The 128,236-nt window shown below is 38.1% G+C and overlaps 1 protein-coding gene across 2 annotated transcripts; it reads left to right on the top strand.

The window, feature by feature from the left end:
- The first annotated feature begins 31,185 nt into the window (after positions 1-31,185).
- On the top strand, positions 31,186-114,204 carry BICD2 (BICD cargo adaptor 2). Of its 2 annotated transcripts, XM_032211060.1 has the most exons (8): positions 31,186-31,750; positions 87,532-87,744; positions 98,801-98,953; positions 101,170-101,622; positions 103,566-104,588; positions 105,814-105,965; positions 107,545-107,755; positions 111,157-114,196. In XM_032211060.1, the coding sequence occupies exons 1-8, from the start codon at positions 31,511-31,513 to the stop codon at positions 111,160-111,162; spliced, it is 2,451 nt and encodes an 816-aa protein (XP_032066951.1). In that variant the 5' UTR covers positions 31,186-31,510; the 3' UTR covers positions 111,163-114,196. The 2 variants fall into 2 exon arrangements, with proteins under 2 accessions (XP_032066951.1, XP_032066950.1); XM_032211059.1 differs by having other exon boundaries at positions 107,545-114,204.
- Positions 114,205-128,236: the final 14,032 nt, after the last annotated feature.

Genomic DNA, 128,236 nt, shown 5'->3' with positions numbered 1-128,236 from the left:
GGTGACTCCATCCAGCCACCTCATTCTCTGTCGTCCCTTTCTTCTTTTGCCCTCAATCTTTCCCAGCATCAGGCTCTTCTCCAGTGAGTCCTTCCTCCTCATTAGGTGGCCAAAGTATTTGAGTTTCATCTTCAGGATCTGGCCTTCTAAAGAGCAGTCAGGGTTGATCTCCTCTAGGACTGACCAGTTTGATCGCCTTGCAGTGCAACGGACTCGCCCATGTATTGCAGCCATCTAAATAGACTATATTCAAAGAAGATGCAGCTCTGGCTAAATCTGGAGGTGTCTTCTTATATTTAACTTTTGAGGCACTGAACTTTAGTAGTTCTTCAGTTCTCCATGAAGATAGGTTTTTTTTTTAAGAAAAAGAAAAGAAAGCAAGAATAAAAAGTCTAGCTTGCAATTACTTGGGGGTGGGGACAATATCAGCTAATATTATTCTGCTAAACAGATGTTCAATCCCTTTATGCTATGTTAAAACTGCAATCTGCTTTCAACATTCCCTAGGCTTCCCAGTAGACAAACTGTTAGCCATTTAATTCAAAAGGATGGTTCTGGACTCCTCCTTCTCAGCTAATGGGGTAGAATCATGATCACAGATCAGCAACAGGTAAGGTTCAAACTAGAGGCAGAAACAAAAATAACTACGGTAATCACTTTTAGGTTTAGTGCTACATGTGACACTTATCAAAAGTGTTTTCGGTTTTTAGCCTATTTTGTTAAATGGAACTAAATGGCAGCTCAAGCCATGCCATAGTTTAAAGAAAATTATGCTTAAAACATTATTGGGGGGGGATCTAAAGCAGAGATACTATTTCTTAATTTACTTTTTTAATGTTTGGAAAACCTCAGTGTATAGAAAGTCACACAATTTTGTTAAAGCCGTGTATAATTTTGCTGAATTTTACACTGAAAATACAGCCTTGAAATATGAGGACCACAAAAAATGTCAGAAAAATCCACAAGGAAACTGGGTCTGCTGGAGTACATTAATTTCCTTATTTTGTCACAGAAGTTTATATGATTTCTGGTTTTCTTTAATGTTCCCAAAGCATCGTGCAATAGGCTTACAAAAAAAGACAATGATCCTTCAATGAGATTTTGATTGACAAGTTAAGTTAATTTGGCTGTCCAAGGAGCAGAAATGAATATCAAGAGGTTCTTCTGTTGCACCATCAGATTGTGCACATCAGATACTGGAATTTCTTCACTGCTTCCCAGGTACTATTCCAACAAATATTTTCATCAGCCCAATGTCCATCTCAACCTTCCTCACCTTGCTCTCATTCAAGATTGTTCAACAATATTTCACTATCTCTAGGTAACACAAATGTCACAACACAAGGGCACAACAAAGACTAATGCAGGGTTGCAAAAGGATTGGGAAGCGTGCAGGTGCCTCATCCTAGTGAAGCTACACTAAGAAGCTCATGCTGTAGTTCTGCTTTTTAGAAGAACTAACCAGAATTTCAGCAGGGGGCAGCATCAGACTGACCTTGTGTGAGTTTAGAAGCTATGCTGGGTTGGGCCAGAAGAAGATTTGGATGGAAAGAACAGGGCTGCAGGATAGACTTTGAAACAGAAAAAATATATGCACAAGGAGGCAGTGGTGAGCTACTTTTATGTCCTTTGCATGACAGCTCCATGAAGTTACCAGAACTGAACCTTATCTCAAATGAGACTTTACATCCTAACTTTAAAAAACAACAACATTGTAATAGCTTCATGTGCTTTCTGCAATGATCAAGACGTTATAATTGACTCCGAGAAGGACAAAAAGATGCAAAAGAAAATCAGAACCAAAAACATGTCTTGCTGTTGCCTACTCTTGCCTACTTCTTCTTTTTGCTCCATGACTCACTGATTCAATTGATTATAGCTAGAAATCTTCCCTGACTTGTTCCATTGCAAAGATGTTTCTTGCTTGCATAGTAAACTCAAAGGGAGGGAGGATCCCCCTTGCTCAAGGTCTCAGAGGGAGAGAAAGACCAGGCAGGTGGAAAGAAGGTCTTTTAAAACCTTCCAGGGAGTCATCAATTCTCGAATTGAGTATTTGATTGATTGATTGATTGATTATGCTACTCCTCTCACTGATAAGGAAACTTTGGGAAGTTTACCAAAAGGTAAATGTAGAAATAATTGCAATTACAACACTATATAAAAACTGGAACTGAGGAGATAGAAGGCATGGGGATAAGATCTTCTTAGCCCATCAACTACTTCCCATGGTGGGTAATTCACTTCAAGCAGTGGTGAGATTCAAAAATTTTTTACTACCAGTTCTGTGACCGTGGCTTGGTGGGTGTGGCTTGGTGGGCATGGTAGGGGAAGGATACTCTAAAATCCCCATTTCCTCCCCACTCCAGGGGAAGGTTACTGCAAAATCCCCATTTTCTCCCCATCAGCTGGGACTCAGGAGGCAGAGAATAGATGGTCAGTCAAGGGTGGTATTTACCGGTTCTCCGAACTACTCAAAATTTCCACTATTGGTTCTCCAGAACTGGTCAAAACCTGAATATCACTTCAAGGGTCCAAGCCAACTGGTAAAAAACAGGTTTTGGTAAGGTAAGAAGGGTGAGAGCAGTTCTCACTTCTGGTTATGCCTGGTTATACCAACTTGATTCCTGCATTGTTCTCTTTTAAAACCATTTTTAAATATAAGGGAATGTAGAAAATCAGGAGTTGTTCAGCATCTTAATGTCTCAGAGGTTTCCATGGATGATAGTTTACTTTATCAGATTTCTAGCAGAGGACCTCTTTCTACACAATCATTTTTTTCTTATGAAGGGGGAAGGGGGGGGAGCCAAGGCTGGGGAGGTCAGGCACCATGAGATGGAATGACTTTAAAGGTGACAACAGAGGGACAACAAAGAAATAGCAACCAACAACAGAATCCTTGCTTCCTGTAATCATGTCAGCAAAAGGTCAGGGACACCTGCGGCAAAATGCAAGGTTGGCAAAATAATTTCATCCTGAGGTTTGATGCAAATACGTATATAAGTTGGGGCATTTGCATGAAAATTTTGCACCTGGGAGAATCATATGAAAAATAGAGCATTGTATCTTTCATAAAAATTATGCCTATTTTGTAGAAACTCATACAATCCAAGATCATAAATGATGGCAACTTCAATCCCTATGATTTTCAAAGACATTTGTTTGATGTAGGCTTTTTTTTTAGGTTGCAATTCTCAAAGGACTCTGATTCTTTGCATGTTTACCTGATCCTGATCATAGAAAGACTCTGGTTATATAAAGTGGCACAGACGTTTATGAAATATCTCAGAGTTTCATTATAAAGACATTATTAATATTAGTCAAGGAATATTCTTTTCTTCTCATGCAAAAAGTATCGGTAGGAAATGATCAGGCAGAACCCAAGCTAGGGGTCAAATACATCATCAGCCTGAAGTCCTTTCATGCCTACAAGAGATCTAAGTCCAGCCCACCTTTAATTCTGTAGACTTTTATCAATCACCAATTTGCTTTGACCGTTAGTAGTTCAGATTCTTGTATAGAGCATTAGCATGTAATACACCTATAGTTATTTGAACCACCTTGCTTCCTGATTTATTGTACCCAACAGTACCGCAGCAAGAAACCTCATACAGATTTATAACCTCATATTCAACTTATAATCAAAATAGAGCCTGCCCATCATGATTGTAGCTTGTGATGGGGATAAAACATTCATATGACCAACCTGAATTTTTTTTACAGTGGTCATTAAGCAAACCTTTGGTTTGCTATTTATGCAGTTTTCCTGAAAACTGAAAGTAATTGCCAGTTTTCAACAAAACTCTCAAAAAAATGGTCACAATGCAAATGCAGCCATGTTGCCAAACGTCCAAAGTTTGGCCACATGACCACAGGGGGATGAACCATTGGAACTTCAAAGGTGGGTCATAAGTAGTCCTAAAGTAGGTCTGTGGTAACCTCGATGGTCATAAATCAAGGAGTACATGTATATAGTGCTTAACAATCAGCAGTAATGCTAATGATATAGAATGAAGCACTACTGCTTTTTGCTCTAATGGAAATAAAAATGCTGAATCAAAACAAGAAGCAGGCATCATCTTGCACTCTTTATACATAAGAGTAGTCAAGTCAACGTACAAAAAACATTTCTGCAAACCAGGGGTGGGTTTCTCGCCCCGTTCCAACCAGTTCGGTTGGAACGGGGCCGGCGGCGTCCTCGTGCATGCGCGCAGTGCACGCATGCGTACTAGCGTCTGCGCGATGCTCCAGCTGCTCCTGGAGGATCGCGCAGGCACTGTATGCATCCTGCGCATGCGTGGAAGCGCAGAACTCGTCAAAACCAGGTAAGAACCACAGGCGGGCGGGCGGGCCCTTCGCCGTTCCCGGAAGTTACTTACTTCCGGTTTCGCCGACCAACCGGTTCGCAGGGACCGCTGCGAACCGGTTGAAACCCACCCCTGCTGCAAACTCTATAAAGGCTTAAGAGAGCAAGGATATAAAATAAGAACACAATAGAGTGATTAAAGAAAAGAACATAAGTACTTTTGTTTCCACCTGGAGACCGCTTCTGAGCTTTGTGCTTAAGCGGAAAAGAAGGAAACTTTGATTTGGGGTTTTACCTAGAAGTGGGCTGCTACGGGTTCGCCCCGTTTCAGAGAGGCAGTTTTTGCTCTCCCAGAGCCTTGAGGAAAGCCTCTGGAGCCTGGGAAAGGAGAAAACTGTGGTGTGCAGGAGGCTTACTAGGCCATGCCCACCATTGCCATGCCCACCCAGCAACCGGGCAGGGAACTTATTGTGTTCTACCAGACACGGCCGGCAGGTGACGTCTAGGAAAGAGCCCCTGATTGGTCCAGACGTGCCTGCCAGCTGGCGGGATAAATACAGCTCTCCCATTGGTTCCCCGTCTGACAGCAACAAGTATAAATAGCTGTCAGACGGGGTTTGTGTCAGTTCTGTAAGTTTATCTTTGTTCGCGTTAATAAACGTTTAAGTGAATTGCTGCCTCCTCATTCATTGACGCCATAGAACTCAAAAGAACTCATTGCTGAAATTTTTGAATCAGCCACCCCTGGTTTTACTCATTAGATTGAAACAGTTTTATAGAAATGGCTTGTTCATATTAATATGAAAAAACAAAATGTTGTGATTTGATGTTATGCCTTATTTTACTGCAACAGAGAGAGTTGGAAGTCAATGTTTTTTTTATTTTTTCCTTATCTTTCCTCACTTCTCTCCCCCTTTTCCTCTCCACTGTTTTCCTATTTACTTTTGTATTTTGCATCTTATTTTATCTTATAACTCAATAAAAATGTTAACCCTGAAAGATCACAGTAGAGTATTTAAATGAGCTGATGCCAACAACCTGGATTATCTATTAGCAAAAATGATTTAAGAGGCGACCTCTGGGAATTTGAGCGAGGGTCAAGGATGATAAGAGCTGATTTAAAACTTATTTACTATAGAAACATCTTTTGGGGGCGGGGTGTAAAAAGAAAAACCCTCTTGTCCAAAAAAAGGTTCCTTTGTCTAGTATTTAGTGACTTCACTGACACATCCCAGCTAGTCAGGGGTAGAAAGAAGAACACATATGTTTAATCAGTTTAATCCTCCCCATACATCACTCACATGAAACCATTCAATTTGTGCTAATCATCTTAGCCTAAGCAATGCTTGAACCTCTGCAGTTTGTTTAGATAGCTTAGAAACCTTAATATAAGAACAATGACCCATGTTCTATGCATGAGAGCACTTGCAGGTCAAGCTAATCTCCTGGGAATTAATTCAGTGTTACACCACCACCCCTACAAGCCACAATATCTTCAATTTCCATTCTCCTACAGGCTTGGTTCCTGTCACCTCTGCACCCTCAGGAAAACACCAGTCTCTTATTCTGTCGATTTTGGAATCAAGTTTATTTAATGAGAAGAATATGTTTTGGCGCTGGAGCATGAAAGAGATTCCACCTTTAAATTCAGTAAAAATGGGACAGACTTTAAATTCCTGCTGGGCTTCTGCATCAGGGGGAGGATTCTGTTTAACAAGTTGCTAGGTAAGGAGGAGAAAACTGCATTTTGCTTCTTCCAGTGTGTTGTGATTTGGGTCAGAGAGTGAAAAAAATAAAAGTTCCCTATTCATTCAGCTGCAAACATTCCTTGTGCTTTTGAGACTGTTTTCCCCCCAAGGAAGAAAATTGCACTCTGCAGTATAATGTACAGAATTAAACGGAAGGGATGAATGCAGTGGGCTGATTGGAAGCAGAGAGAACTGGAAGAAAAGGGAAGCTTTAGAAAAAAGCACAGTAATGTGTATAATTTTTTTTTTTGAGTAAACAACAGGGAATGTTTGCCTGTGGCATTCAGAGGCATTGTCTCCGAGATCAGGGCACTGTTTCTCCTGATGGCTGAGCATAACACCACTAAAGATGGCTACAAAAGAGCATCTAGCATCTAGAGTGACTTACAGGTGAAAGGAACCATTTTGTTCCAGCTCATTCTGGTGGAAATGTTAGGGCCTGGCTGCCACAGAAAATTTGGCTCTTTTCTGTGTCATCCCAGGAGCCATATTTCCTTGGCATCTCCAGGGCTGTCACAGTGATGGCTGGGCGAGCTGTGGGAATGGGGGTGGGTGGGTAGAGATAATGAGGATTTTGTAACCATAATAAAATTCTTCCCCCTGGGAACCAAGGATGTCTCGCCAGCACCTGGGGAGGCACGGACAGAGACCAACTGGAATTGGGACAGTGACTGGATTGGACCATGTGATGGACATGTGGATTGGGCGGGAAAGAACTTTGACTTTAATTTGGGTGGGGAAAACGCAGGGCTTTCAGAATTGGGTTTTCCCCAGATGTGTCAATATGGCATCCCTTATAAATTTATACTTTGAGGAAAATGCCAGCCTCAGAGTTTGGATTCTCTTGGGGGTGTTACTTGAAACCCTGACACTCTGTTGCATTGTTTTACTGTTATCCTTCACAATACCATCTGAAGCCTACTTATGATTGCCTTTAAGGTTTATTGGTCTTAAAACACTTAAGACACACTAAGAATAACATGACTCAATCAAACTCCCGCCAGCTAAACAGGAGGAGCGTGAATGATGGTCAACTGTCTGTCGCATTCCTGGGTTCTGCAGTCGCTGAAGTCTCATGCCTACTCGATGCAAAAAAAAAAGGAAGTTACTCATGCAGCACCCATTCATTCTTAATGTTGTCCCAATTTCCTTTGAAGTTCCTCCTGACAAAGCCAATTTTCACTGACCTGTTAACAAAGAGGGCAAAGCACACACTTAAGCACATGTATTTTTATTCGAATAAATAGACCACATAGTAGACTACCTTGTTAATTTGGTTGCCTTAAAATTTCTCCACCATGTTTAATGAATAATTTATCCATTTGATTATTTTAGCTTCCTCCACTGTTTTTGTAAGAAATTTAGTCTTCCTTTTTAGAGCCATATTTCTTGTTCTGTCATACCATTTTATTTATTATTATTTTTATTTATTTATAAATAAATAATAGCATTCACTATATAGAACAGAGAACAATATGGTTGGAAGGGACCTTGGAGGTCTTCTAGTCCAACCCTCTGCTCAATCATTCAGTTCTTAGTCAATAATACTACAGCATCTGTATATAACAATTCCCATATGTTTATATCCCTAACCAATACACTTCTAATGCCACCAGGAACATTCCTTACACGTTTATCCATAATACTTTAAACAACCAAGGACACAAAATATAACCCAATTTTATTCTCTTCTCAGTGTTAAGCCCTTTGTGGAACATTTCATTTATTCTTGTGAATGATTTACAGTACTCCTATCATATAGAGCCTACTAGTTGTTGGTTTTTAAAATCCCAGAATCCTTGATCAAGAAGCAAAGCTCTAGTGATAGAGAATTGGCTGCTGAAAATCCTGATGTGGAAGATGGCAGAATTCCATATTATAATCATGTTTTTATACTTCAGTAATATTGCCAAGATTATTTCACATGGCTAGCATGTTCTTACCTGCTTTTGCTAAATTCTTTCATTATCATTAATGAATCAGTGAAATCAAAGCTCATCAGATTAGTATGTACACATATTGTTTTTGGCATATTATTTGGATTAACATGAAGCAAAAATAATGTTTATAGTAGAATTAAGAAACTGAAGAGATTACTCATTTTCCATTGAACTTTTTAAAGAATCATGAATTTTAAAAAAGACATTACTTTGAAGAAAATCCTTTCTTCAAAACTCTGGCAGAATTTTAGACTTAATTGTATGGCAGTTAGCAACAGAATAACAGAGTAACAAAGTTGGAAGTCTTCTAGTCCAGGGGTCCCCAACCCCCGGTCTATGGCATGCCACCAACCAGGCCATGCAAACAAAAGAAGCATCACCCGTGGCATGAGGCAATATGCAAAACCATGCTCCTTCCAATCTGCGGAAAAATTTATCTCCATGGACTTGGTCCCTGGTGCCTAAAAGTCTGGTGCCATTCTAATCCAACCCCTGGCTCAAGCAGGAGATCCTATATCATTTCGGACAAATGGTTGTCCAATCTCTTTTTTTTAAAAAAAAAAACCACCCATAGCTTCTGGAGACACGCCATGCCACTGATCAATTTTCTCACTCTCAGGAAATTTCTCATCAGTTCCAGGTTGGATCTCTCCTTGATAAGTTTCCATCTATTCCTTCATGCGCTGTCTTCAAGGTACTTTAGACAAGAGGTTGACCCCTCTATTCTTTGTGGCAGCCCCTTAGATATTAGAAGACTGCTGTCATATCACTCACTAGTCCTTCTCTTTGTTAGACTAGATATATCCAGTTCCTGCATCCATTCATTATATGGTTTAGCCTCCAGAACCCTTATCATTTTTGTTGCTTTCTGATGCACTTTTTCTAGAGTCTCAACATCTTTTTTTGAATCAAAAAGCCAACATAGTCCTAAACTGCATCAGGGTGATCAGAAGTGATGCAGTTTATGACTATGTTGCCTTTTTTTTTTGCAGGTTCAACACACTTCTGGTTCATATTTAAATGGTTGTCCAATAGGACTCCTATAGTATGCCACCACAGACATCTTTCTTAAAAAATATGCATGCAAAAATATTACTGGACTGGTTATATCCAGTAAGGGCTACACATTACTGCTAAAACTTATAGAAGTGGGGTTTTTTTTGTTTGTTTCTGTGTTCCCACTAGAGTTTCCTGCAACACAATAAATATACCAATAGCCCCCTGCTCCCATGAGCTAATGGCGCATAGGGTAAGTCACCAGTGCTCTCAATATATTGAATTGTTAGGTGGCAGATGAAGCCTTCTAAAGCAACATATTTATTGATAGTTTAAAAATTGTACTTGTACTTTTCTTGGTAGGTGTGTCTTCTCTTGTTTTTATCTGAACTTTCCCACAAACTGCCTTTGGGGCACTTTGAAACTGCTCTGTTCTGTATCACTACCTGCTTGTACCACTTTGGCTTGTTTGGAGAAGTAAATTGGCTTTGGCTCTATGCCTGCTTCTTTGAAAACAGAGCTAAAAGGGAGTCTTTCGTGTACTCCTTGGATAAAAAGAGCTTGTGGGCAGTTTGTGTTCTCATTGGCAGAAAAGCCTGCCTTACCCCCATAGTATGCATTCCTCTCTCTCACTTCAACTACCTGCAAATATAAAGTAGACAGAGGTATTTGGCTAAGTACTCAGCTCTGAAGTGAGTAGGCTCTGCTCTCAACTTTAAATATAGGTAGTCCTCGAGTTATGACCACAATTGAGCCCAAGATTTCTGTTGTTAAGCAAGAATGTGTTAATTGAGTTTTGTCCTGTTTTGCAACTTTTCTTGCCTAGGATATGAAGTGAATAATTGCAGTTGATAACGTCGGAACCTAGTTGTTAGTAAATTTGGCTTCCCCATTGGCTTTGCTTGTCAGACGGTTGCAAAAGGTGATTACATGACCTTGGGACGCAGCAACAGCCGTAAATATGAACCAGTTGCCAAGCATCTGAATTTTGATCATCTGATCATGGGGATATTGCAAAGGTTGTAACTGTGAAAAACAGTCATAAGTCACTTTTTCAATGCTGTTGTAACTTTGAATGGTCACTAAATGAACTGTTGAGTATTTCCATTTTACTAAACACTACCCAATGCATACGCTCCTATCACAGTGATGTGAATGCAGGAGAGAAAGGAAGAGCAGCATTTTTTACATTGGGGAAAGACTCTAGTTTAATAACTTAACGATCACTTTTATAGCTGGAAGAAATCCTGATTAGCTCATAATCTCTGCATTCTCTCAGTATTCTGGGGTGTGAAGAAATGAAGAGATTGAGCAGTAGAAACAGTGTCATGTGGAAATGCCATCTGCGTTACGAAGCGACACACTCTCTTTTTCTTATATTGGGAGCCATGTTTTCCATAGTGACTCTGGAGATTAATTTTCACTATTATTATGAATCAGGTGGGTCAATGATTTAACTTCATATAAGGTTTCTCCTTGGTTTCAAATATACTCAGTGTATCTCTGTATTTAGGGACACGGCGGCTCAGTGGCTAAATGCTGAGCTTGTTGATCAGAAAGGTCAGCACTTCGGCGATTTGAATCCCTAGTGCCGCATAATGGAGTGAGCTCCTGTTACTTATCCCAGCTTATGCCAACCTAGCAGTTCGAAAGGATGTAAAAATGCAAGTAGAAAAATAGGAACAGTAAGAAGGTTATAGTTTTCTATGTGCCTTCAGCGTTTAATCATGCTGGCCACATGACCATGGAGACATCTTTGGACATCGCTGGCTCTTCGGCTTTGAAACGGAGATGAGCACTACCCCCTAGTGAACTACAAACACATATGTGTGAGGGGAACCTTTACCTTTATCTCTGTATTTACAGCCATCATGCATAAAGGTAAATTTTGTGTTTAGGCAATGCAAGAAAAGGCCTTAGTTCTATGCAGCCCAACCATATTGCTTACTGGCTTCAAGCATAGTGCTGCTAATATTGAATACCCCAAGAGGAGTTGAAATTCAGATTGATTTTTAAAGCATTTGATCATAATATATGATGAACTTCTATTAATGTTAATGTTAACATTCAGGAAAATGTTCTCATCACTTAGAAATTGGAAGGTGAGGCTACCTAAATTTGAAAAGTGTCTTATGAAAATTAGCTGAGATAAAGCTATTAAACAGATTAACTAAATTATTTTGGCATCAGAGGTTGTAGATCCCACAAGCACAATATTGTAGATCCCACAAAATATTGCAGAAGCCATTTATATTTGGGGGTGGGGTTGTGACAATCCAGTGCCTAAAATAGCTGTCTTTTGTTTAGATTGCCCAGGGATGAATCTTGAGCCAGTTCTAGTAGCATAATTGTACTGCAATAATAAATCAATAGAAGCAGTGTTCAGTCCATCTGTGACTCTGTGTGATCACGTTGCATATATGTAAACTTGGATTTCAATACAATACTGTCCTGCACCAGTATAAATTCAGGCACACAAAGATGTTTTTGTTTTGTGTCTCAAAGCAAAGAAGGTACACGCTGGTATCACAATCCTATTTCCATCAATTCAGTATTTATACTTAGTATCACTTCAAGCTTTTTTCCTGCAACAATAATTGGTTAAAATTTCCATACAGTTTTCAATCAATAGCACAAATGCATCTGAGCCCCTTCAGTCAAAAAAGCTTTTAATATTCCTTTCCTGGAATGTCATATATTTGAAGAACATTCTGATGATATCACATACAGACGGAATAAGCTGCAGAATAATTTCATTTATTTATTTATGGCTTTGTTGAAACACATCTCTTAACTCTGTTCTCGGTGCTTTTGATAAGTTCTACTTACCTTCTGTGAGGGGAAAAAATCAGTTGTATTGGGTATGAGGCCTATCTATAAACATTTGCTGTCTGCTTTTGTATATATATATGCATGCGTTTATATCTCCACAATAGATTTGCAACTCATCATTTTCTTTTTGGAAATGTTGGGTTCCTATCATAGTTTTTCCATTGAAACTCTTCCTTTGTCGGAAATCTTGCCTTGCCTCGTACCCATAAAAAAATCCGCTTTATTTTGTATTTGAAAGGAGGACAGAAGTGAGACAACCCGGTTGGCATCTTTCAAACACTGGGGTTCAAATTCAGCCATGCGTATAAGAGAGTAGATCAAATCCATTAAGAGTATGTAGAGACAGATGCTTAAGGTCTGAAAGGGTGAATAAGGTTTATTGAGGAAACAGCATGCTTGAGGGTGGGGGGGCGACAAGAGGAATGGAGAAGGGGGAGGCGATTGGGGCTGCTAAATCCAGATGGTAACAAGACAACAGCAAAGACAGAGAATTCTTGTTGTCTCCACTGAAGATCTGGATTTTTGCAATCCAAATCTCCAGTTTTTTAAAATCCAGATCTGGTGGTCCAAATGGTAAAAATTGTAAAAAGAAAAAAAAAAGTGGTAATCCATTTTTGCAATCCAGATCTGGTAGTAGGAAAAAGAGGAACAATTTATCTCTCTATTCTATTCTATTCTATTCTATTCTCCCTCCAGCAATACAATTGTTTAAAAAGTAAGCAAAAAAATCAGGAGAAGTCTAGTAGCACCTTTTCCAACTAAGACATTTTACCAAAAAGGCATCCATTGTTGTGAACTGCACTCACTTCATGTGTTGTCTTAGGATGAGAGCCATATTAATCCATTAGCAAAACAACACAGGAAAATAGGTGCTGAGTGGCTAAGTTTCCCCCACCCCCTTGGCCAAAAGCGCAGCCCCATCTGTTCCAGGGATGCCATGAGCTCACAAAGAAGATAGCAAAGCTTGCTACATCAGGTGACTAAAGGGAGTCAGTTCTTTTTTTTTTTTCCATATTTTTTTTTATTTCATTTCATTTTCATTTTCATTTTATACAATCACTTATATACTGTGCGTAACAAAAAAAACAAAAAAAAGGGGAAAAAAATCCACCATAAAAAAACCAATATAACACTTCAATCCCCCATACACCCTTTCTTCTCCCCCTCCAACTTTCATTTCTCCCCTCCAACATTCCCCTCTTCTACTTCCCTTCCCCCTCAGACATCTCCCCCTCCCTCCATCTCACCCTCCTTACATTCCCCTCTCATTCCCTCTTTACTTCTCCCTCCTCTTTCCCTCTACTCCTCACTTTGGTGTATCCCTACAATTAATCTGTTCAGTTTATTTTTTAGAAAATGAAAGAAAAAGAAAAGAAAAGCGAGCAACAGTATACAAGTGCATTCTTATTGTTCTAAGAATTGAAACTGTATTTCCACCCTCCCCCTCCCCCCTATAATCCCCCCTCCCTAACCCCCTTACGGCTTCCCAGGTCCCATACCCGGCATAGTTCTTTAACAAGCACTGGAGTGTAATAAGACCAACTAACTTTAAAATTAAAAGAAAAAAAATAGAAAGAAAAAGACACACACACACAAAAAAACAAGAAAGATCAATAAACCCGCTACATTAACACAGCTTCCCATCCTCTGTAAATCTTAAACAATGTGCCTCATTCCAAATTTCGGTTATTTTCTTACTTGCAGGGTTTCAAACTCTATTAGAGCCAGGTAAGTTAATCAATTGGGGTTCTCCAACTAAAGGTCTCATTGCTTTATCTATCTATTCGGACCTTTAATTTATCTCTTTTTTATCCAAATATCCAAACCTTTCTATAAAACCATTAAACTCAAGTACTTCTTTCATTTTTCATTTCCAACACCTCCCATTCTGTCCTTACCCACATCCACGTGTAAATTTTTTACCTTCCACCCTGCCTTTACCCATGTCCACATATATATTTTATCCGCGTCCATTGCTCCTCACATATTTACTCCACCTTCCTGGAGACTCTCTGACTAATCTTTCTTAACCTTATATTGAAATAGCAATTCATACAAACATCAGCTTGCATTCTAGCCCCAAGTAGTCTAGTTAAGCTTTCGCTACCCTTCCATCTCCCACGCAGCTCCCAACTCCGTTCGTCCCAAACCACAACTCAAGAAGATCGCGATCTCCGCTCTCCTCGCCTAGGAAAATAATTCATGCGCAATTTGAGTTAGAGTTCAAACAAATCTTATATACAATATATGTCCACAATCAGCAGCGCTTCTTTCAGCCTCCATATCTCATCATCGATGTACAACTTTTCCATTTTATACCAGGCAGAAATCATGAAGTTTTAAAAGCATCGCTAAGTCTTTATTCTTTACTCTTCTGCCCTTCCGGAAGAGGAAAGCAACACCCTCCGCCTTGTGGCCACGTGTCCCGCTGCTTGTCTTGTCCTTCTCCTTGTCTCTCTCCAGGTCGGGATGAATCAGGAGGTCCCGCCTTCAAAGTCTTGTAATAAAATTCTCGGGCTTCACAGACAGAGTTAAAGCGATGTTTTTGATTCTCAAATGTTACTGTAATGCCAGCCGGGACTTCCCATTTATATGGAATCTGAGAATTTCTGAGTTCTTCAGTTAAGAAAATATAGTCTCTCCTTGCTCTTAATATTTGAGATGGTATTTCTTTAAAAACAATCAAGTCCTGTCCATCAATTCTCAGCCTCTTGTTGTAAAGCCTCTGTATTATCACATTTCTGGATTCCCTTGTGGTGAAATATATAATTATATCCCTCGGAAGCTGTCGCTGTTTTGCTACCCACGAATTCTGGCGGTAAATTTTTTGGATCTGCCAATCAAAGTTAAGTCCCGGACTTCCCACCGAGCGGCTAAGAGCCTCAAAGAAGATCTGTTTCAAATTCTCCTGTTCCTTTTCACGCAGTCCTCTAACTCTTATTGCAAACGAAGTCTTATTATAATTTATCATGACAAGTTGTTTTTGAGCATTTTCAATTTCCTGTTGTAACGTTTGGATTTTGGATGTCAAATTAGAGTTGGTTTCTTCCAAAAGTTCCAATTTATCCTCCGTTTCAGCAATATAATCTGTCATAACTGTCATTACTCCGATCATATCCTCCTTTGCTTGAGCAATTTTAGCATCAAATTGATCATATAAATCCGATATCAGTTGATTAATTTCCTGTCTGAAATTATTAAGCGTTTTGAGAAGAAATTCTTGTGTTAACAAATCTCCAGTGGAGGGCGTAGGAGGCAAGGGCAGCGACTTCATGGCAATTTTTTGAGATGTGTTATTAAGGAAGCGCTTCTGCTTAGATTTGGGAGCCATTCCAAAAAAATAAAAACAAGCAATCAAGCAAGCCAACAATCAAAGTCTCTGCTCCCCTCAGTTAATCTTTTAACAGTTAATACGGAGAAGCCTTCAGGAGAGTAGGGCTGACTAAGTACGTCACATCAAACACAAAAGCTATAAGATCGCCATCTTGTGACGCAGCTAGAAAAGGGAGCCTTTTACAAAATTGAAGCTGGTATTTTGGATAATAATAGAAGAAATTCCTCAGGAATGGTCCCCGCCCGGATTGATTTTTAAATAGCTTAGCTTTGTCCTGGGGGGGGGGGGCAACCTGCCTAGGGCTGCAAAAAAGCAGCTGCGAAGAACTGGCTGGAGTAAAAGCTCAGCTAATGTTGAACCTCTTCTCCATTCACAGCGAAAAAAAAAGGCTGTGAATTACAAAGAGATCCTAACGACTGACCTTCTCCCTGCCCCTTTCTGCCAGAAAGGGGAGATATCTATAGATCTTATAAGATATACAGACCAGAACTCTGAGAGGGGCTCCGTTGAGCTCCCGTCGGCGACAGGCTCCGGGAGTCAGTTCTTATGACTAAAAATAAGAATCACCCTTCTGCTTCATCAGATCTAAAGCCAGATGGCTCGCCATCTTATTTCCATAGTGGGCCACCAGATATCTCTAAGAAAACCGCAGGAGGACATGACTGTTTTAGTTCTTCCTACTCACGTACTCTACCCACTAGAATTGAGACAGCGACTGTCCATATGACATTTTTTTTACTGAGATTGGAGAGGATATCCACAGAAAACCTTGAAACAGCCATTTTGAAGTTCATCACTAGAAAGAGTGTGATACTGAGGGCAAAAGAAGTCATCAAGAAAGATGAAAGTGTGTATTCATTATATATGCACACTGAGATAAGGTGAAAAATTAGATTTAACTCCACTGTTAACATTCTCTCCCCTTTCATTTCTCTTCTCTAATTTTATGTACTTCCAATCAAAGCGTTTTCAATAGCATGTTTTTTTTTACTAAAATGGAGCTCCTGAAAGCTACAAAATGAACTAAGCTGTTGTGCTTTGAGCTAGTAATGCCATAAAAATTACTACGGCAAAGGTATCAATCAGCTGTCAGGAGTACAATTTTCAAATGAAAATGCATCCTTCTTTTGTTAACTTCTCCTGTCAGATGTCTTAAAGCTATGAGATTTTAGCTGCAAATAATACTTCCAGATCAGGGCTTCTAAGAAATAACTTCATCTATTATTTATTTTTAAAAACCAACATGTTACTTTGCCCCCTTACTGAGCCTTTCCTTCTTCTCTTGTGCTCTCTAGTTTTAATCAATTTTTTTATTGGGAATCTCTGGATAAAAAAAACAGATTTTGTCAGGGATTTCCAAGGAAAGAGGGTGAAACAGAGGTGGGTTCCGGCAGCCACTACTACTGGTTCGCTAAGGGATGCGCTGGGGGTGTCTGTGCGCTTTGCACATACTTGCTTGATGCGTGCTGTGCGTGCAAGTGCATTACAACTAAAATTGCTCTGCACATGCACAGCAGCAAAAAACAAGATGGCAGCAACTATGGTGCCACTGTGAAAACCAGTTCAGGGGCGTGGCAGGCCTGGGTTGCTGCCGGTTCCAGCGACCCAGGCCCCCAAGCTACTACTGGTTCAGCCGAACCAGGCTGAACCGGTAGGAACCCATCTCTGGGGTCAAACTATAATGGTGGCCACAACCAGGTGATCAAAGGACCTCCCATTTCTTTGTAAATGGCTTGCAATTGTCTTATTTCTAAGGCTGAGAGAAAGCAATTGGCCCAAAGTCACAGAGCTTAATTTGGGTCTAAAGCAGGACTAGAAATCAGCCTTCCCAGCTCTTTGTTCGCTAGAGTGGGGAAATTATATTTTATAAGAGGCTGTATAGATAATCCCATATAATCCTGTGTATGCTATAGCTGCTAATCCTAGGTAAGAAGGATTGCTGGTTTAATTAATAAAATATTTTATATTCTGTCACATGTTCATAAATTCCTAATGTTTTTTCTTAATATGATCAAGAAAGCTAGCTGTGAGATAATATTTACCTTTAAATATGCAAAATACAAATTGCAAGAAGGATCCATTTCACAACTCTTCAAAGCAGCTACCAGGTTCAAACAGGGAGTTAATTTACGGTGCAAAGCTTCTGCCTCAGAACAAATGCTTGTTACAAGAGCTTGGCTAAACTATTGATATATATTTAATCTATGCCAGTTTTCTGAGTTATTTCAAAAAGCAACCAGATGATGAGGTACATATTTACTAGAACAGCTGCGACAGTTTCACCTTCACACACACAAACAAAATCCCACCAGGGATGTTACAGGATCTGAGAAATCCTGGATACCCAGAAGAACCATCAGAATTTCACATACTTCAAATACTAGCTAACCAGAAAGTTGTTTATGATGTGGAATATTCACATCATTTGAATTTGGATTCTTCTTAAATAGCTGGAACTTGCCAAAAAAGTATTGTCATCTAATTTATCATCTCAGCATGCTTAGAGACAATGAGAATAAATACACGGCAAGCAAATATATGCTTAGAGATTCAGCATGGGGGTTGAAAGGGGATATAGTTACCAGTTCTTGAGCGGTACCTTATTTAGCTGGCTTATGCAGAAAGGCTGTTTGCAACACAAGGTGAACAGCTGAAGATTAATTGTCCTCCCTATCTCCTCTAGGCAACCATTCCACCCTAGCCCTGGCAGGGCCCTGTAGTTCGTGTTGAGCATGCACACCAAATCCACTTTGCAATATGCACTAACAGATGGCATGCCAGACATACTGGAATATGGGCTCCCCAATCATTCCCTCCAGGCATTGAGCCAAGATCCTGCTGTGACAGAAGAGAGAGGCAGGCCCTTTTCTACTCCCTGTTTCGTTCTACTTTCCTGAAATTCAATAAAACCAGCCTGCCCAGATCTGGGGCTAAAATAATAGATTTGAGCATGACGCTCTCTCAGTTTCTAGTTACAAACACAACCTCATTATTAGAATGTAGAGAGAGAATGGACCAGACTTCATTCTGAGCTAGATCGTGTTTTCACTTTGATGCTTTGTGAATGCCGCAAAGACAGAAAAGAGTTAATAGGTGAGATTGTGCATTGTGAGTGCATAGTGTATTTTCCAAATGCAGCTCCAGGTCTGAACAAGTAAAGGATAGGAGCCATGGAACTTCTTGATGTGGACAAGTGGGCACTTCTGTGCATTTCTAGAAAGCTATGATTATTGTCTTGCTATGCCAGACAGTTACACCTGCAAAAGCGAGTCTAGCTTCTCTCTTTGCTATGTCTAAATAGCAGTGGCTCATGGTGCAGAAAACATAATGGAAACTGGACTGCATCACTATATCTATTAAATAAAAGTAAAGAACAGTAACAAGAAACTCATCATTCAGTCTAAATTAACTAAGTGCCTAGCCATCTAATGACTAAACCATTTAATGACAGTATCCATGTAATTAACAGGTCTGGAACACAGGAGTAACTTATCGTTCATTCTCTGTCTGGCTACCTTAATGCTATTATCAGATCCAGCTCTGCTGTAGGTTGCAACGAACTACAAAATTTAATGAAAAAGATTAGAATGATTAATGGGTGAAGAAATGGTGGACAATAGCAAGCTGATCCCAAGAGGTAAAAATGGATGACTATGCAGGCAGGAAATCAGAGCAAAGGAAGGACAATGAAAAAAAAAGAAAGAGTCTTCAACTGTAACTTTATTTATGCATTTTCTATTTTTTAGCTGCTAACATTATTATTTTAAGCAGTTAATGAATTAAAGACAATTAAATAAAGACAATCCATTCGGAGGGAAGTAATCAGTGGGGTACCCCAACCTTCTGTTTTAGGCCCAGTACTCTTCAATATCTTCATAAATGATTTTGATGAGGGAATTGAAAGAGAACTCATCAACTTTGCAGATGACCCTAAGCTGGCAAGAAGAGCCAACATCCCAGAAGACAAGCTCACAATCCAAAAAGATCTTAACAGACTTGAACACTGAGCCCCGTCTAACAAAATGAAAGTTAACATAGATAAAAAATAAGGTTATACTGTTAAGTAAGAAAAACCAACTGCACACGTGAAACTTGGCTTAATGCCAGTAACTGTGAAAGGGATAGTGGAGTCCTAGTGGTCAATCACTTAAATATGGGGACATGATAGCACTGTTCCAATATTTGAGGGGCTCCTTCAAATGCATTAGGGATCAAACTATTTTCCAAAGCACCAAGAGGCAAGACAAGTAGCAATGGTTGGAAACCAACCAAGGTGAGATGCAACCTCAAACTATGGAGTTCAACAAGGGGTTGAACTAGAAGACCTCTGAGGTCCCTTCCAATTCTATTTCTCTATGTTCTATATTCTAAGATGAATAACAACAATTCTTAAAACAATAAAAAAATTGAATTAACAATAAATATACAAATATGAGCAGGCATTAAACATGCTTTGATCAATAGTTGAAATTTGTTAGCACTTGGCTAATCCTGTCTGACCTTAGAAGCTAAGCAATGTTGAGCCTCTTAGAAAATGGGGATGAGATCCTACAAGTGATTTTTTTGGGCTGAACACATCCTAGAAGACTGCAATAGTCCTTTAAATCTAACTTATCAATCAACCAAATACAATCATTCAACTCACATTTATTTGTTTTCAATTGCTCCTAACACTTGCTCTGTGAATCAAAAATAGTCTTATACCAGTGCTGGTATACCTGTGCATGCCACACACCCACAGTGCAATGTGCCATCCACCTTCGCATGTACATGGAACTCCCCCCCCCCCCTGTGCACAGAGGGGAGTTTTCACCCTCCCCAGACTCCAAAGACTTTCCTGGAGCCTCAGGGAGCCTCTGAGAGGGTGAAAATGGTCTTTCCCTGGGCTCTGGAGGCCCTCTGGAGGCCAGAAACATGCTCAATTTTTGGCACCAGGAGGCTTCAGAGAGGGCTCCTGAGCCAGGAGAAGGCCATTTTTGCCCTCCCAGAGGCTCAAGGAAAGCTTCTGGAGCCTGGGGAGGGCAAAAAATGGGACTTCCAAAGGTTCCAGAAGTTCTGAAACAGACTGTTTTCAGCCTCTGGAGGGCCTCCAGAGCACACGGGAAGAATGTTTTTGCCCTCCTAAGTCTTGAGGAAAGCCTCCAGAGCCTGGGGAGGACAAAAAAATAGGACTTCAGGAAGTTCCATTTTTCACCCTGCCCAGCCTCTAGAGGCTTTCCTGTTGAAAACATCCTCCCCCGAGCTCCGAGGCTCTCCGGAAGCCAGAAACACACCTGAACTTCTGATTTTCCAGAAGTCCTGTTTTTCACCCTCCCCAGACTCTGGAGGCTTTCTTTGAGCCTCTGGGAGGGCAAAAATGGCCTCCCTCAGGCTCTGGAGGCCCTCCCTGAAACCTCCTGGTACCAAAAATGGAGCGTGGGCGGGGCACGCTGCCCCCTGTGCTCCTTCCTATCCACCTGCACATGCATGCACGTCTCCCGTGTGCACAGCAAACTCGAAAATCAGTTTTCCTGCAGGAGACTCATATGCATGCTTGGTGGAGCTGCACTGGGCGATGGCTTGCGTGGCCACACAGAGGGCTCCACGTGCCACACATGCCATAAGTTTGCCATCACGGTCCTATTCTATTCATTTGTTTTTAACTTTTTTAATTCCAAACCCTTCATTAAAGGTGATCTCCGGATGATGAACTTAAAAGTGTGCAATGCAATTGCAAACATGAATATTTGAATTAAAAGCAAGCATTAAAAGCATTAAAATGCCCGTATAAAAGCTTGTAAGAACTGCTGAAATCACGTGTGCTGCCTCCGAGTATTCAGAAGGCATGTTATAAATGCTCAGCATTATGATGGCTCATGTTATCATTAACATGCTGCTAACAGAAGGTTAAAAGGCAAAAGAGGGAGGATTGAACAGACTCACCATTTCCTGCCTTGCTGAGATAGAAATCCCAAGAGAAATGTTGGATAATTATGGCTTGATGCAGGTGTGGTAATTTTGGACTCCTGCCAGGCTGGACATAAGTAATTACAAGCTTTTATTATGCTAATCACAGTCCTTTTCCTCTCACAAGAATTCTATCCTTGGCAATTTGACAATTTTTTAACCCCACCAGATGTTCCTCTAGAATAGCAGTTGCTGCCTGCTGATGACTAGCCTTCATATTTTTGGCAAGTGTGCTATAAAAATAGATTAGGAAAGTAAAGAGGCACATGTGAAAATGCAATATCATAACAATACATGCCAACCTTCAGCTTGCTTAGCTATGGAAGTGATGGTTCTTGGTCACTTTGGATTCTTCTACTGCTTTTTAAAAGTGCATACATATATTTACATGCTAATATACATCTATGATGGGAATTTAGTTTTCTGGCTGCTGCCTGCAGAATTTTAAAGCCTGAATTTACTGCATTTAAAAAGAATTTTGCTTCTTGAAATATATTTTTAAAATGTAGATTATATTATGCATTGCAAGTTCCTAAATTTAAGAACAACTAAACAAAGATCTCAGCATTTGGCTCACCTTGCACAGAGCAATGTGTGAAGTAGCTGAATGTTTTGTATCCTGACGTACATCTGCATGCACAGAAAATCAACTGAAAATCTTGCTTAATGAGACGGTTTGCATAATGTGGAATATAGTGAATAAGAATAAAGTTGCACTCATGAAATTGTTTTATAGATTGGAATAAATGCTATTTGATGGAAGGGCAAATATCTGCACGATTGGAGGCCCAGGATTAAGGCTGAGTTATATTTTGGCTCATTGAAGCTAATTTTAAAGATTTGATTAAAAAATTTTTTTTCTGTTTTATCTCATTATTATGTATCTACACAAAAAGCTGTATACTTCCTGGAGGTTTTTGATCTTCTATTTTAATAACAAATAGAATAAGAATTGAGTGATTCTTCCCAACCCATTGCTAAAACCACTAACTTCTTTCAAAAGGTTTTCTTTAGAATAACATTGCCAGGATATTTATATCTGCTTCTTTGGCAATAAAACATAAATCAACTGTAGAACTGGAGAGCTTCTTCATTATCTGGTTTTCAACTTCCGATAACATTTTAGATTACTTGTGTGCTTTTATGTTGCGTATGCAACATTTTCTCTGTGATGTTTTCAGGTTAAACAGCTTCTTGCACTTTCTCATTTAGGCTTAATTGGATAAATTAGTCTCAGCTAAAATAAGAGAGATGGGAGGGGCAACAAAAACCCCAACTTTAATACTGCCCATTGCATCTATCATAGAACTGTTAATATTTAGATCTTTGCTGGAAGTTTAAACTTCAAAAGATGGTAACTCTTTCAGAACTTTTGTTTGGATGAAGTCCAAGTAGAGACTTGTGATACAACATGCTGCTTCATGAATGGATAGGTAAGAATTCAGAATAGGATATGTACTGCTGTGCCAATGCAACACGGAAACATTTGTGTATAGTAAGTCTTCCAATAATAGCTACCACAAATATTTTAATACCATCAAGCTCTATTTTGTGTCTTATTGGAACTACTATACTTTGAGTGCCAATATACATATATAAGTAACAAAACAGGTCTCAGATTCTGTCACCAAGGAACTAAACTCAAAACAGGTTAAGACTTCAAGCTGACACAAAACACACTGACCAAGTTACTAACCAGAACAAGGGAAAGGGAAATCACACAATGCCTGTACTGAAAAATCACAAAACCTACCAATTGCCTTTCTGGGCACTTTAAAATCCAGATATACCTTAGAACAGGGATGTCAAACTCAATTTAATTGGGGGCTGCATCAGGGTTGTGTTTGACCTCAAGGGCCCAGGGTGGGCATGGCCAGTTTGACATCACTCGTGTTGGGGCAGCTGTGATAGCACGAGCGCTCTGCCACAGAAAAGGGGCTCCCAGCAGCATCCTGTAACCCTCTGCCAGTTAAAACAGAGCTCAGGAGGATTGCAGTTTTTGGCTGTGATGGCCTCCTGCAACCCTCTGCCAGTGAAAATGGACCTTACGTCCCTCTGTTTTTGCTTGCAGAGGCACTGCGGGCCAGTCTTTCGCTGTTTCCAGGGAGCCCCAAGGGCCAGATCTAAGCACCACATGGGCCAGATCTGCCCCCCTGGGCCTTGGGTTTGACAACCCTGCCTTAGAACATGTTTATCTGAGGGATCTCTTCTCCCAGTATGAACTGCCTCATTACTTAGACCACTAGATTTATTTATTTTTGAAGATGCTTTTGCTATCAGAATTTTAGCCATTTGGTATGGAGGAAATGACTTCCTCATCTGTCTCCCAAGCTATACAATGTTCTTCCCAAATATTTAGGACACATTTCTTTTAACTCCTAAAGAAAAAAAAATCAAAGCAGAATTTGTAGATAATGAGAAGCCTGATTATATTTTCATGTTGTCCCATCAAGGCAAGACATATCATAATATGCAAACACAGAACTAAGTGGTACCTCACCCTTTCTTTTCTCTTACACATGATCAAAACAGTATGGCTATTTTTCTAGTTAATGGTAAAGAGTCCATGTGGAAAGCTTGCACTGAAAACAGCAATGTGGCTTTTAATTACCTTGAATCTTAACCTCTCTTTAAAATTAAGGATTGACTTCAGATCATGCAACATAAGTGCTTTTCATATTTAATATAATTTGAAAATTCTATATGAGAATCTGGATTATTCTTTCTAGAATCATATTTTTTTCTGTTTTAATAGGATCTTTGATGGTATCTTTATTATTATTATTTTTTTTACAAAAGGCTATAATGCAAAAATGTTGAAATTTTAAACTCTGCCTTAGATGTTCCACAATACACGAGCTTTCTACAATTTTATATATATATAGTTAATCTATTGTGATCTGAGGGACTAAATTAAGAATCATATCCACTAAGCAAACCATGCAGATGTAACCACCTCTGGGTACAAAAACATTGCATTGATATATAAACATCTACCATAATAAAAGTAACTTTAGGGTATAATATTGCAGCTGTCTTTTCTATACCCCACTTACTAATGGAAAAAAAATCATTCAGATGATTTATCATACCTGAAAGTATCAATTCTTGATAATTTTGCATTCTTGGACTTTTAGTATAGTCAGTGCTATATGGGAAGCAATGTTCTTGGTGAGTTTGGCTTACCAAATTACAACTAGGTAATTTATATTGGGAAAGGAAGACAAGACATGGAACAGGCCTTATAATAGGCTGAAATGACCTCTTTCTGATCGTGCAAGAGAACAAAGCAGGAATGAATCAATGAGGTGGTTTTGAAATGACAGCCCTGGCAGGAAACACGTAATCTGGCTTTATTTCAAGCATGAGTCCAGGGAAAGAAATCTTAGGGAGAAAGAGCCTTTGGAAGTTATTCTTCCTGTTCTACTTTTTTAACTACTGTGTAGCCAGGGAACCATAGTAGAAACTCTTCTCTGCACCGCACAGGGTTACCCCAATGTGACTGTGCCTAAGGCAGAACTAGCCTTTATGGTGCATAGCATGGCCAGTGATTTTTGTCACTTGACTGTAAAAAAATACATCCCAAGACAGCCTCTTCCTGAGAATCAAACTTTGGATAAATTAAGTAACTTGCTACCTATTCTACAAGCTGAACTTCTAGAGGCTGTCTTTCCACACTGCGTAAGGGGATGGTTGGACACTAAGCCAAAATAACGGTACAATGATCATACAGTTTCTCTGGACAATATGAAATATCTTGTACCTTATGGGGAAGCTTTGGTGTCTGGAGAGTGGGGATGATGAAAGTGGACAATGATAAAAGCAGCAAAGCTTCACCTCTTTGTGCATATATTGTGACATCATATTCACAGAAAAGCGAGAAGGACTTGCACTATGACAGCATTGTCATGGCTACCTATACGGGGAAGCCTTATAAATTCATGCACCTGCTAAGTTTCATGTACAGTAGCTGATAAGGGGAAACTGCGAAATCATTGAACTGCTCTATAGGGAAGCTGGATGCTGAAGATGCAAAGATAAGGAACAAGGTAAAGGAAACTTCTTAACATTAAGGGTATTTGTTAAAACAGATGCTCTTTAAAACTTAATACTGTGAGGTTTACTCGATACATATAGCTTCTGGAGAAGGGATCAGACTTGTACTAACAATCGGATAAATAGCAGCTATCTTAGTTATAAAATAACGCAAATGTTTGCTGCATTTCTATGGAACAGCGGATCAAAATGAGTTAGTTTCATTGTAGTCTAGCATAGCATGTATTTAGTTTATAGTTCAGGTCAGTCGAATAAACTGCTTTTCAATTAGAGATAGAGATACATGTTGTGAGAATGCAGATTTTTAATCAACTGCAGGGGTTAATCACAGAGTATTTGCTTCTGAGTTATAAATCACCTTTGCCAGGAATGAGCAAGCTTACTGCATTTTTCCATAGTTCTAAAGACATTGTGCCTGCTGAATACTAAGCCTTTCCCCTCTAATTTCCCTGATGGTTTGAGATGCAGTATGCCTTTTGTATGGGGGGAAAAAAAGATCCAGTCAGTAGAGATGCCTGTAGGGTTTGCTTCATGCCTTCTCCCCTTGAGTTACTCAGCTTGCCCTATTTACTGCATTGTGAGTTTGAGGGAACAAACAACAACTTCAAAATGGAATAAAAATGAAATGAGTCACAAAAGGGAAAGATCGGGAACTTGCTTAGAAAATTAGAGCATGACCAAGATTTCTTCCAATCCTGTGGCTGTGGCATTGTAGCTCCCTTACAAAGGCTTTCAGTTAGGGTGCTTATATATGTGGCAGGTTTAGCCCATCTCAGATGTTGTGCAACACCAAAACAGAACAATCTTGTGATTTAACAAGACATGTCAATCTACCTACCTTCTAGTCAGTATACCCCCTCCCCCAAATGCCTGATATTGCTTCTACTTGGCAAACATGATTGGAGGCCTATAAAAAACAGCACCGATCACAACAATTTGATTTTTATGCTACTTTCCCCCCTAATGGGTGCCAGTGTAAAGAACAATGAAAATCATCAACAAATAACCAGTGCTAAAAGACAATAAAATGATTAACATTAAAACAATGTTCATATTTTTAAAAAGTTCTGGAACAATTGTTGTTGTTCTGGAACAATCATCCCCCAAAATACCCTAGGTAAACTTTTATATACCAATATGTTGCTTTTCAGTACAGCCAAAAGAATTTTGCTGCTGGAGTTAAAGCAGCAACCCTGCCATCTCCTTCCATCATGCAAGGAATGCAGAAAACACAAACAGTTATGTTATTTTAGGGCCTGACAAAAAAAAAGTTTATCTTTATTTCTCTCCCTGGAATTTAAACTAGAACAATGAAATCTGAGGTATCTTGTCTTCATGCTGCATTAAGGTGCTAAACCAACAAAGATCAGCCTTTAACTGGAAGCCGTATTCCAGTAAAATGCTGGGCGAGTCTCAGTAGTCAATCATATAATATATTTAAAAGTGATAAAATATACTAATAGGTTCCTTCATTGAGGAAGAAGATACTAGCAAGCTACTTCTAAAGATGTTTCTATGAAAATGGTAGGACTTTGTCCCTGAAATAACCAAAACTAGACTGGTGTAGACTGTTGACGAGAGAGATTATAACAAAAGGAACAGGTTGTTGGCAAGACCTTGTCCAGTTCAGATTAATTAATCTTTCTTCAAAGAATAGCATCACAAAGAAGCTGTGTTTGCACAATACACTTGCCCTTGAACTCTAGAATTTCCTGAATTTTCTGGTCACACTTTGGGGATTCAGCACACCATGTGAATTCAAGCTTAGGAGGTGGAAAACAAGATGCTAACTTGCAAATACAGCCTTTTGGTTGAAATGGAAATCCTTTGCTTGCTAATACATTTCTGGACTCTCAGAAAAGGTAGAAATAGTTGGTTAAATACTGAATTAAATAAACAAATATTCCAGGTGAAGCAGTTTCTATTTGATAATGAAATTGACTCATCATAATGTAGACAAATATTGATTTAATATAGTATTCTTGTAAAATAGGGATGGGAAAGTGTATAGCTATTTGTAGACCTCTTATGTAAAGGGGAGGAGAATTTATCTGTTTTTTCCCCCAAACATCCAATCTGGGTAGATTCCATATGTTTAAAATTAAACTTTATTTGATAATTGGGTCATTTTTTCTTTTTTGGATGTAAGGGGTCCCCCCCTCCCCAGTTTTGTATTTCAATCATATTTAAATATGTATTTAAAAAAGAACTAATGAAATCTGGACTCAAAAGCAGATGCTAAAATTTACCTTAGGAAATTTCTGAATGGCTTTTGTTGGGCTCTCAACTTTTATCTATGAGATTTACCTTCCACCTGCTTATTTTCAATTCCCATTAATGGAGGTCCTATAGAAAGTTTATATAAGTTATTAAAACATCCCCAAATCTTGAATTAAATCTATGCAGATGGGCCTGAATGCATAAATGAGAAATTAACTAAATACCTGTTAAGATGTTAAAGGACATGTGAACAAACTCCACGGGTATAATCAGAAAAGATAAGAAAACATTGTTAATTAAATACACAGGGGTGGATTAAATCAAACTTCTTAATATTTTGATTTCAGGTGCGTTTAATAACAAACAATGAGAGTGTTATACATTCACATGATAAATGTAATCATAGGCTAAAAAAATCCAGGAATTAGTAAACCAGAACAGCTCCTGGCTCTGAAGCTACAACTTGTAGACCACATTATTAAAAGGAATGTTTTAAATATTTAAATCAGTTTGGATCAAAATGATTGAAAGGAAGAAGATTAAAGTGTTTTGCAAAGGCCCCGGGCAGGGCACAACAAATGTCACCTGAGGTAATCTTCATGTGTGCTTGTTTTGATTTAATAGGCACCCATCTTCTCAGTTTCCTGCCACTTCTGAGTATAAAAGAAGGATTATCAGATAAAAAGACGGATTCCAGGTCCACATTCTGCCTCTTCATGGCAATATCCATCTTGTCCTCAGACTTCATTGGGACCAAAGTCTAAACCTTCAGTAGATTTGACCCCAAATTTGATTTTCCCATGTATTTTACAAGGAAATGAAGGCAGGGTTGAAAAGTCAGCAACCTGCTAAGCATACCAATGTCCTATGAATCCGTTGCTACTGTCCATTTTACTCACAGAGTCATGAAGACCTAACTCTAATTCTAAATGGATTTGCCCCCAATGGGATTTTACTTTGTATTTCATTAGGAAATGTAATTTAAGCAGGTTTGAAAACTCACCACGCTCCTACCAATGTGCTTGAATCAATTAGAATAGACTAGAGTAGAATAGAATAAAATAGAAATAGAATAAAATAGAAATATAATAAAATAGAAATAGAATAAAATAGAAATAGAATAAAATAGAAATAGAATAAAATAGAAATAGAAATAGAATAGGAGAGTTGGAAGGGACCTTGGAAGTCTTCTAGTCCAACCCACTGCTTAGGCAGGAAACCCTTCAGACAAATTGTTATTCAATCTCGTCTTAAAAATAATTGGCAATGTCCATTTTACTCTACAAATTCATGGAAACCTAACCCTAAGTGAATTTCCCCACAATGAGATTATCCCATATATTTTACCAGGAAAGGTAGCTAAGACAGTCTTGAAAAACAAAGCCCTACTAAACATGCCTATTGGCTATGAATTTGATGGCAATATCCATTTTGCTCTCTGAATTCATGGAGACCTAATCCTAAATCCACCCACTCCTGTGGGATTTTCCTATGTATTTACCAGGAAACATATAAAGGCAGGCTCGAAAGGTTATCACCTGCCTAAGCATTTTCTGAGCTATGAATCCATTTTGTTTTCCAAATTAATGAAGACCCAATCCTATACTTAAGTAGGTTTTCCTTCCAATGGGATTTTTCCATGTATTTTATCAGGAAAAGCAGACTTGAAAGGTCACTGCCCTCTGCACATACTATTGCCTTATGAATCTGTTCACAATGTCTTTTTAGCTCTATGAATTCCTGGAGACCTAACCGTAAGTCTAAGTGGATTTTTTCTCTAATGGGATTTTCCCATGCATTTTACCAGGAAACAGAGATAAGGCAGGCTCGAAAGGTCATCACCCTCCTAAGCATTTTCTGAGCTACGAATCCATTGGCGATGTCCATTTTGCTCTTCGAATTTGTGGCAGCCTAACCCTAAGTGGGTTCCCCCCCAATGGGATTTACCTATGTATTTTATCAGTAAATGTAGATAAGGAAGCTTCAAGAGGCCATTGTCCTCCTAAGCATTTCTCTCATCTACAAATATACTGGCAATATTCATTTTGCTCCATGAATACATGGAGACCTAATCTTAGCTCCAAGTGGAATTTCCTCCCAATGGGATTTTCCCATATATTTTATCAGGAAATGTACATAAGGCAATATTCAGGTTTCTGCCCTCCTAAGAATACCTTTGAGGAAGCTTTCCTGGGAAGTCCACGGGTATGTCCAAGTCCACAAGGAAGTTCACATCAATGCAATATGATGCTTAGCCTTTTTTTTCCTCCCCATATGAAATGGAGTTGATATCCTACTTTAAGCAATCAACAGGTTTGCTGAATTTATAGTGTTATCTTTGGCAAAGTATTTTATTCCTTTAAAACTGCCATATTTACAAACTTCTGCTGAAGCAAGCTCTTTGCTTAACTTTGTACCAGGTGAGGAAGACATTCCTTTTATTTGTATTGACATCTCCCACTGTTTACTTTTGTTGGGTGTCTCTAGATTTTACTATTTTCATGAAATAAGACAAAAACTTCTTAATTTTTCCCCATGCCATGCATAATTTGATGTAACCAGTGAAATAGCTTTCCTTCAGAAGTTGTGGGTCCTTCATCACTGGAGGTTTTTAAGAAGAGACTGGACAGTCACTTGTCTAAAATGGTATAGGATCTCCTGCTTGATCAGGGGGGATGGACTAGAAGACCTCCGAGGTCCCTTCCAGCTCTATTCTGATTGATTGATAATTTCCTTTTTCTAACTAAAACATGCCAGATGTTGATTTTTCACAAGGGCGGCACCATCAATTTTTTTTCCAGCTTGGCTAACATATGGCTGATATGGTTTAGTATGTTGTGTGATTACTTTATGATCCGATATGTCATGTGAACCTAGAAAATTGGATTCAGTAAATAATGATTCGGTTAAGCAAAGCCGTTGGTAATTTCACAAGCATTTTGAGATTGGCAGATGCAGTCACCCTGGTGCTTTTACTTAATAGTGGAGAGCTCAGTGCTGCTAGCATGTTGTATTGCATCTGAATGTTTAAAAGCAATCTAAAACTGGTTTTACTAACAACTTCTTTTCAATTAGATATAAACGAAGACTTCCTTGATTTTTAGAGTTCCTCTCCTTCCCTCTCCTGCCATATCAACAGCGGCTAAAAACAAATGTGCAGCCCAGAGGTGATATTCAGCAGGTTCTGACCAGTTCTAAAGAACCGGTAGCGAAAATTTTGAGTAGTTTGGAAAACCGGTAAATACCACCTCTGACTGGCCCCGCACCCATCTATTCTCTGCCTCCTGAGCCCCAGCTGATCAGGAGGAAATGGGGATTTTGCAGTATCCTTCCCCTACCGTGCCCACCAAGCATGCCCACAGAACTGGTAGTAAAAAAAATTGAATCCCACCACTGGTGCAGCCATTTAAGCATCTGCAGAATTTTAGCTTAAATCTTATCACAGGCTGTGCCAGCTACCAGTGCAAGAATGAACAATTCAAAAGGTATCCTGCACTACATCCGATTTCTCGTCCCCACGTCTCTACACGCGGACTCAACTAGGAAGGGACGCTAGGGGTCAGTATTCAAACAGACGGCGCTTTGACACAACCGCACTTGCACCGAGGATAACAACAGCGCCGGGCTGCCAGATTGATTCTTCCTGTGCAAGAAAATTCCTTAAAGAGGCCGGAGCTTGCCATCCATCTGGGCTTGCCTCCCTGTGCATTATGGGAATCGTAGTCTACACAGGCCCCATCTGGGCTAGGCTGCAAAGGAGCCGAGACTACAAGTCCTACAATGCCACGGGTGCATCGGTTGGCCGTTCCTTTTGAATGATTTCACTGCGGTTTACATTCCCAGGGAGTTTCGCAGCCGCAGTCAGAGACTCGGGTGGGGGGTAGAGGCAGGAATCATGGTGTAAGCGCCGGGCGATCGTCCCCGGTTCATGGCACGCCGGGCAAGCGGCGCTGGAGAGGAGAGGACCATGGTGGTGGCCGAGGGGCTGGCGGGGTGCCGAAGGTGCTGAAGGGGCGGAGGGTGCTGCGGGGTCCGTCCTCCTCCTGCTTTGCTTTCCCTGCCGCATTTCCTTCCTTTTTGCCGGTCTGGAAACCCCCCCACCCCACCCTCTGGGCCGCCTCCGCCTGCTGCGAAGATGTCTCTCGCCGTGGAAGAGGAAGAATACACCAAACTGGTGATGGAGTCGGAGCCCGAGTGGCTGCGCGCCGAGATCAAGCGGCTCTCTCAGGAGCTGGGCGAAACCACCCGGGAGAAGATCCAGGCTGCCGAGTACGGGCTGGTCGTTTTGGAAGAGAAGCAGCAGCTTAAGCAGCAGTACGAGGAGCTGGAGCTGGAGTACGAAACCATCCGCACCGAGATGGAGCAGCTGAAGGAGGTGAGGGGGGCACGGTTTGCGCCGGCGGCAGCTGGGCTGTCTGTCTGTCTGGCGGCAGAAGCGGCTCCTTCTGCAGCAGGGGCGGCAGGCATAGGAAGGCCGATTGGGGAGCGGGATGGGTGGGTGGACACAGGCAGCAAGCGCTTGGAGAATTTGCCCAGCCAAGCTTTTGGCCGATCGCACGCTTTTGGGGGCGGCCAGGCTTTGGCTTCGCGCAGAGATTTCTTGAGGATTTTTTTGACCCTTTGGCAGAGGAAGAGCCGTGGGGATAGGGACTGCGGTCAGATGAGCTAAGTGTCTGGCTAGCGGGGTGGGTATATAGTGAGGTTTGCAAATCCAACCCCTCCCCTGCTTAAGATGCCCCTTGGATCAGGGGTCTCCAATCTTGGCAACTTTAAGCCTGGAGGGTTGCCGCAGCAAAGTGGGCTGGGGAATTCTGGGAGTTGAAGTCCTCCAGGCTTTAAGTTGCCAAGGTTGGAGAACCCTGTTAGATAGTCCTCACCAGAAAGCAGCTTCTGGCTTCATTGTCCTTTGGTATATCAGGCAGATCCCAGGCATATTCCCTCCTCCCCACCACACCCACCCTCCATGCAGTGTCACAGGAGCCACCAGGTGCTGGATTCTTGATCCCCCTCCAGCTCCTTTGCTCTGGCATCATGCCATGTAGTCCCCTTAAAGGGGCAGCTGAGCGTCCCTTAATGTCCCTCTTCTGTGACATCTGCCGGATCTCCTTCCAGAACTGGGAAATGGGCTGTTAAAGGATCCTTGAAGGATCCTTAAAGCTTGAGTGATCCATCTGCCCACCAGCAAAGGTCCTTCTCTTTCTTCCCTCCGCTGCAGAGTGCTCAGGCCTGTTGGCATTTCCGTTGCTATTTAAGGAGCACAAGCCCCACAGGATTTTTTCTCAATCTGGCTTCTCTAGAATTGCCAGAGATTTATGGGCCTTCTGTTTGTTTTGATGTTTGACATGTTCTTCACTGGACAATTTGGGGAACTTAGATTTTTCTGGCCCACATTTCCTGCTTTTTAAGTGCACGCGCATGCATACACATACACAAATCTCAATTTTGAAACAGATTAGTTTTAAGGGTTCATAAGAGAAATGTTCTCTTGTTCGGAATTGATAATTGTTTGAACAACGAAAAAACAAAACTCATTGATCTGAAAATTATTCACCTTTTAGAAACTTTACTGTCTTGGTAGTTCAAACCTTGTCTTTAATATGTACAATTGGAATATTCAGCATTGTGCAAGGGTATTTTCAAAGAATTCAATTTTTGTTAAAACCTTAACAAAGGTTTAAATTCACATGTGCAAAAGATTCTTTGGTTTCACCATTTGTTGAATGGTGAAAATCCTTTTTCAGTTTTCTTGAATTCTTCTATATTTTCATAACCCTACAGAAATGATAGACCAGAAATTTACATTTGTCATTCTTTGTTTAGGTAATTTTCTGTATATTGTATATACACAGTATTGTATATTGATTTAATTCTGGGTTTTTTTGGAGTTTTTTGGGATTTTCTATTCTACAGCATCTGTTTTGACTTTGGAGCCCTGACTTGTAGTTTTCCTCTCATGCCTTTTGGGGACAGTATAGTTAAATGGGGGAAAAGAATAAAAAATTCTTTGTGTGGTTCTGCCTTATCCAGCCCAGGTAGGTAGGAGAAGGAAAAGAGCTGTAGCAGAAGGCAGTGAGAGCGTAACATAGCAGGATGCATAAATGCTGGCTCCTTCCTTTTATATATCAGTTGTAGTGAATTATGGATTAGAAATGAGAGCTTTGTTGTGGTGTGAAAAATGGTAATTACCACAAATGCTTAGAGGGAACATTGGAGGGAGGTGAATCCTACCTCTATTGTTGCAGAACAACTAATAATTTGCCAGCAACAGGGGCATTAGCATAGGCCCAAATTAAAAGAGAACAGTAAAAGTTAATTTAATGTAATTAAATTGCAAAAGGCTCTGTACTGGCACAGTTTAATAATGACTTCTTTTTTTAGAATAAAGTATTTAATATTACTTAATTTTAAGCATTTTTTTCAGCAGGGCACCATTAACTAAAGCAAAGTGGTTCCTCCCCTCCCCCCAGTTCTTATTAAATGTATGTGTGCATTGGAATGTCCAGAAATACTGTTGTAAGATAATGGAAAAAATTCCTGGAAGGCATATGGTACCAGTACAGTATCACTAATGGCTTTCTCTTACTTCCCCTCATGTTTACGCCATGTTTTAATGTTAAACATCTGCACTGTCAGCAAAAGTGCAAACATGTGGCCTTTCTGAGAAGGAGGTAGGATTATCACCATCAGTGGAGAGGGTGAGGATTTAATTTCCCTCCCAGAACTTGTGGCTCCTTCCTGTAACATCTATCAGAATTGAAATATGTTATGGGTGGGGTGGGGTGTGTGGAACAGTGTAAGCAGAAATGCAGTAGGATTTGAGCTGGGTGTGAGTGAGCCCAGGTGGAAAACCAGAGAGAGCTTCCTCAGAGAACAGATGCTAATAGATTCCTAAATGCTTGGTAAGGGGCCTCAAGATATAATTGCTGGTCATTTCTTTTTGAGGTGGTAATATCATGAGGGACCAGGGAATTAACAAATATTGTTGCGGCTATTTGCTACAGAGACCCATCTCCATTTAGGATGGGCCCAGAAGTCCCCTTGCTTTTCTGAGCTGCTCTAAGCAAGGAAGCCAAATTGTAAACTGCTAAAGTGCAAGTAGTGCAAATCTCACTACCCCTATGAGTGAGCATAGGTCAAAGGGCCCATTTGTGCCTGGTATATTGCAGGTTATCAATGGAGCATCAGATCAAATCATTTATCACAGCCAGAAGACAAAGAGAATAGCAAGGTAACAACACCCACAAAATGAAACTATGTACTCAAGTAAATAATGTTTCCCAAGAAATGAAACAAATAGCAAAGAACAAAAATATAATAATACAAGAGAAAGAGTGCCCTAATAACATAAAATACAAGTAAATAGATAAGGTGCATAATAGCCTTTAACTATCAGTAAAGTGAATAGATTAAAGAGAGGCACAAAGAGAGGATTATTTGGGTTCTTATCAGACAAGAGGAGCAACAAATAGAAGTTGTGCTCTTTGCCTGGGCATTTCCTCAGGGTGGGGAAGGTGAAGGTCATTCAAGAATAAATTCCTATAAAGGGAGTAACAAAGGAGCACATGGCAAGGAAAGAGGGGTTCCACCACAAAACCGCGTTTGACTAAATCGCGCTCGACGAAACCGCGTAGCTGACGTCATCAACAGTGCAACAACAGCGCGGAGACAGAAGCACGCTGTAAACGCTAAACCTAAAATTAACCCCTAAACCTAAACCTAACCCCCCTAAACCTAATCCTAAACCTAACCCTAAACCTAACCCTAACCCTTACCTTAAGTTGAATCGGCTTGCTTTCAAAGCGCTATTTAAAGCGTCCTTCTTTCTCCGCGCTCGCTGTTGTCGCCCTGTTGATGACATCAGCGACGCGGTTTAATCGGGCGCAGCTTAGTCGAACGCGGTTTTGTCGTGCCACGGGAAAGAGGACATCTTCACTGCCAGGCTTTCTCATTGATCCTACCTACTTAGACTTCTAGATATTTGTTCATTGTAATTGTTGAACTTAGAAAGGAAGGTCTTATTAGTTGGATTTAGATAGTTAATAAATCTTTAGACGCTCACTGCCTTAAAGAAGGTTTGGTCTACTTTGAATAACTCTTTTTTAGTCCCTGAGGTTCTGGACAACTGCTTTCCAATGGTAAATATTTTTTTTCTTAAACTGGGCACAAATAGTCCTCAACTTACACCAGTTCATTTACTGACTGTTCAGTTGCAATAGCACTGAAAAAGTGACTTGACTGTTTTTCACAGTTATGCTCTTTGCAGCATCCCTTTGATCACGTGATCAAAATTCAGATGCTTGGCAACTGGTTCATATTTATGACCGTTTCTATGTCCCAAGGTCATTGGGATTCCCTTTTGGGACCTTCTGACAAGCAAAGTCAATGGGGAATTGACAGATTCACTTAACAACCAAGTTACTAACTTATCAACTGCAGTGGTTCACTTAACAGCTGAGGTAAGAAGGGTTGAAAAATGGGGCATAACTCACTTAACAAATGTCTCACATAACGCCAGAAATTTTGGGCTCAATTATGGTGGTAGGTCAAGGACTACCTGTACTGGAGAGGATGACAGCCATCCAGCACATTTGGGATAAGTCAGTTACCTAGCTTCATTTCACTGGGATGTCATGCCTGAATGTAGCATAGAATCAGCCTTGTTTGCCCCAATTGAGATCTCAGGTGTTTTAGATTTTCTGGAATTTATCATCAAGCGTTGATACTGCTGATCATAGCATGTTGCTAGACAGCTTCTTAAATTGAGTATTGAAAGATCAATGAAATTGTTTCATTCATACCTGCAAGACTGATATCATTAGTCCACTTCCCAGAATGTAATGATGAACTGAAGACCAAGAAATTGATATGGACTCCATAAAAGTTGGATAAATGTTTCTGAAGGCTGGGATTTAGGAAACTGGCATATATTGAATAAGGAGCATTTCCTCTGAAATAACAGCTGTGTACAGTAGTTTGGGATTCTAATTAGTTCCCAGAAGAATAGGTTATTCCAGCAGCAAGAAACTTTGGCTAGTGTGGCAAGTAGGATTTCAGCTGAATGGATCCACTTCCTAATAATCTCTTGGTCACATTCTTTATGTGGGGTTATACCTTGAAGACTTCAGAAGCAGCAACCACTGTAGCATAAGACTCAGCTTTTTGATCTTTAAGTAGGTTGACTAAAAAGAACCATGTAACACGGTTTGCTTGTGAGCTGCCAGAACCAGTTTAAGGTATTTAGTTTATAGAACCCTAAGCAGCTTAGGATACATTCTTTGCTTAAAATGTTGTTTCTCTCAATACCATCTAGCCTTCTCTTTAAGATCAGCTGGGAAGATTCAACTCATAGTGCAGTACGGCTTGGCAAAGCATCTTAATGGCAACTTCCCAGTTAGAAAACTTTCTTGGCTGATCCCCTTGCTTGCTTCTTGGAGACAACAGTTATAAAGGGTATATGGGTGTTCACCAGCAATTTGCATGATAGTAGGGTCAACCTGTATTTTAGATTGCCAATTACTTTGCTTTTCTATTCCTTTTTAAATAAACATTTTAAATTTTGTGTGTCATGTGTACACATTTTGCTGGTGATTTAAGATAAGTTTGCTGGCGATTTTATAAGTGTTGTCCTCTTATAAATCTCTAGGTGTGACATATAAAGCCTAAATAAAATCTATAGTTTGTATAAGTAACAAAATTCTGTTTGTGTGGAATTTTAAGTTGATATTCATTGAAAGGAGTGGATAAAGGCTAGGCTATGGAAAATTACGGTTCTTGGATTTTTATGAAATTGTGGAGTCTTGGCCTAATCTTTAACAGATGTATGCTGAGCAATCAGCAGAAAAAAATTGGATTTATGATGTGGTAGCTTTTAAAAAAAACAGACTTTGTTTTGTAAACTTTCTGGGAACATTTTCAGTCCTCCTCTGCATGTTTAGTTAGAAGTAGTTCATCTGATTTCATTTATATAGTATATGCTTATACAGTAATGTAAAAGACATCTTGAAACCATGTGATCTGTGGCTTGTAACTTTGTGCTGTATTTTCAGTTTGTACTAGAAGAATATGAACACTATAAACAGATATTCTACAACTAGAGTTATTTAGGTCATGGTGTAAAAATGTTTTATTTTCAGTTTTATTGTTTGAGTTGTCTTGGAATTGGTGTTTAGATTCTTCATAACATGGCATATACTGTTATATAATACAAAGAGCAAATAATAATTCGCTAGGTCTCATGAGGTTATATGGTAAGAGTTGAGCTCTGTGTACAGGAGTGAATTTAATTGAAAATGGGTACCTATTTGGAATTGGATATTTTTGTGGGATCTGTCCACATTGAAATTGAAATTTGAACAGGATGGTCGAATAACAAATTTGCATCTTCTGCAGACACAGCTAATCTTGAAGAAGTGAAGATTTCAACTTATTTTAACATTGAAATGTGGGAATTAAAATAAATTCTTCAAAACCTGGACATAACTGACAACATTTTCTTGATAGCTCATTACATTTCAATGAAAAGCAGACAACAACAGTTCCAATTTGCTTTTATCCGTATCCTATTCTACAATATGGTTTCCCCAGTTTGATGTTCCTTGGATGTACCAACTTCTGCATGAACTAATCTAAGTAAGTTTCCCCAGTTGTTTATCTGATGTTTTTGGCTAGAAATGTCACATTAGGAATTAAATATCACATGTTAAATGCTGCATATAAATGTTGAACATGAATGCACCCAAAAAGATATACATAAACACAAATGAACATGTCACATTATTAATACTATACGGGTTAAAAACTATAGCAAAACTTATGTCAAGGTTTTGTGTTCTCCGCAGGATTATATTTATGTTTCCTTATTATAAATAGTAACAGACAAAAAATAACCATAAATTGGCATGACGCATCCAGTCAGGGTCCCTTAATTAAGTGAGATGAACCCTAACAGGGACTCAAACATTAGCCTATCCAAAATGTGTTAGCCTGGACCAGAGGTGGGTTGCTCCTGGTTCTGCCCGGATTGGGCGAACCAGGAGTAGCGGTGACGAGAGGCTCCACCCACTTGTGCAAGAGCGAACCACTGGTACATGCGCAAGAGTCACATGCGCAAGAGCGAACCACTGGTAAAAAATTTGGAAGCCCATCACTGGCCTGGACTAAGAGAGACTGATTGGCCCAGTGTTAGCTTCCATGGTGAAGGTTTCTAGTTTTCTAGTTTCAATACCTAATCTAATTCCTTTCTATGACAGTAGCTATGATACATTTTAGATGTGATAATAAGTGTGCTTAGTATTGTACATCCACAAGAAAAGTGATTCTTGTTTCAAATGAACCAGAGTTGTGGACCAAAGAGGCTATTGGAAGCTTATACTTCCCACTTGGGTAATTATGGATTTTACTGGAAGAATAAAAAAAACAGATGCACAAGAGTATTTTAAAAATATATATAAAGTAAATTCTAGAAGTTAGCAAAATTAACCGAGAGGAAAAATTGCTGTTGGAAACAATATACCAATACCCTTTGAACTATAGAATATAGCCTCATGGCCATAATTAATAAAATTCAAGTAGAATGGAATGAGTTTGGGGGAAAAAATAACATGTCAAGATTAGCCGCTAGCCCAACGAAAGCAACTCTGGATCTAAGCCTTCCTTACAATAACCTATAACCCTGTGAAAAACTGCAGATGCAACATATCTCCATAAGTAAATCCATAAACATAAAAAGCAGAGAAGAAACTGATAATATTGAAAAAAAGGGGAACTGTGGCCGTTAACTTAGACAGTAGATATTAAATTGAACTGAGAACCATAGTCCAAGCAGCCTCACAGAATTGCAATTTGATTTGCAACATGGTCACCAGAAGATTGGGTGGATGTATTTTAAAAAGAGGCCAAAGTTGAGAGAAGAAAATGAATTTAGTCATGCTGATCAGAAAATGAATGATAAATCAGGCCATCAAGGCCTGATTACATTTGAACCATTCCCCAAATTGAAGAGATTACTCTCTTCCCAAAAGTCGTCACCATGTTCCCAAATCAGAGGTTTTCCAGTGCAGGAAGTAAAGCAGAGGCAATGTGACTTGTTACTGACCTTACTGCTCCAGCTCACTTTTAATGACTGATGTTATGCTATTTTCTTAAATAACTTTTTCCTTGTTTCAGTTGGTGAAAGATTGCTTCCAACAGAACGAATGAGAAAGAACTGTAGGAACCCAGCTATTAACATGGTGCTAATATCTCAGCAGTTCTTTTTAGAGCAGGTTTCCACAGCTGGTGGCCCATGGCTGGGAGAGTTGGAATAGAAGTCCAGATTGACTAGAGAGCATGATGTGTTGGGAGGCTGGATTGACACAGGAGAGCAGTGTCTTGATTGTGTAAGCATGCTCTTTGTTCTGTCGCTCAGGTCTAGGTAAGCAGATTAAAAGTAAAATAGTTCTTATCATTTTTTTCTACTGATACATTTGCATTACTAGGCTTTGAAATTAGCAACACTTATGACTTTCTCTTAGGTTTCCTTATGCTTTCTATTTGCTTTAATTTTGGGATTATTTGCTCAGTTAGTGGAAATTGAATTTGTAAAACAAAATTCGTTTCTATGGCTTATCAGACAACACTGAGAAAATATGTATTTTATTTCCTCTAATAATAATATAGCTGCAGCTTACATAGTTATCAGATTTGCCTTCTTTTAACATTGTTGGTCCTTGTTAACATTATTAGCTGAAGCAGACAGACAATATTCCATGTCTGTTTTATCTTCATGTCAGTATAACAGTTAGCTACTGAAATAATGATAACTGAATGATATCCAGCTTTGCCAATGTCTCCTCTTCAGGGAATGAGCATTTGATATATCTTGCTGAATGTGCAACAAGAACAACAACACAACAACCAGAATATTCTAGTATAAACATCTCAGCTCCTAGTATTTTGTTCAGAACCATGTGTGGATCTCTTATCACTGCAGTTATGGTTCCCTAATACCCTTGTGCCCTATTTCCTTTTCTATCCTTTGGACAGCCTAATTTTCTTTCCGGACTCTGGTTTGTAAGAACATATTTGGTGCCTCCTACAATGACAGACAATCTCAGGATTCAGGTAATTATTTTTATAGAGAAACTCTAAAGATAATTCTTCTGAAGGCATCTGAGAGTTTGTTGGCATTTTATAGATCTCTGTAATTTCAGGAAGCCTTAGTCTTTACATTAGAAAAAAATTATATTTAATTTCCCTCTCATATGTGCAAAGTTCCCTGCATCTTATGTAGTATAGTATACTGTTTTCTTCCTTATAAGGGTTCAAAGGTCCCTTAGAGATCATCTAGTTCAATTACTTGCCCAAATAGTAATCTACTGTAGCATCCGGTTGAGGAATCTATACAGCTGGGGGAGGAGTGAAGAGAAAAAGCAAGCTTAGAGACCTTGTGGGGCAGGAAGCAATGAGGATCTGATATCTCCCTCCCCTAACTCCTTAAGGCCTTATCTAGCTGTTCCCAAGAGAATGCAGTCAGTCTGAAGAGATTCTTGTAAATAGGCTAGCAATAATAAAGAAGTAACTCTGTTCACCCAAGTCTGCCATTCTAATTCCTTCTGCCTGACACCTTTAGCAAATAAGAATTCCCTGGTTCCCAAGAAAATCTATGTTATTGTTGAATAGCTCTTACTATTCAGAAGTGTATTTTAATGTCTGACCAAAACCTACTTCCTTGTAATTTAAACTGATTGAAACAACTCCAGCAATTTAAACCCATCTTCTTAATTATAGAGTCTTTAAGATACAAGGAAACAACTATTAAGTTTCCCTGTGATATTTTTTCCCTCCAGGCTGAACACATCATGAATCTTCAGTGCTTGTCCCAAATTTTTCCTTTTAGATCTTTTATTATCTTGATTGCTTTCCTTTGGGCCTGTTCTAGTCTATCCATGTCTGTCCTTCCACATTTTAGGAAGGGCCATGAAGCATGACTCAATATTTGAGGTGCTATCTGATTTAGATAGCTTCAAAGCTGTCCTCCATAGTTTCTGAAATCTTTTGCCTATCCTAATCAGTCATTAGTGAAAATGAAAAATTTGGATGACATAGAAAGTATTTTAGAGTGGGCTTGAAAATGATAAATTTGTTTCTATGGAGAAATGTGTGATCACTTAAAGCTTGATAATCTTAGAAGATTATCAACTTCTGTGCCATATCTTGTGGTTTGGATAAGTTATGAAATGTTATGTCCACTGAAGATCTGTAACAAAATCTTTCAGAACGTGCCTGTCACAGAACAGCACCAATCTCGGTTTCTGATACTGAAGTGAGAGATGTGTTTCCTGAAAGGATAAAGCAATTCTTTTGCATCATTTACTGTACTTTTCTGCTCAGCATTGGGGATAGGGCTTTTTTCCCCCTGAAATTTTGTGAAGCAAATTTTCTGCAACCCTGATGACATTATATTCTTTATATATTTGGTCAATATCTCCTTTTGCTCCTGACCCCTGACTCTGCTTTTGGTACAGCTGATAGTATGATACAGCTCAGAAGATGTGGATGATTCTAGCAGAAAGGCTGTTGTATAAATATCACTGGAAAAGGAGTATTCTTACTATTATGGTAGTGATCATCTTATCTCTAGAGCAGGGGTCCCCAACCCCTGGTCCGTGGACTAGCATAGGTCCTCGGCATGCCAGAAAGTGGGCTGTGCAAACAAGTGAAGCCCCATCCACAGGATGCAGGCAGCATATGAAACCATATGTGTGTGTCTCTCCCTCCCTCCCCGTTCTGCAAAAAATACTCACTCCATGGTCCCTTGTGCTGAAAAGGTTGGGAGCCACTGCTCTAGAGTGTTGTATCTGGTACTCTTTCTCCTCTTCTCTCCTCCTGGCTTCCATCTTTAACATTCTGTCACCCTAGAAGCCAATGAACGTACAGAAGACCTTGATTGGGAAACCAGGGCTGTTGTTTTTTTCCTTTTTATTCTATCCAAGTACCTAAAAAATCTTCCAGATATTTGAAACACTTTAAACAGAAGAATTTTGGCTGTCAGGAATAGGCAAACCGGCTGTACAAGTTCACCATTGGCAAGAATAACGATATAGTATAATCCTTTATCTTTGTGTTCTTATTTGGTCAGGACAAAGAAAGTGTAGATATCAAGAAGAAAAGGAGGATGTTTCTGTGGGAGGGAATTGTAGTCAGCAGTGGCAAAGGAATATGCAACCAATCTAAATGACTCTAGCCATTATTTTCTTATTTCATCTTCCCCTCTCTTAATTTTGTACTGCTTTTTATTTTTGATCTGAGGAGGAAATATGGATGTTCAGGAAAGCAGTCTTTGGAAAGATATGCATAACCCCGCTTTTAATAGTGCTGGCATAAATAGTGCCGTTTTTAAGATAGCAGTACTATTGTAAATCAGGGATAGTTGAGATTTTGCAAAGTCAACTTTAATTTGAAGACAGTAGTGGTTTGCAGAAGCTAATAACTTTCTGTCATAGGGGGAAAAAACCAGGCCTTAAAATCTCTACTTCAAAAGAGGTTATGTGTTTGGCATGGTTCTTTGATGTGTATTGTGATGTCAGTACAGCTCCCCCGCAAGCTTGAAATGAATCTGCTACCTTGAATTCCTTTTGGATTAGCTCGGAGGCAAATGGGTGCAATTTTTAAGATTAAATTCTTTAGATCATACAGAGTTGGTGATACTCTGGATTGACTTTTTTTTTTTAATGTGCAAAATAAACTGTTTCAGAAACTGTTAATGTTTAATATTTCAAGTATTGTAAACTCTATCTATTTAAATCATGTTTATAATTGATGTTTTCTACACATATGAATTATATTGACTTTTAGGAAAAATGTCCTTGCTTGCTATTAATCATTTAAATTAACTATTTAATTGATTCAAAACTTTAAGTTCATGTAGCAGGAATCTTTCTTAGACTGGACTTTCTTTGAATATGCTTTTTGAAAATAAATAAATAAATAAATAGAAACAAACAAACAAACATTTAAATGGCAGCTCTGGGAGCCGGAATTCCAAAAAGATGAAAATTCTACTTTAATTGAAATTCTAGTTTGGGTTACCTCCACTGTCAAATATGAGGGAGATGGGGTCTGGAGAAAATAGTAATACCAGTCTTGGGTTACTGTCCAAAAGCTTCATTTGCCTACAATTCCCTTTGAGTTTTAGGTGTTAGGACAATGTTTTGTTCCATGTGTTTTTGATCACTTGGATAGAGAACTTGGTTTCCCACAGAACATTTTGGATTGGCTAGTGGAAGCATTGGTTAAACCTTTTCCAAGGCCAGCGGTGGAAGCATTCTGCTCTTGGGGTGTTACAGCTAGGAGAAAAAAAAATGCGATCCAATGCAATAGGCTGTTGCATTGATGCTGTGAACTTTGATCTTATATGATGCGACAGCTATTGGTGTTTTTTTTTTTAAAAAAAAGCATTTCATTTCCTGGGATTTTAGTTTAAATTGTGTATTTTAACTCCGTTGATTGCTATCTATTGTTAAATGTAAGCCACATTAAAAGTACTTGAAATACAATACACTTTATCAAACAAATCAATGATTAATATGAAACCACAGTGTCCTCATTATTGGCAAATAAACATTGAAATAGTTTTTGCTATATATTATAAAATTATTATTAGTTTGTTTGTGCGTGGATAACTGTATCTTAGAATGCACCCATTTAACTGAGACTGAGACTTAAAACTGCAGTTTTTTTTTAATTTTAAAACACCTTAGCCAACCCTCTATACTGGTAGTCTTTGACTTACGGCCACAATTGTGCCCAAAATTTCTGTTGCTAAGTGAGCCATTGTTAAGTGAGTTTTGCCCCATTTTACAATCTTGCTTGTCACAGTCGCTAAGTGAATCACTGCAGATATTAAGATAACGGTTAGTATTTGTTAAGTTAACATTTGTTAAGTGAATCTGGCTTCCCCATTGACTTTGCTTGTGAGAAGGTCATAAAAAGTGATCACCTGACCCCAGGACACTGCAACCATCATAAATGTAAATCAGTTGCTAAGCGTCTACATTTTGATCACATGACCGTGGGGATACTGCAACAACCATGTGAAAAATGGTCATAAGTCATTTTTTCAGTGCCGCTGTAATGGTCACTAAACAAACTGTGGTAAGTCAAGGACTATCTGTATTTAATTTCTTCCTGGTGATATTTATATAACTTGTCCTCATCATTTTTATTTTTAAATGGCCCACAGATAGCTACAGATGGACAGCAGAAAAAATACAATATGCCTAAAGCTTTAGGAAGGGGTTCTGAATCATGATAATTTTGCCACAATATAGTCTGATACATTGTCTTTAAAGAATCATATTTGCTAATACAGTGTGATTTGAAAATGGTCTTCTAACAATTGGGGTGAGGAAAAATAAAGTGGGTGGCCTCAAGTGAGTAGTTCTTTTCCATTCTACCATATGTGAGGCAATGACTAATCAGTGACAGTGAGGGGGCAGAAGGCTACTTCCAAGGAATGAGTCATTCTCCAAGTATTCATCTCTGTTTTCTCTCTCTACTTTTGGTGGAATCTAGAGATGCTTTTTTTCCAGTGTTGGCAGCTGAACTATAGACAAATGTAATTGGTTCTGAAATATAATTTATGGAAACCTTGACAATCAAAGTAGTGATACATACAATTCTTAACATTTAGTATCTAAACAGATTTTTCAAACATTGTGTGACATTTCTGCATTTGTGGATTGTCTCCCCCTACCACTTTTTAACTTTTTCTGTTCACAAATAAGGTTTTGGTACAACCTATAGTATGGCAAACTTTGTTATCAGCACCAAGACTCTGTCAGGGGTTCCATAATTGGGTTTCAAATGAATCACAGCAGATGATTTTTTTAATATGCTAGCAATAGGCTGTAATAAAATTAATCTTGTGAGATACAACTTCACTTTTTCTTACTTTTTGTTTTTGACATGGTTCTGATTTACTTATTATTGTGGATTTTGCTTTCTTTTTGTTGCTGTTGTGCATTGTGCTGCCTGGAGTCCTTTGGGTTTGGATTAGGTTAAAAGCCCTGTACATAAGCAAAGCAACAAATGGGTGTTGAAAAATAATAAATGAATCACTTTCTAGAATTACTGTATATTATCTGTCTCTCTGCCTGCCTATCTACAGAATGTCATTAGTATTATTGATTCCAGTATTAGACATTAGCTGAAATCATACTTTGCATTACACTAAAATAAATTAGTTTGGTTTGGCTCAGTGTAAACCCATCCAGCTGTAATTTATTCAGTAAACCATAGCTTGGCATGATGTGTAAATAAGATTATAGACTTGGGATGTAGAAAAGTAAGAGGCTTACTAAAGGGAGTGAGATGTAGTAACAGTGCAAGACTCTTAAATGCTTGAGCATCTGTTGGAAAATTAAATCAACTAAACTGCAGGGTGTCCAAAATTCCTCAGTGCTCTTATTAATCATTTTCTAGAAGGTTGAAGAAGAGTCAAGGAGATCAAGCACCAAAACGGAAACGCTGGCTGAAGAAATGGAAGCAGTGGAACAGAGGTGGGGTGCTCCCAGTTCAGCCTGGATTGGGTGAACTGGTAGTAGCGGCGGTAGAAGGCTCCGCCCACTCACCTGGACGCTTCTGCGCAGAAGCAGTGCATGTGCACACACACGAGCAAACCGGTAGTAAAAAAATTGGAAACCCACCACTGAGTGAAAACCATGAGAAGAAGGGTCAATCTTATCTTAGGGATCAAGATACTTCTGAAAGATGAATAAGAGCACAATATTACAGAATGGGTTTCAAGGGAACTAGTTTCAATAAACTAAGAAATATTAGGGAAGAGAAGTGGGCAGATATTTTCAGATTAAAGAGACCAAAGAAGAGTTAACAACTAAGAAATACAATTATGGACCCTTTGAACGAGGAGAAAAATAGGGAGCATTTAGGAAACCATTATTGGATGCTAGAGAAATTGGACTTAATGTAGAAAAAATCATGTCTAGGAAGTGGAAAGGTCAGTTGATGTTAGTTTCAAGAAAGTTTGAAAGAGTTTGAATTAAATTAAAGCACAAAAGTAACTTTGACTTGCAAAGTAATCTAAAAATAGCCAAAAAGACCCCCCAACTGTGTCAGTAGTATAATGAAGAAAAAGAAGACCAGGAGGAGTGGAGGGGGAATCACTAAGGGAAGATGGTAGGATAATAACAGACAGTATGGGGAGGACAGAGCTCCTCAACTCCAACTTTATTTTGGTAATCTCCCAAAGGGGAAATAGGTTCATAGGGACAGACGCAGAACAATTTCCCAAAGTGGTGTTATTGTGTTTTTTAAATAATGCTTTTAACATTTAACAATATTTTTCCCGTGATCTTGGAAGCAATGGAGACTAAAGAGAGGTGTGTTATATTTTTTTCAAGGGCATATGTTTAAATATATAAATACCCATTTAAAAAAAATAGGGGAAGACTACATGTTTAACTATAGACCAGTCAGCTTGAAGTCAACAGATTATTAAGCAGTTACTTTATAAGCAATTAAAAAAATAATGAATTGCACCCGCATGGTTACCAAACATAAGTCATGTTAACCAATCTAATCAGTTTATTTGAGCAGGAGAATGTGGTGGATTTGATTTCATTCAAAGAAGTGTCCCATAAGGTTCTAGTACAGAAGATAAGATAAAGCAGGTTGGACTAATTTACCATAATATTGGCCGAACCATCATACCAAAGCATGTATCGGTGCTCTTGTCAGGCTGAGGAAGTATTACTGTACTATAGGACTTTATTTTAGAGAGCAGCTGATTTGATCAGAAGTTGCTGTTGTGTAATGCTTTAACATGGTAGCTCCTACCTTCTTGAATTTACAGTGTTCTGCTATTTTTGAAAACGTTGAAAATCAAGTTTTCAAGTATTTTTAATGTAAGATCTTATCATTGGGAGATAAGATCTAATCTAATGATACTTGTACTGATATAATTCCATAATGTCAGATACTGCTGTATGTTTTTTTTTTGGGGGGGGGGGTTTACTATGTATTTCAATGCCAAACACCACCCAGAATTCATTAGAAATGTGATGGTGTAACAATGAAGTAAATAAATAAAATTCTTTTTGGCAATAGCTTTAAGGATAATGAATCTTTTCAATCAGTAATCCAATCTGATGAATTTCTAGTTTTAGACTATATTATAGAGCAAGTTATTTTGTCCCTGGCCACTACAGTTGCTTTTGTTTCTCGGATCTCGTTCCATAATACAGTTAACATTTTCACAATAGTTGAATACACAGAATATCAGAATTCACAAGCGCCTTGGGTTTCTCAGTATTCTCTCCAGACAGTGCTTAATAAAATCCTCCCTACTATTCTCTACCTTTTAATACACCCCTTTGGTTTTATTGAAGGACTGTTTTTTATTTCCAGATTAAAGGGGTTGAGATTTTGTGCATGGGAACTTCAAGACCTCTTGGAAAACAGAATGGAAGAGGACCAAATTTAATGTTAGGGAGGAGCCAGAAAGATCAAGGTTGAAAACGTGCCAGACTGCCAGACTTGGCTTAGGGCTGGGGACAGAAATCTAGAAAAAAAACATTGCTGCTTAAGCCATGTGACTCCAGGCAGGAGGATTATTAAGAGGCCGGAAATTATTCAAAAAGACATGTTCCACATGCTGTCCAAATCTCCTTTATATTATACATTTTAACCCCTTTAAACCTTGGTTTTTAATTTGGAAACAACTGCAATTTTTTAAGAATTGAAAGCAAGGTTATTTTACCTATTGCACAAATCTCAGTTTTTTAAAATAAGCGATGCAGTGGAACTGTGCAGTGATTTTATGCAGGACAAAATCTTGTAGATATAATCTGGATAGGAAATGAATTTACATTAGGTTTGAGTATGGACCAGGAGATCCTATTTTAGGACCACAAAATATTGCTAAATTATTTGAAAAGCAAAGTAAAATATTGATTTGCTGAGAACAACCGAGGCACAGAGACTTTTTCATCTTGTCTTTTGCATACAGAGTTGTGTTCCAACATACGGGGGTGGGGGGGAGGATCAGTGCTGTTTGCCAAAATTTAAGATAAATGGACTGCCTTCCAAGTCATTAGGTTTCAGACTTGGTCTCCCATTAAGTTTCTAATTTTGTGCGTAATTGGAGCACAATGCTTTTTTATTCCTTTTAGAAAAACCTAAGAAACAAAGGCAGTTTGAATTCAGCAGGAGGTGAAACCACACTGTATGTATTGTAACTCCCATCCACACCAAAGATTTAGCCCAAAGTCCTATTCAAGAGAATTGGACTCTTGAGAAAATATAACAATATAAGTTCACTCCAGGATATACTGTAGGTTTGGGGAAAGTAGAAAAGTACATTTTCTTGTTTTTCTCATGCTAAATGTGCACGAGGATCTTGTTTCTAGCAGATGCATACCTTTTAAAATTATTATTGGATCATTTGCTATCACTATTTTAAGGGCTTCTAGTGGGAAAAAAAATCAAGGGAATGATTCAATGGATAGGTTATAGGCACAGAAAGACTAGGGCATTGTCTTTGAACCTAAGAAGTTGGTAAAAGGCAATATGTCAAAGAAAAATTCAGGGGTTTTTGTTCTCAGTACTTCATTTACTTATTTAGGAAAAAGAGTTCTGAAGAGAGGGTTTTTGTTTTTATTTGCAACTCTAAATTGCAAAAAGAGGAGGGAGAGGGAAGGAAGGAGGGTGGGAGGGAGAGAGGGGGAAAGAGAGGGAAAGAGAGAGAGAGGGGGGAAGAGAGACAAAGAATGGGGGGAGGGAGAGAGGGAAAGAGAGTGGGAGTGAGGGAGAGGGTGGGGGAGATCTAGTAGTTAATGTACCAGGTTAGAAAGTGGGAGACCATGAGTTCTAGTCCACCTTAACCATGAAAGCAATCTTGGCCCAGTCACTCTCTCTCAGCCCAACCCACACAACAACTTGTGAGGAAAATAGGAATAGGAAGGTGTGTTGGATATGTTCACTGCCTTGAGCAATTTGTAAAATGAAAAAGGCAGGCAGGAAACAAACAAACAAACAAACAAACATAAATAATACATGTTGATAAATACTACCTTATGTTCATCTATATAGAAGAGAAATTCCTACAAGGAGCTGTAATTTGATATTATAGGTTGGTGAAGAACTACTTAAGAGTTTTCCAGATTTTTTACGCCAATGCATTACTTTCATCATAGAATCCCAGTGTTGAAAGGGACCTTAGAGGCCCTCTTGCTTAATATACCACTCAGTACAGAGATCCACTACATCAGTTCCCTGAACAGATACAGGTAGTCCTTGACTTACAACCATCCATTTAGTGACCGTTTGAAGTTACAATGGCGTTTAAAAAAGTGACCTATTTCTGGTTTTCACATTTATGAGTGTTGCAGCATCCCTACAGTCACATGATCAAAATTTAGGTACTTGGCAACTGGCATGTATTTATAGGTCATGTGATCACCATTTGCAGCCATCCCAGCCAGCTTCTGACAAGCAAGTCAAAGGGGGAAAGCTAGGTTCATTTAATGACCACACAATTCATTTAACAACTGCAGTGATTTGCTTAATGACTGTGTTAAAAAGGTTGTAAATATAGCAAAACTCACTTAACAACTGCCTTGCTGAGCACTGGAAACTTTGGACTCAATTGTTCTTTTTAAAAAAATAGTTTTTATTAAACATTTTAATCTTTAAAACAGAAAGAAAAACAACAAGAAAAAGCAAAAAACAAAACATACATAACAATATAAAGTAATTATACAGACTTCTGTATCGGCTTTCATGTTTAGCCTTTTTAGTTCTCCCTTCTGCATTGCCTTCCTATTGATTTTACTTTGTCCAATAATATAATAACAGTAGTACTAACACTTATAATATATTAATCGTTCATATCACCATTATATTTACATTCTCTATTTTCTGTTTTGGCTTCTGTTTTCTAGCCACTTATAAATTCTATTCTATATTTTATAGAAATCCGATTCTTCTCTTTCTTTTAGTCCTATGGTCATTTTGTCCATCTCTGCACATTCGAGTACTTTTCTAATTATAGTTTCGTCTGTGAGTGTATTAATTTTTTTCCAGTTTTGTGCGAAAGCAATCCTAGCTGCAGTGAGTATGTGTAGTAGTATTATTGAAATTGTTTCAAATTGTACTGGTGCAAAATTCAGAAATTGTTTAAAGAAATTACTGAGCAAAAAATAGAACTGAAACCAGAAGCATTCTTATTAGGACTATTAAACCAAAAAATGGACAAACAAAAATGGACTCAATTGTTCATTTCCAACACAAATGAATCTACTGCCTCCCTGATGTATCTGCTGTGGAATCTAAGTGAGATCTTGAAACAGAACTGGCCATTTCTTCTTTGGATACGGAAATGGGGTATTTTACTCATATTAGTAAGACTTGAGCCTGATTGCCTCTCTGTAAAATGGTAAAATGTAGGACTGATGATACCATTGCTTAATTGGTTCATAATGTTGGCTGAATGACTGCATTAAAAATACGTTTTTTAATGCTCTGAAGATGAATAGTTTTAAGATTTATCCTAGGCCCTGACCTGTTCAACATTTTTATAAATGACTTGGATGAGGGAGTAGAGGGGAAACTTAAAATTTTGCAGACGACACACATCTGGGAAAGGTGGCTAATAATTTAGAGAGGATTCAAAAATAGAGAGACAGGCTTAAGCAGAGGGTAGCTTTTTGAATAGTCAGTTCTGGATAGCACTGTTCAAAACTGACAGTGACAAATTGGAGCACGTTCAGAAGAGGGCTACCAAGATGGTGAGGAGACTAGGTAACAAGCCCCTACAAGGAATGTTTATACATTTAACCTATTAAAAAGTTGATTGACATAAAAGACAATATGATAGCTGTCTTCAGATATCCAAAGGGCTATCAGACAGAGCGAATAGATTTAATTTTCATTGCCACAAAAGAATAGTGCGTAAAACTATGAACAAGCAGGTTCAAGCTAGATGTCAAGAGAAACTTCCTGATTGGGCATGAAGTGGAACAAATTGCCACGTGACTAGTGACTTTGCTTCTCACAAAGGTTGGATGGTCATTTATAAGAGATTACAATGCTGGACTATATTTTTTTTTAAGATCTCTTCCAATTCAACGATATGAATTGGCACCACAGCAGTTTACAATTGTTGTTCTTGGATTTATATCATGTATCGTATTTTTCAGAGTATAAGACGCACCTTTCGCCCCTCTAAAAGAGCGTGGAAATGGTGCGTCTTATACACCGAATACAGCACCCCATTTTTGTGAAAAATAGGGGCGTTTTTGCTTTCCCCCATTCTCCAGAAGCACTCTGCAAGCTTCAGCAGGGCTGGGGGAAGGGAAAAATGCCCCCGTTTTGGTGAAAAACGGGGTGTTTTTCACCAAAACGGAAGTGTTTCTGCCTTCTGTCCAGGGAGCCAGGCAGGACAAAAACTTTTTTTTCTTACTTACCTCTTCAAAATCTTGGGGCGTTTTATACACCGGTGTGTCTTATAGTCCGAAAAATAGGGTCATTATATTCAAATAGCCATGTATTTTGTTAGAATGTTAATGTGCATTTACTGGTGATGTTCCCAACTAGAATTAAATATGAATGGTTACCTGCCTATTTCAGATCTCACATTTTCAGTCACTGTATTCAATTCTACCAATGGCTCAAACCGAATTATAATCTTAATTCGGTATGGGTGAGTATCCTTTATTCCAGAACACTTCTAGTCAAAACTGTGTCACCAAATTGGAGTAATACGGTGCCTTCCTTAAGATTATTGTACTAGCAAATGAACTTTTAAGTGAAGAAAAACATGTGGCCTGAGTACTGACCACAGAGGACTAAATTCTTATTTTCCACATGAACAAACAAAGTTCTTTATATTAGAGTTGAATACTGTATACATATTTCAGTGTCTGCAAAAAACCCTTCATATTACATTTGTAATTGTGTAAATTGTGGAATGTAGTTGATGCTTCTGGGTGCAGAACTGGTGTATGAAGCTAAACCTCTGCTCATTCTTATGCCAGGGTTGAGGGGTTATAATATTTAAATTGATTGCACTTGGGAGATATGCAACTGCATTGGCAGTTATAAAATCCAACATTTTAGAACAAAACTTCTGTGAAGTGATTCCCTAAACCAAATTCTATTAAATCAGCTCTGTTTTATATATGTGGGGAGTCCCCACCCCCAACATCTGCTACAGAGTGAAGGCAATTAAACTCTGGATGAGTAAACTTAGCTAATTTAATATGACCTTGAAGTGAACTATATTAAGCATTCTCTTTGAACATAATATGAAAACTAATCACTTTAAAAGCATCCATCCTTGTGACACACAAATGGAAAAAAGTGTCATTTTAAAATCTGTTGGATGTCGGATTATTTAAACTGTTGGAAATGTTGCAACTAAGGATTTAATTTATTTCTGTGGAGTTTGTTTTTCATGTTTTGGCAATGTTCCTGCTGTGAAATTTCATTTTAGATACAGATTCGGATTGAATTTTTTTTTGTCTTTTTATATAATGTGTATTTAAATGGGAGTTATAATGCAAAACATACATTTATATTTAAGATTTTTCTTTTTAAAATTAATCTCATTTGCACCCAGACAAAAGATAATTTTTAATAAGTCTATAAATTCATTTTTGGTGGCACATGAATGGATAAACTTTCTTTTGGGAAGGTATAAAACAGTATATAGGCAATAACTGTTTTATCCAAATTGCTGGGCGGAAACATAAAAATGCAAGTAAATAATATTAGCAATAGCAATAGCAAAAGCAGTTAGACTTATATATTGCTTCATAGGGCTTTCAGCCCTCTCTAAGCGGTTTACAGAGTCAGCATATCGCCCCCACAGTCTGGGTCCTCATTTTACCCACCTCGGAAGGATGGAAAGCTGAGTCAACCCTGAGCCAGTGAGATTTGAACCGCTGAACTGCAGATAACAGTCAGCTGAAGTGGCTGCAGTACAGCACTCTAACCACTGCGCCACTTCGCCTCGGATATTGCTGTCATATAACATATGAAGTATACAAAATGTATGTCAAGACTACAAATATACAATAGTAAAAGGCTATAAGGCATAAAGTGCATTTATATGTCGAATTTCCTCACAAAAGCAACAAGTTAATGAAATATCCAGAATCCGGACCAATCTCTGACTCACTGTTTGATGAGCAAACATACCAATAAGGAGATGATCATCATTCTCAAGACTCTTAGCAGAGATTGTAATGCAGCATCTAGAAAAAAATACAGTGCTAAAAGTAGGGATCCAGTATGTAGACAACATCTTTGTCATAATAAAAAAGGAACAACTAGAGAAGACATGTGAAACAATCAAAAACAATCTTCAAAGGAATAAAATTCACAAGGGAAGAAGAAAACAACATACAACCTTTCCTGGACATCCTTATAAGGACATAGTAATGAACAAAAGAAATGGCAGCAAATTAGAAACACACTAACCAAGCCCCTACCAATAACAACCTCCATTGGAGGTGTTGTATCAGATGAGCACAAATGCATGGTAGCAATCCAGAACACCAGAAAAAGGAAACAGACCACTTATATAGTATCTCCCAACAAAAAGTTATTAATAAGTGCCTGACCAGTCAACCCCATGATAGCACAACCAAACCACGTTATGAAAAGGTAACATTACCATACATCAGCAACATCTGAGAAACAACCAATAGGCTATTTCAACCATATGTCATCACTTTAACCCACAAAACAACTAAAGCTTCCCCAAACATCTTAAGTAAACCAAAAGACCCAGTAACCCAAGAAGAAAAACAAGAGTTTTCTACAACAGCGGCACACAACCTTTTGGGCACCAGGGACCAGTTTTAAGGAGAGAGAGGTTTTTTGTGGAGTGTGTGTGGTTTTGCATGCTGCCTGCATCCCATGGATGGGGCTTTCACCAGGTGCCGGTCCACAGACCAGGGGTTGGTGACCCCTGTTTTACAACATATAGTGTAAGACTAAAACAATCATTATGTAGAATAGACAGTCAGAAGACTAACAGAACATATCCATGAATAGCAACTAGTTTTTAAAAGACACAAAGAAAGCTCGTTAGTTGCACAACACATAGACAAACTAAATTATAATTTCAAATAGGAAATTGAGCATTCTAGACCAAACTAAATCAAAAAACATTAGGGAATTCCTAGAAGCAGGCAGATAGAGATAAACTATGTTTGCACACACTGTACTTGTATACACACTTTGTCCATTCAAAACAGATAATAAAAAACTGTAAAGGAAACAAAGATAAGAAATCCTATTTGCCCACAATCAACACCCAGATAAGTAGGGATTAACACCAGGAGTAACACCAGACAAGCAATCAAGCAAAGAAACAACCGCCTGTCAAGAAAAAACATACACTCTCACCAACATTGACAGGACAACTCATTATATATAAATGAAAGCAAATCCCACTCCCTTGTAGCATTGATGATGCTACCTACTTGGGTACCAAAATGTTTGCAAGAAAACAACCAAGCTCAGAGAGCACCAAGGGCTTCACAGTTCAACTCTACAAATACTCTCTTCTATTGATGAATGATGTATATTGTATGAATATCAGTGGATTAAGGTGGATCTGAGTCAGTGTGGAGTTTTTCCCCTTGTTCCTTCTGATGAGTCAGTCAGTATAAAAAAATGGTTAGATATTCCTTCTGATTTTCCTTTTGTTCTAATTTGCAAGGAGCATCATAAGGCTTTCATTTTTTTCCCCTTCTATCAGCTTGCTGAGCTCAGAGTTGGGTTGCTGCCAGTTGGGCCCGGATCAACTGAACCAGTAGTAGCGGCGGTGGGAGGCTCCGCCCACCCATCCGGACGCTTCTGTGCATGTGTAGAAGCGTTGGGCACGTCCAAACTGGTAGTAAAAAAATTAGCAACCCACCTCTGGCTGAGCTGCACTTGGTGTTTGCATCTTGCAGTCTCATGGTCCCAATGCGTCTCTCACAAAGCAATTTCATCGCTGTACTTTAATTGAACTCAGACTTACTGACAGTGTGGGGGGACAGAGGGCATTTACTAAACCATATAATCCAGTCTGATTATTTTGCACAGGGCTCTTGTGTCTCATTATCCCGGTCATACTAATTTTCTTTCCCAGGAAAGAGTGAGTTACAGTTAAAATTCACATTGCATTTTAAGAGCACCCACTCAAACAATGTTCTTCTTTTTCGGTTACCTTTTGTTTTCTATTGCAGACAGCCCATGGTGGGGCTCTTTTCTCATCCTTTTTGCCTTAAGGCTTCAGAACTCACTGAGTGGAGCCATGCTGTCTTCATTTTGTCATAGTTTTGTGGCTCAGTACATAATGTCAGCTTTTGTTTCCTAAGTATGTGCCTCGCACTTCAATAAACGTTGAAATGATCCATTCTTTAGAACTCCTGGAAGCATCTAGCATGTATGCCTGTTTCCCCCCCCATTATTGGACAGTTGAAAAAGAATTCTTAGCTGTTGATGCTTGCCTGGACTAGCATCTCTGACAGCTCTTCTTCACTGCTGAAAATAAGGAGTGTGTGTTAGTCAAAATTCCGAAGTTTCCTCGGTGTTTTATTATCGTTTTGTCCATCTGTATCAGCATGAGATGCCTTGAAAAATATTTGAGATAGTAATAGTCAGCTAATTAATTGTATGTGGTTTGTTATTGTCAACTGAGGGAATACAGGTAGCTCTCAACTTACAACCATTCATTTAGCTACTGTTTGAATAACAGCACTGAAAAAAAGTGTCTTAAAATCAATCCTTGCACTTATGACCGTTGCAACATCCCCACAGTGATCGCAATTCGAGGACTTGGAAGCTGGCATATATTTACAATGGTTGCAATGTTCTAGGGTCTGGTGTTCACCATTTGCAACTTTCCCCCCTGGCTTCTGACAAGTAAACTAAATGGGGGAACCCAGATTTGCTTAACAACCAATTCACTTAACATCTGTTTGCTTGTTAAGCTTGTGATTTGCTGAGCAGCCATGGTAGAAAAAGTCCTAAAATCAGCCAAGATTTAGTTAACAACTGCCTTGCTTAGCAACGGAAATTCTGCTCCCAATTGTGGTCATGAGTTGAGGATTGCCTGCACGCTGTAGATTGTACCTGTACAATGTTTTATTCTGTTTAATTTTATCATTTTAATGTGATTTTATTTTATTTTTTTACTTTTAATTGGGAGCACTCGCTTGGAAGATGGGAGGCTATATGGATGCTTTAAATCAATCAAATAAATAGAAATGCACCATCAATGTGCTTCTGTATTCTTCATGGTGGTGAACTATTTGGAAGGCCTGTGGCAAAACCTACAGAAGAAAATAGTTTTGCCTGCGAAGTGAAGTAGATTCTTGAGTGTAGTGAATGGGAAGTTTCTCTTTTCCTGCCCCCTTCCTTTAATGAGGTGTCTTATCTTGTGTGGTGTGCAGAAAGCACGGCTCTCATTCTTTCTGTGATTGTAGCGATAACTTCTTGAAAGACTTTCAGGGCTTTATCAGATTTCATCTCCCAGTGCATGTGCACAGACCAGTCTTTCCACATAACAGATTCTTTTTCCAATCCTGCTCTTGTATTTCTATCAGCTGTGTTCTGTTCTTTTTTGTGCCTTAGTATCTTCAACCTTAGCAGAGTGGATTAGTATACATTTGTTTACAAAACTGCATTTGAACACGTGATTTGCTCCTCCTGATACCTGAGAAAAATATGTGAGTTAGAATCTTTATGTTGATCTTCAAAAACCTTGGAATAGTTTTGAAGATTTACCCTCACTTGTTTCACCCAGATGGCACACTGACTAAGAAAGGTGTGTTGATCTTGAAATGAAATGTGCTAATATGTATTTGTTGGCTTTGCAAAACAATTTCAAACAGATTTTTATAATGATTATTTTGAGGTTTTTTTTAAATTGCTCATTCTGATGACTACATATTATGTACCAACCACCCTAAACTTTGTTAATACAGGTAGTCCTCAACTTACGATCACAATTGAGCCCAAAATTTATGTTGCTAAGTGAAACATTTGTTAAATGAGTTTTACCTCATTTTAGGACTTTTCTTGCCACGCTTTAAAGCAAATCATTGCAATTGTTAAATTAGTACCACCGATGTTAAGGAAATCTGGTTTTCCCATTGAGTTCACTTGTCAGAAGGTTGCAAAAGATGACCATATAACCCCGGAACACCACAACCTTCATAAATATCAACTGGTTGCCATGGGTCCAAGTTTTCATCAGATGACCATGGGGATGCTGCAGTGGTCATAAGTGTTAAAAATGATTATAAGTCACTTTTTTCAGTGCCGTTGTAACTTTGAACAGCCATTAAATGCACTGTTGTAAATCGAGGATTACCTGTATTGCCTCTTCTAAAAAAGATCGGTGCTGACCTACCTCACCATATTGCACACTGCATTTATTCAACTACAACTTGCATTGTGTCAGCCAACCTGGCCATGGCAAGAGTTGTAACTTTCTGTGTTTCCACAGGCAAAATATCTATGTCAGCCTTGCTGCAAGAATGGCTTGATTGGAAATTCTAGACTTTCTGTGCTTGAATGTACTATAAGTTATAATCCATTTGTGTTTTTTACATCTTCCCTTCTTTATACCATTCTTTTTCTTCTTTTACACCATAGTTGCCCAGAGCCACTTGCCGAATGAGATGTGCGACATATTAATTTAAGAAATAAAATAAGCGAATGAGAGTATATCAGCTTTCTTATTTCAAGGAATTGCCAGAAGGCTTTTGCTTTGGGAATGTGGTTTGAGTGCATTTTCTAGTTTCTACTGACAGTCTTAGTTTCTGGATTCAATCTTTCGGTCTTTAGCAATTCATGAAGTTCATCTTAAGAATGCTTTTCACTTATTTTGCGGTGAACATTTTGCTCTTTTGGGAAGTGGTCTTTTGCTTCTGAGACCAAAACATTGTCCCAAACATCCCAGAAATAATGCCTTCCTCTGTACAACACAAAGACAGCTACTATTGAGGATTTATTAATTGATTGGGTTTAAAGCAAGTATTTATATACTGTTAGTTAGGTAGCATAACATCCTTTCCTGTGAAGCCTATGGAAAACTCTTGCTATCTGTTGCTTGTTTTGAGGAGGAACAAAACCTTTCAGTTTTTAGTTGCAATGAAGCACTTCATTTGTTTTTACCTTCTCTCCTGTTAAAAAAAACCCTTCCCTTTACATCTCATGGCTTCAGGAATCCAGAATTGTTCCCAATGGGGTCTGACAACTTCTCTTGTCTTGGCTTCACTTGATTTGCATGCTGGTGAATGAAGAGTTTGTGCCTGAAGAGAGATGGTGATGTATATGCAAAACAGCCAGCAGTTGTTCCTAAAGAATGCAAGTTTATTTTTTTCCTTGTGATGTGTGTTCTTTGCATTGCAGAGGATGGGAGAGGGAGAAGGGTCTCATGCTGATACTGTAGCCGTTTTTTTTAAGTAGTTCACTTGATTTGTCTTTCAACTGTAATATTTGATAACTGAGAAATATACTCTGCACAATAGCTCTACGTTCCTGCCTGGCCTGCAGTTTCTGATGCAATTAAGAAGTAATCTTTTTTAAAAAAATAGTGCTAAATTAAGCTTAAATTCCTCATGCCACATAGGACCATAAATTCCTAATTTTCTAAAAAGAGCCTTTTGCTGTAGGTTGACTAATCCAGTAGTACAAGGGTGGTCTTCAGCAAATTACTATATGAGTAGACTCCTTTTCTAAGTAAGGCTATCTAAAGACTCTTCTGGTGCAAAAATCTGTGTCCTAACTAGATTTTTCACTGGGATTGTTGACAAACTTGAGTTTTTGCCAGCTTAGAGGAAGGAAGATTTGCACAACAAGAGTTTATTGTTTGTTTGTTTATTTATTAAATTTGTATGCTGCCCATCTCTCCTACAAGGTGACTCTGGGTGGGTTATTTTAACTAGAGAAGTGCAGACCTCTGTGCATGAACTGCTGCTGTCTGTCTGGAACAAGCAATATTAGATGGTCTACGTCGCCATCAAAACATGCATGCCTTGCTTGGGTATGGGCTCAGAATGCATGCTGTGTCTAGGCATGGAGCCAAAATATGAGTTTGATCCATGCAGAAGTGTTTTGGAGGAGAGAGAAAGAGAGCAGGAAAAATGGCAGTGGTTGCTAAGAGGAAACTGGGAAGGAAAGGCGCTGAGAATATTTGGAGGGTGGGTGGGCAGGGCAATTGAATATGCTGCATTTGAATTCCAGGGTAGCTGTAACTAAAGGGAAGTACAAATAAGTGGGTATTGGGAAAATTAGGGGAGGAAGGGCAGTCCACTATTACCTTTCATACATATAGCTGGCCTGGCCATCTTTTTCAGAACTTTATAATCCCCCTTCCCCCCTCTTCTTTTAACAACACTGCCACTAAACCTGAATTCAGGATTGTGGCTAGGAAATACAGGACTAGGAAGGTTGGCTGGTAGGCTGGCACCCATGTTGAAAAGGAGGATTTGTTCTTCTTGTTTTATGACATATTTTTGGAAATGCTTTCAGCTTCATTCTTGAACAACCAAAATGTTGTGGTCATTCATTTTGGTTTTAGTGCTTCAAATAAATGTAAATTTTTATGTGATGATATTTTAGTATTTTATATTTAATCACTCAGGTTTTGCTTATCTGGTTTAATTTTTGTGAAAGGTGGTAGCTGGGCTTTTATTTATGCTAGAGCAGGGTGATCAACACTGGGCACTGAGGGTTGTGATGTGCGATATGACATTTTTACCTCACATTGCTGATTATGCAATTTTTCCTGATGCAAACTGATCAAAACTGATGCTGCAGTTTCAATACAACTAAACATTACTTCACATAAACTGCTGGAACTGTAGTGGCGCAATAGTTAGAATGCAGTACTGCAGGCTACTTTTGCTGACTGCTGGCTGCCTGCAGTTTGCCAGTTCGAGTCTCACTGGTTCAAGGTTGATCCAGCCTTCTGAGGTTGATAAAATGAGGACCCAGATTGCTGGGGACAACATGCTGACTCTTTAAACCACTTAGAGAAGGCTGTAAAGCACTGTGAAGTGGTATATAAGTCTAAGTACTGTTGCTATTGCTGTCAGGCACTAAAAGCCAGGAACAAATGAGTAAAAGTTTATTCCATTCTAACTCTCTACAAGAATCTGAAGTACTAAAGGTCAAAGCAAATTGGCAATAGATTAGAATCAACGGAATTCAAGGAGGGCTGGATTTAGAACTATTGTGGGTGCAAAGGGACTCCAAACTGATGACGTGCTTGATCCTTCCCTCAGGTTCAGCCTGGTCATCTCCTACATGTGCTGTGCAAGTCAAATACTTCAAACTTCCTGAAAAACCCACGCAAGTGAAAGCAGCCTTTTGCTTTTGAATGACATGTTTGTTCCACTTAGAGTCCAGAATTCTTGGCCATCATGGTACACATTCTTCAAAGGACACTGGTGGATGGGATTAGATAATAAGGCTTTTGCACAATGTAACAACCATTTGGAAGAAATGTTTTAGGTCTTGTGTGAGCACAGCACTATTCTGGAGAAAAAAATGATTTAATTTTAAACATTCTATTTTCTTGAGGATGATCCAAAGCTCTCAGTTATTATGAAATTTTTAACAGATCTACTGAATACTACCCATGACCCCTCCTGGACATTTTACTGATCTGAATATTCTTTTCTGCTACGTGATTACACCATGTTATTGCTGCACTTATTCCATTAATAACTGGGCAAATAAGAATTCAGTAATTATGAAAGGTTTGATTGTATTATTTGTACTGTTGATAGTATTTTTAAATGTTTGCATGCAGTGATGTCATACAATCAGAATGGTTAAACAATAAAATATAATTTCAGATTAAGAAAAGGACACCATATTTCAACAGAATATTCCTATTAAACACTTAACAAGTCTCTAAAATTGTGTTACTGAATAAGAAAATTAATCCAATTAAATTGATCATTTATTAAGTGTGATAAGAATGTTCAAATGAAATTACTGTGATAATGGGATAGAAGCATACTTTTCAAGAAACTTTCTAACAGTTGAGAAAAAAAATGCATAAGAAAAGGAGGAGCACAATATAATAGTAATAAAAATGTCAGCAGTTTTGCTGATCAAGGAAACAGCTTTTCCTCCAGATTTGCTATGTGGCATGGCCATGCAAACAATCTGATTGTGGTACTGTTATTTTGATACTGCATGATTATTGAAGAAATTGCAATTTTTTTGTCAAGAACAACTTGTGAATTTGCAGCAAATGAGATGCGATTGCATGCCAAGCCCCTCTTGATTTTGTGACTCTCTGCCAGAGAACAAATTGTGGTACTTCCCTCCAGGATTTCTTTTGTGTGAAACATATTGAAGTGTGTGAAGATGGTTCCCAATGCAAAGGGACAGCCTGGTTGATGGTGGGGAGGGCAGAGAGCAGTTTTTTTGAAGCTATCTAGAAAAATGGCAAGAAGACACATGGCCAAGGTAGACTCTTGGATGAGTTGCAAATCAAGCTTTAAAAGGAGTTAGTCTTACATTGCTTTAGCTATAAGGATATCAGTTACAGTAGTGTTAGTTACTTAGACTGAGAAGTTGAAAAGTCATCCAGAAGGAGGCATTGGATATCAGTGTTCATATGGTTGCCAAAAACAAGCACGAATATGTCAAAATTTCACCAGCAGTCAAACTTAACTTGAGGGATGCTTTTATTTTTTAGTGATTGGTGCTTTAAAGAGCTATATTGAAAAGATACCTTACTTCTTTTGTTTTAAGTGCTGTGGATCAGATGGGTCGGTTGTACAAAAGCAGTATTGCGCTGTTGTGCTGAAAGCTCCTCCCCTTTTGTATCTGGATCGTGACATTAGCCATCTGTCCAAAAGGAACGGAGCTTGTAGGGTAACTGGACAATATAAATTTCATCCAAATGATGAAAGCAGGCAGGAGCCTTTGAATAACCCTGTGTGCAACCTTCAGAAATGATTTGGAAGGAGAGCTTTGGAGCTCAAACAAACTTAGCAAATCTCTGTTAGTCGTTAAAGTAGCCTAACTTTTAAAAAAACCTTTAAAAAGGGGCACTATTAGTTTGAGAGCAAGATTTGTTATTAATATATGGATTTTCTAAGTCAGGGGAGTGGCAGCTACTTAACGAAATGTACTGAAGAGCTCCACTTCGGAGAGATTTGAATCATTTCTTCCAGATGTTTTGAAGTATACAAAGGCACATTCTTTTTATATAGTTGTACCCAAGTAACTAAATTTAATTGGAGTACCCATGTATGTTGAACACCCAGTTATGGAATATAGTTTGCAGAGAGGTATTTTTGAGAATTATTTTTTCTTGGTATAAAGTAATGCCCATGTTATTTTCTTAGATCTTTTCATTCCTGAAACTTAATCCCTTCCCCGCTCGAATTGTGTGACTGTTGATTGTTTTCAAATTTTCTCTGTATCCTGTTTGTTGTTTTTGCCTTGTTTGTATTACTCTCTCCCCTGGGTTTGTTAGCCGCCCTGAGTCCCTCCGGGAATAGGGCAGCATATAAATGAAATAAACCTATAAACCCATAAACCTATAATTGCATTTTTAAGATAAAGGTAAAAGTTCCTCTCGCACATATGTGATAGTCATTCCTGACTCTAGGGGGCAATGGTCATCTCTGTTTCAAAGCTGAAGAGCCAGCGCTGTCCAAAGCCAGCGCTGTCTCTGTGGTCGTGTGGCCAGCATGATTAAACACCGAAGGCGCTGTTCCTATTTTTCTATTTGCATTTTTACATGCTTTCGAGCTGCTAGGTTGGCAGAAGCTGGGACAAGTAATGGGAGCCCACTCCGTTATGCAATGCTAGGAATTCAAACCGCCAAACTGCTGCCCTTTCTGATTGACAAGCTCAGCATCTTAGCCACTGAGTCACCACATCAATTGCATTTTTATTTCTGTGCAATTTTTAGATTCACGGTATTGTTTGTTTTGTCTTCAGTTTTCTGATGCTTTTATATGAGTTAGGGATTTGCTTTTCTAATTGCACATTGTATGTGAATGCATTTGTTATGGAATGACTGATCCATTTATAAATAAAATGACAGTACTAAATTTAATTATGACTCATTTTTTAAAATCCAGATTGTGAATAAAAATGGAGCCGTCAGATATGATAAAATAACAGTCTAGTCTTTGCCGCAAACAATTAAGAGTTACTGTTCCACTTGGAAAATAGTATTATTTTGTTCTGGCATACTGTCAGGAAGGCTTGAACTAATAAACCTCAGGCTGTCTGTGCCATTTTAATCTCTTCAGAATGCCCATGGCTAATTAAAATACAATTGTTCTGGACTTTTTATTAGTTGTGCACTCTATCAAGCAATGAGGTCTTGAGCTGAGTGTTGGGTGTCTTGGTTAAATTTAATTATCGGCAATTTTCAATTGGTATCTGCTGCCCATGGAAAAAACAAGGAATTGGTGGAACTTGTATACATCAACAATCTTTCAGAAGAGCAACGGGAAGATATACATCAAATGGAGCTTTCAGTGGTAATAGAGCAGCATGCTTTTTATCATTTATTTAATGTAGTTATGGGCTCTTTCCCTTTCTCATCAATCTTAAAGCATTTTTGCTGTCAGTCACCATACCAGTTCTGTAGAATGAACAGTACAATAGAAATGGTTATATATTCAATTTTTAAAAAAATGAAAGATAGTTAACAGAAACAAAACTGAAAAACCATATGTAAAGGGATGTTTGGATGAAAAAAAAAATAGGTATTTTTCCACACCCGTTGAATGATTTGATCAGGAGGCTTTTGATGATAAACAACTGCAAGATGGTATTTTGCAGGTCTTAAACGATGAATGCTCAGGTGAACCTGGCAATCAGCTAGTTTGGTTTGCAGCCAGAAAAGGCATGGCACAGCAGTGATTTATTTATTTAAAATATTTAAATATTTCAAATATTTATTTGGCTGCCCATCTTATATCAACCTCTGGCCAGCTCCAAATCAGCAATTTAAAATGTACCAATAATAAAACAACATAATACATAAATACAGATAGTCCTTGACTTACAACCATTCTTTTAGTGACCGTTTAAAGTTACAACAGCATTGAAAAAAGCAACGTGGTTGGTTTTCACACTTACGACCGTTGTAGAATCCTCATAGTCATGTGATCAAAATTTGGGCACTTGGTAACAGGCATATATCTATGACAGTTGCACTGTCCCAGGGGGTCATATGATCATTATTTGTAACCTTTCCACTGACTTCTTCTGACTTCTGACAAGCAAAGTCTATGGTGGCAGCCAGATTTGCTTAATGACCGCAGTGATTTACTTAACAACTAAGCCAAAAAGTTCATAAAACAGGGCAAAGCTCACTCAACAACTGCCTTGCATAGCAATGGAAATTTTGGACTCCCTTCTGGTCATAAGTTGAGGACTACCAGTTACTGTAAATCTTTCTTGGGGAAAATATCTGACAGAATGACCATGGTTGAGTTTCATGTTTACCATTTTTATATTATCTTGGTTAGAGGAAGTGTTTATTTTGTAAAAACTTACAAAATTGTACTTTAATTATGTTGGTTGACAAGGATAGTATTGGATCACCAAGCATGAATAGCATTTCAGTATAGCTAAAGAATTATGTAGCATTGGGTAGTTACACATGTGGTCTTTGTAATTATTTTTTAAGTAACACCAAGATATCATTTTAATAGGAAACACTAGTTTGAAAATAAGTTGATGATTTTACGTGCCTTCCCCCCCCATCAGTGGTTTCAGTATTCATATAGCATAGCCTTCTCCAGTCTGATGTCCTCTAAAGCAATGCCCCCCAACCTTTTGGACCAGTTCCATGGGAAAAGGTTTTGCTGTGGACCGGAAGGGGTGTGGTTTTGTGTCCTGCCTGCATCCTGCAGATGGGTTTTGTTGTTTGCATGGCCCGGTTGCTGGCACGCTGTGAACTGGTGCTGGTCCATGATGCCGGGGGTTGGGGATTCCTGTTTTAAAGGCATTAGATTGAAACTAGTATCATAAAATAAATCTGAAGGAACATTATTGGATTATTCCTGTTAAACCTTCTTTATATTTTTTTAATATTAGAAAATGATAATGATTTTAAATATTTATTGTTTGTATTTTGTTGTATGTTGCCTGGTATCACTTGCTTGTGTGTTGGGCAGTTCTGTAAATTAGATGAATAAATAAATGACGTAAGTAAGAACTCAAAACACTGATTTTAGAATAAAGTGCCCTTCTGCATAAAGAAATCATTTGATATAAACATTGGATTTTGTAAAGGTAAAATATTGTAGCATATTTTACATTATGCTATAGTATGTAAAAAATCTTGTGCTAAGACTCCAGTTCTCAAACAATCAGAATTCTATGTGTTTCCCAAGCTGGTAAACACAATGAGGAACTGTGATCATTTTAAAATTGCATGCCAGACTTCTGACCTGAATTACTAGTTGAATAATGAGAAATCCTTTGGACAGTGTATGTTGATTCAAATATAATTAACATTGATTTTAATAATTATGTGCTTCTTCTTTGTTTTCAAACTTTAATTTGATCCTTATTCAAAATCTTCCTTCTATTTAAGTCATGGGGTGTGGTGGCATTTTGCGGCAAATCAGGATCTGCTATGATCATCATACAGGCTAAATTCTGGTTTTGGACAGATATCAGTATACAGTAGAAAGGTTCTCAAATGATAACACTGGTAGACTGAGACGGCTGATGTTTCCAGTGATATGGAAGTATTATATGCATGATGTTATGCTAGAGTAAAGGGTGTTAAGATAGAGGTGTCTTCCCAAACATGAATTAGGATTGTTGGACTACAATACCTTGTTAGCTGGTTGCAAATTTCTTCTTTTTTCTTATCTTAGTTTATATTATGCTTCAGTTTCCCCATATTTATCACCCTCAAATGTTTATTTCCATACCTCTGAAAGGGATGTATTTGGGAAAGTGAATTTGTTATAGTTGTAGAATAGAAACAAAACTGGTAAAATGTCCAATTAAATCTTAATTATTACTTTAGGTAGGAGCTTCCTTCTGTTTATAGTGAAGCCATCTATGAAAATGAGCATGAGGAGAATAAATACTGTGTAAAAACTGAGGATGCTCACATTACTTTAATAAACAGAGAATAGAGATTGGCACTCTGTTTTTATTGATGATTTTTTTTTCTTCCTCACCACATAACCATTTCTGACTTTCAAGTTCAAAAATAGCAGTATCATATTAAGTAAAGTCTTATAACCCTGCCATTTCCTTTAGTTGCCATTTCCTTTTATTTCTAAGTTGCTATTTGATAAAATAAGTATGACATAAAGAAAGCAATTCCTTCTTGTTTTTCACTGTAAGTAATTGTTGGCACTGTTTATTCCTTCGAGACCTTTGTCCAAATATATCTGTAGAGAGAACTTTCCATTTAGCATAGTTGGCTTCTTTGTTCAGAATTGGCTTGAGTCAGAGCTGACCAATGACATCACCAACAAGCCATGTGTAGAACAAGCTACATGTTGTCTCGTGCAGTTAGATCACAGTAGTATTCATTTGAATTGTTTAATATTATAATTTTTCTAATTGTGTCAATACAAGGATCAAATATCAATGGATTTTAGAGACTATATCTGAGATCAGCAGTTGCTTTGAAGGCTCTCCAAAAGAGATGGATAGTCTAGGTTTTCCATAACAGAAACAGAAAGTAAAGAGAAATGACAAATCCAGAAAAAAAGTAAAGAAGGGGATGGGAAGGCACTAAGTATCTGCAGTTTGGAGAGAAAAAACAAAAAGTAGAATGAAAAGAATGTTCTATAACTGAGAAACCAGTACATAAAAGACTTTTGGGTGACTATTTATTTTGTCAGGTGTAAACACTTGGAGTAGAGCTTTTTATCACAATTTTAAGACAGGGCTGGAGAACTTAAAGCTCCCACTAATTGCTTATCAGTTTCAACATGTGGATTTCCTTATTAAAAAATATGGCCACTCTTGGCTATATGTGATATTCCTGGAAGTCTTCTCCAATGTCAGAATTCAAAAACATCCATGTTCTTTCTGTATTCTGCCTCTTCAAACCCCAATTTTGCTTGCATGAGTCTAATCATGGTAAATATAACACAGCATTTAAGAATCTTTTCCAAGTTCTCTCTAGCTATCCTTCAAAGTGTTACTCTATGGCATAGTACAATTGCTTTACTGTTTATTCTAAAAGGCTGTCTACTTCTACAGTATCTTCATTGTCTGTTTTAAGGCTTATTGTATCTGTTGTCATTAGTTTGGTATTCTTTATGTTTAATGTTAGTCTTATTTTTCCTGTGTTCCCCTGACTTTTATTACTAGAGCTCCCTGATTATTTCCCTTGAACCATGAAGGGCCTAATAAGAAATGCCTGCTTTTGGCAGGCTGCAAGTATGAATAAACTGGCTGCGGTTGTTAAATTTGGAATGCAAAACTTCAGACAACCCTAGATAGCAGCAAAGCAATATAACCAAAAGATGTAAGTGTTGTTGCCATCTAGTGTCATCAATATTTTTGCAGCCCAAATCTGGTAGTCCTACCCAAAACATAATGATTCAAAACATTGGGTTATGGGAGGGAAGTTTTTTTTTTCTTTTTTTAACCTTGACACACAATTCAGAAGCCTTCAGAATTACTACTTAGTGGGTTTTCCCCTCTTTCTCTGCTTTTTCATTCTCTTTTATATGCATACAAATACTGTAATTATACTCAGCAAAATTATTTGAGGAGCCTCTAATTTTTTTCTTCTTCTGCATCTCATTTCCTATTTTCTCTGAAGATCTCTGGATGGCTGCCAGGTTTAAGCCACTTAAATACATCTCAACCAGCTGTTGTCTCCCAGTTTGCTCCCAGGCAATCTTTCTGCTCAGCAGGATAGCTTTTTTCCTCCATGATGAATGTGATTGCGGGATGGTAGTCACATTTGCCATAGGACCTTCAATTAGATTGCTCCCCCTTCTTATTCAGCTCTGTTTCCTTTCCCAAAATATGGAGCATGGCATCTTTTCCACCTAAAAAAGAGGAGTCGATATTTCTTGTTTAATTTTCAAATGGATTGGGCATGAAGAATTCACCTGGCAATCATGTCAAGAGCTTTTTTGTTTCCAAAGCCATGAATAACAATTGCAGCATTTTTACTGTTTAAAGCAAAGCCACAGCACCTATGAATTGGGCCAAGGTGTCTTAATTTTCTGCTTTGTGGCCAAGAATTCACATTTGTTTAAAGTTGGAAGAAAAGACAAGGTTGACAGTGAGGGGCCCCTCAGTGACTGTTGGCTGTTGATGCTTTGTAACTAATCATACAATCATCTGTTTCCTTACAGAATGTGATTAATACTGCAGTTATCAAAAACATAGGAGGTATGCCAGCTTCTACCTTTTCACTGACTTCCAGGGACTTTGTTTCCAATTCTGTGCAACAAGTCTGAGCATATCAAGATTTTTGCAAGCCCTTACATGGATCGGGTTTTTGTTTCTTCAATTCAGTTGTTAAATCAAAGCAAATTAATTTAGGTTTGCACAAATGCTATCTCTTTTCCTCTATATCATTTGGCCTGATTTTTGCAAACATGGTCATTTGATTATTTTTGCATTCACTGAGGAGCATATGTGACATATATGGGCTGTACCCTCATTTTTATCTTCATAATAACCCAGTTAGATTTGTATGTCTGAATCAGTCCACGCATCTTAAAGTTGTTACAATGGTGAAACTCTGATTTACATCTAACATTTATTGCTTTTTGCTTTGTTTTCAATAGTTTCTCTATTCTTATCAATGAATGTAAGATACCCATTCACGAAGAAATCCATTCATGCATATCTTCAGTGGGGGGAATCCTTTCTTCCAATCACAATTTCCTGATATATATTTTTATATGGCTTCTTCAGACACAGTCCTAAGACTTGTTCATGATAGCAGCAAAGGCACTTGAATTATATCAGTATCCAAAAGCATTTACAGGGTAAAAGTAAACGATACTGGTATAAAATTCCACTAATTTTATCTAAAGAATGTTTAAGTAAAAATGTTTTTCTGTGCCAGATCAGTTATATATAACTATATATGTGTGTGTATGTGTGCCGATTTATAAAGGAGGAAATTTCTCAACTCAATGGGCCTTTTTGGAATATATATGCCAATGCTGGGATGCAAGTGTGGTAATAACTTACATAACTATTAAAAATTCATTATTCCTAAAGTTGTAAATATAACTAGAATACTTGTTTCCTAAAATATATAGTTCATTGGAATTATTTAAACTTAACTTGGATTCCTTCTATTCATTTTTCTGAATAAAAATGTTAGAATGTTTAGTTGTATTTTTTAAATCATAGTTTGATGGATATTTTTCCAGGATTTTTTTCCCCAGAACATAATGTTTAATTTTAAATTTTCATAAATTGGAAATTAAATAGCAAAAAAGAAAGAGAAACTATTTTAAAATGCCTGCTAGAAAACAGGAAGCACAAAGGATGGCTGGAAAACTTTGCTGTCCTGGAGTTCACCACTGAGAGAGATGCTGTAACTAAGAAATATTATTTATCTTTGGTTGTCTATGATGTGGTAGTAGTGGAGGAGCTTTCCACAGAGCATATTTGGATGCTCTTGACATTTATTTATTTTATTCAAATACAGAATACAGAAATGTATTTAACAAATCCAGTTGTAGAAGAAAGAGGATGGGATTTGCGTTCTAAATGATTTCATGATGGAACTCAAAACTGGCCTCCGAATTACAGACTTGACCATATGGAAACTACTCTAAATGATTTCATATGATGGCAGTTACAACTGACGTGTCATTTGTTGTCTGCAAAGCTCGTGGGATTGAGGTGGGCTTTTTTGTGCCAAGGATTTGGAATTTTGAGAGAGCAATTTGTGGGTTTGGAAGAGAGGTTTGGAAACTGATTACCAGAGCTAGCATCAGCAATCACAAATTATGTTTACCAAAATAAAAATGGATTGAGTTTCTCCTTCTCGTGTCCCTTAAAATGTTCTCTACCACCTTAGCCTAGACTTCTTTCTGGGCACATTTAAAATAAGGCTCTAGTCTGCAATTATCCTCCATTTTTGCCCTTAAAAGAATTACTGTTTTGAACCCAGAGATATTCTTGTAAATCAAGATTAGTCTAAAGCCTGGCATCTTGTTTTCCAGCATGCCAGTTTTCCGTCGAGTTGCTCAAATTTAAAGTTTCTTAATGAATTAAAATATGGTGTGACAGGGAGCCTGAGTAGATGCCAGTGTGATAGCAGCCTGCAATGCCTGTGGATATTGTATTACCTATACCTGCTTTACATCTTTGCAGCTTGGTTGATTTCTCCTTTGAGGAAGAGGAAATTGTATAGCCGTGCACTGAGGCTTTGTACATGAATCAGTTAGATGGCATCAATGCCCATATGGAATAATTTAATGCTTCTTTCAGGCTGTTAACATTTAAATCAGCTATTAATCTTTTCTCCAGAAGCATCAAATGTATGTTTGTTTATTTTCAAACTTAAGAAAAATTGACTGTTATAACATTGATGGCTGATTTCTTAATGCTTTCTGTAACTTCTTCGTGTTTTGTTTTATTTTGTGGTCAGATAGAATGTACGTACAAACAGTGGTAAAAATGCTGTGCTTATGAACATGTCATGAGAAGAGAGAAAATTAAAGGCCTAGGTTTGTTGTTGTTGTTATTGTTGTTGTTTCTATCATTGTGCAAGTATTCCTGATAACAAAACACCAAACATAATTTTAAAAAATGCAATTTAGCCAGACAGCATTTTCTTTTTGCTTTATAGAATAAATTATTTTAATGAGTCATTAGGAATATATTTTATTTTTCTTATTTTCTGATCAACCTCCCCATACTGGCTGGAGCAGTGATTTGAACCGAATGACAAAACTTTTCATTCTGGTGCAGGTGGGAGAGAGGAAAGAATCACGTGTACACATCTGTTAGCTTCCAAAGACTTATTGTGAACTGAGATGCTATACATGGTAATGTAAATGGGACAGTTGAAGGAGCTGGCTTCTCCCCCATCTCTGAATGAGTGAAAGCAACAGTTAATGCCTCAAGTTGGCTCATCTGTTGAGTACAATTAGCTTCCATCTATCAGCCTTTCAGTTCAGAGAAAAAGACAGTGTGGCGTTTATTAAAGGCTGCCTTGTTTTGCCTGACATTTCAGAAGCCCTTGTCACTGGGTGCCTGGGTCAGTAGGATGGCGTGAGGCTATGGCACTTGTGGGCTGCATTAACGCTGACGGTGTTGCGGAGACATAGAAACAAATGTAGTTTTGGTTTAGAGAAGATGGTTAATAGTAGATGAGAGGAGCGAATACAGCAAACATGAATTTTTCTGTTCCCCAGTCCATCATTTGTCACACACAGAGCTCTTTCTAGGAATAATTTGCCAGGAAGATTCTCCTCCCCTCCTTCTTGGCCTCTGGGCTGAGTGCCAGCATTCATTGAGGTCTCCTCGTCTCATACCGCCATCAGAACAGTTTAATTGGTGCCTGCTGGGAGGGGAGCTCTGAGTCCAAGACACACAGAGAGTGTCAGGGTTGCATCACTTCTCTTATAGTCTCTGCTCACATGGGGAGCTCTTAATGTTTTTATAACAATTTTTGAAAAACGTGCATAGTGCATATCCCTTAAAAAAAACCACCATGCTTATAATGGTCAGTGAAGCCCTCTCCCTAAGCACACAAGGAAGGAGGATGTACTATAATTGGTTGTGTGGCTTTTCCGTGTAATAACAGCCTAAGTGATGCTGGGGTTTGCTAGCCTTTCCTGTCAACAATCTTCTAATTTGGCTATATTTGGATGCAGTAGCTAGAATTAGCAAGTGTGCTGATGCCACTATTCTGCTGCTATCATTTGATTCCTTCTGGTACTGGAAGTAGATATACAATCTAGGCAATTCGGTTCATTTTTTGTGCTAAAATGCAGCTGAATTAGAATCCCACCTTTGTTATCTTATGTCAAATCATAATGATTAGGGTTTAGTTTATGATTCTGACTTGTTAGAGGAAATAAGCAAGGAATGTTTGTTACACCAATCACAGATAGATTCATCTTGGTTTATATAGCTGATCCCAAATCAGCTAATTGTGCTCTTGCTTATTCCTGATTATGTGTACAATAACAATATTAAGTCAAGGAGCTTTAGAATTTCTAAATAAACTAGCAATTTCTTGCAAATAATAGTATAGTCGACTAATGGAATTTGTGGCTTACAGCATCTGAGATTGCACCATTAAAATTTAACAGCAAAATGGCTGAATGTCAGGGATGTACAGGTAGCCCTCTACTTACAGCAGTTCATTTAGCGACCATTCAAAGTTACAACAGCACTGAAAAAAGTGACTTATGACCATTTTTCACACATGACAGTTTCAGTATCCCCATGGTCCGGTGATCAAAATTCAGACACTTGACAACTGATTCATATTTATGACAGTCATGTGGTCACCTTTTGCGAGCTTCGGATAAGCAAAGTCAATGGAGGACCCAGGTTCACTTAACAACTATGTTGCTAACTTAACACCTTCAGTGATTCACTTAACAACTGTAGCAGGAAAAGTCATAAAATGTAGCAAAATTCATTTAACAAATGTCTCATTTAGCAACAGAAATTATGGGCTCAACTGTGTTTGTAAGTCGAGGACTACCTGCAGGTTTGTGTTCTTCTATGCTAAATGGAGAATCAGTTTAATGTAGAAATGCATAGAGTTCTTCATTTGTTTGAATACTTTGTCCAGGAGGTGATGCTAACCATCAAAGTATACTTAATTTCTATTCCAGAGGTACAGTTAATTTTCTTCAAAAGCAGCTTGATCATGCTTCCTTTTTAAGAGGTTCTTTAAAAGAAATTTTAAACTTAATGGATATATATATTGTATTTGACATAATAAGCTAGTAGGAACTGATTGAGCATTATTGCATTTCCTTTACCACTGGAACAGCCCTGAGGAACACAAAACAAAAAGCAAGCCCTCTTTACTGTCTGTGCCAGAAGACAATAGGCTTTAAATAATGTATTCTGATCTACATTTGGAGTTTTCTGCACTTGTGTTGTATTTGATTTTTTTTCTAATTACTTTGTTATTCTCATTTTAGAGATAGAACAAAAGACCATTTAGAGTTCTTGAAAAAGATAAACACAATTTAATGAACAATTGCTGTTGAATTCTGTGAATGAAATAAGGATGAAAGAAAAGTATCTAGATAATTATTTTTCTTCTTCAAATAGTAATGATTTTATAATCTGTAGAGGTTCTAGGGAATGCTTTGGGATAGACAGTTTCCTTAGATGCACATGCAATTTATTTTTAAATATTTTTTCTCCCCCCCAGGCTTTTTCCTATCATTCTTATTTCTGCCAAAGACAGGAAACATGAACAATAAGCAACTAGCCAGATGGACCAAGATTTCATAGCAGAGTAGTAACCTGGGTGTAACACTCAGTACTGTAGTTAACGGGATCCAAATGGGGTACACACTCACCTTTGTTGGTAGAAGATCACTGAATGTCTTCAGTCCAGCAAAGTTGTTTTGTTCCAGATAACATCAGATAAGAGAGTGCTGTGTGTGCCGCCCTGAGCTCTTAGAGGAAAAGTAGTATATAAAACTTTTGAATATACCGTGTTTCCCTGAAAATACAACCTGTCCTGAAACTAACACCTTGCTACATTTTTTGCGTGGGCAAAAATATAAGCCCACCCCTGAAAATAAGTTCCCTTGACAACCCCCCCTCTGGCCAGGCAGAGCACTGCTCACCAACCTAGTGGTATCCCAAAGGCACCAAGCCGTGGGAGCCGGGAGGAAGGCACTCACGTTGCTTGGTGCCTTCGGGAAACTGCTAGATTGGAGAGTGGTGTTCTGCCTGGCTGGAGGGGGGAGTTGCCGGGTGGCTGCTCCTTTGCCAACAGCCGGGCACAGCCTCAGAGGCGAAGCAGCCATGAGGTGACCATGCTCACGAGCAGCCGCCTGGCAAACCCCCTCTCTAGCCGGGCAGAGCGCCATTCACTGACCTAGGGAGTATCCTAAGACACATGGCGCTCTGCCAACTCCCCAGCTCCCTCGGCTTGGCACATTCAGGATACCTCCTAGATTAGTGCATGGAGCTCTGTCTGGCTGGAGAGTGGGGTTGCGTGAGTGCCTATTCCACCCCTGCCGCACTTCGAGCATAACTTCTCCAGCTTCCAAACTCCAAAACTTGGCTGCCGAGTCTTCCAGCAGCGGCCGCTCTAGGAATGTGCTTTATGGTTGTGGGCTGGCTGCTGGAAGACTCTCCATCCAGAAGACTCTCTGTCCAGCAGCCAGCCCACAACCATAGAGCGCACTGCTAGGGCGGCCGCTGCTGGAAGATTCAGCAACCGAGATTTGGAGTTTGCAAGCCGGAGAAGAAGTTATGCTCGGAGCGCAGTGGGGACGGAACAGGCACTCGTGCAACCCCCCTCTCCAGCTGGGCAGAGCTCCATGCACTGACCTAGGGGGTATCCCGAATGTGCTAAGCTGTGGGAGCTGAGGAGCGGGCAGAGCGCCACGTGCCTTGGCGCCTTAGGAATACCCCCTAGGTCTGTGAATGGTGCTCTGCCCAGCTGGAGAGTGGGTTTGCTAGGCCGTTGCTCGTGAGCGTGGTCATCTCATGGCTGCTTTGCCCCTGAGGCTGTGCCAGTTGGGAGCCAGTTCGCAAGGGAGCAGCTGCCCGGCAACCCCAAAACAATAAGCCCTCCCCCTATAATAAGCCCAAGGCCATATTTTGTGGGGCAAAAGAAAATAAGACCCTGTCTTATTTTCAGGGAAACAGGTATTATTTACTCAAACTTTTTTTTTACTTTTTATAAGACCTGTAGCAGCAGTTAGGCAAAGTTTGTTTTCATCATTTCATTTTTTTTTCATGCCAATTTTGTGAAATCATATATTTGTTTGAAAAGAAAAAATCTTACTGGACACAGCAGGACTGTCTATGGGATTCCATCATTAACTGCTTTATACATTAATGAATTTTCATACAACAGATGAAATTTTAAATAGCCCTACAATTTTAATGCAGTCTGACAGTATTTCTAAAGACAGTCTAAATCTAAAAATATATTTTGAAATCAATAGAGATATTAATTAAAATAGTCTCTACTTTATATAGATGCATGTCATTTTACTGATGACCATTCCATAACTGCTTCATCCTGCCAGGGAAAGAGATGGAAGATCCTTACCATGCTTCTTTTACGGGTGATGTATATAAGTCTGTAACTTTAGCATATATAATGACACATTGAGAATCTGAAACAAAACTCAAAAGTAATTTTGGATCTGGATTATGGGGAAAGAAAATAAAATTTGTATCTGGATGTTCAGTTGTTTGCTGTGATTCTGCAGATACAGATATCCTGACCTTGTCAAGTCAGCACATCCATTGTGTTTTTTTCTTATGAGCAGATCAAAATGTTGACTATTAACTAATGAAAGAACTTAAAAAACCTACATCAGATTACCTAGCCCAATATCAGTTGGTAATCATTGGCTCTAACTAAAGCTTCTTCTCTCTTGATAAATTGGCTTCTCCTAAAGACCATGTGAGATTATCTATTACTTTTGCAGATAGGAATGTCTTCCTCAAGAGATTTTAAATTCTCACTTAAGGTGATTTTACAAAATATTCTGGGTTGCTGCAGGTAACACCACAGCAGGTATCCTATTGCTTTTTACATTAGTTGATCCTGAATCCTTGCCTGTTTTTTTCTTTACACATCCTTGTAAGACTCACGTATTGAACATTTATAGTAGTTTGCATGGCTTCTTTTGCAGACTTTTGATAAGTCATAACTTAAACCAGAGATCATCAACTTTTGACTGTGGAAGAAATGCACGAAAGTTATCTGTAACCAATCAGCACGCTTTCTACAAGATGTAATGAAGGATGATTCTTTTTTTGTGTTTTTGTTCAATTAAAATAAAATAAAAAATAAAAAAAAGAGATCATCAACCTTTCAGACCTCGGGGACCACTAAATTCATAATTTTAAATCCCGCAGACCACTCATGTGAATTTAAAAAAAAGATAAATAGTATTTAGGGCAATATAAAAAATGCAAATAATTTTTCTGCGGACCACCAACATTTTCTCATGGACCACCATGGACCCACTGGTTGGTGACCACTGACCTAAATGATCTTTTGTTTGCCATTGTACATGCATGTGTGAGTGACATGGTTTGAATATTTTATTTTTCTACACATGTAGGGAAAAGAGATGGCTTGCAGCCTAGCCTATATTCATAAGATAAACCTCTAAATAGTTTAACTTCTGAGAAGCACTTGGAAGAAGAGAACAAGGAAATGCAATGTTACTATTTGTTCATGTAATGATATTGGAGGCCGTTGGTCATTTACCTTCCATTATCTGCAGATATAAATTTTTAGTCAGCTGCTTCTCTTTTAACAGTCCGCTAAGAGTGGCCACCATCAAAGAAGCGTAATTATATCTTTTTGTATTTTACTACCTCTGATATACTGTTCTGATTCCTTCCATACTTAATCAAAGGTATACATCCCGGAATAATATTAGATCTGAATTATAAAGGAAAGTGTGGCACTGTAGATATTGCATTCAGGTGAACAACAATTGTAACATTATTTATTGCATGTGCTAGATGGGGCTGCTGGCAGTTGCAGTTTTGCAACCTTGAGCAAGGCTCTTCAAAGTGGTTTTTTTTTTTTTTGGTTTGCTTTTAATGTCTTAAGAAGTCCCATCAAGTTCTTAACAAAGCCTAGGTTTCCATGAAGAAAAATCCTAACCTAGAGTGCCACAGGTTCCTATTTTTGGTTTATGCCATATTAGATTTTGAAATTTATTAAAATACAATAAACTAATGTACCTCCCTTCTTGGAAATTGTTCCAAGGATCTGGAGCATCCTCCCTTTCTGGGGTTTCATGAGAGGCCATAGTTGGGGGAGGGGGCAGATCATTTTTTAAAAAAATCACATGCTGCAAAATGCTACCACATGCAGTCATGGGAATTTTTATGTGTTGCAGTTCAGTTTACTGATTGTGCTAATGAACATTGAACTGGCTTTTTAAATAAGTTCTCTGAGTACGGAAAATTATTTTAAAGTTTCTTCCTTGAAGAAACTTAATCTGGAATGCCTAGATAATTCTGTGGGAGAGCATGCTAAAAGATTGATCACTCATAACCTCTGTACAGATAACCATCTTGAACATTCCCAAAGCTGTAATCCATACCATAATGTACACCAAGTAAAAATAAAATAAACCTGCAGGGAAAGAAAAACTCCATGTGATTGAAATTTGTTGAGCCAGGTTTCAGGAAATAACCTACTTGTGTGGTAGACAATAAGATCTTGGCTTTGAGTAATACAAAATAAAATCTCTATTAGATTTTCCCAAAGGGTTGATTTGATTTAATATACTGTGTTTCTCTGAAAATAAGACCCATTCTTTTTTCTTTGGGCCCTGAAATAAGAACTGGGGCTTATTTTTTGGGTGTCTTAATTTTTTTTAGTGCCACCACTGCACGGTTGAGGGGGTAAGTTGCCCGATTCACACATCGGTTTAGCTCAGGCCCCATGTGGCTCCATGCCCAGACAACTGTCTGGCGCTGGCACTACTGGCAGCCATGTGTAGCAGGAGCCCACGTAGCTGCTGGCTCATTGTTTCTGGTATCAGAGCAGGTGGCTGAGCGACACAGCCAGGCAAAACACTCTGTTCCCAAATACTTTTCACCCGGACGGAGAAATGAGGGAGATTCGAAGCTTTATCTGCTTGCAAATGGGACACTTTGAAATGGAGCATCCCATTTGCAAGCAAACAAAGCTTTTTCTCCCTCTGGATGAAAAGTGCGTGTTAGAGCCAGGTGGAGGCAAAGCGGGGGGGGGGGGAGGCAGACGATTCCAACATGCTGCCCACTGTCTCTTGGCTTGTCCATGGCCACACCGGGCAGGCACCCATGTGGGGTGTCGTGTTCGCCTTCCTCCTCTCCTGCCTCTGCTTCCGTGCTCGGACTTACAAGTATCTGTGCTGTGCCAAGGGCCCAGCGGGCCACACCCATCCCCCGGCCTTATTTTTGTGGTAGGGCTTATATTAAGCCCACCCAAAAAAATCAGATTAGGGCTTGTTTGGGGTAGGATTTACTTTCAGGGAAACATGGGTAGTTTTATCTGCTTTTGCAAAAGATGATAAGTAAGGATGCACAGTACATCTTGAAAATAAAAATTAAGATTTACAATTGTTTATATATCAAGTATTAATTTTTGATTGTTTTGGGGGCTGTTCTGAGTTATGGAACATAAGATGGGCAGCAATATAAATATTACAAAATAATAACTTCCTATACCTTAACCCTAACCCTTCCGGAGGGCCAGGGGAGGCCATTTTTGGCCTCCCCAGGCTTCAGGAAAGCCTCTGGAGGCTGGGAAGGGTGAAAAATGGCCACAACGGCCCAACTGGAAGTTCAGGATCATTTCCAAACTTATAGTTAGGTCGTTTTTCATCCTCCCCAGGCTCCAGAGGCTTTCCTGAAGCTTGAAGAGGGTGAAAAATGGGTCCAAGGGGCCTGTTTCCAGCTTCTGACATCTGGAGGGCCTCCGGGGGAGGCCATTTTTGCCCTTCCCAGGCTTCAGGGAAGCATCCGGAGCCTGGGGAGCGGTGGTGCATAGATCCGTGGGGGATGTGCACGCATGAGCATGTGGCTTGGGGAGATTGAGTGGACATGCGCTCGTAATAGCGCACATCCGTGCAATTTTGGCATGCTGTAAGAAAAAGGTTCCCCGTCACTGATATAGATAAAGCCTTATTTTTTTTTTAACTGCAGCTACTAAACTTGAACCATTCAGAAGCTGTGAAGCACCGCAATGTCTGGTTTCACCTTCACCAATCATGTGGTGATTGCTGTAATGCATTATGCATGATAGCCCAGCCCTGTGTTGGCAGATTTGTTTGGAGGGCAGGACACATCACATGCTCTCTCTTGGTCTGTGATGACAAATCAAGCCTCTAGCTTCAGAGGTGCTCAGAGCACTGCTTGACTTTGGTTCATGACTATTGTTTAGTAATTAAGAAATCGTTGTTGCCATAGGGCAAAGGGAAACAAGAAAAAACTGGAAGTATTTATAGCAAGAAATTTAGAAAGCTTTCATATTGTATTATGATTATCTGACATAATAACAACCAAACTTTTCCTCTTTTTTTCAGCTTTATTACCAAACAAAGGAAACTACTTAGTTAATAGCTACTTATCATTTTTCAGAGACACAATAAAACCCAGGCTACTGCCAAATGCTGAGGTTTAATTGATATCCTGCTGATATTATCTATTATAAGTAATTCAAGGCAGTGAACATAGCTAATATTCCTTTCTCCACAACAAGAATCCTGTGAAAAGTATTGGGCTGAGAGAGAATGCCCAACCTAAAGTCACCCAGCTTGATTTCATATCTGAGGCTAGACTAGAACTCTCAGTCTCCTGGTTTCTAGGCCCACAATGGACCAAAATGCCCTTTAAATATAAAAATAGTGATCTAAAAACAATACAGAGAGGAAATGCACTGTGGTAATTTTTAAATAAAAAAGTGAATTCTTAAATTTCAAGTTCCATTTGAAGCTGAAGCCAAATGATTCCCTAATTCTGGTATGGGTGTGAAAGGCAGAGGTGTGTGTGTGTGTGAGGGTGGGTGTGGTATCATAGGCTTATATTGATTTTATATTTCTGTTTTACACACTTTAGGAAAGACTAGTATCTTAGTGCGCAAGACCATGCAGGTCAATGAGAAGAAAAGTGTCTTGTATATTAAAGTAGATTCTTGTTATATTCTGTAAGATAACACTCACAAATGTAAAGTCTCATGCTATAGTCCAGCATATTATTTATTTATTTAAAATATGTATGTAGCCCACCTATCTTCTGACCAACTCTGGGTGGCTTCCTATCAAATACTAAAAAAAAAAACCATACAAAATCATGTTAAAACTATGATTGATGTAATTTTACTTACATGGAGATGGGGAATAATACAGGCAATGTCTGTTTCTCCCTGGCTGTCCATATCTCAGAATTACAGAATAAGAAAGAATTGCTATAGCTCTTGCTTCAGTTAGTTGAATATGTGTATCCTATATTAATTGGCTCACTGTCTTCATTGAGACGTTGAAGTACTTTTTGCTACTTATAACAAAATACAGCGATATTACTCTGCAAAGCTGGGTCTCACACAGATTGTTGTAGACTGTTTGCAGCTTAGTCTGATACGTAAGTTCAGTCATTAAGGTTTAATCAATAAACATAGCTAAGCATGACAAGTATATACCTCTATTTTTAAAAACAGAAACACCTAAGCTTGTGATCTTTGTGCAATAGAAAAGTATTTAATTATTGCACTAGTAAGCAGGACAGGACACAGTCGGAAGATGGATTGGTAAATTCTATTCAGATCAGTTTGATTTTGGCCAGCAGAGACCCAAAGCAATTACAAGTTGATGGATGGCTTGTGGCTTATACGAGTGAAATAAATGGCTTGAGGGAAGTTACTTATGGACAGATGTCCAGACACAACTCAAGGGATTAAATTTAACAGCACTTTGACCATCTGGGGTCTGGGGATCACAGCCAAAAAAATACAGGAAGCCCAAGTGACTAAACAATATTGCTTCTTCCAAGTTGTACAATTAGAGGGTCTGGATTTCTTCTTTAAATCTTCAATCCCTTAGAAGCATGTCAAAATCAAGTTTGCCTTTCATCACTTCAGATCAGCTCTATCCCAATCTTATCCCATGTTTGCTATGAGAAAGTGATTATAATTATGCTTTAAAATTATATTCATCTCTGATTTCCCCCTATAAATGTTGTATTTGGAGCACATATTCTTCATGCAGAAGAATCCAGGTTCAAACTTCGATATCTCCGTTTAATTCACTCTACACATATAAAGCGATACACTAGCTAAGATGATGGACTTTAAGACTATTTTAACCTGGTATTTAAACAGGTTACCGTATATACTCGAGTATAGGCCGACCCGAATATAAGCCGAGGCACCTAATTTTACCACAAAAAAACTGGAAAAGTTATTGACTCGAGTATAAGCCTAGGGTGGGAAATGCAGCAGCTACCGGTAAATTTCAAAAATAAAAATAGATACCAATAATGTTTTTGAATATTTATTTCAAAGAAAAACAGTAAACTAGCGGTGTATTCAATGAAATACTTCACTCACCTCATGATGCTGATGTCCCGCTGTGATGATGATGTCCCGTGCAGCCGCGGGAGCGATGTCCCGCCTCCTATGACACACGGCACAGTGATTCCTATCATTGGATCACTGTACCAGAGGAGGTGGGACATCGCTATGTGGCTGCTTGCCATAACAAGGAGGAGGTGGGACATCGTTGCAGAGCGGCAGGAGGGGGAGGAAGGGGAATCATAAGACAGCCCTGCATTACATTAGAACGTGAGGAGGGGGGATGGTGCGGTGCGCGCTGCACGGCAAACTGACACAGAGGGAGGGGAAACTCACAGGGGCGCTGGGCCATTCACGAGTGTCACCCAGCGGCATGGCCCCGCCCCTTTTTCTCCTCCATTTCGGGCAAATTTTTCACTGACTCGAGTATAAGCCGAGGCGGCTTTTTTCAGCCCAAAAAGTGGGCTGAAAAACTAGGCTTATACTCGAGTATATACAGTAACTGCAAAATACATTTTTTGAAACCAAATTAATAGTATAGTTCCGTTTCCCTCTTAATGTGGTTTTGTTGCTTAGAGCCACGGCTTTTCCTTTTGAAATGTTTAAAAAGGTACTTAAAAAAGAAATGCAGCAGTACTGATTTGAACCTGGATCCACATGCAAAATTTATTTTATTTATTAAATGTATTTGCCAGCCATCTCATCACAGGTGACTCTGGGTGGCTGGCAGCATTAAAAGCAATAAAACCATAAAATAGATATTTCTAATAATATTAAAAATAAAAATTAAAGATTGGGAGGGAGGGAGGGGGATGTGCAGGGTGGGAGGTGGGATCTTCTGTTGGTTCATCAGCCACCTCCAGTGTGATACTCCCGCCCCACACTAACTGGCAGAGCCAGGTCTTCAGGCTCTTGCGGAAGACCAGGAGGGTGGGAAGATATCTTACCCCAAGGGAAAATGTCCCAAAGGGCAGGAACCATGGCAGAGATGGCTCTTCTCCTGGACTCTGCCAGCTGAAATTCCTTGATTGATGTGGTCCACAGTATGCCTCCTCTGCTGGCATGGGTGGGGCAGGGCAGTCCCATTGGGGTGAGACAGTTCCTCGGGTAATTTGGACCCATCCTAGATGCTATTGTGTGCGAACAGCTATAATTATGTTCTATAGCTATGCAGAAATATGAATAGCAACAGAAAAAATCCTGTTCTAGGTTATTCCGGTTTTAGTTAACTTAATCCCATTAAGCCTTTTATTTGTATTAAGCTTTTTATGTATTTATCAAATTTGTATAGACCCCATCTCAGATAGAGTAACTCTGGGCAGCACTATGATTAACAGAATGATGAACAACCCAAGGATTACTCTAAGCTGCAGAAGAATTATAGTCTACAGTTTGAACTACAGTGCCTAGTATATCTGAACCAAAAGGCTACTCTCTAAATGAGAGGCTAGATTTTATCTTTGAGAATGTTTTTTCTCTAAAGAATGCTGAGCTGACATCACATCACAGTTATTGTTGTCACTCCTTGTCCCATTTATACCATGTCTTTCTGTAAGTACAGTACAGATATTTTACTTCCTCAGTAGTGTGCTTTAGATTTGTTGTTCTGTAGCTTTCAAAATTCCCAGCCAACTACTTGATTGTCAGTTCCAACCATTTGGAGAGGGTTGGGTTAATGGAAAGCTGAGTTTCACTGACATTACAATGCTAAGCTAACTGAATAATTTAATATCTGAACCTCAGGAGATGAGAACAATATAATAAAGTTTCTGCTACAATGGGAATTATATTTCTCATATTATGCTGCCTCTTTTGTAGCATCCTTAAAAAATTACATTAAAGCCCATGGCTGAATTCAGATTGTTATCACAATTTAGCTCAGTGAGAATAACCTTTGACTCTCCCTATGTTTGTATATATCCTCCTTGGGCAAGAAGCAGGCTGCAAATATTTCTATCCTAATTAACCACAACTTGGCAACATCAACCAATGCAAAATAAACTATGATTAATATTAAATTAATGAATATTAATATTAAATAATGGGGGCAAACAAACTAGAGATGATACAGATACATCAAAACTGAGTACTGAACCTAACTACATTTGTTTCTATTTGCTGATCTGTTTCCACTTTTTGTTTATGTGTTCGTTTTTTATGTGGGTCTTGTACAATGCTTGTATAATTTGCTCTCTTAGTATCTTGTGATAGAATGCATATTTCTCTTTTTTTAATGTATAAATGCAGTTTCTATTCATGCTTAATGCTTGAATAAGGGCGGGAAAAGATCGAAGGATTGAGAATGGAAAGAAATGTATTTAATATTTCAATTATTTAATATTAATATTTATCAGTAACTTAGTGTGCTAAGACTGAATGTAAACTCAAATGAGTTGTTTCCATGACACATAACATAAAGGATAAATATATTTACATATTGAGAGTTGCACCTGAGTTCTACAAGTTCATAGCAGAATGCCTAAAGTAATTCTAATCGGTAGTTAATTGATTCACTTGCAATCTCATTAAAATAAGCTAGTAAGAACAACCAGTTCTTTCAAGTTTTTATAAGCTAACAACCAGTTTTTAATAGCTCAGTCATTCAACACAAACCTATTAAAATATTTAAAATGATGTTTCATTGATCTGTTGTTAAGCTTATTATAAGTATGTAACTGATTGATTATTTGGTTAATAATAGGAGGTTGAGAAGTAACCTTAGAGTTGTATTTTCTTTTATATCAATTAACTTGCTGAAAACTTCCTGTAGCATTTAAAATATTTTAAAACTGCATTACATTTTTGACGGAATGAACAAAACATCACAAGAATTAAAAGATTAATAACATATTACTATGTAGTATATATGCAGACGTATCAGGCATCCATGTTTCGCATGGTATATGAACACAATTTTAAAAAAGGAAAATGGTAAGCTGATTTGAATAAATTACAGGGCTTTTCAAAATATTTTGTTCTGTTAATTTTTAGCTAAATACATTTCCCAAAATATTAAATATAATTGTTCTAGATAAAGATGTTTTAGGCTTCAAAACTATTTTGTGATAGGAAACCTTATGTTCAGCATTGGTAGTTGAATACATTTATAGTGCTATATCTATTTAGATGGCTAAAATAAAAATTATGATTGCAGAGTTTATTACCATGTTATTGAGATTTTTTCTCTAAAACATTTTGCCAAAATTGTAATAAAAAGCATCTGGTGAGGATCCTATTGGAGGCAGTTATAACTTGCCCTTAGTAATACATAACAAGACATACATTCCTTTAAAAAGACAAAAAAACTCTATACAATTTGTATATATTTTATATTTATACCTGCTTATTAAGAAATCATAAATGATTTGAAATTTAAATTCATTTGCTATTAAAATCTCCCAGAATAAAAAAATATAATTGAATTTGCTCATTGTCCCTTATAATAACAACAAAAAAAATTCAGTTAATTAATGTTTTACTCCAGTTCTTGTGAAAGGTGGAACACCCATTCCTTTTTAACACAATTACCAAGAATCATTTACATATGCATGAGAGATGTCTATATGCATATATGACTCCATATAAAATATTGGGTTGAGAGTAGTTTTTCAATTGCAATTCACAATTGTGTCTCACAAAATAAACAACAAAGTATACATGGAAAATGCTTGTATAGCATGAAACTGACTGCATCAGTGGATCAAAAAAGGATTGGATTTCCCCTTAAGATTTGTTTTTAATAATAACAAGATAAAAGTCGTAAAATAAATAAATAAAAGGGAACTTGTTTCTTTTTCTGTATTATTCTGATTCTTCAAATCATGCCTGTGGTATAAGAGATCTACTGGCCAACTGGTGATTAATTAATTAATTGTTGAATTGTTCTGATGAGAATGAGATTAGCTCATCTTCCAATATCAGTTGACCTTGTCCTGCTTGTGAAGGTGAATTTAATTTTTGGAGCAGAATATAAATATTAGTTGCCATTTCTTTATTGGGTTCTGATGAATTGATAATATTATGTGCCATGGTAATGCAATGTCTGCAAAAAGAAAAGCGAACTCGGAGACATCAGGAATTCAGTAGTACAGCCTTAAGCAACATATATTTTTATTATTGACTTTTTTCTCCTCCCATGAACCATATTTAATATTTCTTCTCATCTATGAGAAGCTCATCATGGGAGAGTGACCTCTCAGTGATATACAGTAGTTCATAGCATAATTTGGCTGCCCAAGCTGCCAGTAGAAGGAAATGATCCATGAAGGAGGCCATCTATAATAATGGTAGATAAATATAGGAAATGGGAGGCTGTCCTAGACTAAAATAGTATGGAAGAGAATATTTTGTCAGCAAAAACAAAGTGATAATATGTGTAAGATTGGGAAAACAGGATTTTGATTGATGGAATATTTAATTATATTCGAGTGGTGTTGACTTAGTGACCACAGAAATAAACCTTCGATAAAATAAAATATTTGTAGCTCAGGGGTTGAAATGAGGGGTTCTTGGTGCTCTCTGAGCTTGGTTGGAGGTTTTTTGTTTTTTTTGCAGACATTTAGCAATAGCAATAACAATAGCAGTTAGACTTATATACCGCTTCATAGGGCTTTCAGCCCTCTCTAAGCGGTTTACAGAGTCAGCATATTGCCCCCAACAATCCGGGTCCTCATTTTACCCACCTCGGAAGGATGGAAGGCTGAGTCAACCCTGAGCCAGTGAGATTTGAATAGCCGAACTGCAGAACTGCAGTCAGCTGAAGTAGCCTGCAGTGCTACATTTAACCACTGCGCCACCTTGATTATGCAAACTGGGAAAAATTGATTAGTGCTAGAACTGATGATGTCTATGGAGATTCTCAGCAATCCAGGTCATGGAAGGTCAAGCTGAAGAATTTTCTTGGATGAGAAGCGAAACGTCTTCAAAAAAAAAAAAAACCCCAAGAAAGCCCAGTTACCTCTGGAAAAAAAGCATCTTTGGGATAGCACTGTTGATGTTACCTAGTTTGCGTAATTAAATGTCTGCAAGAAAATAACCAAAATCAGAGAGCACAAGGACCCCTCAGACCTTCTCAATGATGATTTGTCCCCTACCTGCCTGAAGCAATTGTTAATATTCTGACCAAAGGTGTACATTTATTTCCTTTTTTTTTCAGGGAAAGTGGGAATGTGTTTGCCCAAAATTTGCAACCTCCTTCAATTGTGCCTGTCTTCCCCAGTTTTTAAAACTCCTACTCTAAGTTATATGGAGAAAGATTTAATTCATTTGTTTTATCCTTATAACTCTCCTTGCGTTAATTGTACATATTGACAGGTATATTTATCAAAAGAGTTACATTAATTTGCCAATATAGCCATAATTGCTATTTAAAAGACAAAAAAATTGAGTTAATCATAAAAAAATAACAAAATCGATCTGTTTGGTACATATAAAGAGAAATTTTGGCTTGACTGCCTCTGAGGTGACTTGTATGCTTATATGGTGAATATATGCTTCAAATGGGACCTTGTGGATTCTATTTATTGCTGCTAATGTTTGACTCTTATCTCAGTACTATATTCATAAAATCAAACTGATTTAATTGAAGCGCCTATTGTGATCTTATAATAGAACTATTGAAAGTAGTCTATAAAATGTATAAGATTTGCTTCTTTTTAAGATACCACAAATCTGAGAATGCAAGCTTTTTTTAAAATGAGCTCAGATATTGCTTTTATATATGCCATTTTCTGTTAGCTAATCTCTCTTGAAAAGGACATTTTTATCTGTATATCTGTCTGTCTTCCTAAAATATATTGTTGCAGTTTCATGGATAAAGACATTGGCCTGCTTAAATCTTTTCCTAAGGTACAATAAACATGCATTCTGCAAAATGTTATTTAATTTTTGATGATGAGGACGACAATAACAACCACCAAAACCTGCTTTGATTTCTGTTCCAGGCTTTTGGTCAGGCTCATACCAACCATAAGAAAGTAGCAGCAGATGGAGAGAGCAGGGAGGAGACTCTGATACAGGAATCTGCCACAAAAGAAGAATACTACATGAAAAAGGTTATGGAACTGCAGACGGAACTCAAGCAGCTGAGGAATGTCCTTGCCAATACCCAGTCTGAAAATGAACGCCTAAATTCAGTTGCCCAGGAGCTGAGAGAGGTGAGCATTTTTAAGCAGTAATGGTTGAATGGAAAAGCCTTTGAACCTGAAGAGTTGCATTCCCTTGGAAGAGGTAGTTATGTGGCAAGATATTCCGAAATTAGAAGTATTTGGAACCATTTCTCAGTTTTATGATTTGCCGTTCTGTCATATAGCAGCACTGAAGATAGTTGTTATACAAATATAAGCCTAAGACTGTTAATAGGTATCCTTTCTGGGCTTAAGGCTGACCAATACAACATACTTTTTTCATTGCTTTTCTGTGCAAAGGAAAAAAAAATGAAAAGAAAAGAGTCTGAGACATAAGATTGAAAGGGATGGTGGGTCAGGTGAGTGGATGGAAGGACAAATGTGCACCTGCCTCATTCCGTATACATACAGGACTGAGATTTTACACTTGTGTATATCCTAAATGTTATGGGTGTGTTAAATGTTAAGTCTTATTTAATTATACAAATAGTTCTCATTTAGCAACCACAATAGCAATTAAGCCAGGTAGTCACTAAATGAAACTGCACCTGTGCTTACAATCTTATTTCAGCTTTCTTTTGCTTGACAGACTTGACAAAGGTCATTAATATCAGGATTGGTTGCATCACCATCATAACTGAATGATCACTAAACAAGGATTACCTACACTCAGAAGTATATGGTGTATGAACAGAGTTTATCCAATAGATGAGAATGTTTGTAGGTCAGGGTTCAACTTGAAGTCCTTGAAACTTTGTGAGTTTGGTTGTTTTCGCGCAACAATGTCACCCTTCCCCCAAGGCAGATGCCCCAAAATTCAGTGAGGGAGAATAAGGTCCTTGCATCATTGCACTTGCCATCTTTTGCTTTTATTTTTAATGTTTTATTGATTTGATTACAATTTCTTTGCTTGTTTGTGAGCCACCCAGTCAATGATAGCCAAGAGGCATGTAAGTTTAATAAATTATTATTAATATTGATATTGTTTCTGTTTATAGCTCCATTAGTGAAGCTTCTGTTGAGTGCTTAATCGCCTCATGGTTGTCACAAGAATAGTCTTTCTCTCTTATGTTTTCTAGTTATCCTCAATTCTTATCCTTTTCCCTCTGTCCTGTGTTCAATTATCTTTTATTTTATTCCTTATCCTCCATCCCCCAAAATACTCCCTTGGCTTTTTGGCCGCCTTCATTTATAAGGAAATGGCGGCACCTTCACCGCCGCCGCATGGCTTTTTCTGTGGCTTCCAAACAGAGTCTTCTAGCAGTGGCCACTCTGGGTGTACGCTTTATGGTTGTGGGCCAGCTGCCGGCAGAGCGTACAACCATAGAGTGTACTCCCAGAGAGGCCACTGCTGGAAGACTCGGAATGGAAGCCGCAGAAAAAGCTATGCGGCGGTAGCGGCAGAGGTGCCCTGGCTCTGCGGGGAGAGCTGGGCCAGGGCATCGTGAGGCTGGGAGGCGCGTGAGCGAGAGTGGAACAGGTACTGATGTAACCACACCTCTCCAGCCATGCAGAGCGCCATTCACTGGCATTTCGAAGGCGCCAAGCCGTGGGAGCCAGGCGGCGGTGAACAGGCACTCACGCGGCTTGGCGATGCCCCTAGGTGAGTGAATGGCGCTGTGCCCGGCTGGAAAGGGGGTTTGCTGTGTAGCTGCTCGTGAGCGTGGTCGCTTCATGGCTGCTGTGTTGCACTGCTGCAACAGCACAACACAGTCATTCGCCCATGAGGCTGTGCCCGGCTCTTTGGGAGCCCGCTCGGAAGAGAGCAGCCGCCCGGCAACCCCAAAACAATAAACCCTTCCCTCATAATAAGGCCCAAGCCATATTTTGTGGGTAAAAAGAAAATAAGACCCTGTCTTATTTTTGGGGAAACACGGTAAGTCTAAGTGCTATTGCTAGAAGAGTTTGTACTTCAACCCCATTTTTAGTTCAACACTTAGTTAATGGAAGTTGGAAAGGAGCATTACTGAATAGGCCTAGCTGATTTATTTGAAGCTCTCCATTGGAGAAAAATGTATTGCAGAAGTGCTGAAAAGAGCTGCCTCTTATTGAATAAAGCCTTCAGTAAAGCCTCAGATTATAGATGCTGTGATTTCCCCATTTTGGGAGAACGTTAGGAGCAAAATGGGTATTAAAACTTCCATTCCACTTGATCCCAAGGCACTAAGATCAGCTATAGATGACTTCCAGGTCTCTTGGACTCACAATTCAATGACCAGAAGTAGCATCTCGATTATGAGCTAATCTCTGAGGGAAATATAGCTGCTTCCTTCTTTTAAATTTTAACTGAAGACATTTCTGTTTTAGGACCAACCTACATTTTAGATGGTCTTTTATAAATATATTGTCTTGTCTGATGGGTAATCATGGTTGATTGTTTCATTTGCTTAAAACTGTTTTTATTCCCTTATACACATTTTTGGATGCCTTTAGCAGGAAGAGGGCTAAAAATAAAAGTTAATAATAATATTTTGCCTTTTAAAAATCCTTAAACCTGCACCATTCTTTGTGTTTATGTGTGCATATGTGTGTGTGTTTATGTGGGTTTTTTTAAATTTAAGATGGGTGTGTTTGGGATTTTTTTGTTTGGGTGTTTAGGGTTTCAATATTTTTAATAACATCGTGTTTTAGGATTTTTTAAAATAGATTTTACAGCATAAGATGTTATCCAGTGTGGTTGTGGGAGAGTCCAAGAATGTGTAAACTTTTCCTTTCTGCCCAGAGACTGGGTCATCAAATTGTAGCTATGCCTCCAGGCTTCTCTGTCTGGCTCCAGTTCGACTCAGTCTTGCCTGAGAAAGACATATATATTTTTGGCTGGAGGACTTTCAATATTCTTGAACTCTCCATCAACCAGATCTTTCAGACTCAGCTGGTATCTGCAAAGGACTCAAGGTCTGTACCTGTGCGCATCTACCGCTCGCCACCCTGCCAGCTCAGAGCTCATTTGGTGCGCTGGTTCTTGTTCTTCCTGCCGCTATTAGAGCTGCCAGCCACATTTTCATGGCCAGGGCCTTCCGTTTATTGGCGGCTGCTCAGGATTCCCCTGACCACTTTACTGGGAAAATCCAAAATTCTATTTTATTTTAGAAATGAACTCTTTTTTTAAAAAAAGGAAAGAAAGCTGGGGGTTTGGGATCACCTCTCTACCTCCAACTTTCTCCTTATTTGTTGTCATCTATGAAGAAGATTTTAAACTGGTTAAATTAATTGAGCATCTACTTTTCTGCTACACCTATGTTTTCTTAACATATAGAACTGCAACTCCCCTTTGAAGATGTTTGTTCTTGTATTGTGTATAGGTATGAGTGCATAGAAGGATAATATATTTTTAAATAGGTATGATACAAAAGATTACTTTTAAATCACAGCTGTTTCATTTTCATTTGTTCCTGTTCAGACATGCTGATAGGGTGGTTTCTAAATATGAATGTAGCTCTTCATATTTGCTGGCTCAACAAATTCTATCTCATGTGATCATTCTAAAAAATGCATGTCATTTTATGTTTCATTATTCAGACCAGGCTGTAGTTCAGTGAGCAAAGTAGATAATTTGCATGTAAGTAGTTCCAGGTGCATTTCCCAGTATCTCTGGGTCCAGTTGTGTAAAAAGTATGTAAAAGCCTGAACCATTGCTGCTGATCACTGTTGACTGAGGTAGAATGGATCAATAATCTGATTTGATTTAAGACAAGGTTTTTTTTAAAAAAAAAATCCGTGTTTCATTTAAGTAAGAGTGAATTGCAGAAACTTAGACTAATATGGTTGCTGCTCCTTAAAGCAGATATGTGGATTGTTTCCAGAAAGAATAGCTCTTTCATTTTAGATTACCCTGAAAAATTTGATAGTTCTATACTTTATACCATTTAGGAACACACAATTATTATAAAGGTTTTTGCTGTCAGACTTTTAGAAGAGGGTATGGCCAGATGAAGACATAGGAAGTTTTGGGCATTACTCTTGTTTTCAGCAATCTAGCTTGGCACAGTTGAGCTAGTGCTTGTAAATTATTTCATTGGTTTCTCCTTTTATAAATTTGTGTTCTTCCCTTTCATGTGTTTATTATGTCAGAAACAAGAGATTATAACACAAATGCAGTAAGTTCGCCATCACCATTTCCCGAAGCACATCTGGATTTTTTTCATCCTTTGTAAGTGAGTGAGGGTATTAAGATGGCCATGCACTAAATTTTCAGGCTTTGTTCCCTGCCCATTCTTCCCTCAGTTTATAATCAGAATCTCTAAATAGATAAAAGGAAATTCTGCTTTTGTATAAAATAATTAAAGATTTTTGCCCCTGTCCCACAAAGTCCTGTAAGACTATAGTCCAAGTGTGTTCAGCCCTCAGCCCATGAGTCTCATATGGCCCTGTACAGCTAGTAATGTGGTCCCATAAGATTATGGGTTCTATTATTATGTCACATTATTATGTGGTTCTATATTATAAAAACTATATGTAGTTTATATGTAGTTGAAGACAATTCTTCTTCACTCAGGTAAACCAAAAGGTTGGACACCAATGTTTTAGGCCAGTGATGGTTTTCAGCGCCGAGTGCTAAAACTGGAGCATGCATGTGCACACCAGAACCCAGAAGATAGCATGCACACAGCAGCCACCTGCTATTCCGAGTTCCTTCGCACGTATTGTGCCGGACAACTGGCCTGGCATGCATGCACACCAGACTGCTGCTCTTTTCTGGGTTCTGGCATGTGCCAGCACACAGGCCAGCTGGTCTTCATGTGAAGAGGTTCTGTGTGCCATAGATTCACCATCATGGTTCTAGGCTGTGATTTCTTCTCAATTAATCTTTCTGCATTTATTTGGTTTATACATAAAAATAATTCCAAAAGAAATCTGCAGCTAGGAAAGGAAGAAAGGTGATGGGAGAAATGTGGATTCTGTTTAGGAAGATGGTGATGGACTGTATACAGCTTCTATTCCCCGCCCTCCCAATTCAACCAATATTATTTCCAGCAATTGTTTATTTTTAGGTTCCAGTGCTGTCACCATAGTAGCCAGCTAAGCTTCTTGTTAGACCCTCATCTGCCTACATTGGCTGTCTGGGGCTTTTCTCTATATACACAGTAGCCTGATTGTTCCAGGTCTCCAAAGTTCTCATAAGCACCTGCCTGAGCTTCATTGCTAAGGAGATAAAATTCCTAAAGTTGCAGTCTCACTTAGGGTTCCAATAGGATGTGTAACTAAAATGCTTGAGTCCTTTAACGTTTCATTAATTTCTTGTTTGTGCTTTCTCAGAAAGTGTTCAGCCAACAGAGAACAAAAAAACAAACATACATACACTGTACTACAGAGAGAGAGAGGGAGGGAGAGGGAGAAAATGTGAATCTTAATTTGCAATTGGAAAACCTACACTAAAAGCAGCATGTTCGGAGAGTATACCGTTACAGTTATTTAAGGATAATTAAATAATTGTTATTGTAAAAGATGAGACGAAGCAACAAGCTTCTTTCAATGTCGCTAATACTGAGAATGTGGCAGGCAATAATTTAGATGAATTAATTTTTGTGCTCTGAATGAAAAAGAAACTATATTGTGGAATGGAGGATTTATTAATAACTCTAGTAATTTGTAACATTTTCTAAGGTTTTTTTATAGACAGGATTTTGTCTCCAATATTAATAGAACATTGCCCATCTGGAAAATGTGACCAAAGGGATATGAAGAAGATGACTCATTTCCTTTGACAATTCAGAATAAAAGTCTAGGCTTGCCTTAATTGTAACACATGAAGTATATGATATATAATTGAATTATATGATGCCCATGAATCATATACCTAGGGAACACACTTAGAAATCATAGATCTACTTCTTCATGATAAGGAAAAGGCTGTGCCAGATACAAGCAACTCTGAACACACGCAGCTAGACTTCAGTAAGTTAAAAAACCAAAGATTTTTGAAGAATTTACCAAAAAAATAGTCTTGGAAGGAAAAGAATAAGAGGTAGCTAAATATGAACAGGATAATTATCTAGGCATCAAGAGTTTATTTTATATACTGTAGATCGCTCTTAACTTTTATAATTGAGCCTGAAATTACAGTCATAAGTTATTGCAGTTATTAAGTGAGTCATCCTATGATGTGATCCAATTAGGGATATTAGCTTGTGGAAGATCAGTTGCTCCTAACAACATAAGTATCACAAATTACTGTACTTCATTTGTTATTTAATTTCTTCCAAATTTTTGTAACTCAGTGGCCATTATTTTCCCAGGATTGTCTATATTTTTTTAAAAGTGTATTTAATTGTTATTTGAGGGCTTTTTACAATTTAATTTATTTTCAGTGATTCTTTTCTTATAATGCATTCAAAATATTTCGGCTTAGCCTCAGTATTAGTGTTTGCAATGTGTAGCATGTGTTTTCTTTAGTGTCAAATAATTTTTTGTACTTTAGGTTCAAGGCATTCTCAATAATTTATTCCACTACCAATCTAATGACATCTGTTTTTATCTTTATTTTCAGCCTTTTTGATGATCTAGATTTTGCAGCTATATGATAAAATTGAAAAACAATGACCTTCAGAATATGTTCCTTTGGTACTTCTGCATTCTTAACCTTTTGTGTAAACTTGTAGTCTTTCTGCCTAGTAACAAATTGCTATATTTGTTCTCCACCTGTTGGCATAAGGTTGCCATTGCCTGATAGCATAACCTAAAAGCTCTTCTTTAACCTAGATGTATCAGGCTGACATTTCTACTCCTTTTCATTGCCTTCATCAAGTGATTCCTCACTTTCAGCCCTCCAATTTGTACCAGTAATGCTTCTGATGTCTTATCCATAGGTGGTGATAAGAATCAGTAGAGCTTTTGCATTGGATTTTAAATTATACTGTGTAGGTGAATCCAGCCACATCCCAGCTCTTGAATGTCAAATACTGTGGCTGTGGGGCTACTTCCAGCAATAATGCTAGTTGCAGACATTCTGTCTCCTGCTGGGAGCGGGGCCCTGGGAAAATCCCTCTAACCATGCCCACTAAATCCAGAGTTTAAGGGAGGATTCCCCAGCCCTTGGTCCATGGGCTGGCACAGAGCCACGACATGCCAGAAACCAGGCCGTGCAAAGATGCAAAGCCCCATCCATAGGATGCAGGTGTCACACTAAACCATGCCTTCTCGGTCCACAGAAAATTCTCTTTCCATGAAAGCAGACTCTGGTGCGCAAAAGATTGGGGGCTGCTGGTTTAAGGAGTTGTATTCTATTATTCCTAATTTTAAGATCCTTTTCAATGCATAACATTGGGAGGGACTGTTTGGTCTACAAGATCCAACCTCTATCCATTCTCCTTTATCAGATCCATTTGTTTTGTTTTTTTCACCTCCCAATTTGTCACAGTCCAGTTTGGTGGATGCCTATGATCATATTTGCTTAAAGTCATCGTGAACTGAAATGAACAATTAGGGAATCCCAAGAACTCTCTCTCTAGCTGATTAAAAGGAGAATGGAAACAAGTGACTCTAAGCAGTGGCTCACCCCTGGTTATTGCAGGTCCTGGAAGCAGTATAGGTGCACTATTCCTATATTGCACTTCGGTGCAACATCCATATAAGATGGTTGTGATGGAGTTCAAATAGGAGGAAAATCCTTCCATATACCTTGAGCTCATAAATAATAATGAAATAGAAATAAATACAATATCCCCTTGCTGGAAAAGATTGCATGCCAGCATTATTGCAACTGGATGTGCTTCCCAGTAACTGTAACCATGGATACATCCTACTGCACTGCCTGGAAAAGGAGAGATATATCAAAATAATGGCTGCAGACAAATGTCAAGACAGAAGGTCAAAGGCTCTCTGTGGGGCAAGGAGATTAACCTGAAGTAAAAACAATATCCACCCAATCTGGCATTCTCAAAAGGGAATTTAAAAAAATCACTGGCATAATTATCAGCCTTTGTTCATAAAGGAAGAAAGAAGGAAGAAAGGAAAGAAAAAGAGAAAGAAAGAGAAAAAGACAGAGAGGACAAAAGAAAGAAAAAGAGGAAAAAAGAAAAAGAAAAGAGAGAGAGAAAAAGAAAGAGAAAGAAAGGAAAAAGAAAGAAATTTAGTATCTTGCTCTCTTCTGTCTGAGTGAAAAGGAAACAGTCAAAATACTTATTAGCCTAATTGCTGTGCATATTAGAACTAGTGCAAGAATCTACAAACAAGTCAAAGAAAATGGTCCCGATTCATTAACTATGGAAAATGTCTGCTAAATGTTCTCATCTATCAAGAACATTTTGATAGAACATCTACTGTATCAAGAGGAAGAGTCATGGAAGCAAGTGTTATCCATTGGAACTATTTATTTCTTGGCCCCTGAATCAAGAGCAGACCCCCAATTGAATGGCTGGTTTCAGAAGGTCATTGGAGCCTGGAGTGTACACTAAATGTGGTTGGTTTTTGTATAAAATTATTATATTAATGTTTATTGCATTAATATTTGTCCTAATTAATGTTTTTATTATTATATGATTAATTTTTAATTAGTGTTTTGCACTTAGCAATGCTCTGGAGTGATGAATAAATCATTAGCCATTAGCTTTTGACATATTGTCTACAAAGCACTTTGATTTTTTCAAAAGCTTGAGTGGGCGGCTATTTTTAAATGAGAGAGCTGCTAATTGAAAACAGGCTTCTTACTACAACGGATTTTTCTTGTTAATAGAAAATTGGAAAACAACACATACCAGAGTGACTCTCAGTTTATGTTAGGATTATAATACCTTTCTCAAATTTCTGGCCATTGAAATGTAAGAACTCTGAAAATTCTGCTTTCAGTAGGGGAAAAAAATCAAGTAATTAAAAAAAGATGGGGCAAGGCTTTTCTGTTTACAAGAATCCCTAAATATTGTCCATACAAGCACAAATGCAATGAAAGAATTTATCCGTTCAGTGCCATTGTGTCTTTTAGTCATATATTAGTATATATGCTAATATACAGTAAAAAGGACCAATTGCACAAGTCATCCATAATACATCTTCGAGTCATGGCTGTTACCATTTTGGATTTTATTCTGAATCAAGGCGAAATAGCCTATGCATGCTCTATTAAAAAAGAATGAGTGAAGTAGCTGAAAGATATCACCATAATTATGATTTTATATTTGTAATTTGGAGAGGGTTGGAAGGAGGCTTTCCTGTGCATTCATGAATCTAATTTTCACACGATTACACCACATGATCTTTATTCCTTCAGAGGCAAATTTTATTAGAACATTTATGCAAATTAATTGAGAAAGAAAGGAAATCTCTTGAAGAAAATATATCAAGGGACTGACAACCACCAAGGTTATCCTGTCTCCACATTTGTATTTCTAAATTATACATCAGCTTGAATTATTTGTATCTCATGTGTGAGAAATTTGGGAGGTTTCATTGTAATGAATATTTAAATGGACATAAATAGAAATGTGTTTTTATGGCATTATAAATGGGGCTCGTATTTTTTCTACAATGAAATTGTGAGAGTAATATCTTTGTACTGAAATTTTTATTTTATTTTATGTATGTCTACAAATCTTTTCAGCTTGGAAAAATGGGTGTGTTTATCACCTGTGGAAAGGTTAATTTCAACTTTCAGGTCTGATCTGGTTGCTTAATTTATAATAAACAAAACTAATTACAGTTATGAAGCTGCTTCTGCTTCTTATTTGAAATAAAAGAGACAATACAAGTGATTAAGCAACCTTGAAAAGGCAGGGAAAATTGTTATTGTAGTCAGTAATTTTTTTATGACTCCTCCCTTACTTGTATAGTGAAGACTCATCAGAGTGATGGATCTAAATTATCTACTTCATTGTTTCTCAACCTCAGCAACTTTAAGCTGTGTGGACTTCTGTTCAGAATTCCCAGCCAGCATGCCTAGTATGCACACAGTTTGAAGTTGCTTAAGGTTGAGAAACTTGTTGAATAATCTATTGCTCAGAGTCCTTGCCAACATTCCCAAGACTCAAATTGGGAATCAAGGGTTTTTCCTGATATCTCACTTCCTTTCTTCTCTATCTTATTCATACAATTTAAGTGACTATTTTACTAATAAATTGCAAAATAAGTAGTATAAACTGTTCCAGGGTTATTACTGCTTCTGAATTCCACATCACAAATGTAGCCTTGATCTAACTGTGCACCAGAGTGTCAGAGGTTCCTTTTGAAATCAATCAACTAGATCAATTAGGTCCTTTCTCCCTGAGGTGCTGAAAATCTACAGGGAACTCCAAGCTAACAAGACTTATCTGGCCGCAATAACAGATTAATAGTATCCAGTTCACATCATCCTTGTCCTCAGATAAAAATAAGGTCTCCCTTTTGGTGTGTTAAATAACTGGGTCAGGCCCAGGATTGCCAGAGAAGCCATGAATTCCCGAGCCACCTTCTGCTCAGAGGAAGCAATTAAAATATATCCGTATGATCAGTCTGGGAATATCCCCTGTCAATGCAGAGCATTGATTGGGTAGGAAAGCTGCTTTGTAGAAGGGAGGCTTGTACAATAGTGACAGATACCTATAGTTTTATATTAACTCTCTGAAATATGAAATAGTACACAGTGTGATGGGAAAGACCTTGAGAGATGGATGAAGAGATGCTGCCTAGGACATGGTTAGAGCCTAGCCTGCAGCTGGAGACTGGGCAGAGCAAAAGGCTCAAAAGAGACCCTCCCTAGCTTCTCAGGCTGTAAAAGAGACTACAGAGATTTGTACTTTCAGACTTGCAAGTTTCTATTAATGTAGCCGTACAATAAAGTAGAACTAGCTCATCCAGTCATATTTCCTGTGTAATCTACCTGGGGAGACTGACATATAGGCACTTCCAAATTTTTGTGTAAATATGTATGTGAAAAGAATTAACATTGCAAATAATATTGCCCAGAAGTTATATAATTATTTAGGTACAGAAAGAATCTCTGAACAATAAGGGAGGAATGAAACAGTTACCAAAAGCCAATTGGATTTTCCTATCATACCATACGGTTCCTAGAACATAACTGTTATTGAATTTTTATTTCCCATTCCCCACTTTATTTTGTTTTATGTGCTCTCATAGAGAAGGCAAAAAGTCTTTAATGCTGGTGCATATTTTTCAGATAAATCAAAATGTTGAGAACCAGAGAGGCCGCTTACGAGATGACATCAAAGAATATAAATTCCGGGAATCTCGCTTGCTGCAAGATTACACTGAACTTGAGGAAGAAAACATCTGCCTTCAGAAACAAGTGTCTATTCTGAAACAGAATCAAGTGAGTATTGTCAAATTATTATCTGGGCTGTGTCAGCGTTCCAAGTAATGCACCTATTTAGACAGAACTCCAAAGAAAGTCGATTCCTCAAATAATAGTTTTATTGGATTCATCATATTGTCACAAGTGGTGAAAACCAACTCTGAAAGTTCCAGTGGTTTTCACCTAATTAAAAGTAAAAGCTTCTCCCTTTCTCCAAGTCATTAGTCACATTGTCCAATAGAGGTGCTGGCCGGTTGCTTGGTTACTCCACTCCTCCTCTCCAGCCACCTGTTGGAATTACCTTGGTTCCCACAGGAAAATATTTTGCTTTGACGGCAAAACCCCAGCTATATTCTCTCCTCCCTGTCTCCTCTCCAGGATTGTGGCAACCCTGATGCCTCAAAGATGGCCTCAGCCAGGTTTGCTTCAGGGTTGACAGCATGGTTGTGTATGAGGGAAGCATGTAGCTATTATCCAGCACCTCAGATTTTAATCCTCAAAATTTCCTAGCTTTGATGCTGGGAGGAAAATGGTAAATAATAGCAGTGCACAGATATTATTGCATTGCCAGATATTTCCCTTGGTATCCACCAGGCCCTTTTAGTGAAGAAGTAGTTGGAAAAGCAGCAGCTGGCTTGGTAGTAGAAGGCATCCTAGGGGGCTATCTCGCCGTATTTTTCTGCAGTTGTAATTATTTAGGAAATAGGCAACCATGTATCAGTGTGGCCATCACAAGCTTTCAAAATTTCAAAAGTGTCACAGTTTTAAAATAAAGTGGCCCCACACTATAAAGCTTTATATGTTTTCACCTGCCTTTTGATTGCTTTTTTGCAATACATAGAACATAGAATAAAAGAATTGGAATCCAACCCCCTGCTCCAGCAGGAAGAGACCCTATATCAGTGCTGGTGAACCTTTTCGGCACCAAGTGCCAAAACGGGAGTGGGCACGTGAGGGAATGCTGGAAACCAGAAGAGCTGTTCCCTGGTGTGTTTGTGCGCGCCGGGAAGCTGAACTTCCAGTTTCCAGCATGCACATGTGTGCCAGTCACTTAATCTTCCTGTTTCTGACGCACATTCATGTGCGAAGACCAACTGGCTGGTGCACATGCCAGAAACTGGAAGCTCAGCTCCCCGGTGTGCACATTCATGCCAGGGAGCTGTTCTTCCAGTTTCCGGTGCGCACGAAGACCAGCTGGCTAGTGTGCCAGAACCAGAAAGAGCAATGGGCTACAGCTGGCATGCCCGGAAGAGATGGCTCTGCGTGCCACTTCCGGCATGTGTGCCATAGGTTTGCCATCACGGCCCTATATCATTTCAGACAAATAGTTGTCCACAATAGAAAGTACACAACAAAAGGAATGCCTTGTTCCCAAAGGCTTAGGACACAATTGGTTAGATCAACACCTTCTAGAGAAGGCAGTGGGGTGGGGTGGATAGCTTGCAGGTGCAGATTGGAAAATCCAAATCTTAAAGATATTATTAGGAAAGAGACTATTTCCCCACTTGTACACAGAAGAGAGCCAACAGGAGAAAGTGTGTGTGTGTGCGCGCGCGCACGCACACACATCTATGCATACACAAAAACTTGAGGAAAGAAACAATTAGTCAGGGAGACAAAAAGGAACACACAAGCAACAGTAACATATTGGGTGGAAAAGACATTGTTTCAATCTGTTTCAGTAAAACTAACAATGAGCTTTCATCAAACTAGACATACTGGGTTCTCAGCTTTGCGTCCTAAAAACTTACAACTTTGTTGTGGCATATGTTTATGACCCAGTATCAAATTCATTAAGCACAATGATGTATTACAAGGGTCTCTAGGATGTGTATTGTGTATTAGGTTCATGTAAGTTTTGTTCTTTGTGTAATTTGCAGGATTTATTGAAATGAATAGAAACTGACCTGAAATTTCATATTATCTGTTTTTCAAAAGTGACATGTATTATACCATACTATAAAACTATATTATATAAAATAATTCAGAGAAAAACCCATAGGTAAGGGAGAACAAATTTTAATTAAGTGCACAAATTTATAATAACTTGTTGGTGTTGGTATTAGGAAGGTAAAAGTGAGGAAGCATCACAAAAAGAGTTTGAAGCTCTACCCCATCCTTCCATTTCTTCCTTGATTTTTTTGTAGAGCTTTTACTACTTTAAGGGGAACATTTTAACATTCCTTCTTTCATGCTTGCTATCAGGTATTTTAGTGACATCTTTTCTGTAACAGGTGGAATTTGAAGGGCTGAAGCATGAAATCAAAAGACTAGAAGAGGTTACAGAATTCCTGAACAGTCAGTTAGAAGATGCCATAAGATTAAAAGAGATATCTGAACGCCAGCTTGAAGAAGCCTTAGAGACCCTGAAGACAGAACGTGAACAGAAGAATAATCTTCGGAAAGAATTATCTCATTATATGAATATCAATGACTCCATGTATACCAGCCATTTGAACATCTCTTTGGACGGACTGAAGTTTAGCGATGAAACCACTGAGCCCAATAATGATGAGATTGTGAATGGCTTTGAACCAAATTGCCTGAGTAAAATCAACAATGGCAATAATAAAGCATCAACACCCAAAAAATCCGACAGCTTCCCTCCAGCCCCTAGTTTGGTGAATGATCTTCTGAGTGAGCTAAATATATCTGAAATCCAAAAATTGAAACAACAACTAATGCAAGTAAGTCTGTGTTATATATATTCCTTAAATATGTGTATATCAATTTCCTAAAATTAAGCTTTTCCAAAAATATGTACTGGTTAGAGATTCTGTTTCATTACATGAGGTTCCTGAAATGAACTGTAGTGTTTAAGTTTGATATATCTTTGATATAGGCTCTATTTGAAATGGCAAATAGAATAACCTGAGTTCAAAAAAGTTTGGAACATTGTAGGTTTTATTCCTTTATACACTGTTTAGGAAAATAATGCTTTCAGTTACCATAAAGTAGAAATCTATTGACATTTGAAGTCCCATTGATTACAAATTTTACTTGGACAGCCCTGATTTTTAATTTTGTAAAATTCTTGCATCACACTTGTAATTTTTGATGGTGATATCAAGATTAATTTAAATAATTTATATGTATTAGCTGTAATCTCATGAGATGGGTAAATATTCCATTTTTTTTCATAGAAATTACCCAAGTTTTAAAGTTTTATTTTAGTTTTGTAACAAAGGGGGAAATTTTTTAAGAGTTAAAGGTAGAAATATATTAATTAAAAATCCAAAACCTGGATGCCCATGAGACCACATAAAATTTTATAATGTTGACTACATTTTTAAACATTGCTGTATACTGTACAGTGTTGGGGCATTTTAAATAGTTTACTAAAATACGACCATTCACAATAGATAGCTTTTCTAGATTAGTTAAAGTATCGTTTTAAAGAGTAAAATATTTCATGTAAATTCCAAGTGATTATTTTGTTGGAAGAAAAAGCTATTTCATTTTATATATATATTTGTCCCAGGAAAAAATACGAATGAACATTACAAAAATATATCTTTACCATAATGGATAGTAGAATTTTCTTTGATCATCAATTAAACTGATGTGGATTAGCTTTACTTATATAATGATTATATAATATTCAAGTAGTCCTCACTTAATGGCCATAATTGGGACTAGCAACTCCTTTGATAACTGTTGCAGTCGTAAGCAAGGCATCATATAACCATGATGGACTTACATCCTCACTTTTGATGCTGTTATTAAGCAAATCACCTGTGGTCATTAAGAGAGACATCACATGACTACAACTTTTTGTCTTCATTAAATCTGCTTTTTGGAAACTGGCTATACAGCTCACAAATGGTGATCACGTGACTACAGGGATATTATAGTGTCATAAATGCAATTTACAATTACCAGTTACAAAGTTATATTTTCAATGCTGTCATAACTTCAGACAGTTGCTAAAGAGGGAAATCATTAAGCAAGGATGACCTGTTACATTTTCTGTATAATAAAGAGAAATTTAAGAAGTTGTTAAATATTGATATTTATGTATTTGTTTATATTTCATGTTTCTAAACTGCCCATCTCCTCATAGAGGAGCATTGGGTGTTTTATAAATTATTATAATTTTCAGTATTACAACATATTATTTCCATTTAGCATAGTTATCTAAACTTCACTGTTATATCATTAGAGCCACCAAAAGAACTTGAGGTTGCAATTTATTTGTGTGATCAATGATCAAGTCTAAATTCTTATACTGAGCTGTATTCTTTATTGAGGCAGAGTTATAGCAATCCATCATGAATAACAAATACAGTATGTCTACCTATGAGAATTAAACTATGTTGTGTAATATATTTATCCTTAACATCTGAATGCATTTTTAGTCCCAGTACTATAGATGCCTATAATTTGGTACATATTTCATTGTAAAACACAAAGAACAGAGAATGAATTGTACAAAGTAAGACTATAAGTTAACGATTCCAAACTCTGAAAATAATAGCTTAAACAATTTAGATTCAATAATATTTTAATAATATTCCTTGTGATATTTAGCTGTAAAGTCCAGGTGCCAAATTTAGATTTTTCACTTATGTGAGGCTCCTTTATAGGAACAGATATGAGTTCAGAGAATAATAGCTATTTTTCATTATAGGTTGAGAGGGAAAAAATGAATCTGTTATCTACGCTCCAAGAATCACAAAAACAACTAGAGAACACCCGGGGTGCACTTTCTGAACAGCATGAGAAAGTTGGCAGGCTCACCGAAAACCTCAATGCCATGAAAAAACTCCAGGTCAGCAAGGAACGTCAGTCTGCTCTTGACAATGAGAAAGAACGAGATAGCCATGAAGAAGGAGATTATTATGAGGTCGATATCAATGGCCCAGAGATCCTGGAATGCAAGTATAAAGTAGCTATGGCAGAAATCAGTGACTTGAAAGAGGAACTTAAAGCTCTAAAGGCTAAATATGAGGAATGTGAATCCAAATACGAAGAGGATAAAAGCAGGTACGAGACAGAAAATCAAGCCCTGACGGAAAAGATCACTTCTTTGGACAAATCTAGTAGACAAGATAGGGAGCAGGTTATCAGACTGGAGAAGGAACTCAGGAAAGTCACTGATGTTGCTGGGGAAACCCAGGGCAGCCTTAGTGTAGCCCAAGATGAACTGGTCACCTTCAGTGAGGAATTAGCCAACTTGTATCACCATGTATGTATGTGCAACAATGAAACCCCAAACAGAGTGATGCTAGATTACTACAAACAGGGCAAAGGAGGACATACTAGTCCAGAGGTCAAAGGCCACAGATCACCAATCCTGCTTTCTAAAGGTTTATTGTCGATAGACTTAGGAAAACCAGAAACCGGGAGTGGTGAAAGCAGTCCTTCACCAGTTTCATCCCTCCCTTCACCAGTATCTGAAGTATCCCGGAAGGAACCTATGAATGTTTACAACCTGATTGCCATAATCCGTGATCAGATCAAGCATTTGCAAGCAGCAGTAGATAGAACAACTGAACTGTCACGACAGCGGGTGACTACCCAGGAACTTGGGCCAGTAGTGGACAAAGATAAAGAGGCACTTATGGAAGAAATTCTGAAGCTGAAGTCTTTGCTAAGCACCAAGAGAGAACAGATTGCAACACTGAGGACTGTACTAAAGGCCAACAAACAGGTGAGATTTAAAGTACACAGAGAAAGGATTCAAACACAAACACACACACACATCCAGAAATGTAATTACAGTAGCTTACTCATTGCTCTTTTTGTAAGAATCAATTGCTATTTTATCCCCCAGATAATTGTCAGCTCTTAATATAATTGACATTACATTACACAGAATGTGGCTCAATATGGTATCATAGAAACATATTCCCAGAAGGTCTATCATCCTCCCTGTTGGAAGAAAGGTTCTTCTATAATCAATTCTTCTTAATTCTTACGACTTTTGGGTCAGTCTCTCTGCATAGCTACATTTTTATTGTATTTTGCTAGTCTGAATGAAATAAACAAATCTATCACAAAGCTACTTTTGGATTATTATGTATGCCTAAATTGATCCATCTAAATTGAAAGTAACAAACTAGAAAACATGCAGAGAAGGGCAAATCTCTTTTGACAAATAGTAATTAAAGAAAAAGTTACTAAGGATAAGGCAACACCAAAATATATAAATTTATGTATAATGAGGGTAAAGTGGTTATAAATAAACATCCCCCCCATTTTGGGGGGCAACCTACATAGCTTAATCATTGCTTAGATGGCTTTAAGGCAAAATTAGACATTTCATAAAGGATAGATTTATCAGTGAGTAGTCTGAGTAACAATAAGAACAGCATGTCACTGAATAGAAGTTGTCAGAAAAGAAATAAAGAATATTGGTTTGTGTGCTTCTTGAAGACATTTTGTTATTATTGTTTATAAAGTAGGAAATTAAGAAAGCTTCACAGTATCAGGATTCATTTCTCTTTCCTTGTTCCTTAATCCCATCAGTGTAGGTGGTAGAAGCAGCAATGTTGGAAGGAATAGGCTGGTGAAAATCAAAGCGGTAAGATGGTGGAAGAAGCATTACAACAGAAATCTTTTTGTTTGTGCTGTGTTTTTTTGACACTTCCATTGCAGACGTCATTGGGAAGAAGGACTTGGGTAAAATGTTACTATTAAAAGGCTATTCCCCAATGAACTCCTATCAGAAACAATTTGTTTCTTTCTTAGATTTACATATCAAAAGTCTTCAGAAATAACAAATTGTATTTTAATTGTTCATTGGATTAATTGCCTGTATTATCAAGTCTTTGTCTGGGTGTGTGAATACATTAACATCCTCTTTATTTGACTGGCTTATAAAAGCTTATAATAATTGTGAATCTTTTCTTTTGTTTATTTTGGGAAACAACCAGACAGCAGAAGTTGCCCTTGCAAACTTGAAAAGCAAATATGAAAATGAAAAGGCAATGGTTACAGAAACAATGATGAAGCTGCGCAATGAACTGAAAGCTTTAAAAGAAGACGCTGCTACTTTCTCTTCTCTGAGGGCCATGTTTGCTACCAGGTAAAGTTTAGCAAAAGACGGTTATAGCAAATAAAATTGTTTTGTACATTTATAGCAGTCATCTTAAAAGTAGACAATGGCTGAGGACAAGCATCGTTATGAAAAATATTTGCTAACTGCTATGAGAAATGAATGGTTACTGGGCTGGAAGGCATAATGAAGGAGCTTATTGCCAAGAAGGATTGGACAAACACTGATGAGTGGAATAATATTGAATGTTATTAGATAAAATTTGATATCGTATATGTCTAAATCACATAATTTTTAAAAAATCACATGGGAGAAAAGTTGCTGAGTGAATTAGGTTTTCCTCACCATTATTGGAACCTTTTCAATAAAACAGTGGCATTCTCTTGAGATAGTTCACAGCTTGTCATCTGGATCAAGTTATTAATGGGTGGCATTTGAATAAAAGGTTGAGTAGTTATTCAAGAAAGGACAATAATAGAATACTAAAAATCATAGCCTTGAATGAAAGGGAGACTGTCAAAAACCTTTTAAATGTGAATTGTTATTCACGCCTATGCTAAGCAAATTTACCTAATTCATGCGGGCATAGTACCTGTGTTTGTACATCATACTACAGTAAATACAGGTTGTCCTTGACTTATGACCACAATTGAGCCTACATAAGTTTTTGTGGTTATTAAGCAAGTCATCCCCATGATTGCCTCACTCAATGTTTACAATCCCAGCTCTGCTTTTCCACTGCAATTGTTAAGTGACCACACTGGAGTATCTTGGGTTGGGAGAGGCCTGGGTACCCCAGTGCCCATTAGCATACACCTTCTCTCTACCCTACCACTCCTAGTAAGTTTGGGCATTCTGCCTGCCCAAACACAGAGGTCTACTTGTACTTTCTATGCAGCTGCTGACAAGTACACCCAGCCTATGTGAGAGACAGCTACTATAGAAAGCTAGACAATGTGATGTTTCCAAAGGTGGAAACAGCCTTGGAACATTGCAAGGGCTGGTGCCCATCTCACAACGTTTCTAAGGGCTCTTCCTAGCTTCTAGCTTTAAAAAAATACATATATAAATAAAACAGTTGTAATTTAGCTAAGACCTATTTCAGGGTGAAGTTCATTTTCAGAGCTTGTGGGTTGGTTTCCGAACATTTCATTATCAGGCTAGGTAACATCTTCAGTGGAGTTTAGAGGATATCAGTGTCAGTGTTGTTCTGTTTATAAGGGCTTCGTGTGGTAATAAATAAGATCTATTTCTTATTTAATAATTAAAAGGTATAGTTTGATTTTTATATGGAAAATCAGGATTCCTTGTCTAGATGGCAAGTCGTTGCCACACTAATACAATACAGTGCAATAGAGTAACACCATTTAGTTAATAACCCTTTGCGTGTTCATTCCCCTTTAAGCAGCATAGCCACTGAATCTGGTTTTCAAGAGGTTCTCTGGAGTTTGAGAGCACCAACATTGCACCTCTCTATAACACTCTACAGCCCGCACGTGTGAATAGACTATTCTTATGAGTTATAAATGCATTTAAAAGGCATACCTGAATCAGTTCTTGTAGGCTAGCACTTGAAGGCTTTACTCTTAAAAGTGCACTTTCGTTGCAGGTGTGATGAATATGTCACTCAGCTGGATGAAATGCAACGCCAGCTTGCTGCAGCTGAAGATGAAAAGAAGACCCTCAACTCCTTGCTTCGCATGGCGATTCAGCAAAAGCTGGCCCTGACCCAGCGCCTTGAACATCTTGAGTTGGATCATGAGCAGTCCAAAAGGGTGCGCACAAAATCTGCATCCAAAGCCAAGAGTAGTAACCCCAGTGTAAGTCACATCCGATCATGTGGAGACAAATCGGAAGGCTCTGTGCTTAATAACCAAGTTTTTTGCAGTGATAAGTATAAGATCTATTGTGATTAAAGAAGAAATTAGGAAGCCATAAACACACGTCTGATGTTTGTGCTTTTGAATGTCAGCATTAATCCCCACTAAATTAATATTGCAGTGATGAGTGGATTTATATTAGTATGTTGTTAAACCATGTAATACAAGGTGTATTATAATGGTCTTAACTTGTAACTGAGTCACAAGCATGGGTGGGGGAAAGACTGAAGAAGTTTATGGTGGAAGAGTATTTAATGTTTCCACAGTGAATGGCTTTGGTTTTGTGGATTATGGGTAAGTGCTAAAGGAGCATATCAGGTACAGTCTACACGCTGTTACTAACTGTAGCTTGTCTAGCACAAATGGGATGCTTTCCCCAGAATTGTAAGTTTGTTTCCAGGGATGGAGACAGCAAAACTGTCTCCTTGGTTAGTAGTTTTGCGAAGTGATGGTATCCAGCTTCTAAAATCAGAAGTACAATGGGAAGATGATTAAATCTGCTGCAGCGCTTAATTGCTGTCATTATCATTATCTAAAAATTCAAAATCTTTTCTCTAAATTTAAAATATGAATGCAAACTATGGGAAAGAAGGCAAACTTCTCAAACCTTTATTTTCTAGCCCTGCTTGGCTTCTTGGGCTTAAGCTATTAAAAAATTGCACATTAAAAAAAATATGCAATGTAATATTGCCTGTTTGGGAGGAGAATTTAATGGTTAAGGAAAGCAAAACTAGAATGCTACATCACAGCAGGTGTGATGTACGAAGAGTATACTGTATTACAGCGATAAAATACAGTTTCTGGCAATTAATATGCTAGGAGGAATGGTGAATTACACATTGGACATTATCTAGTATTAAGCTTATTTAATTTTCCTTGATTTTAGTGGGACAATTGCAGAATTGTTTTCTGCTGCAATCAAAGAGATTACATAATGCTTAGAGGCTGTCCATTATTATTACTATCCATGCGTATAGAATGAATAGGAGTATGTTCTAGTATTGTCAAATTGCAATGCAGTTTCTCCTTAACTGTCAGTATTAGAGCTTTATAGAATAGTATTAATAAGCTCTAAGTTTTGTTTAAATAAAACAAAATTGTGTTTCTTATGCAACCACACACTTCACAGGGCTCTACATTCTAGGCACTGGAACTAAATAATTAGTTTATTCTTGGTTATGCCTAATTGTGAGGTAGCTTAGCATAGATGTATTCATTGAATAAAAATACTTTGTCAAACTTTTAAGGGGCCTTTTCAGCCACTTAATTTCAATACACTAGATTTTTTTTAAAAAAGTGTACTTCATAAATGGTGCCTAAAGAAGGGGGAATGACACAAGTGGGGAAAATTATGTTTTTTAAAAAATTGTAAATTCAAGGAGCACAAAAAGGCACACTTAAAATAAAAACAAAATAATTCAGAAGTGCCTAGCCTCAAACATTATTTTAATGTAAAGCCCTGTTCATATTATACTCTTTTCAAATAACTTTGTGTGCTTAGAATATTACAAAGACGTAATGCAGGGCTGTGCAGCTGTGTCTGCTAATGTAGAAATATCTCTTTCCTTCCTTCCTCTTCCCCCTTCGAGCCATGCTAATAATAATCTTGGTGTTGTATTGCCTCATCTTACATTACTATCTCTTTTTAGATGATCTGCAGCTTCCTTTCTATGTAGCACTGCTCTGCCTATGAAGTAGTTGGGAGATATAGCAATGTTACTGTAAAATAATAAAGAGAGGGCTTTCCTAGTAAAAGGAAGACAAAAATTGCTTACATCTTTCTTGAAATTGGGAAGAAAACTGAACATATTTGCAACATGGGTTGTAAAGAAAAATTCTTTAGTGAAGAATATATAAATTAGAAGGTGAAATTAGTTCTGCTGAATTCAAACTAATTGCGAATTATTGACCAATTGGCAAATATACAGCGTTAGAATGGTAGGCCCTACATGCCTCACTTTATTATTGCTTTTGCAGGAAACACTCTATCCTCCTGAATTTGAGCTTTAATGTAGCTATTGCCAGGTTTTGATATTTTTAGAATGCCTTTAACAGTGGTCCACCCTGCTTTTCTCCTTTAATGCTCAATAATCCAGAAGGCCTTTTAAAGCTCTGTTCCCCTTCCTGCAAAACCCCTGCATTGATAATAAATACTAAGCTATTTTGCTCCATTAGAAGCAGCAACCTTTTGCTTCCAGGTTAAGAGGGATCTATGAAATACAGTTTTCAAGCATCTTCTTTTCTTGGGTTTAGGATGAGGGAATTTTAAGAAATTGATTGCATTGGTAAAAATTCAGGTAAATTCACATTAAATTGGAAGATTTAAGGGTTCTGGAATTGCAACTGTGCATCTGGTTGCATTGTTTAGTGTATCATATTTATAATTTTCAATAGGCTTGCTAATTGTTTACATTGTTGTCACTGCTATTTTTGTTAATCTTCAATCTTCTGAGCCCTTGAACCATTCTACGTCTTCATAACTCACAGTAACTGCTTAGAGCAGTGCTTCCCAAGCTTCATTACTCAAAAGGGCTTATCAGAAAGTCCTTTGGACCTAGTGTAGGTAATACAGTTTAATTTGAATATCCCTGTTATGATTGGATAATGGGTTTGTGTCACTACCCAAAGAAAAAATATTCTTAGCCAACTTTGGGTAATTTATCCAAGTTTGGGAAGCACTGTTTAGAGAATGGCAGCCCAGCTGCATATTTGTTTAGTTTTATATTCAATTTAAAAAACAGACTTTGGGGGGGAAAACACTGATTTGCTCTTATGTCTAAGCTTTGAGAGGGGCTTGTACTTACTTGGTTTAATTTTTTCAAAATTAACTTGATGCATCCAATGTTTCCTTTTGCTTCTATTGGGTTGGAATACAACGTGGAAAACTTACTAAGCCATCACCTACCTCTGGAAGTGGGACTTCTCTTCTGAGTGATTTTACTGCTCACTGTATTGGCTGGCATGATATACTGACCTGCATGTTTTGTGAAGAATCAGCAGCTTCACTGATCAATTCTCTTGTGAATTTGCCATTGTTTATTTACGCTTGAGCAACTTGGCTTCAGGAGTTGTAAGGAACTTTTCTTCCTGCACAGCTTTGGCTAACAGGTGACACATTAAAATATTAACTTCGGTGTTTGAAAAAGCACCCATAAGCTATATTGGCTTTTAAAAGACTAACACATGCATCTCAACTAATTAATGTGTTATAGATGTCCTGCAGCACATTCTTGTCTATATCTTTTATATGTTTCCTTTTTTAAACTAGACTATGAAATAAAAAAAAATTCTAATGTTTTTGCTTTTTTCTTTCTTTTTTTTTTTTACTTTCCACCATCCAGCTATAGAGTAGTTCCTGGAAAAGGCCATTTCAACAATACAACTTCATATCTTAGCCTGTGTCGTTATGCTTAGAAGTGATGGTTGCCTGTTGCACAAAGAATGGAAACTACTCTTAATGAATTCTCTACCCACCCACCCACCCTCCCCATCTCCCACGCAAAATATGTTCTTTTCAATATGCAACCTGTGTTCTCATTTAGCCTTTTTACTTTTATTTTATTTTGGCATGTTATGTCTGGAAACAAACAAAAATAAAGCTTTATCTTTGAAGTGCTGCTGCAGGAAGAAAACTTACAAATGCTGAAGAAAAATACTTCATAATGTAATAATTGCCATGGTAGCTTACTATGCTCATAAGAAATATTCAAACGGTGTTGTTTTTTTTAATTTCATTATAGAACTTTCTTTTTAAAAAAAAAAAAAAAAGCAGTTGATTGTTTAAACATGTGCACTTTTACTATTTTGATATTTACTTTAATATCTTTTTATTCTTTTTTTGTAGAAGAGTTTATATTAATGGGAAAAAAAATCTAGTGACTTACGCTAATAGTCTGTCTATTTGGAGCTTCTGCTTGATCTTTCCTCATCCATTTGTGGCAGAGTTTTATACTATATTGTATTGTTCTACCCTGTATTTAGAAAGGAGCTTCAATACAAACTAGGACTTCTGCTAAACGATCTACTTGCTGTATATCAGCATCTTTTTTTTTCTTTTTTAATATAAAATATTAAGCTTTATATGTTTTTCAATTACTGATTTTTAACTGCCATGTTAATTGAGAAATCCAGGGTATTCAAATTCTGGGGTTTTTTCATATTGTATTATTATTCTTAGGAATAGTTCAATGTAACAAGAAGAAAACTTGACTTTGCTCTGGTGAAAACAGTTATAGGCACTTGAAAATAAATATTAGTGTTACCTATAAATTCCAGACTGTCTGGGTTTTAGGAAAACCTTATGGTGTATGATTGGTTAGCAGAATTTTATACAACAATATCACTTAAATTCCAAATTGGAATTGTTTTTGTTACTACTTTGTTTTATTGTGCCAAATTGTGTTACATTTTAGAAAGATAATGTCTGAAGTTGTGACTGCTAGGGTTTTCAACTTCAGCACCTTTTTTCCCCATTTAATTATTGCCAGTAGTGCCTTTCATAATTTTCAAGGGAGACCCCTAAGCTAGCTTAGTCCGTCCAAGAAATAAAGAACCATGGTTTTGAAAGCTAGTTATCAAGTGGAGCAATAAGGGCAACATAACCTCCCCTTCGCACATTTATTAATGAGTAGACCTACTGTAGAGTAGATCTACTACATATGCTCAAATTGTAAAAAATTCTGTTAGTCAATGATACTTCATCATGCAAATTCAGGGGTATAGAAGAAAAAAAAGTAAACAAAACACAAATATACTTTGCAAACCAAAAGTAATATTATTGAACAAAAAGAAGCAAGGTATATTAATCCATTTGTGGTTGCAGTACAGAGGATGTTTTGGGAGTTCTGGTAGCTTTGTGTGGTGATGGATCCAGTTAACCATAGTATTATTTGCAAATGTGAAGAAGAAAAGCAAGATATTTAATATTTTTCTCTTGCATGTTTTATCTAATTCATTTGTGATTTCAGGAAACAGAAACTGAGATGTGCATCAACAAGTTGTCCCTGCAGTGCTATTTGTTGAGGCTAACTTTGAATAATTAAATTGGGTAACCTTGCAAGGAGCAGAAATCTGTTTTTCTTTTTATATAAAATAATTTTTAAAAGAATTGAAATTATAATCATGTCATGGGAAAAAGCTTTCTGTTTGCTGAAAAAATGTTCTAGAAGGTGGGGACTTAAGTTTTCATCCTTTTGGTTACAGTATTGACTTATAAGTGGTATGATTACATTTAAAATTACATCTCTGTGTGGGTATTTATTTGAATGTCAAAGTACTGTATTATGTTTTTATGTGCATTTCCTTAGTGGTGGATTGGTCTCCATTTTATTGTCATGTGCATGAACTCTTGCCAAGTAACCTTTACACAGACCTGCAGCAAAGAACTTAATGGAAATTCTTAAAAGAAAAATGTGGAAATTAAGGAACAACTCTGGTGTCATTTTGATAATTTTAGGAGGTCTAGAGGGCAATGTTAATTCCCAAAAAGAGTGCATGTTGGATAGGAAATCAATCTATCTGTGTAAAGGTAGTCGCATTGGCAATATCAATAAAGGAGAAGGAAGAAATTCTGGCTATTTTCTTTTTTTAATTATATCACTTTGTTGAAGAACATGCTAATTTATAAAGTATGTTCCATTCTTTATATATTACAAGAATCTTCATATGTTACGAGAAAGATGCAGATGGACAGATCTGAAAAGAAATATTTTACTGAAATCAAGAAAAATTGCAAGTTTGTTTATCTTTGGATGAATTTGTATTCTGTGTTTTTTAAATAGAGCCTAAAGAAGAGAAAAATAGGGAAGATGTTATAATCTAATAATAACTGGTACAAAGTCTTTAGTCATAAGGGCTCTTGAAACTGTGTCCCAATGCTGTCTGATATTTTAACCACTACAGTTTATTGGCTGAAATAGAAATTTGAAGTGAATTTTGACAGCTGCAAAATTCAGTAACAAATACTACTATGTTTACTATGTTTTTAAATAAGAGAAATAAGACTAACATATAAAGCAGTTATAAAATTTCTATGTATGTTTGTTTGCTCTTTGAACAACTATGACAATATTTTATATGGACATATCAAATGCAGAATTCAGGGAAATTAACAAAATTTAAATTAATAAAATCACAAATTGAGTATCATATAAGGTATGACATCCAAGGGGAAAAGATCTAAAAACTTCATACATTCAACACAAACAGAAAACAGGCTGCATCACAGAGGCTCCACCTTCTCAAATATCTTCTGTAAAGATTGATGGATGGATAATACAGCAGAACTTGTTTTCTTGGTGTCCCCATTTTTAAAGTAGATATTGTATATTAGATTTGGTTCTTACAAAACAGGTAAGTTCTAAAAACAGATTCCGACCTTACTGTTTCTAAACATGGCTGAAATGCTAATGAGAGTTTATCTTAATAAGAATCTTGGTGTGGATCCATATTTAATTGTGTTTAGCGTAAATTAAATAAAATCAATGAAATGTAAATGAGTCTACTGAAAGTCTGACTAAATCTTGTTTCTGTCAGGCCCGCATATCACACTAAGCTATGATTCAGTTTCCTGCACAACTCTAAGCTTTGAAGTATGGTTTTCAAGTCACAGTTGTTGGGTTCTTTATACCAAAACCAGAACTACACTATAGTGGATGTGTATAGAAATACATAGTGAGGAACACACGTATTCTATAAAGATTAGCCACAGGTTCATGGGATCTTCATAAACAAGACCTGAGAACAACATTTTCTCTGTTGCAGTTCTTAGGACCTGGCAGTCACAATCATGCTGCTCCTGATAATGGATATTGCATATAGCCATTGACATGATATGTGCCATCAAGTTATTGTCAGTTTTTAATGTTTCTAGGTGTCAGCATTCCAAATATCATCCAAAATTAAATCAGAGTCCAAGGCAGAACTTTCCTCAAATGTCCAATTTATTAAGAGAGACATGTTGGCACATCTGTGGAAACCCGAATCTGAAAACTTCCTGGGGTTTCCATCCAGTTGAAAGTTCATCGTCTTGCTCCCACACCCATAAGTCCATCACATGGTCCAATCTTCCATTGCAACACTGGCATCTCCACTCATTCACTTCCGGTCAGGTGCAGAGACAAAGAATGACCTTGGGCTTCTAGAAAGGAATGTTTTCTTTTGATAACAACACATTCTACTCCTTACTATTCCCCCTCCCAATTACCCCACTAATGAAACAGCATAGTAAAACAATAGAGAATGTGGCAGGCCAAAGATCCTAAAAGGAATGTGACTGCAGGCCTGACACTAGGCTACGTCTGTCCTTTGATTAGTTTCCATCCATTGCTTCTCGCCTTCAGGTGCCCCGGACAATAGATTGATCCCCTAACCCAAGTCCTTCTTTTCATTAAAAGAGATATACTCAATTCCAGCAACCGTTCTTTCTATGTTTTAGTCTCCAGTCCCCTAATTATCTTTGTTGCTCTTCTGTGCACTCTTTCTAGAGCAGTGTTTCTCAACTTTGTCAACTTGAAGATGTCTGGACTACAACTCCCAGAACTCCCCAGCCAGCATTCGCTGGCTGGGGAATTCTGGGAGTTGAAGTCCAGACATCTTCAAGTTGACAAAGTTGAGAAACACTGTTCTAGAGTCTCCACATCTTTTTTACATCATGGCGACCAAAACTGATGCAGTATTCCAAACGTGGCCTTACAGTGTGAAAGCTAAAACATAAAGAACGGTTGCTGGAATTGGGTATATCTAGTTTAATGAAAAGAAGGACTCAGGTGAGGGTGTCAATCTATTCTCTGGGAGGCCTGAAGGCAGGACAAGAAGCAAAGGATGGAAACTAATCAAGGAGAAAAGCAACGTAGAACTAAGAAATTTCCTGATAGAACAATTAATCAGTGGAACAAATTGCCTCCAGACATTGTAAATGCTCCAACACTGGAAGTTTTTAGGAAGAGATTGAACCATTATTTGTCTGAAATGGTACAAGGTTTCCTGTCTTGAGCAGGGGGTTGGATTGAAGACCTCCAAGGTCCCTTCCAACTCTGTTATTCTATTCCTACTCTACTCTACTCTACTCTACTCTACTCTACTCTATTGTTTCCATAGATAAGATTTTCTCCATGACTCAGGCATGAATCTGTCTCTAACTTTCTCTTTCAGCTCTTCCAACAGTGCACCCATCATACTGTAACTGGGTTTATCCATCTTGGTGCTGATCATCCTCTTCTCTTTCCTTCTGTTTTTCCCAGCATTGGAGACTTCTCTAGGGAGCTAGGTTTTTGTATAATGTGTCCAAAGTAAGATAGTTTGAGCTTGGTATTTTGTGCCTCGGGTGAGAATCTTGGGCTGGTTTAGTCAATGATCCATTTGTTGTTTACTTGTTGATATAGCTATATCCTAAATAAACTGTAGGATACGAAATAGTAATTATATATGGATACTTCAGAAACACCACACACATGAAAACAGAGTTGATCATAGAGAGCAACCTACTGCTATATTTTATGATGAAATTGAGATAGCTTAGTTTGGTTTTTGTAGGAGAATCTGCAATTATCTCTAAAATCTGAGCTATTGCTTGAAAGCCCAAGGAAATAAGATGGAAAGCAACTATGCAGGAACCAGAATTCTAGCATGATTCTAGTAGAAGATAGTGTTCAGAAGGAAAAATGTTATTGTTGCAAGAAAAGGATAATCCACATTTAAGATATGAATGGAGAACAGATTTGCCTCATAGCATCATAGGTTTAGAACAGAGGTGGGTTCCTACCAGTTTGCACCTATTCGGTAGAACCGGTTCGTCAAATCTACTGAAGCGGTTAGAAGAGGTTCCACCAGTGGACCCGGAAAGCAGGCCACACCTACAGAAGAGGTTCCAAAATTTTTTGAAACCCACCACTGCCACGTGCACACACAGACAGACAGACAGACAGACAGAGAGAGAGAGAGAGAGAGAGGAAGAAATAAATACATAAAAAAGAAGAAAGAAAAAGTGAGAGATGAAAGAAAAAAGGGACAGAGAGACAAAAGGAAGGAAAGAGAGAGAGAGAAAACACATGGCTGGCAAGCCACTCCCACCAGGTCACATGGCTAGCAAGCCACTCCCACAAAAGAAGCCACACCCACAGAATAGGTTCCAAAAATTTTTGAAACCAACCACTGGTCTAGAAGGACAAATGGTTGTTCAATATTTTCTTGAAAACTTCTAGCAATGGAACACCCACAACTCTGGGAGGCAATCTGTTCCATTGATTAAACATTCTCACTGTCAGGAAGTGAGATTTCCAGATTGAATATCCCTCTTGTCCTGCCTTTAGCTGCTATGGAGAATAAATGGACACCCTCTTTCCTGAGACAACCATTCAAGTATTGGAAGAGTGGTATCGTGTCTCCCCTGGGCCTTCTCTTCATTAGGTTCAACATAGCTAGTTCCCTTAGCTGTTCATCATATGATTTAGCCTCCAGACCCCTTATGCTCCCCAGAATCACCTTTAGGGGAGACGGATGACATAAAATTTAATAAATAACAAAATTTTAAAAATCATATCTGTTGCTCTTCCCTATATTCTTTCTAGGCCCTCATCATCTTTTTTGTATTGTGATCAGAATTGGAGTGTTCCAAATGTGGCCTCATTAGTGCAGTTTAGAGAGATATTATCATTTCTTATGATCTTGATGCTATCCCTTTGTTGATGCAGCTTAGAACTGCATTGGATATTTTGGCAACTGCAGTACACAGCTGACTCGTACTTAAGCAGTGATCCCCCAGAACACCTAACTCCCTTACTGTTACTACTGTTGAGCAGGTTCTTCCTATTCTGTTTTTATGCCTTTGATTTTTCCTGCCCAAATTCAGCACTTTTATCACCACTGAACTGCATTTTATTGGATAAAGCCCAATGTTCAAGTCTCTATAAAGATCTGGATCTTGAGTTTATCTTCCAAAGTGTTGGCAATTCCCTCCAAGTTTCATGTCTGCAAATTTGATGAGTTCCACTTCCTCATCTAGATCATTTAGGAAGATGTTGAAGAGCACCAGGCCTAAGATAGAACCTTGGGGTACCCCATTACATGTATCCTTCCATGCAGATGTAGCTTTATTGAAGACTACATGCTGGGTGTGGTTGGTCAGCCAACTTTGAATCCACCTGGTAGTAGTACTATTCCACATTGTTCTATCCCTTTTGGTAGTTAGAAAATCTACTACATGTAGTATAGGAAGCTGACAGAAAACATGGCAAACACCTTATGGCCTCCCCTCCCCAACATAAAATTGTAAAAGAAAAAAACTGATTCAAGCAATTAACTCAGATATAAATGTAAAGAAATACATGAGATTTTGAAATACTTTAAAGTGACCACTAGATGGCAGTGCAGCATGTACAGTAATGTAATAACACTAAAGCACAATCAATTAGCAGTACATAGAAGCTTTTTGATGCTATAAAGGTCAACTTCTAAGAGGATTTGGATTTTCACCTATAGATTTTTTTAATGTGTTTTCCAATTTTTAAAAAGTTTTCTTTAAACAAATTAGCTCATTCTTTTTTTTTTAATAGGGCATTTAATTGAGCACTTCTTTAGCACTTATTTAGTAATCTGGTAATAACTTTTCTCAAGATGAGAAATCTTATACATGAAATTTAAGAGAATGTTTAATAGCAACAAATATTACATCAGCTTTGTGGCCCTAGGATTAGAGCTGTAGGTCTTATAAATTGCTCCTTTTTCATAAATGCAAGTGGGCTGCAAATATAGGCAGATGGAGGGAAATGGAGGCAGTCCCTTACCTTACTGAGGGTGCTTCGGGGCTGGGAGGGACAAGCACAAAATGGCTTGGATTGGGGTGGTTACTCTCCCCACTATATTTAGCTAATGTCAATAGGGAATGCCAGAATTACCACTGTAAGTCATTGCACTCATGTTACATGTCATGTTGCAACATCACTAATGTACAATGGAAATCCTGGTCCACATTGTGATTTTAAGTCAAGGACTCCTACATAAATTTTCTAAACTTTCACTTGAAGAATTCAATTTTCCCCCTGAAAATTTACTTTGCCAAAGTATTATTTTAGGCAGAGTTGTTATTACATATAAATTCAGAAAATCTATAGGAAATAAAACATTATTATTTCCCATGAATGGAGAAATCCAGTTTACCAACTACTAACATTGAGCAATACATTTCAGTGAAAATTGCAAAATGTATTTCAGAAAACAGTACCCTCCTTTTAGTGACTGCCTCATTTACAATTATGACAGTGATGAAAAACTAACTTTGTGACCAATCCTTGCATTTTTGACCATCACAGGTCTGGAAAGCAAAAGAAAGCTGAATTAAAATTGTAAAATCATGATGTCTCATTTAGTGACTGCTTCACCTGACAACCAGTCCCACTTGTGGTCACTGCTTGTACTACAGATAGTGGCTTACTCTCTTCCTATTTCAGAAGAAAATAAATTACCAACCATCTGAATTAAGCAATTCAGAGACATGTGCACCCACATACCGCAAATGCTTTTTTATCGTTTTACGCTATTTATATATTGACTCACCCACTTTCATCCTACATAGCAAATGCTTGTTTTGGGATTACAGTACTTCTGTAAGAACTGCAAGCTTACCTGGGAAGTAATTATATCTGGGATACCTGGCTGCCTCTGAATATATGCATTGTATTTCAAACATAGCACGAAAGCACTATCAAACAGCTTCTCGTGTAATGTGGAAATGCTGCATAGGATCAGAAGTAGAAAAAAGCATGACAGGAAAGTCCTGTAGGAGGACAAAGGCAGTGCCTATGTGCATGGATATGCTACTTATAGGGCAAAAGTCTTGAGTATTTTGCCATTTTAACTTTTCATAGAAGAGGCAGCCATGAAGTTACCTACACATATTTCATGGGTAAATTATCAACATATTATGATCTGATTATATGAATATTAACTGAAAGGTGAAAGTGATTTGTAGATATGTGTGAACATCAGTAACTGATTGAATTTAATTTGCAATTATATGTGGAACATATCACTAAAGCAGTTCATAGTGAATTATGGAGTAAAACAACTTTGGTATCAGAGCAACTGAATTACCCATTTTGAATTTGCTTTGCATATCTACTTAATATGTTTATGATCATTGGCATCCTTCAGTCTCAAAAGACTATGGTATCGTGCTCTGGAAAGAGGTCCCAATGCAGCATCTGGTGTGGCTAAAAAGTCCAATTCAGGAGTGGCAATCCCTTCTGCGCTGAGGGCAGATACATTCTGTCCCCTGCCCAGCCCCCAGATTTTGCTGGTTCCGGGACTGCCTCTTTGCCTCAGCCTGCCAAACAAGTGTCTCTTCGAATTGGAGAAGGCCATGCTGCGTCTTTAGCCTCTTTATCATGCTTATGATATGTATTTGATTAAAGTCACATGTTGACCTTGGGGTATTAATATTTATGAACACCTTATTTGGCATGAGCATATAATAAAACTTTATGTCTTGACCTTTATGGGTAGCCAACCATTTCTTGACAGACAGTACTATGGAATGGTCACAGCTACTACTGGTCCTTTTTTTAACCTACCTGATTTGTGTGTGTGTGTGTGGGTGTGGGTGTGTATTTATACTTACACAGAACTACAATAACAGTCCTGTGATGGTTTGACAAATAGCAAAATGAAGTAGCAAACAATAATAATAAAGAAAAAGGTGAGTTTTTATTTTTATGAATATAAAAATAAAGTTTTATTTGAAACATTGTAACAATATTTCAAAATTAGGTAAGCATCCTGATTTGCAACATTCAAATATCAAGGCATTTTCATTTCGTGTTTTATGAAACTGGTTTCATTTTGCCTTTCCTTTTATTTTTTTACATTTTCCCTTTTAATAATTTAGTTAGGTTTTAGTTTTAATACTACCTTTTGTTAAAAATTAGTCTTTTGTCACAAATTATTCTAATGATGATCAAGGAAACCACCCTTTTTTGAATGCAGCTAATCAAATAAATAAATGCACAGAGACTTTTATCTAGACTTCTCTGTGATAAACGGTCATAGTAATATTTAAGTTTCACAACAATTCCATGAGTATCCCATCTCATATAAAGTGACTCTTTGCAAGAATAGTAACAAGCTAAAGGTGATGGTGGAGTCTTGAATATGGGTTTCTGAGCTCTAAATTCAGCAATGCTTTAGGCTAAGTACCACATCCTGATGTCATGTAAGTATTGCTATATGTTCTCCAAAACTTAACATTGTTATTCTTTCCTTCTCCTCCCCACTAGGAGGTTCAAGGTCCAAGTTTTGCAGTATTCCAGGGTTCCGGAAGCAGCATCTCTATAGTTTCTAAACTGGAACCAGATTTTTATCTAAGTTCTATCTGAATTAGTTTGGCACCAGTTTGCCTTAGGCAATGACGCCTGTTTGAATTTTTCTGCTTTTACCTCCTTGAAGTTCCCATTTGTCTCTGTTGGGCTTTGCATTTGTTCTATTGTTCATTGTATTTCATTTATTTATGGAATTAGCCTGTCCATTTTTTACACTGCTCTATGTGTATGTGTGGAGAGGAAAAACTAATCATGTTGTGCACGTGGAACTTTTCTTATCTTCTCTGCTTCCCTCCCCCAACAAAGCAAATATTTGGCCATCTGCTACAGCTCCCTCTGTTGCTCCTGGTGTTCCAACGTGTTTCCCAGGGTCAAAGGCAGGTGGTCTAACAAATATAATTTGGTGCAGAGAGATGGCCAAAATGAGTAATAGCTGGTGGTGCTTTCCAGCTGAACTAGTGAGATCAAGAGGAAAGAAATCCAGATGGGGTCTCATTATCTTTAGCACTCTCCACCGCAGCAGCTCAGGCTTTGAGTTGCATATTTATATCCTAAGCCTCTTCTGTTGTCACTGAGAAGTGTGTAGCAGTTTTAACAAATAATTTACAGAGGCTGTTGTACTGAATTAAAAGCTAAATTGTTTTTTTTTAAAATCCATTTAAAATAAAACATCTCGCTTTTATTAATACTAAGCCACATAAAAGAATTTTTTATGATTGTAAAGAGCCCAGAGTTACCTTGTGATAAGATGGATAGCCATTCAATTTTATAAATAAATAAATTTGTAGAACACACTGAAAGTAAACAGAAAACAGAATAACAGAGTTGAAGGTCTTCTAGTCCAACCCCCTGCTTAGGCAGGAAAGAGTTATTTACATGTAACTACGATTGTTTAAATGGTCATAATGAATGTACAAATTTATATAAATACACAAACCCTTGTTTGGAACCTTCTAGATTACAGAATTGAGGGGAGCTATGCAAGAAAGGTCATAAAATGGTGCATAACTCACTTAATAACTGTGTTGTTGGCAATGGAAGTTTTGGGCTCAATTGTGGTCATACATTATGAGCCGAGGTGGCGCAGTGGTTAGAGTGCAGCACTGCAGGCCACTTCAGCTGACTGTTATCTGCAGTTCAGCAGTTCAAATCTCACCAGCTCAAGGTTGACTCAGCCTTCCATCCTTCCGAGGTGGGTGAAATGAGGACCCAGACTGTTGGGGGTGATATGCTGACTCTGTAAACCTCTTAGAGAGGGCTGAAAGCCCTATGAAGCGGTATATAAGTCTAACTGCTATTGCTATTGCTATTAAGGACTACCTGTATGTTTAAGGAACAGTATGTAATTAATTCCTATAACTCAGCTGGATGGCAGTGCCAAACCCATCCTAGTTGATCTTTAAAAAACCAAGCAGTATAAAAACTAGGAAAAATTTAGGACTGATAGGCAATTCTAAGCTATAGGGTAGACTTAGAAATAAAATATATTTTAGAGTGGCAAGATAATCTTTATACTCTTGCAAAAAAACCTAATGAACATATCCACAAACTCAACACATATGTTGAGTTTGACTTGTGGCTTGCTTTGATCTTAAATATAGGTGACTACAAATCATAAGTTTGATGGTGGGTACCAGGTTTCTGGTTTTTTAAAAAAATGTCTTTAGTTTCTTTAATATACCTTTTACGGCTATTTTAAGTTTTGATTGGAGAATGCCTGAAGTTGGTTGTAAAATAGGCAGTTATATAAATGTTTTTTAAAAATAAAAATAGTCCAAAATATGTTCATTCAGAAGAAAGTCTTCCTCGGTTTAGTGAATCCAAAGAACAATATAGGTAAGCTTTGACTTGCAATCATTTGCTTAGGGACTATTTGAAGTTACAGCAGTACTCAAATAAAGTAACAACATGGCCATTTTTCACACTTAAGATCATTGCAGCATCTCCGTAGTCACATCATAAAAATTTGGATGACAACTGGCTCATATTTATAATGGTTGCAGGTTCCCAGGATCATGTGATCACATTTTGCCATCTGAAGCGAAGGAAGCCAGATTCATTTTTACAACTGTGTTGCTAACTTAACTACAGTCATTCATTTAACAATTGGGCAAGGAGGGCCTACAATGGGGCAAAGCACTCTTAACTCTTAGCAGCAGAAATTTTGGGATCAATTATGGTCGTAAGTTGACAACTAGCTGTAAAAGGTTATTAGGAGAATCCTATATGCGCAATCGATAAAATGATGAGTTGAATAAAAACAAGTTCTCAATCCCGCCAAGAATTGCATAGCAAAGGACTAAATCCGTGCTTTTGAAATCTGGGTAAATTATCTAAAATTGGGTGAATGAATCCATTATGCAATCACAAAAGGAACATTTAAATTGACTTCAAGTGTGAATTGGGTGAAAACAACTTTCTGATAAGCAGCTTTAAGTAATAAAGGAAAGTTTGGGGAAAAAAACTATTGGTTGAAGTCATTGTTTTGGTTATCACTACCTGGGTGATTAAGTGAGGGAAGATTCATAATACAAATATATATTCACTAGTAGCAAAAATGGGATATAAAAATAAAATATGCTGACATAGTTTACTATTTATTAATTCCTCCTACAAATTAACTTTTTTATCTGAACTAAAGGTTCTTTCTTGAGGTCAGCCAAAGAAACTACAATCGTATTTTCTTAACATAGTATCTTCTAGTTGCTGAATCAGAATTCTGACAGTTAAAATCCTATCATTTTGTGTAGTTACAATCACCTTGCAAAATGTTGCAATACATGTTCCTGAATTTCTTTCAACCCACCAATGATTACCACAAGTGTTACATAACTGGTTTGGGTTTGGAAAGCCATTGGCATCCAACTGAATTTCAATCGGAAATGAAATGTTATTTGTTGCACATGCCACTGTATTCCAGACCAACTCCATGTAGTTTTTTGAGGGCTGCATATAAAGTGCGTATGGCGGTAATCCCTCCATGAAATTACAATACTAGCAGATTCTATCAATGAAGGTAGGTCTCTCTTACAAAAGTAGATCCACACAAGTTAAGAACTTGGCTTAACAACCAGTTGTTCAGCAATCTTTCAAATTTACGAAGGTGCTGAACAAGTGGTACTTATGATCGGTTCTTGTACTTGCAGCTGTCACAGATCCCCACTTTCTCGCACAAAGACGATTTGGGTAATCATTGCAGCATCCAACATGCTGCATGTTTGCAACCTTCATTGCTGGCTTCAGACAATCAGTGGGGAAAGTCAGCAAGAGATCACAAATGGCACTGATGTGACACTGTGCTTAATGAAGTTGTAGTTCCCTTAATGATGGCAACGGAACTGCTGTTGCTAAGCAACTGCTGTATGATTGCATGGCTTGGTGATGAAAATTCCAGTTCCAATTACCCTCGTTAAGCAAGGGTTATTAGTCTGAAAGGTTGCACATCAGTTTAGAAACATTTTCTTCCATCAGCACAGCTCCTAGGGGCATATTCTGTATCTGGCTAAGACACAAGTAGAAACATTAAGACAATGTATTTATTATATCCTCCCCAATAAAGCTGACATTCAAGCCAGCTAATCCAGAAGGCTACCATCACACCTGGCTGATTAAAACTCAATGAAAATACTAGCTAAACCCCAATTGCATGATTCAGTTAATTGCCCTATCAAGAAACATGTGGGAAAGTTCCTGATTTTGTTTCTTTTTCTGAAGTCAAATACATGAAATTGGGCAGGCTAGACATTTCTTCCCTTTGTTCTTCAGAAAGATAACCCAGGGCTTTGTGGTAACTTAAAGACTAAACATTTACCACAACAAAATTGTTTTCCCAGTCTAGTGAAGACATAAATATATAACTACGTAATTTCTTGGTTGGGAAAGGCTCTGTTTTTAGAGAGCTTTCAGGCCGGTGGGAGCTCATTTCTCCTTCCTTCGGAGTTCACCCCCCCCCTTTTTTTTGAACCCACAACGCTCGGTTATCAGCGAGGCCGGGAAAGTTGCTGGTTCCTGACCGTGCATTAACGAAACTGAGCAAACCCTAAGGCTGCCTGCCTCCCTCCCGGCCCCAGGTCTGCCGCCGGGGCTGCATCTGGTCCCTGGGCAGGCCTGACACGTTTCCCCTCGCGGCGTCGCGCGCCCGCGCGCACTCTTCGACAGGTTCTAGGCTGAAAAGCGCGTCCGCGTCGCTTGCTGCGAGGTGGTGGGGGGTCGAGGGCATTGGGTGTGTGTGTGGCGGGGGGGAAGTGGGGTGCTCACTGCCTCAGCTCCCGCGAGCAGCGCTTTGCGGAGGCGCGGCGCTGGCCGCCTCACGGCCGGCGCCTCCAGACGCGAGATGCAGCTGCTGGAAAGCAAGCGCGCGGAGGAGAGGCTCCGTCTCTTCCATCTCCAAGGAGGGACGCTTTTGCCTTAGCAAGGCTCGGCGCCATAACATCCAATTCAGGGGCAGCGAGACTCCAATTCGGCGGCCAGCGATGGATTCGGCGGGTGAGTGGCGGGGACAGGGGCGGGGACACCATCGCTTGCTGCTCTGCGGAGAGAGGCGAGGGGGAAGTGCCCAGCGTAGCAAAACCTCCCTCCCGACGGCAGAATGAGCTTCGCTTATCTGTTTCGATGCTCCTTCGCGTGAGTTTCGCATTTCCTTCTGCCTCCAATGAACTTGGAGCCGCCGCAACGTATCAGCGGGAAAGGCGGTCTACCTTTTCGCTAGCAATTGTTGGAATCGCTCCGGGAAGGAAAGTGCCAATGTGATTGGTTTCCTTTTAAAACTGCGACGTACAAAGTTGACGGGAGATGTAAAAGTAAACCTCTAATCCAGTTTTCTCATTCTAAACATTGAAAGCGACCTGGTGTGGCGGTTAATAAATTCAGTTGTGATTCCTGCTTAGTGATGCAAGGATTGATTCTGGCTCTGCTTTGAAGGAAATACCTTGCATACAAATGCTGAAGTTTCCAAGAAAAGGAATATATTCGGAATCTTGTTACTTCCCGATGCTGAATTCTTGGTGTGAATAAGGCTTAAATGCCTACCATGAATTTAGTAGCGGTTAGAGTGTAAAGTATTTGCCAGAGAAGAATGTTAGTGGAACTAAAAATTCTGACTTCTATAGTTAAGAACTGACTTTCTTAACCTGAGCAAAAATATCCTAGCTTGTATTTCAGTTTCTAACAGTCACGTAGTGTATATATTAAGGTTAGGGATTCTCATGGTTGTGTTTGATGGTTTTGTACCATTTGTTTTGTATTGATTCTTCAAGCATGGAGGTTCCATTAAGAGGAGTTTTCAATTAGCTTGTTAACTTGTATATTCATATGTAGGCTGCACTGTATGATTGACAGTTTCCTATTCTCTGACCCAAATCTGCTGTCCATTCTTCAGTGATTTTCAGCATTTACTACAGTAAGGTGGGGATCTCAAACTTAAAACGTCCAAGTACTCCATAATTGTTCATTAATCTGAGGGCTGCTACTGAAGCCCTCTCATAAATTGATACAAATATCTCTGGAAGTTGTGAATCTGTTGGCTCTGCATTCAAGACTCTGGTAGCCTCTGTTAATGCAGTATCACTGAAACTCCAATCTTAATATGGTAGTTGTGGAAAGTAAGGAAGATGGCCTTATTGAGAATATGCAGGAACTAGACAAAAGTGTTGGGGTTAGGCTGAGATGTTTTTAAGATCCAGAGCAAAGAAATAACATTTGGAAGACGCTTAGGCAGATACAATACCTCCCTGATTCACGGTAATATAAGAAGAGAAAGAAGTATAGCACAGACTCTAATAAAAAAAACCTTAAGAGAATGGATGAAGAGCCACTGCCAAGGGAATGGTCAGATAAGAGACAGCATGGCCCAGAGATGGAGAGGGCATGAGGTTCAGAGGACACCACCTGTCTTGGGCTGTAAGGGAGGCCTATATTTCAGGTTTTATATAATATGGGTTTATAATAAAGTGGGATTAGTTCATCGGGTCCTGATTCCTATCTGGTTTATCTAGTGAGGCCAATATCAGTCTTGCAAATCTGAGCAGATCATAGAGTTCTAAACATTGCTGATAGCCTAATAGATTCATTAAGTGGTGGATTTGGCTAACTGGAGCAGTTATTCAATTATTGGAGATTGGGAGTGTATACCAAATATATTCAGTATATACTAATTTCCATCTTTGAAACTAGAACCAGATTCTAAAGATCACATCAGCCAATGAACTTAAACTTGAACTTTAAAGGCTGCTTTTAATTATCCAAGGTAGATATTCAAGTTCATACTGGACTTACAGTTTTACAGTTTCCATGTACGTAAGAGAAAATTGTCTTCATGTGACCCAAATAACTATCCACATAAAAATAGATGATGAATCTATCCATGTTTTTTTTTTGTTCTGTGCAGAAAAAAGCACATGATATTGCTAAGAATAGGACACTCTACCTCAGTGTTGCTTTTTTTGGCCGTTTTTCCATTTAAATCAAAATGGTGGAAAATACTTTAATATGCTTAACACATGTTGAACCAGAATTTAATTGTTAGATGTGCACTCTGAATGGACTGTTTAGTAACTCATGAAATGGATGGGCTAACAGATCTTATCCTCTTGATTTTCAACGTGTCTTTGTTGAATGCTAAGGTCCCAAGGAGGATTCTGTTGATATTTTGTTGAATATTAGCAGAACTCTCTGTGTGATCTGGAGGACTCTGCTTGATCTCAGTGGAGAGTTGTAATTGTATGCAGGTGAACATGAGTCAAGAAGTAGGAAGGCATTCTCAGAGATATGGCTGATATAAACATGTGCACAACATCTGTCTTATGCTCATTTAAATACCTTGTTTGGTCTCGGCATCCAATCAGGTTTTCTGTAATTTTGAAATGATCATGTGGCAAGAGACTTACTATATGCAGCATACCTACAACATTGGGTGCATTTCTTCCAAAGCTGTTCCTATAAAGAAACTTCTAGGATGTGAGAGGAAGAGAGTGACTTTGTACTTGGGAGTTCTAACTTCAAAATATAGTCAGTAGTTTTATTGAAGTTCTACAGTTAACATTATATGGAAAAGAAAGTTGAAGCCATGAATTCCAATATTTTATTCTAGTTGGCAATGTTTTCTGCCTTAAAG

This window comes from Thamnophis elegans, chromosome 2 (genome assembly GCF_009769535.1).
Source record: "Thamnophis elegans isolate rThaEle1 chromosome 2, rThaEle1.pri, whole genome shotgun sequence".
In the NCBI taxonomy this organism is placed as follows: domain Eukaryota; kingdom Metazoa; phylum Chordata; class Lepidosauria; order Squamata; family Colubridae; genus Thamnophis; species Thamnophis elegans.
Note: the sequence above shows the minus strand (reverse complement) of the source record. Positions and strands in the feature narration are given on the sequence as shown.

Excerpts from the sequence above, each read along its gene's own strand:
- BICD2 (XM_032211059.1), top strand. The coding sequence starts at position 31,511 with ATGTCTCTCGCCGTGGAAGAGGAAGAATACACCAAACTGGTGATGGAG. Across the intron at positions 31,751-87,531 it reads AGATGGAGCAGCTGAAGGAG|GCTTTTGGTCAGGCTCATAC; the intron begins GTGAGGGGGGCA and ends TTTCTGTTCCAG. Across the intron at positions 105,966-107,544 it reads AGGGCCATGTTTGCTACCAG|GTGTGATGAATATGTCACTC; the intron begins GTAAAGTTTAGC and ends CTTTCGTTGCAG.